Source organism: Moschus berezovskii, chromosome 17 (assembly GCF_049115385.1).
Source record: "Moschus berezovskii isolate FMDL1 chromosome 17, NW_MosBer_1.0, whole genome shotgun sequence".
NCBI lineage: Eukaryota > Metazoa > Chordata > Mammalia > Artiodactyla > Moschidae > Moschus > Moschus berezovskii.
This window is the reverse complement of record NC_142476.1, coordinates 4232256-4376434: the sequence shown is the minus strand read 5'-3', so window position 1 is coordinate 4376434 and position 144179 is coordinate 4232256. Positions and strand designations below refer to the sequence as shown.

At 40.4% G+C, this 144179-nt stretch overlaps 3 protein-coding genes and 1 pseudogene across 15 annotated transcripts; 1 reads left to right on the top strand and 3 right to left on the bottom strand.

Annotated features, from left to right (window-relative positions):
* The first annotated feature begins 9088 nt into the window (after positions 1 to 9088).
* Positions 9089 to 12373, top strand: LOC129551012 (large ribosomal subunit protein mL37 pseudogene; annotated as a pseudogene).
* A 45311-nt stretch (positions 12374 to 57684) lies between these two features.
* SNRPE (small nuclear ribonucleoprotein polypeptide E) lies at positions 57685 to 73184 on the bottom strand. 4 transcript variants are annotated; one of them, XM_055420087.2, is made up of 5 exons: positions 72807 to 72937; positions 72064 to 72090; positions 70555 to 70617; positions 69543 to 69621; positions 57685 to 67176 (listed from the first exon to the last, which is right to left on the bottom strand). In XM_055420087.2, exons 1-5 carry the CDS (start codon positions 72858 to 72860, stop codon positions 67121 to 67123), a joined length of 279 nt encoding a protein of 92 aa, XP_055276062.1. In that variant the 5' UTR covers positions 72861 to 72937; the 3' UTR covers positions 57685 to 67120. The 4 variants fall into 4 exon arrangements, with proteins under 4 accessions (XP_055276062.1, XP_055276063.1, XP_088701230.1 ...); XM_055420088.2 differs by having other exon boundaries at positions 72825 to 72915; XM_088845104.1 differs by lacking the exons at positions 72064 to 72090; positions 72807 to 72937 and adding an exon at positions 72985 to 73184.
* Positions 73185 to 83470: 10286 nt separating this feature from the next.
* On the bottom strand, positions 83471 to 129810 carry ZC3H11A (zinc finger CCCH-type containing 11A). 10 transcript variants are annotated; one of them, XM_055420095.2, is made up of 20 exons: positions 129673 to 129810; positions 129107 to 129168; positions 123708 to 123761; positions 122323 to 122382; positions 116946 to 117145; positions 115063 to 115182; positions 106958 to 107081; positions 105664 to 105867; positions 105424 to 105540; positions 105069 to 105149; positions 102742 to 102852; positions 101885 to 101947; positions 100536 to 100634; positions 98989 to 99057; positions 90649 to 91152; positions 89761 to 89840; positions 87063 to 87393; positions 86367 to 86533; positions 85875 to 85942; positions 83471 to 85461 (listed from the first exon to the last, which is right to left on the bottom strand). In XM_055420095.2, exons 5-20 carry the CDS (start codon positions 116997 to 116999, stop codon positions 85203 to 85205), a joined length of 2451 nt encoding a protein of 816 aa, XP_055276070.2. In that variant the 5' UTR covers positions 117000 to 117145; positions 122323 to 122382; positions 123708 to 123761; positions 129107 to 129168; positions 129673 to 129810; the 3' UTR covers positions 83471 to 85202. The 10 variants fall into 10 exon arrangements, 5 of the variants coding, with proteins under 5 accessions (XP_055276070.2, XP_055276068.2, XP_055276071.2 ...); XM_055420093.2 differs by having other exon boundaries at positions 129654 to 129792; XM_055420096.2 differs by lacking the exon at positions 129107 to 129168 and having other exon boundaries at positions 129654 to 129786.
* On the bottom strand, positions 123012 to 123259 carry LOC148775039 (uncharacterized). Its single transcript, XM_088845103.1, has one exon. The coding sequence runs from the start codon at positions 123257 to 123259 to the stop codon at positions 123161 to 123163; it is 99 nt and encodes a 32-aa protein (XP_088701229.1). The 3' UTR covers positions 123012 to 123160.
* Positions 129811 to 144179: the final 14369 nt, after the last annotated feature.

Here is a 144179-nt window from a genome sequence, read left to right as displayed (position 1 = left end):
AAATCCCTCTCCTTTAGGACAGGAAATGGCTACCCTCTCCAGTACTCTTGCCTGGAGAACTCCATGGACAGAGGAGCCTGGTGGACTGCAGTTCATGGGGTAGCAAAGAATGGGACACGACTGAGCAACCCAGTTCTTCCTAAGGGAAATCAGTTCTGAATATTCATTGGAAGGACTGATACTAAAGCTGAAACTCCAATACTTTGGCCACCTGATGAGAAAAGCTGACTCATTTGAAAAGACCCAGATGCTGGGAAAGATTGAGGTCAGGAGGAGAAAGGGGACGACAGAGAATGGCATCACCAACTCAATGGACATGGGTTTGGGTGAACTCCGGGAGTTGGTGATGGACAGGGGGGTCTGGTGTGCTGCAGCTCATGGGGTCGCAAAGAGTCTGACACGACTGAGCGACTGAACTGAACTGAACTGAGCGACTAACACCAGGACACCTCTTAGCTGACACTTGCCCTGGACACTGAACCCTGAACAATTTTTGTCAAGTTTTTCTTCATTCTCAACTCTAAAATATTTTTCATGAAAACATCTTACTCCTCAGTTCAGTTCAGTTCAGTTCAGTCACTCAGTCGTGTTTGACTCCTTGTGATTCCATGGACTGCAGCATGCCAGGCCTCCCTGTCCACCACCAACTCCCGGAGTTTACTCAAACTCATGTCCATCTAGTCGGTGATGCCATCCAACCATCTCATCCTCTGTCATCCCCTTCTCCTCCTGCCCTTAATCTTTCCCAGCATCAGGGTCTTTTCCAATGAGTCAGTTCTTTGCATCAGGTGGCCAAAGTATTGGAGTTTCAGCTTCAATATCAGTCCTTCCAATGAATATTTAGGACTGATTTCTTTTAGGATGGACTAGTTGTATCTCCTTGCAGTCCAAGGGACTCTCATGAGTCTTCTCCAACACCACAGTTCAAAAGCATCAATTCTTCAGTGCTCAGCTTTCTTTATAGTCCAACTCTCACATCCATACATGACTACTGGAAAAACCATAGCTTTGACTAGACAGACCTTTGTTGGCAAAGTGATGTCTCTGCTTTTTAATATGTTGTCTGGGTTGGTCATAGCTTTTCTTCCAAGGAGCAAGCACCTTTTAATTTCATGGCTGCTGTCACCATCTGCAGTGATTTTGGAGCCTCCAAAAATAAAGTCTGTCACTGTTTCCACTGTTTCCCCATCTATTTGCCATAAAGTGATCTTCACTATTATTTTGGTTTGGGTTCTCTGTTATTTCAGGTTGGAACTTCATAACAGATGTACTTAATGCCTTAGAAGACAGGCACTGTCTCTGACCTTATATAGCAGAACCTAGCTATACATGATTTTTAAAGTAATAAGCATGTAACATAGAAGGGAAAACAAAGTCTAGTGAAAAATATTCACAACTTTCCTTCTAGCAAATCCCTTCCCGTATATAAGACAAGAGAAGAGGATTCCATGAGTCACCATAAAGCTTAGAGACTGAAAGCCACCTGTTCTCTTCCAAAAGATTTTCCAGGTATTCACTTTTAAAATGCAGTAAGTCAAAAGGCTTGCTTTCATCTCTTTTCCCTGTTTCACATGTTCAGAACTATAAGAGTCCCAAACAAATAATTCATAAATAAGTCATTTCACGTATATTATATATTTTAATTGTAAAATATTTTTCACATTCAATGCCAAAATATAGACACTGTAACTGCAGATGCTGATTGCAGCCATGAAATTAAAAGATGTTTGCTCCTTGGAAGGAAAGTTATGACCAACCTAGATAGCATATTAAAAAGCAGAGACATTACTTTGCCTACCAGGGTCCGTCTAGTCAAAGCTATGGTTTTTCCCGTGGTCATGTATGGATGTGAGAGTTGGACTATGAAGAAAGCTGATCGCTGAAGAATTGATGCTTTTGAACTGTGGTGCTGGAGAAGACTCATGAGAGTCCCTTGGACTGCAAGGAGATCCAACCAGTCCATTCTAAAGGAGATCGATCCTGGGTGTTCATTGGAAGGACTGATGCTAAAACTGAAACTCCAATACTTTGGCCACCTCATGCAACGAGTTGACTCACTGGAAAAGACTCTGATGCTGGGAGGGATTGGGGATGGGAGGAGAAGGGGACGACAGAGAATGAGATGGCTGGATGGCATCACCGACTCGATGGACATGAGTTTGAGTGAACTCCGGGAGTTGGTGATGGACAGGGAGGCCTGGCGTGCTGTGATTCAGGGGTCGCGCAGAGTCGGACACGACTGAGCGACTGAACTGAACTGAACTGAACTGAACCTTATTTGCTGCCTCATACACACAGACAACACTCTCCTCTCTTTTTCTCATTTTGAGCAGGCAATGTCCAAGGCCTGCCTCCATTAACCCTTACTTTGCTCCAGGTCTTCCAACAGGGCTCAGATGCCCTGTAAGTTTCATCCTTCTTGCTGTGGTCAGACCTGAGAGAGCATTTCCCAAAGGCAGGATGTACCATGGAAACCTGGGGAAATGTCCGTGCCTAACTCACAGAAGAGAAGTTTGGAAGAGCCCACAGAGCAATTTGTGGGCCTTAAGTTTGTGAGTCCTAAACAAAGGCGACCACCCAAAGGAGGTCTCCCCAAGTGACTCAGTCACAAACTGCAGAATGGCTCCTATGCTGCCAGAGAAGACTGGTGGGAATTTTCTAGCTAATCAGCTGTTACCCAGTGCACTGGGGAAATGTCTCTGAGAGGGAGGCTTTAGGACCCAATGGGGCAATTTAAAAGCAGCACCTGGATCTGCCAGACGCAGGAAGAACAAGCAAGCCTCTCTGAGTAGAGCTAGGCGGGGCTCCTCATGACAATGGTGTGCATAAGATAACACCTCCACTTGGGAGCTCTCAGTTCACACCAACCTAACATGTCAAGGCATTAAGGCAGGCCAGAGCACAGACAACCTATGACCTGTTTAAAATGATGGGGACAGGAAAGTTGCAATTTGGGTTCTGTCATCAATGCTGTTGTAACATTCTTGAGGCAAGGTACCATGATCCTTTCAGTTCAGCTCAGTTCAGTTGCTCAGTCGTGTCCGACTCTTTGTGACCCCATGAATCACAGCATGCCAGGCTTCCCTGTCTATCACCAACTCCCGGAGTTCACTCAAACTCATGTCCATCGAGTCGGTGATGCCATCCAGCCATCTCATTCTCTGCCGTCCCCGTCTCCTCCCGCCCCCAATCCTTCCCAGTATCAGAGTCTTTTCCAGTGAGTCAACTCGTTACCTCCATATCTTCCAGGACAACAGAAGTGTCCCAGGCAACACAGGTACATGACCTAAGTGCTTTAGGTTTAAAATTTTTGGTTCCCTGTGCCTGTGGAAAGTAAGTTATTCTAACTTCATAGGAAACTTTATTCATCCTTCAGATAGGTTTTACATGTATTCTCTTATTTAATCCTTATGATAGCACTGTGAAATGGTGATTTTTTTTAATTTTCAATTTTATAGAAGAAGAAGCTAGGGTTTATAGAGATTAAAGTTTATGGGGATGTAATAAATTAACCCCAACAGCACAGTGACAACTCTGGTCTTTTGATATTCCATCTGGTGTTCTTTGAATTATCCAGTGGTTTTCAAACTTTGCTTTTCAAGGCCTTCAACAATTCCATGGAAGAGTTTGTGAGGTTTTGTGGAGGTTCTCAAAGCAAGTAGCTTTGACATATATACACTACCGCGTGTAAAGCAGAGAGCCAGTGGGCAGCTGCTGCATAATGCAGGGAGCTCAGCCTGGTGCTCCATGGCAACCTAGACAGTGGGATGTGGTGGGGATGGGTAGAAGTTCAGGAGGAAGGGGACACATGTGATTTATGGCTCATTCACGTTGCTGTATGGCAGAAACCAACCGAATATTGTAAATCAATTATCCTCCAATTAAAAATAAAAAAAAAAAGGCTTCTTAAAAACTACTGCTCAGTAATGCCTGACTTTGGTACAGCCCTTTGCTTTCAAGTACATTTGATTCCCTTAGCAGTTATCACAGTGTTGTTAGGCTTCATTTTCCCCTGATGCTGCAATGATTAAGAAGGATAAATAATACATAGATAAGGTCCTGGGTGCCTTGAAAGCAAACCTCACTTCTGTAAGAATCCCAGGCTCACAGGGCTGTGGTGAAGCAAGGGGGCAAAGCAGAAGGAAGTCTGTTACTGATACTTCGTGCCATCAAGTGATAATGCAACCGTTCCTCTTCCTGTTGAAGAGTTTGAAGTGCTCTAAGTTATGAATGAAATTCTCTCAAATTGGTTTTTATAAATTCCTTTAAAACACCTAGCTCTTAAATGAGTTATAGCAGCTTCCTTCCTCAGAGACTGTTCAGACATAACTGCTCAGATGTTCCTGGTGTTTGTGGCTGCCTACCATCTGAGCCTGGGGTTTTGACTCAGGAAACAATAATGCAGAGAAAGAAGCAGGGAAACAGAATTTATTCTAGCAACAGCTAGAATATCTAGTTTCCATGCCAGGATGGCATGCAATGTCCAGTGCTTGCAGCAAGAAAGGCTTCATCAGACTAGCTCCATGGTATGATTTTGACAGCGGTTGTGACTCCCTCCCTCCTCTTTAATTATATGCCCATTTTCAGAGCTTGAGTCTCCAGGAAATTCTATGAACTATCCAACTCTTCTTCTCAGGGTTTGGGTTTCTCAGGCTCAAACTTTGGAGATGTGTTTGAGTCTTCTCTGTATCCCTATATCTAATTCATCAGGAAATTCTGAAAGTGGCCCATCTCCTCTACTGGTACCCCCAGGCCTGAGCCACCATTACCCCTCAGTGGATTACAGCCTCCTAACTGACCTTCCTGCTTTCATCTTTGTTCCTGTACAGTCCTGTCTCCACATAATAGTGATCTTTTAAAATCTTAAGTCAGGGGACTTCCCTGGTTGTCCAGTGGTAAGACTCCCAGTTCCCAATGCAGGGGGCTGGGGTTCCATCCCTGGGGAGGGAACTAGATCCCACATGTCTCAACAAAGATTGAAGATCTTGTGTGCTGCCAACTAAGACCTGGCACAGCCAAATAAATAAATAGATATATTTTAAAAATAAAATCTTAAGTCAGATCCTGTTACTCCTCTGATTAAAACTAGCCCATATTTCTGATTTTACTCAAAATAAATTTCAAAATACATATCGAGTCCTAGATGATTGGCCTGTTGCTTGCTACCTTTCTAATCTTATTTCCCGTCTCTTCCTCGTTTGCTCTGCTTTGACAAGCAGAGCCTCCCTGCTGTACATAAAAATGCTGAGCACACTTCCTTATACTAAGCCTTTAGCCTTGCTGTTCCTTCTGCATGAAGCGCTTTTCTCCAAGATGCCACTGTGACTTGCTTCCACACTCAATTAGGTCTCTACTTAAATGTTATTTTATAAGACAGGCCACCTTGACCACCCTATTTAAGATAGCAATCTTTTTCTCTTCCAGATCCTTTCCTCTGCTGGAGCCCTCTATTTTTCTTTTCTAAATCATTTCCTTTTCTGAATCTGAATCATTCCTCTTTATTTCTTTAGTACCTGAAATACAATATATTTATGCACTTGTTTATTGTTTATCTTCCTTACTACAATGTAAATTCCTTGAGAATAGGACCTTTGTTTTTTACTATATCCCCTGGGCCTAAAAAAGTTCTTAGCACATAGTGAGCACTCAAGAAATATATATTAAGTAAATGTGTTGACCAAATAAATTCCATTTCTGCTTAGACCAGCTAAAGCTGGCTTCTATTTCTTACAACATAAACTCCTAAGAGCTTTATCTGATAGACATAGTGTAGGGCTTAGTACCCCGCGGAATCAAATTGATCTTTTGTTTAGTGCTCTTGGGCAAAGTCACTTAACATACTGGGACTCAGTTTCTTTATATGTTGCCCCTTTATAAGATAATTTTACAAATTTTTTAAAAAGCTGAATTTCAAAGCAACAATAGAATAGTGATTTTTCCAAATTAAGATTTTCTCATTCTCAACTAACTCTTATATATTGCCACTGCCTCTTGTCACTGTTGCCACTCGTATCATCATCACAATGATCATTAACTAAAAGCAACAATCTAAGAGATAGTATAAGATTTGGGATGCGTGTTAAGTCGTTTCAGTCGTGTGCAACTCTGCAATCCCATGGACTGTGGCCTGCCAGGCTCCTCTGTCTGTGGGATTCTCCAGGCAAGAATACTGGAGTGGGTTACCATTTCCTTCTCCAGGGATCTTCCCGACCCAGCGATCAATCCTGTGTCTCTTATGTCTTCTGCATTTGCAGGCAGGTACTTTACCACTATTGCCACCTGGGAAGCCAAGGTTTAGAAATGCTAAGGAGGGGTTTCCCTGTTGGTTCAATAGTAAAGAATCTGCCTGACAATGCAGGAGATGCAGGTTTGATCCCTGGATCAGAAAGATCCCCTGGAGAAGAAAATGGTAACCCACTCCAATAATCTTGCCTGGGAAACCCCACAGACAGAAGAGCATGGTGGGCTACAGTCCATGGGGTCACAAAAGAGTCTGACATGACTTAGCGATTAAATAACAAAATAAAATGCTAAGAAGTTCAGAGCAAGAGAAAGCTCATTGTGAACAGAGTTGAAAGACGGGTGGGATTGAAGGTAGGCTCGAATGAAAGACAGAATTAAGGTGATCAAGGACTTCCCTGGTGGTTCAGTGGCCAGGACTCTGTGCTCCCAGTGCAGGGGACCCAGGTCTGATTCCTGTCAGGAAACTAGTTCTCACATCACAACTGAAGATCCCACGTGCCGCAACAAAGACAGAAGACCCCGTGTGCCACAACTAGCACCGGACACAGTCAAATAAATAATAATATTTTTTAGAAAAGAGGTGATCAGAGGGGAAAGGGGGTCTACAGACACTTCATACACGTGAAAACAGCACTGCAGGTGCATGATGAGGAGGTGGAAGAATCTGAAGCAAGGTCTAGTTTAGCAGGGGTTCCCACAAGCTATGCGTTAGTTTCTCTTGATTTCTAGGAAAAGATTTAGAAACCTCATAGCTTAAAGCTGTGTCTCAGGTCTCTAAATTGTACAGTATCTACATTCTCAAACAAATTTTTCTTCTTCCATCTTATTTATTTATTTTTGATTGTACTGGGTCTTTCCTGCTGTTTCAGGGCTTTCTCTATTTGCGGCGAGTGGGGGCTACTCTCGTTGCAGTGGGCAGACTTCCTGTGCAGGTGGCTTCTCTCATTGTGGAGCACAGGCTCTAGGGGCCGGAGGCTTCAGTAGCTGCAGCAAGTGGGCTCAGTAGTTGTGGCTCAGGGACACTAGAGCATGGGCACAGTAATTGTGATGCACAGGCTTAGTTGCTTCGAGACATGTGGAATCTTTCTGGACCAGGGATCAAGCCTGTGTCCCCTGCATTGGGAGGAGGATTCCTGTCTACTGCACTACCAGGGAAGTCTCCTCCATCTTCTTACAATAAAAGATTGTATAAACATTTTTTTTTAAGCTCCTATGCATCATTCATTGGGTTTATAAAATGTTAGGCCCTTTTCTTTTGAACTGCTACCAAACTAAGTTTTTCCCTTCCTATGCTTATTATATATATTTAATGTATACACCAGACTTTCCAATTACTCCTGTAAATTTATATCTTGCAGCCCAACATTACAGCCTGTTACTTAGCATTTGGAATCCTGTGTTGGTCAATACAGTACAGTTTATGTCACCTGATGATTTCATACAAATATTTCTCATAGGTCTTTATCCAAGTTGCTGAAGAAACTGTTGTATGAAGTAAGGCCTGGACCCTTAAAGATCTCTCATCAACTTGAAATTGATCTTATCAGTACTTGAGTTTAACTTTTCAATCAACAATAAAAAAATTCACCCAACTATTTTTGCAGGGAAGAGACTGAGGTTTGTTTAGTAAGTAAATAATAGACTGAGATTTCTATGAACGTGATTCTGATACAAACTTTGCCACTGACTTTGTCAAGTTAAATAACTCCTTTTGACTCATTTGGAAAAAATTCAATATGTAATGCTCAAAATCCTTCAAGCTAGGCTTCAATAGTATGTGAACCAAAGGTTAGGTTAAATTTATTTCCTATTCCAAAATTCAGAGATTTTTATCATCCAGTCTGTATTTTCAGATGAAAAGAGACCATATTGTACTATCTCTTTAAGTATTCATTTTCTCTCTTGAACACAGGACAATAATATTTCTCATTGGCCTAGTTAATGGTATTTTGGCAAAACTGAGTCTCACAATATTGCCAAGAATAGACAGTCTAATTTCAGTTCATTTCACAATACTGTGTTGAGAGCATGCATACTGTTCCAGGCATTATACTAAGGGGCTTCTAAAATAAATTACCAACAGTAAAAAACTAAGTTAACTACCAAATAAACCCTGCATTCCCAAATTGACTTCTACTCATTGATTTTGGACCTGTGCTGAGCTATGGAAGTATGTCTCAAACACTTTTCCATTGACACTAGCCATTGTAGTTTCCACAACATCAGTCTTTACTCATCTCATTAAAAGAACTGTATCTGGTTCCTGAATTCTTTAAAATGTTCTCTCAATCCCTCAGAGATCTTATGCAATTAATCATTTTCTTCATTCTAAATCCAGTATTCCTTCTGGGACATTCATTTAGGGAAATGGAGATTATATCAGTTAGGATTTGATTAGAGGTGAATACTATTAGGAGTGAGATAGAATAAAGGATTTATAATGGGGATAGGGTCTTTACAATCCTGGGAACCAGTTAAGCCGTCTGTGTAAGTCTGTTGCGTTTGCATCGAGTGCTAGGCCTGAAGTCAGCAAGGCCAGCTGTTGGAAAGAGGAGAGAGACATGATGTGGGAGACATAAAAGACCAAGAACAACTTGTGAGGACAAAATGGAACTGTATGTGTCCTCCATATTCCTACTCTAAAAACTGGTTTTTCTTAGTATATATGAAAATTTCCTGTACATGCACATGGCCCAGGGTTTAGAGAGAATGAAGAAGGATCTCCAGTGGGAGATGGTTGGTACCAGCCTCAAACCAACAAAATGAGTCAGTAACTGATACATGATATGTGAGCTACATAACTGCTTGGCCCTACAGTGACCTTCATTTCTACCTTCAAAAGGTCATGCAAACTTCTTTTGTGGGCAATACTAACCAAGAAGCTTGCAGGGAAGGAAATTATGAGAAATGTAGCTCAAGCTCAGCTAATGTTGACACAGTACAAAGCCATTATAAAAATCAACAACTGGACAGGTATTACAAACCTTTTCTCCTTATTCTTCAGAAACTTTTGAATTATTCATTCCCAAGATCCATGCTACTGTACTTATTTCTGTACTTATTACCTCAGTAGGGGTGGGGAAGGGTACCTACAAGAAAAAATCTTCAAAAAATCTTATAGAAGAAATTCTAAAACATAAAATCAAATAAAAAACATACTATGTTCATAGAAAACTTCAATGTTAAAGTTAATAAGAAAGTAAGATGGTACTGAATTAATCTAAAAATTTTTAAAGATTCCAGACAAAATCCCAAAAGACTTGTTTTGTAGAACTTATACTACAAACAAAGCTAGTGGATGTGATAGAATTCCAGTTCAGCTATTTCAGTTCCTAAAAGATGATGCTAAGTGCTACACTCAATATGCTAGCAAACTTGGAAAACTCAGCAGTGGCCACAGGACTGGAAAAGGTCAGTTGTCATTCCAATTCCAAAGAAGGGCAATGCCAAAGAATGCTCAAACTACTGTACAATTGAACTCATTTCACAAGCTAGCAAAGTAAAGTGCAAAATACTTCAAGCTAGTCTTCAACGGTGCAGTAAGAGTCGGACACGACTGAAGCGACACAGCAGCAGCAGCAGCATTCTTCAACGGTACATGAACCAAGAACTTCCAGATGTACAAGCTGAATTTAGAAAAGACAGAGAAACCAGAGATCAAATTGCCAACATCCATTGGATCATAAAAAAAGGAAGAGAGTTCCAGAAAAACACCTACTTGGAGTTGGACTGTGAAGAAAGCTGATCGCCGAAGAATCGATGCTTTTGAACTGTGGTGTTGGAGAAGACTCTTGAGAGTCCCTTATACTGCAAGGAGATCCAACCAGTCCATTCTAAAGGAGATCAATCCTGGATGTTCATTGGAGGGACTGATGCTAAAGCTGAAACTCCAATACTTTGGCCACCTCATGAGACGAGTTGACTCACTGGAAAAGACTCTGATGCTGGGGAAGGTTGAGGGCGGGAGGAGAAGGGGACGACGGAGAATGAGATGGCTGGATGGCATCACCGACTCTGTGGACATGAGTTTGAGTGTACTCCGGGAGTTGGTGATGGACAGGGAGGCCTGGCGTGCTGTGATTCATGGGGTCGCGGAGAGTCGGACACGACTGAGCGACTGAACTGAACTGAACTGATACTTCATTGACTATGCTAAAGCCTTTGACTGTGTGGATCACAATGAAGTCTGGAAAATTCTTAAAGAGATGGGAATACCAGATCACCTTACTTACCTCCTAAGAAACCTGTATGCAGGTCAAGAAGCAAAAGTTAGAAACTGACATGAAACAATAAACTGGTTCAAAATTGGGAAAGAAGTACGACGAAGCTGTTTTGTCACCTGCTTATTTAACTTTCATACAGAGTACATCCAGCAAAATGCCTGGCTGGATTAATCACAAGCTGGAATCAAGATTCCAGGAGAAATATCAATAATCTCAGATATGCAGATGATACCACCGTTATGGCAGAAAGTGAAGTGAAACTAAAGAGCCTGTTGATGAGGATGAAAGAGGAGAGTGAAAAAGCTGGCTTAAAACTCAACATTCAAAAAACGAAGATCGAGGCCTTGCGCGCGGGAAGATGGCGGCGTCCAGGTGGAGGTCTTGAGAGCAGATTGGCATGGCTTGGCGTCGGGGCCCGCGAGGCGGGCGCTGGCTCGCCCTTGGCGGCTCGGCCTTGAGGGCTGCGGGGTCCCGAGACACAGGGCGTACGAGTGGGGCGTGCGATCCACGAGAAAGCCGAAGCCTCCTCCCCTGGACAGGGTGTATGAGATTCCTGGACTGGAGCCCATCACCTTCGCGGGGAAGATGCACTTTATGCCCGGGCTGGCACGACCAGTCTTCCCGCCCTGGGACCCCGGCTGGACGCACCCTAAGTTCCACCGCTTGCCCCCGCTGCAGGAGCACCCGCTATACAAGGATGAGGTCTGCTACATCTTCCACCAGGGTTGCCGCCTCCTCGAGGGTGTAAAACAGGCCCTCTGGCTTACCAAGACCAAGTTGATAGAAGGCCTTCCTGAGAAAGTGCTTAGCCTTGCTGATGATCCGAGGAACCACGTCGAGAACCAGGATGAACGCCTGCTGAACGCGATCTCTCACGCTCGTCTCTGGCACTCTACCGAAGAAATCCCCAAAAGAGAGACCTACTGCCCAGTTATCGTGGACAGCCTGATCCAGCTGTGTAAATCGCAGATTCTCAAGCATCCTTCTCTGGCCAGGCAGATCTGTGCCAACAACAACATGTTATCCACCACCTGGAAACGAGAGTCTACTCTGATTCAGGTCCATGGTTCCAGTGGAGCCCAGCTGAATGCCAAGGATCCTCTGCCTTCCATTGCCCCCCAAGAGGAAGTGGAAGCTACTAAGAATCATGTTCTTGAGACTTTCTATCCCATCTCTCCCACTATCAGCCTTCAGGAATGCCATATTTATGATGTGAATGACGACACGGGATTCCGAGAGGGCTGTCCTTACCCCTATCCCCACACCTTGTATTTGCTGGAGTCAGCCAACTTAAGAGCACACCGCTTTCAGCCAGATCAGTTGCGGGCCAAGATGATCCTGTTTGCCTTTGGCAATGCGCTGGCTCAGGCCCGGCTCCTATATGGGAACGATCCTAAGGTTTTGGAGCAGCCAGTAGTCGTGCAGAGCGTGGGCACCGATGGGCGTGTCTTCCAGTTCCTGGTGCTGCAACTGAATACCACAGATCTGGCCTCCGAGGAGGGCATCAAGAATCTAGTCTGGGTGGAGTCCGATCAGCTCCTCTATCAGCACTTCTGGTGTCTCCCAGTGATCAAAAAGAAGGTGGTTGTGGAACCTGTTGGGCCGACTGGTTTCCAGCCAGAGACATTCAGGAAGTTTTTAGCTCTGTATTTGCACGGTGCTGTGTGAGCCAAGGACTCTTCTGAGGCTGCAGCCACCTGTGCCCCTCTCTTCCTGAGGATCCTGGGGCCTGGGCAGTGCCTGAAGCCGCAGCGCTCCTTTGGCTGGTGATCTCGCCAACAATAAAAGAGCCCTTCTGGCACACCGGAGCCTGTGTTTGTTGTCAGGGTGCTTTCAGGTGGGGCACCCACAGCTGTGCACAGGCCCTGCCCCTGAGTCTGCCTCTTGCACGGGCCAGCCCTGGAGCTGCACCCGCCCCAGCTTTGTCTGTGACCCAACCTGTGACTTTACATAAGAATCTTCCTCTCTCTGAGTTTCAATTTCATCATCTGACAACTTGGTGGCTAATGTGACTTACGTGGTTTTACAGACTATATAACGAAGATCATGGCACCCAGTCCCATCATTTCATGGCAAATAGATGGGGAAACAATGGAAACAGTGACAGATTTTATTTCTTTGGGTTCCAAAATCTCTGCAGACTGTGACTGCAGCCATGAAATTCAAAGACACTTGCTCCTTGGAAGAAAAGCTATGACAAATCTAGACAGCATATTAAAAAGTAGAGAATCACTTTGCCAACAAAGGTCCAGATAGTCCAAGCTATGGTTTTTCCAGTAGTCATGCATGGGTGTGAGAGTTGGACCATAAAGAAGGCTGAGAGAGAAAGAATTGATGCTTTCAAATTGTGCTGGAGAAGACTCTTGAGAGTCCCTTGGATTGCAAGGAGATCCAACCAGTCAATCCTAAAGGAAATCAATCCTGAATATTCACTGGAAGGACTAATGCTGAAGCTGAAGCTTCAATACTTTGGCCACCTGATGCAAGGAGCCAACTGACTGGAAAAGACCCTGATGCTGGGAAAGATTGAGAGCAGGAAGAGAAGGAGGCAACAGAGAATGAAATGGTTGGATGACATCATTAACTCAATGCTCATGAGTTTGAGCAAACTCCAGGAAACAGTAAAGGACAGGAAAACCTGGCATCCTTTAGTCCATGGGATCTCAAAGAGCTGGACATGATTTTGTGACTGAACAACAGCAATACTTCACATAAAATATTAAAGCGAAAAATAGCCAGGAGAATTATAAAGAGGAACAAAGTAGAAGGACTTATTCACCAAATATCAAAATCTTTTGGTGGTTGCCAGAGGTGGGGGAAAGGGGGTGGGTAAAATGGGTGAGTGGGGTCAAAATGTGTAAACTTCCACTTAAGTCACAGTGATGTTTTAAAATAAAAAAGACCTATAATAAGAACATAATACTGAACACCATGATAATAGTATAGGAATTGTCAAGGCTGCCAGTGAATCAGAAGAGAGAGAGGTGTAGATACGTAAAATATGATAAAAGGGACACCACAAATTGTGTAGCAAAAAAATTAATTATTGGAAAATTAGTGCTAGAAAAATCAATAATCCACAACTGAAAAAATTATAATAGATCTCTATTCTATATCATGTACAGAAAGAAAAATCCAGGCAGATCAAGATCTAAATGCAAACAGAAAAATTTTCATATTTTTAGAAGAGAAAATTCTAGAATTTCTTTTATTGCATGGAAGCCTTAAGGAAAAAAACAGCAATTTAAAAAGTACTATAATGCAAACATTCTATAAAACAAGACACCATAAATAAAGTGAAAAATAACCCGAGGCTAAGGGAATATAATTGCAATAAATATAATTGACATGGGGTTGGTATTTAGAATATGTAAAGAACCCCACAACACAGTAAGAAAATGAAAAACAGCTTAACAGAAATATGAGCAAAAGATAAGAACAAGCAATTTGCAAAAGGGAAAACACAGAAAAGAAATTCAATCTCTCTACTATGAGAAATACCCATTAAAACAACAGATCATTCATATTCATCAGATCAAAAAAATAATTTTTTTTTTAAGTCTTCAAAAACAAGTAGTGGTGAGGCTGTGAAGAATTAGGATTTTGCACACTGTTAACATTCCTATTCCTAGGTATAAATAAATCTACTCTAGAAAACTCTTTGTGTATGTACAATGAGAAATGTATAAGAATATTCATTGCAGCATTGATGTAATATGGAAAATTGCTAACAGTATAAATGTCCATCAATAGGTCCTTAAATAAATAAAAACTGAGGCATAAATTCCATAAGAAATTCAAAAGTTAGAATGAATGTACTAGTTACATATGCCAGCATGAATGAATATTAATATATCAAAAATAATGTTGAATAGAAAGGCAATTTGCCTTTTGTGTGACACCATTTAAATAAAGTTTCAGTTCAGTTCAGTTCAGTTCAGTCGCTCAGTCGTGTCCGACTCTGCACGACCCCATGAATCACAGCACACCAGGCCTCCCTGTCCATCACCAACTCCCGGAGTTCACTCAAACTTATGTCCACAGAGTCGGTGATGCCATCCAGCCATCTCATTCTCTGTCGTCCCCTTCTCCTCCCGCCCCCAACCTTTCCCAGCATCAGTGTCTTTTCCAGTGAGTCAACTTGTCGCATGAGGTGGCCAAAGTATTGCAGTTTCAGCTTTAGCATCAGTCCTTCCAATGAACACCCAGGATTGATCTCCTTTAGAATGGACTGGTTGGATCTCCTTGCGGTACAAAGGACTCTCAAGAGTCTTCTCCAACACCACAGTTCAAAAGCATCAATTCTTCGGCGATCAGCTTTCTTCACAGTCCAACTCTCACATCCATACATGACCATGGGAAAAACCATAGCCTTGACTAGACGGACCTTGGTTGGCAAAGTAATGTCTCTGCTTTTTAATATACTATCAAGACTGGTCATAACTTTCCTTCCAAGGAGTAAGCGTCTTTTAATTTCATGGCTACAATCAGCATCTGCAGTGATTTTGGAGCCCAAAAAAATAAAGTCTGACACTGTTTTCCACTGTTTTTCCATATATTTCCCATGAAGTGATGGGACCAGAAGAAACAGGCAAAACACTAGCATATATTACAGCATATAGTAAATGTATAAAGACATGGAGGAAAATGATATATACTAACATAATGGACACCACTGAGGAGACAGAGGGATTTTACCACAGTGAGTGTGAAGAGGGGTCAACTACATATATATATAGTTATATTCTCAGGCAGTGAAAAATTTGCCTGCAATGTGGGAGACCTGGATTTGATCCCTGAGTTGGGAAGATCCCTTGGAGAAGAGAATGGTCACCCACTCCAGTATTCTTGCCTTTAGAATTCCATGGACAGAGGAGCCTGGTAGGCCCCAGTTCATGGGGGTCTCAAAACATCGGACACAACTGAGCAACTAACACTTTCAAATCTATATAAATATATATATCAATGTTTAATTTCTTAAAAAAAAATCTGAAGAAAACATGGCCAAATGTTAAGATTTGACAAGCTGGGTGCTGGATACCTTGCTTTTAAATTAGTCACTGTATTTTCTGTTTGCCTGAAATAGTTTGTAATTTAAGTGGAAGGAAAAAAGACAAGGATGAATGGAATAATTTCAATATGGGCACCCCATCTCCTACTCAATGCCATAGTTTTGCTGCTGTGCCTTCTTCACAGTAGATCAACACTTTAGAGTGAAAAGGAAAAAATTCTATTTTTCAAAAATTTGAGTTCTGGTCCTAACGTGGTCCCTTCTGAGTTGTGTGAATTTATTCAAGTCCCACAATCCCACAATTCAAAAGGTACAGAGTTGGGATTATTTGAATTACTATAGAGTTGGTTTCCTTACTGTAAAATGAAAAAAAGTAAACCCAGTTTTCAAAGTGGTTGTGAGAATTACCTGAAACAGCTTAAATAAAATAACTCCTGTCTTATAGACATATGATAAAGTACCTGTCTTATAGACATATGATAAGCAAATGCAGAGTGAATGAGTGATTTCCTTTACATATTTCAAAATTCCTGCCCTCTTTTCCCACTCTCAATGCCCTGTCCTCAGCCTGATTTTGTTAAAAGGAATGAATTTCTTGACTTTCTCATAAACCTTCACATTTTTCCTGACACTCTTAAAAGGCAATGGACAATTTCTTTTTCACATTTTGTAGATGATGAAATTAAAGTCAATAAAAATGAAGGAACTAGACCAAGTAATATATGGTATTTAGGAGAGTAGCTGGCAATGAAGTAAAATTCTCCTGACTCTTGGCCTACTATTCCAAACACTCTGCCATGATATTAACAAAAGTAAACAAAGTAAAATAAAAAAACTTAGGACTTCCTGAAAAATGACAAAGAATAACTGTGCCCAGACCCCAAACTTCCAATAAACTAAGTTTCAGAAACAAATCATTGAAACAGTGAAATTTCAATATCAACAATAAGACTCAAGAAATTAAAGTCAAGGCAGAAGTACACACAAAACTAATACAGGCCCTATAAAAATAATAATACCATGTTAACTCATAGTTAACCCAACCATTGAAATAGCTGAGCCATAAAAAACACAAAATTATGTTAGAGAGGAGCTGAAAATTAAATCCTGAAGAAGATGCAAGGGAATATCCAGTCTAGAGAATTCTTGCATGGGTTTGCAAAAGAGTTGGACACAACTGAGCAACTAACACTTTCTCCAAATCACAGGTTGTCTTTGGGGCTTCACTGGTGGCTCAGATAGTAAACAGTCTGTCTGCAATGCAGGAGACCCAGGTCAGTCCCTGGGTTGAGAAGATACCCTGGAGAAGGGAATGGCTACCCACTCCAGTCTTCTTGCCTGGAGAATTCCATGGACAGAGGAGCCTGGCAGGCTATATGCGGTGGGGCCACAAAGAGTCCGACAGGACTGAGCAACTAACACACTCTCTGCATCTACAAAGGGAAAGGCATCTGGAATCACTAATCACCTTTGCTTAGCCTTGTCTGCACAAGACCTTGACTTATCAAGCCAGAGACTCGATTTGGACTTCCCTGGTGGCTCATATAGTAAAGAATCTGCCTGCAGTGTGGGAGGCCTGGTTTGATACCTGGATCAGGAAGATCTCCTGGAGAAGGAAATGCCTACCAACTCCAGTATTCTTGCCTGGAGAATTTCATGGACAACCAGACTACAGTCCATGGGGTCACAAAGGGTCTGACAGGACTGAGTGACTAACACACACACACACATTTACCAATTCAACCCCTGATTGGATTATCACATTACCAAGCCAGATAATTGTGCAAAACAGTGAGGAGCAAAATGGACCCAACAGGAAAAAGTAGAATCAGTGAAGTGAAAAATAATTTAGAGAAATGCATTAGGAAATAAAAATATAAGTAGATTTTAAAAGAAAATGAAAGAGGAAGGCAGAACCAAACTTTGAATTACAGAAGTCTCAAAGAATACAGAAAAACACTCACAGATGTGATCAATCAAGGTATAAAAGAATATTTTTTCACCCCAAAATAGAATTGATATCAGATGCAAAAAAGTTCAGAAGAAATCAAAGTTAACTAGCAGAGAATAAGACCATGGCTTTGGAAAAATAAATTAAGTTACTGATAAAAATGAAATATTCTAAACCTTCCAACCTGAAAAGAAAAGCAAGCTATCTGCAAATTAGAGCAGCTTTCTATTTTGCCATTAAAACAAAACTTAAGGAAAGTGAGAGAAAAAAAAACATTTATTTCAAATATAAGTTTCATTTGTAAACAAATGAACCAGGAAAGCAATATTAGTTTGGCAAAGTGTTGATAAAATCTATGAGGCCTTGTGTATTTGATGTCTTTGAAAGCACCAAAAGCTTTGAAAGCTACTATTTGAAGAAAAGTGATTTTGAGGAAAAATGCTATATTATGTGTCAACTTGGCTAGGCTTAACCCCATTATTCAATCAAACACTAAATTAGGTATTGTTCTGAAGGTATTTTGTAGATATTGTCTACAGGTAAAGGAGGTAAAGGAGATTATTCTAAATCATCTGAGTAGGTCTAATTCATCAGTGAAAAGCTCATAAAAAGAATTGAGAAGAAATTCCACTCCAGGACTGAACATTCAGCTCACCAAGGGATTTCAGCCTGGCATTCCTGATGACCTACCCTATGGATTTTAGACTTTTCATGCCTGTTCCTACAATTACAAAGTTCATCTCTTGCGATGAATTTACTAATACCTCTTTCCTACTGGTTCTCTTTCTCTAGTGGAAACTTGACTAACAGTGCTATTAACTACAGTTGACAAGTCATCTTCATTGACATTAGGAAGAGATATCAAAGAGAGATTGATTTTAGAAACTGTAAAGCCTCGTGTGTGTGTGTTAGTCACTCAGTCATGTCCGACTCTTTGCGACCCCATGGACTGTAGCCCACCAGGCTTCTTTGTCCATGGGAGTCTCCAGGCAAGAATACTGGAGTGGGTTGCCATTCCCTCCTCCAAAAGATCTTCCCAACCCAGGGATGGAGCCCTGGTCTCTTGCATGGCAGGGAGATTCCTTACCTTTTGAGCTACAGGGAAGTCCTGAAAAAGTGCTTCAGGACAGATAAAGCCTCATAGTAAATTAATAAACAATGAGAAAGCATGAGAGAGTTATAAGGTAATAAAGCCAAATGTCCTAAACTGTTCATCCTATAATTTGGGAGGCAAATTCTTTTCTTATTAAAGTTAAAAGTAGGTAAATATAGCATTAAGTATGTTTCTGGACTTAAGATATTCACCAGTAGAATTAAGAATAGGGTGCTTGAGGCAGCCAGCCTCCAAGATAGCTCCCAATACCTCTGCCTCCTGTACTTACCCTCTTGTGCTGTTCTTTCCCACAGTACCGTAGGATTGGTCTGTATGATTAATAGGAAATACAGCAAGTCATTTGGGAAATGAGGTTATAAAAGACACTGTGGTTTCCATCTTGACTCCTCAGTCTCTCCTGGACCATTTGCTCTGGGGAGAGCCAGCTGCCATGTCAGGAACAGTCCTGCTAAGAGGCGCATGAGGTAAGGAGCAAGGCCTGCACCAGCCAAGCCGCCAAGGCCTTTGACCACAGCCACCGAATAAGCGTGGACGCAAACATGCGGCGCCTCCCCTCTGCGGCAGGCTGTCGAGAGGTGAAAGCTACCAGGTGACTGCGGGCTGCAGCCTCCTGACACGGCCTGTCAGGAGGCCCAGCTGGACCGCACCCAGATTCCGGACACAAAACTGGGTGATACGACAGCTGTTTGCTAAAGTTATCTTGCAAACTGATTTAAAAGACAAACATGAACAAATCAAACTTAAAAGGCAAAACTGAAGAAACAAAAATAAAACTTAGGAAGCATAAAATAGAAAAAAAAAAAAGATAAACCAAGCATAACAATTAAAATTATTGCAAACAGTTGAAATCCTGCATTAGAAGGCAAAACAGCATAAATTATTTAAAAATTAAATAATATATTATTAATTGCTGCTGCTTAGTCACTAAGTCATATCCAACTCTTCTTGTGACCCCACGGACTGTAGCCTGCCGGGCTCCTCTGTCCATGGGATTCTCCAGGCAAGAATACTGGAGTGGGTTGTCATTTCCTTCTTCAAAGGTTCTTCCCAACCCAGGGACTGAACCTGTATCTCTTGAATCTCTTGCACTGGCAGGTGGATTCCTTACCACTGAGCAACCAGGGTATTTAAAAGTCAAAAGGTCTCAGAAGGCTAAACATCAGCTAATGGCCAAAGAAAAACTAAACTGATAAAATAGGAAAGCAATGATAGCAATATCCATGTCAGATAGAGTAGAACCTAAAGCAAAAAAAGCACTAAGACAGGTGGAGTTATTGCATATCAGAAAAGGTTGTCAATAATGAAAATATAATAATAAATAATTGATATGGATCAACTTGACATCTAAATATATTATGTAGATTGATAGGCTTGTAATGAGAAAATAATAAAAACACAATTACAGTGAGAGATTTTAATACTTAAATATCATTAACAAGTTAAACATAATATATGCCTTTGCACAGAGGATCTAAAATATTCATAATATAAAACATTATTTCAGATTTCATTTTCTACAGTAATAGCTACACATGTTCATGTGTAGAAACTGAGCATCCTCAGTCATGGAGAAAGTTTTCATTAAAGGCAATAAAGTCAAATATTTTATGGGCTGTATTGTGCGTCCACAACTGAACAGTAGCAGCATATGTGTTTTCTTATAAATAGCCCTGAAGAAAGCTGATCGCTGAAGAATTGATGCTTTTGAACTGTGGTGCTGGAGAAGACTCTTGAGAGTCCCTTGGACTGCAAGGAGATCCAACCAGTCCATTCTAAAGGAGATCAATCCTGGGTGTTCACTGGAGGAACTGATGCTAAAGCTGAAACTCCAATACTTTGGCCACCTCATGCGAAGAGTTGACTCACTGGAAAAGACTGTGATGCTGGGAGGGACTGGGGGCGGGAGGAGAAGGGGACGACAGAGAATGAGATGGCTGGATGGCATCACCGACTCTGTGGACATGAGTTTGAGTGAACTCCGGGAGTTGGTGATGGACAGGAAGGCCTGGTGTGCTGTGATTCATGGGGTCGCGGAGAGTCGGACATGACTGAACGACTGAACTTAACTGAACTGAACTTATTTTTGAAGATTCCCAGTTGGTTCAGTGGTAAAGAATCCATCTGCCAAAGCAGGAGACACAGGGGACTCAGGTGATGCAGGTTCAATCCCTGGGTTGGGAAGATCCCCTGGAGGAGGAAATGGCAACCCACTCCAGTATTCTTGCTGGGAGAATCCCATGGACAGAGAGCCTGGTGGACTATGGTCCACAGGGTCACAACAAGTCAAACATGACTGAAACCGTAGGCAACTTAACTTTTGACTTATGTTTCAGGAATGTTGCTGAATATGCCTGGTTTACTAAGAGGACAGCTTTTCTCTGTAGACATTGATCCGTAAGGCTTAAAATATGTTTCACTATCAGCCTCAAGATTTTCTTCTAAGCCGCTGATGTTTATCCTGCTTTGATGCTTCATTTTTTATATTCATACACACATAAAAAAATGTATCTATGTTATGACTGACCCTGGAAGACCATGACTGTAGGATATCACCAATTTAAGATGCACACTAATTTCAGAGATTTTAAAATGTGAAAGAGTGTATATTTTGAACAATATGATAAAGTGAGAATGAAGAGAAATAAGATGTCTAGAAAAACTGGAAGAGCTTAAGGTTCAATATTTATAGTGTTGCATGGCATGCAAGTTAGAACTCAAAGCCCAGGAGCATCTAAAATAGGCAATCTCGATTTAGGAGATTCTTCTTCAGCCACCCTCTCCACCCAGTACAAATGAGTCCTCAAAACATTGCATTCTCAGTGTGAGACAAGTTAGGAATTGTTCATTTCCCTCCCACAACTATCATCACCAGGAGACTGCAACAAAGATCACTCATCTCAATAGGCTGTGCAAGTTGAGAAGAAGAGGAGATTTTATCCCCTGAGAGTCTATGACCACAGAGAACTTGAATGCAAGTTTGCAGCCCGAACACCTACATCCTGGATATTTAAAAAATCTAAAGCCAGGTATTAAATTTAAAGTCGTCCTAGTACAATGATGCCCTCAGGTGCCCAAAAGAAACAAAAGCAAATCCCTTTGAAGGAACTCATCTTTATCTCAGGCATTAAAACTTCCTAAACAAGGTGTTTTTTTAAAAAATCAGTTCACAGTAAAACAGCAATAACAAAACAAAACAAAAATTGAATCACAAAACTATCAGGAAACAAAGTACCATGAGCAAGAGTCAGCAGAAATGACAGAAAAGACATCAGATGTTGGAATTACCAGACACCAAATAGGAAAAATTTTAAAGTATACTTAATAAATTTCTAGAAATAAAAGGGAAAATTGAAAATATAGTTTAAAGCCAACATATATGAAAAGAAACAAGAACTTTAAAAAGTAATAAATAAGTTTAAAAATCTCTGAATGGGTTTAAATTTTCTGGATGTGTCTTTGAAAGTGAAAGTCACCCAGTCATGTCTGACTTCTTGTGAGCTCTTGGATCATACAGTCTGTAGAATTCTCCAGGCCAGAATACTGGAGTGTGTAGCCTTTCCCTTCTCCAGGGGATCTTCCCAACCCTGGGATTGAACCCAGGTCTCCCACATTTCAGGTGGATTGTTTACCAGCTGAGCCACCAGGGAAGGCCAAGAATACTGGAGTGGGTAGCCTATCCCTTCTCCAGAGGATTTTCCTGACCCAGGAATCAAACTGGGGTCTTCTGCATTGCAGGCGGATTCTTGATCAACTGAGTTACCTTAGACACAGTCAAAAATAGTAGAGTAGAAGACAGATCTGAAAAAATTATATAGAACAAAGGAAAAAGATGATAAATACAAAAAAGATAACGGAGGCTATATTGTAAGAATCTAACAATATATCTCAGGATATACTGGAATGACTATTCAAACCTCCAGAAGGAGGAAAGAGAGAAAAATGGGGCAGAGGCAATAACTGAAGAAATAGCGGTTAACAAGGTTTAGAACTGAAGAAAGAAAAGAATTCATAGATCCAAAAAGTCCAGTGAAAACCAATAAAACAAATAAAAAGAAAGTTATACCCAGACCTACAACAGGGAAACTACAGAATGAAGGGGGGAAAAAAAAGATATTTGGGGCAGTTATTAAAAAAGAGAGATTACTCTCACATGTGTCAATAATTAGAATAATATACATATGACTTCTCAACAGCAACAATGGAAGTGACTGAACTTAGAAGATAGTGAAGCAATGTTTTTCAAGTATTCAGCGTGCTGAAAGGAATAGCTGTCAACCTGAAATTCTATGACCAGTGAAAACATCTTTTAAGAAAGAAGGTAAATAAAGATATTTTTCAAACAAAAGCAGAAACTTAGTCACTATACTCTTCATTAAAGGAAATTCTAGAATGTTTATTTTAGATGGAAAGAAAGTGAGAAGAGATGGGTGGTGTAAGATGAAAGAACATAAAGAATAAAACGGTGAATATATATAACAGTTTAAACCTCAGTCACACAAAGTAAAAATGACAATGCTTCCAGAAATCTTTTAAAAAATGAGATTAAAATTAAAATACATGGCAGTATCAGCACATAAGTTCAGAAGGAAATGGTTGGAGTTGAAATGTTCTACGGTTTTTTGTAACTATTGAAGAGGAGTTTAAAGATTCTGATTCACCTTAAATTTTCCATTTATCTCTTCATATTAACTTCTTTTAAATTCTTGAGTATACTTAAAATAAATTTAAAATTCTGTGCTACTAATCCCGTCAATCCTGTCATTTCCGGTTCTGTTTCTATTGACCACCTTCTAGTGTGGGTCACCTTTTCCTTCTCTGCAAACTAATATTTTTTAATTGACTGCTGGACACAGTGAATGTTTCAATGTGGAGCAATGGATTTTATTTCTTTTTTTAAAAAACATTCATTTCTTTTTAGCTGACAGTCAAATTTCTGGATCCTTTCAAGGTTTGTTTTGAAGCATCATTAGAAGGGGTCTATAGTATTCATTCCTCTGGAGTCTCTGCTAAATGCCTCTGGTATTTAAAAAGTTCTGTTCTTTCTGGCTGGTTGAAATTCAAATGCCTCCCAACTCCGAGAGTTCTCTGGAACTGATCATGTTATTGCCTCTCATTAGTTCTTTGCCCAGTCTCAAGGAGTTTTGTTTTCTGCATTCACAGATTGGTATTCAATTTTTAAAAATCCACACCATCATGGTTATCTGGGTCGTGGAGATCTTTTTTGTACAGTTCTTCTGTGTATTCTTGCCACCTCTTCTTAGTATCTTCTGCTTCTGTTAGGTCCATACCATTTCTGTCCTTTATTGAGTCCATCTTTGCATGAAATGTTCCCTTGGTATCTAATTTTCTTGAAGAGATCGCTAGTCTTTCCCATTCTATTGTTTTCCTCTCTTTCTTTGCATTGATCTATTCTATTGTTTTCCTCTATTTCTTTGTTATTTGATTTGGACTTGAGCAAACAAGAAATAAGTGAAATGATGCAGTTTTTGTGTAGCGGAACTTATTTTGTGCTCTTTGAACTTCAAGCTGCCACTGAAAGAAGACCAAGTGAGACTGATGGGTGACAAGAGACAAGTGACCCTGTCCATAGTCACTTCTATTGATCTGGCTAGCAGTCTGCAGACTACTAGATGTATGAGTGAGGTCATCCTAGATCATCCAGCAGCTAACCAATCTGCCAAATGGCCACAGATTCAGAGATCCACCTAGACCAGGGCACTCCTCTTAAGTAACATGCCCAAAAGACATGACTAATAGAGTTTGAATTTTTTTCTTCCAATTTTATTGAGATAAAATTGACATATAACACTGCATAATTTTAAGATGTACAACATAATGATCTGACATAAATCATGAATAATTGTCGCAATAAGTTTAGTTAGTACTGTTAGTCACTCAGTTGTGTCTGACTGTTTGCAAGCTTATGGACTGTAGCCCACCAGGCTCCTCTGACCATGGAATTCTCCAGGCAAGAATACTAGAATCAGTAGCCATTCCCTTCTTCAGAAGATTTTCTTGGATTATCCAGGTCTCCTGCATTACAGGTGGATTCTTTACCATCTGAGCACCAGGGAAGCCCTGGTGAGCAGCCATCATCTCAAATAAATTTAACATTAAAGAATAGAAAAAAATATTTTTCCTTGCCATGAGAATTCAGGATTTATTCTCTTCACAACTCTCTCATGTAACATATGAACTCCTTTTTGAAAAATTCAGACAAATTGAAGAAAGTAGAGAAAACCACTAGGCCATTTAGGTATTACCAAAATCAAATCCGTTATGATTCTACTGTGGATGTGCAAACAGATTCAAGGGATTAGATTTGATAGAGTGCCTGAAGAACTATGGACGGAGGTTAGTGACATTGTATGAGCTTCCCTAGTGGCTCAGATGGTAAAGTGTCTGCCTGCAATGCGGGAGACCTGGGTTCGATCCCTGGGTTGGGAAGATCTCCTGGAGAAGGAAACGGCAACCGACTCCAGTACTCTTGCCTGGAGAATCCCACAGACAGAGGAGCCTGGTAGGATACAGTCCATGGGGTCGCAAAGAGTCGGACACGACTGAGCAACTTCACTTTCATTGACACTGTATAGGAGGTGGTGATCAAAACCATCCCCAAGAAATACAACAAGGCCATTGGTTGTCTGAGGAGGCCTTACGAATAGCTGAGAAAAGAAGAAAGCTAAAGGCAAAGGAGAAAAGGAAATCTATACCCATTTGAATGCAGAGTTCCAGAGAATAACAAGAGAGATAAAAAAATCTTCTTAAGTGAACAGTGCAAAGAAAGAGAGGAAAACAATAGAATGGGAAAGACTAGAGATCTCTTCAAGAAAATTAGAGATACCAAGGGAACATTTCATGCAAAGATGGACTCAATAAAGGACAGAAATGATATGGACCTAACATAAGCAAAAGGTATAAGAAGAGGTGGCAAGAATACACAGAAGAACTATACAGAAAAAGTCTTAATGACCCAGATAGCCACGATGGTGTGATCAGTCACCTAGAGCCAGACATCCTGGAGTGGGAAATCAAGTGGGCCTTAGGAAGCATCACTATGAACAAAGCTAGTGGAGGTGATGGAATTCCTCCAGTTGAGCTATTTCAAATCCTAAGGGATGATGCTTTTAAAGTGCTGCACTCAATATGTCAGCAAATTTGGAAAACTCAGCGGTAGCCACAGGACTGGAAAAGGTCAGTTTTCACTCTAATTCCAAAGAAAGGTAATGCCAAAGTTTTCAAACCACCATACAGTTGTATTCATTTTGCATGCTATCAAGGTAAGGCTCAAGCTAGGCTTTAGGAGTACATAAATCTAGAACTTCCAGATATACAAGCCAGATTTAGAAAAGGCAGAGGAAACAGAGATCAAGTTGTCAACATCCATTGGATCATAGAAAAAGCAAGAGAATTCCAGAAAAACATCTGTTTCTGCTTCATTGCTAAAGTCTTTGACTGTGTCGATTACAACAAACTATGGAAAATTCTTGAAGATCTGGGAATCCCAGACCACTTTACCTGCCTCCTGAGAAATCTGTATGCAGCTCAAGAAGCAACAGTTAGTTAGAACTGGACATGGAATGACAAACTGGTTCCAAATTGGGAAAGGAGTATGTCAAGGCTGTATATTGTCACCGTGCTTATTTAACTTATGTGCAGAGTACATCATGTGAAATGCCAAACTGGATGAAGCTCAAGCTGGAAACAAGATTGCCAGGAGAAATATCAATAACTTCAGATATGTGATGACACCACCCTAATGGCAGAAAGCAAAGAGAAACTAAAGAGTCTTTTGATGAAGGTGAAAAAGAAGAATGGAAAAGCTGGCTTAAAACTCAACATTCAAAGCACTAAGATCCTGGCATCCAGTTCCATCACTTTATGGCAAATAGATGGGGAAACAATGGAAACAGTGATAGACTTTACTTTCTTGGGCTTCAAAACTGCTGCAGATGGTAACTTTTGCCATGAAATTAAAAGACACTTGCTCCTTGGAAGAAAAGCTATGACAAACCTAGACAGCATATTAAAAAGCAGAGACATTACTTTGTCAACAAAGGTCTGTCTAGTCAAAGCTATGTTTTTTCCAGTAGGCATGTATGGATGTGAGAGTTGGACTATAAAGAAAGCTGAGCACCGAAGAATTGATGTTTTTGAACTGTGGTGTTGGAGAAGACTGTTGAGAGTGCCTTGGACTCCAATGAGGTCAAACCAGTCAAACCTAAAGAAAATCAATCCTGAATATTCATCGGAAGGACTGATTCTGAAGCTGAAGCTCCAATACTCTGGTCACCTGATGTAAGGAGCCATCTCATCGGAAAAGACCCTGATGCTGGGAAAGATTGAGGGCAAAAAGAGAAGAGGGCAACAGAGGATAAGATGGTTGAATTGCATCATTGTGTCCATGGACATGAGTTCCAGCAAACTCTGGGAGACAGTGAAGAACAAGGAAGCCTGGTGTGCTGCAGTCCATGGGGTCACAAAGAGTTGGACACGACTAAGCGACTGGAAAACAACAGTATTAGTCACACTTATCGTGTTCATTACATCACAAGTGCTTACCTGTCTATATCTGGAGGTTTGTACCTTTCGACTTGCTGCTGTTGTTGTTGTTTAGTCACTAATTGGTGTCTGACTCTGCAGTCCCATGGACTATGGCCTGCCAGACTCCTCTGTCCATGGGATTTCCCAGGCAAGAGCATTTAAGTTGCCAGTGGATCTTCCTTACCCAGAGACTGAACCAACGTCTCCTGCATTGGCAGGTAGGTTCTTTACCACTGAGCCGCCAGAGAAGTCTAACCTTCTGACTGCCGTTTTTCAATTCCCACTTCCCCTCATCTGCCGATTCTGGTATCCACAAATCTGACCTCTTTTTCTATGAGTTGCTTGTTTGTTTTTGAAGTATGATTGACATATAACACTATGTTAGTTGCTGTGACACAGCATAGTGATTCAATATGTCTATGCATTTCAAAACAATGCCCACAATAAGTCTGCTTATCATATGTCACTATACAAAGATATTAGACAGAGTTATTGACTATACTCCCATGAATCAATTGCTTCGCACCTGGAGGCTTTGTACCTCTTTATCTCTGTCACCTACTTCTCTTCTTTCATCCCTTTACCCTGTGACAACCATCCACTTGTTCTCTGTATCTATAACTCTGCTTCTGCTTTGTTTTTTAATTTGTTTCTTAGATTCCTTGTTTATGTGAAGTCATATAGTATCTGCCTTTCTCTTTTTGACTTGTTTCACATAGCATAATACCTCTGGGTCCAACCATTGTTGTTTCTAATAGCAAGATTTCATTCATTCGAAGAATGAATATCAAGGAGTAATATTCCATTTGATATATTAGCCACATATTCTTTAGCTAGTCACCTATTGAAGGGCGTTAGGTTGCTTTCATATCTTTGTTTTTGTAAGTAATGCTGCAATGAACATAGGTATGAATGTATCTCTTCCAATTATAACAGTATCTTCATTTTCTTCCGATAACTGCTGGATTATATGGAGTTCTATTTTTAATTTTAAAAGGAGTCTTCATAGTGTTTTCTATAATGACCACACCAATTTATATTCCCACCAACAACAGAAGGGATTCCTTTTCTCCACATCCTCCCCAGCACTTGTTCTTTGTTGATGATAGCCATTCTAACAGGGGTAAAGTGATATCTCATGGTGAGTTTGACTTGCTGATGTAAAGTGTCTTTTTACGTGCCCGTTGACCTTTTGTACATCTTCATAAAATGTCTATTCAGATTCTATACACTTAAAAAAAATTTGGTGGTTTGCTTTATTGATGTTGAGTTGTATGAGTTCTTTGTATATTTTGAATATTAACCCCTTATTGGATATATTGTTTGCAAATACCCTCTCAATAGGTGGTCTTTTTCTTTTACTGTGCAAAAGCTTTTTATTTTGATGTAGTCCCATTTGTTTACTTTTGCTTTTGTTTCTCTCGCCTGAGGAGTCATAGCCAAAAAAAATATTACTAAGACCAATGTCAAATAACTTACTGCCTGTGTTTTCTTCTAGAAGTGTTGTTTTGGATCCTACATTTAAATCTTCATCCATTTTGAACTTATTTTTGTTCATGGTATGAGAGTGCAGTTCAATCTGATTCTTTTGCATGTAGTTTTCCTGTTTTCCAAACAGCACTTACTGAATAGGTTGTCTTTTCCCTATTATATATTCTTGCCTCATTTGTCATAGATTAGTTGCACATATAAGTGTAGTTTTAATTCTGGGCTCTTTATTCTGTTCCATTGATCTATATATCTGGTTTTGTGTCAGTACCACATGAGTATAGGTTTGTAGTATGTTTTTACATCAAGGAGCATGATGATACCTCCAGCTTTGTTCTTCTTTTCCCAAGATTGTATTGGCTATTTAGGATCTTTTGTGTTTCCATATTTGTTCTAGTGCTGTGAAAATGACACTGGTATTTTGACAGGGATTGTATTTGTGGATTGCCTGTGTATTATGGTCATTTTAAGAATGTTAGTTTTACCAATGATCTGCTTGCTTCATCTTTAATTTTTTTCCTCAGTGTTTTATAGTTCTGTGAGTACAGGTCTTTTATTCTTTTTGATGCAGCTTTAAGTGGGATTGCTTTCTTAATTTCTCTTTCTGATAGTTCACTGTTGATATATAGAAATGCAATAGATTTCTATATATTAATTTTGTATCCTGCAATGTTGATGAACTCTAATACTTTTTGGTGGCATGTTTAGGATTTTCTCTGTATAATACGTCATCTGTAAACAGTGACAGCTTCATTTCTTCCTTTCCACTTTTTTTCTTTTTCATGTCTGATTGCTGTGGTTAGGACTTTCAGTATTGATAGAATAAAAGTGGTGAGAATGGGCTTGCATGTCTTGTTCTTGATCTTGTTGCTGTTCAATCGCTCAGTCGTGTCTGATTCTGCGACCCCATGAACTCCAGCACGCCAGGCTTCCTGTCCTTCACCATCACCCAGAGCTTGCTCAAACTCATGTCCATCAAGTTGATGATGCCACCCAACCATTTCACCCTCTGTTGTCCCCTTCTCCTCCTGCCTTCAATCTTTCCGAGCATCAGGGTCTTTTCCAATGAGTTGGATCTTCCCATTAGGTGGCCAAAGTATTGGAGTTTCAGCATCGGTCCTTCCAGTGAATATTCAGGACTGATTTCCTTTAGGATTGACTGATTTGATCTCCCTGCAGTCCAAGGGACTCTCAAGAGTCTTCTCCAGCACCACAGTTCAAAAGCATCAATTCTTTGGCATTCAGTCTTCTTTATGGTCTAACTCTCACATCTGTACATGACTACTGGAAAAATCATAGCTTTGACTATGTGGACCTTTGTCAGAAAACTAATGTCTCTGCTTTTCAATACGCTGTCTAGATTTGTCATAGCTGTTATTTCAAGGAGCAAACATCTTTTTTAATTTCATGGCTGCAGTCACCATCTGCAGTGATTTTGGAGCCCAAGAAAATAAAGTCTGTCACTGTTTCCACTGTTTCACCATCTATTTGCCATGAAGTGATGAGACCAGATGCCAGGATCTCAGTTTTTTGAATGTTGACCTTAGAGGAACAAGATCCTTAGTTTTTCGCTGTTGAGTATGATATTGGTCATATACGGCCTTTGTTTTGTTGGGGTATGTTCCCTCTATACCCACTTTCTGGGGAGTTTTTATCATAAACAGATGCCAAATTTTGTCAAAAGCTCCTTCTGCATCTATTTAGAGGATCAGATGTTTTTATACTCCATTTTGCTAACATGATGTGTTACACTGATTTGTGGATATTGAACTATCTTTGCATCCCTGGGATGCATCCCACTTGATCATGTGTTTGATCCTTTTAATGTATTGTTGAACTCAGTTTGCAAATATTTTGTTAAGGATTTTTGCAAATGTGTTCATCAGCGATATTGGCCTTTAATTTTATTTTGTATGATATCTTTGTCTGGTTTTGGTGTCAGGGTGATGCTGGCCTCGTAGAATAAATTTTCAGTTTCTCTGCAGTTTTTTGGAAAAGCTTGAGAAAGATGGGTCTTAACTCCAACCAAATGTTTGGTAGAATTTACCAGTGAAGTCACCTGGTCCTAACTTTTTTTGTTGGGACTTTTAAATTTTATTGCTGATTCAATTTCATTACATGAAATTGACCTGTTCATATTTTTTATTTTTTCTGATTCAGTCTTGGGAGACTGTACACTTCTAGGAATTTGTCCATCTCTTCTAGGTTGTCCATTTTATTAACATATAATTGTTTTTAGTCTCTTATGATCCTTTTTATTTATTTGGTGTTGATTATAACTTCTTTTACATCTCTGACTTTATTGATTTAGGCTCCTCTCTCTTTTTCTTGATGAGTCTCACAAAAATGTTTATCAATTTTGTATATTTTTTTCCCCAAAGAATCAGCTCTTCAGTGTCACTGATTGTTTCCATGATTTCTTAGTCTCTGTTTCATTTATTTCTGCTCTGAAGTAAATAAATAAATCATAAAAATTTCTTTCCTTTTACCAAGTTTGGATTTTTGTTTGTTCTCCTCTTTTTAGTTCCTTTAAGTGTAGTTTGTTTGAGATTTCTCTTATTTCCTGAGGTAAGAGAGTATCACTATAAACTTTTCAATTAGAACCGCTTCTGCTTCATTCCATAGATTTTAGATCATTGTGTTTCCCTTTTCATTCATCTCCAGGTATTTTTAAAATTTCTTCTTTGATTTTTTACACTGATTTTTTGTTTAGCAGTATATTGTTTAGACTCCATGTGTGTGTAATTTCTGCAGTTTTCCTCTTGTAGTTGATTTCTACTCTTGTAAGATTGTGGTTGATAAGATGCTTGAGATGATTTTAGGTTTTTAAAATTTACTAAAACTTGCTTTGTGGCCTACCATGTGTTCCATTCTGGAGACTGGTCTATGCGCACTTGAAAATAATGTATATTCTGCTGCTTTTGGAAAGAATGTTTTATATATATAATGTATTATATACATTTAATGCTTTACATGTATAATGTTTATATATATGTATATAGTTCATTTCATTTCAGTTCAGTTCAGTCGCTCAGTCGTGTCTGACTCTTTGCGACCGCATGAATCACAGCACGCCAGGCCTCCCTGTCCATCACCAACTCTCGGAGTTCACTCAAACTCATGTCCATCGAGTCAGTGATGCCATCCAGCCATCTCATTCTCTGTCATCCCCATCTCCTCCTGCCCCCAATCCCTCCCAGCATCAGTCTTTTCCAGTGAGTCAACTCGTCGCATGATTATGTACCATTTAAGGGCAATGTTTCTGTCTAGATAATCTGTCCATTGATGTATGTGAGATGTTAATATCCTCCAGTTACTGTGTTACTCTCAATTTCTCTCTTAATTTTTGTTAGTGGAGGTGATGGAATTCCAGTTGAGCTATTTCAGATCCTTAAAGATGATGCTGTGAAAGTGCTGCACTCAATATGCCAGCAAATTTGGAAAACTCAGCAGTGGCCACAGGACTGGAAAAGGTCAGTCTTCATTCCAATCCCAAAGAAAGGCAATGCCAAAGAATGCTCAAACTACCGCACAATTGCACTCATCTCACACACTAGTAAAGTTATGCTCAAAATTCTTCAAGCCAGGATTCAGCAATATGTGAACCGTGAACTTCCAGATGTTCAAGCAGGTTTTAGAAAAGGCAGAGGAACCAGGGATCAAATTGCCAACATCTGCTGGATCATGGAGAAAGCAAGAGAGTTCCAGAAAAACATCTATTTCTGCTTCATTGACTATGCCAAAGCCTTTGACTGTGTGGATCACAATAAACTGTGGAAAATTCTGAAAGAGATGGGAATCCCAGACCACCTGACCTGCCTCTTGAGAAGCCTGTATGCAGGTCAGGAAGCAACAGTTAGAACTGGACATGAAACAACAGACTCGTTCCAAATAGGAAAAGGAGTATGTCAAGGTTGTATATTGTCACCCTGCTTATTTAACTTATATACAGAATACATCATGAGGAACTCTGGGCTGGAAGAAGCACAAGCTGGAATCAAGATTGCCGGGAGAAATATCAATAACCTCAGATATGCAGATGACACCACCCTTATGGCAGAAAGTGAAGAGGAACTAAAAAGCCTCTTGATGAAAGTGAAAGAGGAGAGTGAAAAGCTTGGCTTGAAGCTCAACATTCAGAAAACTAAGATCATGGCATCTGGTCCCATCACTTCATGGGAAATAGATGGGGAAACAGTGTCAGACTTGATTTTTTTGGGCTCCAAAATCACTGCAGATGCTGATTGCAGCCATGAAATTAAAAGACGCTTACTCCTTGGAAGAAAAGTTATGACCAACCTAGATAGTATATTAAAAAGCAGAGACATTACTTTGCCAACAAAGGTCCGTCTAGTTAAGGCAATGATTTTTCCAGTGGTCATGTATGGATGTGAGAGTTGGACTGTGAAGAAAGCTGATCGCCGAAGAATTGATGCTTTTGAACTGTGGTGCTGGAGAAGACTCTTGAGAGTCCCTTGAACTGCAAGGAGCTCCAACCAGTCCATTCTAAAGGAGATCAATCCTGGGTGTTCATTGGAAGGACTGATGCTAAAGCTGAAACTCCAATACTTTGGCCACCTCATGCGATGAGTTGACTCACTGGAAAGACTGATGGTGGGAGGGATTGGGGGTAGGAGGAGAAGGGGATGACAGAGAATGAGATGGCTGGATGGCATCACCGACTCGATGGAGGTGAGTTTGAGTGAACTCCGGGAGTTGGTAATGGACAGGGAGGCCTGGCGTGCTGTGATTCATGGGGTCGCGCAGAGTCGGACACGACTGAGCGACTGAACTGAACTGAATATTTGTTAACACATTATTGACCAGGGGATTTTTTCAGAAACTAATGCTTGTGGCCATAATACATCTCTAGTTAATAATGTGTTAGCATTTGCTTTATGTATTTAGATACTCCTGTGTTGGGAAAGGCCTCTTGATGAAAGTGAAAGAGGAGAGTGAAAAGGTTGGCTTGAAGCTCAACATTCAGAAAACAAAGATCATGGCATCTGGTCCCATCACTTCTTGGGAAATAGATGGGGAAACAGTGGAAACAGTGTCAGACTATTTTTTTGGGCTCCAAAATCACTGCAGATGCTGATTGCAGCCATGAAATTAAAAGACGCTTACTCCTTGGAAGGAAAGTTATGACCAACCTAGATAGCATACTAAAAAGCAGAGACATTACTTTGCCAACCAAGGTCCGTCTAGTCAAGGCAATGATTTTTTCCGTGGTCATGTATGGATGTGAGAGTTGGACTGTGAAGAAAGCTGATCGCTGAAGAATTGATGCTTTTGAACTGTGGTGCTGGAGAAGACTCTTGAGAGTCCCTTGGACTGCAAGGAGATCCAACCAGTCCATTCTAGAGGAGATCAATCCTGGGTGTTCTTTGGAAGGACTGATGCTAAAGCTGAAACTCCAATAGTTTGGCCACCTCATGCGACGAGTTGACTCACTGGAAAAGACTCTGATGCTGGGAGCGATTGGGGGCAGGAGGAGACGGGGACGACAGAGAATGAGGTGGCTGGATGGCATCACCGACTCGATGGACATGAGTTTGAGTGAGCTCCGGGAGTTGGTGATGGACAGGGAGGCCTGGCGTGCTGTGGTTCATGGGGTCGCAAAGAGTCAGACACGACTGAGCGACTGAACTGAACTGAACTGAACTGTGTTGGGAGCATCCTCCTGTCGATGGTTTTCAACGGCTACTTGTGATTTTGATCCTCTTGGTATAGATGATCTTATTTACAAAGCAGAAACAGAGACACGGCTGTAGAGAACAGATGTATGGATACCAAGGGGGCAAAGAGGGGAGGGATAACTGGAGAGACCGAGACCGGCATATATACACTCCTGATACCGCGTAGAAAATAGACAACCAATGAGGACCTGCCGTATTACAAAAGGAACTTTACTCTGTGGTGACCTAAATGGGAAGGGATTCAGAAAAGAGGGGATGTATGTATACACAGAGCTGATTCACTTTGTTGTACAGTAGAGACTAATGCAACATTGTAAAGCACCTATATTCCAATAAAAAATTTAAAAATTTAAATGATAAATTATTGACAGTTATTTACTTATTGCCATTATATTGTTGGGGTTTTTGTAGTTATTTTTTAACTCCTTTCTTTTTTTTTTTAACTCTCTTCTCTTGTGGTTTGATGACTAGCCACAGTGTGATGTTTGGATTCCTTTCTCTTTTTTGTATGTGTATATATCTATTACAGATTTTTGGTTTGTGTTAGCATGAAGTTTATATATAGAAATCTATATATACATACATGATTATTTTCAGCTGTTCATCTCTTATGTTCAAACACATTTTCCAATCCTACACTTTTACTCCCCCTCCCCATGTTTGCTATTTTTGACATCATATTTTACATCTTTTGTGTGTGTGTGTATTCCTTAGCTATTTGTCATGGATATAGGTGATTTTATTACTTGTCTGTTAACATTCCTCTACCTTTATGCATAGTTGACTTACTACATTTACTATCTATTTGACTTTACCAATGAGATTTTTTTATTCATACTTTTGTATTTCTATTTGTGATCTTTTTTTCTTGGTTAGAAGTTTCTTTAACACTTCTTGTAAAGTTGGTTTATTGGTGCTGCTCTCTTCTAGCTTTTGCTTGTCTGTAAAACTTCTGATCTTCCCATCAAATCTGAATGAAAGTCTTGCCAGGTAGAGTATTCTTGAATTGCAGGTTTTCCCCATTTATCACTTTAAATATATCATGCCACTCCCTTCTGGCCTGTAGAATTTCTGCAAGTCAGCTGACAGACTTAATGGAGTTCTCTTGTATGTAAGTTGTTGATTTTCCCTTGCTGCTTTTAATATTCTCTTTATCTTTAATTTTTGCCATTTTAATTAGTTTGTATTTTGATGTGGCTATCTTTGGCTTGATTCTGTTTGTAACTGTCTGTGCTTCCTGGATCTGGATGTCTGTTTCTTTTTCCAGATAAGGGAAATTTTATATTTATATTAAATCCTCAAATATGTTCTCTTCTCCTTTTTCTCTCTTCTTTTGTGACCACTTTAATGTGAGTGTTACTACAAAAGTCTCAAATTGTCATTTCTTTAAAAAAATTATTTTTTAATTGGAAGATAATTGTTTTATAATGTTGTGTTGGTTTCTGCCATACAGCATTGTAAATCAGTCATAACTGTGTGTGTGTGTGTGTGTGTGTGTGTATGTATGTATATGCATGCTAAGTCTCTTCAGTCATGTGTGACTCTTTGTGACCCTGTGGACCGTAGCCTGCCTGGCTCCTCTGTTCATGGGATTCTCCAGGCAAGAATACTGAGGTGGGTTGCCATACCCTCCTCCAGGGGATCTTCCCAACCCAAGGATCAAAGCCACATTTCTTAACATCTCCTGCATTGGCAGGCAGATTCTTTACCACTAGTGTGCCACCAGGGAGGTTATATATATATATATCCCCTAGTACCCTCACTTTTCTTTTTTTGTTTCCACTTCAGTGATTTCCACTACTCTGCTTTCCAGCTAGCTGAACTGTTCCTCTGTAGCATCCAATCTACGGTTGATTCCTTCTAGTGCATTTTTATTTTAGTTATTATATTCTTCATTTCTGTTTGGTTCTTCTTTATATTATCTAACTCTGTTTAAAACTTCTAACTTCTCACTCAGTTCCTCCAATCTTTCCCAAATTATTTGAATATCATTACAATCATTACCTTGAACTCTATTGGGTAGATTGCCTACCTCCACTTTACTTAGTTCTTCCTGGGTTTTACCTTGTTCCTTGGTTTGGAACATACTCTTCTCTTGCCTAATTTTCCTAATTTGCTATTTTTATTTCTGTGTATTTGGTAGGTTTGTTATGCTTCCTGACCTTGAAGAAGCGGCCTTTTTAGGAGACATCCTATAGGTTCCAGTAGTGTTCTCCCTTCTGGTCATCAAGTTTTATGGGTGCCCCCTATGTGGGCTGCATGAGTCCTTCTGTTGTAACAGACTTACTACTGTGGGAAGTATGGCATGTGTGATTGGCCCCTGGTCCAATAACTGCCAGTCCCTACCTTATGTGGAACCTTCCAGCCACTGGTGGGCAGGACCAGGTCATGAGGAGGCTGGCTGAAGAGCCTTGGATGGGAGGCGTGGTTTCCATGGCTAGTGTTGACCCACTGGTGTGCAGAGCCAGGTTCTGTGGTAAGTAGTTGTGGGACTGGGGGTTCTGAATCTAACGTTGACCTGACTGTGGGCAATGCTGGTTCCTGACATGGTTGGTTACAGGGTCCAGTTTGTTCCCAAAGCTGGTGTCAGCTGTTGGCTATTGGGGATGGATTCTGAGGTGGCTGGTTGAAGGGTCCAGTTTGTCCCAAAGCTGGTGTCAGCTGTTGGCTATTGGGGATGGATTCTGAGGTGGCTGATTGAAGGGTCTAACATGTTCCAAAGTTGGTGCTGGACTGTTGGTGGGTTGGCTGGGTCCTGACATGGCAGGCTGCTGGACTGTGTTGGTCCTAGGGCTGATGTCTACTGACTAGCCAACAGGGCTGGAGCCCAAAGGGTCCTAGAGCTGATGCCTGCTCACTGTTGGGTGAGGCCTGATGTGGAGCTCAGACTCCTCACTCTGGGGAGAATCTCTGTAATTGTAATGATCCTCCCATTGTGAGTCATTGGCATAGGGGTATGGGTATTCACTATACAGCATTGCCACCCCTCCTGGCTGTCTCATTGTGGTTTCTTCTTTCTATCTTCAGTTGTAGAATATTTTCTGCTAGTATTCTGGTCTTTCTCATCAATAGGTGTTGTGTAAATAGTTAAAATTTTGGTATAAATAGTTGCCCATGGGAGGAGGTGAGCTCGAGGTCTTTCTACTCCACTATCTTGGTCATTCCCTGATTTATCTAGTCGAGCTAGGATTTGACTGTAGAGTTTGTGTTTTTTTTAAAATTTATTTATTTTAATTGGAGGCTAATTACTTTACAATATTGTATTGGTTTTGCCATACATTGACATGAATCTGTCCCGGGTGTACATGTGTTCCCCATCTTGAACCCCCCTCCCACCTCCCTCCTCCCCTTATCCTCCCTCTGGGTCATCCCAGTGCACCAGCCCCGAGCATCCTGTATCATGCATTGAACCTGGACTGGCAATTCGTTTCACATATGATAATATACATGTTTCAATGCCATTCTCCCAAATCATCCCACCCTTGCCCTCTCTCAGACTCCAAAAGACTGTTCTGTACACCTGTGTCTCTTTTGCTGTCTCATATACAGGGTTATCATTACCATCTTTCTAAATTCCATATATATGTGTTAGTATACTGTATTGGTGTTTTTCTTTCTGGCTTACTTCACGTCTGTGTTCTTAATCACACAGCCATACATAAAAAATAACACTTCCTCTGAATAACTTTCTATTATTTTCCCAAAGAAGAAATAATTTAGTTGTTTCCCTAAATCATTAAAAAAATAAAAATAAAAAAAAAACAACTCTGATGTAAACAACAAAAAGAATGCTGGAATTCAAGTGTACCTGACTATTTTCACTTTACCACCCAGAGCAGGAGCATGGGAAGTAGGAGAAACTGTAAAATCCTATGAAAATTAGTGAAACCCTGAATTAAGACCCTCCTTGTATGCCTCTTGAGAAGGCAACAATGTGCCACAGTTTTACAATGTGTAAGGTTCCGATTGGGTTATTTGGGTGGTCAGAATTGAGAAGGTTAACACACTCCATTAATCTCTAAGTAGTGGGGATTTATAGCAAGTGAGCCATGGTTACTTGTGCTCAGAAATAGCAGGAACTTAGTAAAGTCAGGTGATCTTACAGAAACCAAAGGCAAGAAGGAATTTGGGGCAGTTAAGGAATTTGAGAATGGACCCTCTGGCACTTCACCCTCACCCTTTGAGCATACTTCAGCCACTCATCAACTGTCTAATCCATTTCACTCTTGCTTAGAGATCCCTGATTCTTTCCTTCCACAGAAGGAAAGATAGATATAGAAGTCTATATCTTCTCTCTGTCCTAGAATTACTCCTATTCATGTGAATGTTTTCCCATGCTTTCGTGTTCCCATGACTCCTTATGGCCCCCACTCCACATTTATATAATCAGAAACCAGGTTTGGGAAAGAAGGAACCAGAAGACCAGCTTTGAGAAGGAAGGCCGTGAATCTCGTTTCAGACGTGTTGAGTCAAGATCTCACAAGCCACCCAAGAGATGGCCAAATAGTTAAATTTGGCCGATGGGGCCGATCTCCACCTATGCTCTAGAGCACAGAGGACATGTGGGCTAGAGAGGTGTACTTGGAAGTCACTGACTCCTGGGTGGCACTTGTTCTAACTTAAACTCAGGGTAGTCCCTTGGTTCCTTCATTTCGTGCTTGTTCGGGGTTTTCACACAGCTCATGATGTAGCATGTTGAGGGAGGGGTTAGAGTGTACATAGTCTTTGCAATCAGATAAAGCAGTCCCTACTGAGCAACTCAATAGCAACATGAACCAGGAAAAGTGATTGAATGCTTTTGAGCCTCTAAAAGGAAACAATGAGGCAATTTATTTGAGTATTAAATGAAGGAATTATTTGTGAATTAAAAAAATAATTATACTAGAAAAAAATAAGAAGACAGGACAACTAAATGTAATGTGATATCCTGGATTAGATCCCACAACAACAAAAAACAGGGCATTGGTGGGAAAACTGGTGAAATTCATATAAAATTAGAAGTTTAATTAATAATAATATACCAATGTTAATTCCTTAGTTTTGACAAATATACCTAATATGTAAGCACTAGGGAAAATTGGGCAAAAGCCATGTAGGAATTCTCAGTACTATCTTTGCAACTCTTCTTTAAATCTAAGCTTATTCCAAAATTATAAGTTTATTAAAAATAATCAAATAAACAACTATATATATGTGTGTGTGCATGCTAAGTCACTTTAGTCGTGTCCAAATCTTTGCAACCCCATGGACTGTAGCCCACCAGGCTCCTCTGCCCATGGGATTCTCCAGGCAAGAATACAGGAGTGGGTTGCTATGCCCTTCTCCAGGGGATCTTCCTGACCCAGGGATTAAATCTGTGTCTCCTGCAGCTCCTGCATTGCAGGCAGATTCTTTATTGCTGAGCCACCGTGGAAGCCCATTTATATTTATATATAACTTTATATAAATTTACATTTGTATAAATATATTTATATTTTAACTTAAATTTATATTTATATAAAGTTATATAAGGGCTTCCCTGGTGGCTCAGAGGTTAAAGCGTCTGCTTCCAATGCGGGAGACCCGGGTTCGATCCCTGGGTTGGGAAGATCCCCTGGAGAAGGAAATGGTAACCCACTCCAGTATTCTTGCCTGGAGAATCCCATGGACAGAGAAGCCTGGTAGGCTACAGTCCACGGGGTAGCATAGAGTCGGACACGACTGAGCGACGGAACGGAACGGAAAGTTATATAAAGCAATTTTGTCGGGCTATGTTTGTTGAAATAGTCAAGAAGCAGAGACATTCCAGTAGTAACGAACACACCTGAGCCCAGATCTTGGTTTCTGAATACCATTCTCCAGTGAAAAGAACCAGTGTTCCTTGAAGAAATGGGATTTCAGGGCTGGGGTCAGGAAAACACAAGATAGGGCTAAAGCATCTTTTAGTGCCAAAAGCAAGAAAGTGCTTGAAAGATAAAATGAGGGGTAAATATTTCAGCTTTCACAAAGCCTTGGACCCACCTCTGATGATAGATTAATATTTTAAAAGCTATTTCAGATAAGGTAAACTTACTGATCATTTCAACAGAAGTTTGAAAAGAAGGCAAAATAAAATTCAACAACATTCTCATTAACAGTATAGATGCATCAACCCAGAGTTAACAAAACTGTAAAGTTTCAGGGACAAGAGCTCACAAGACCACCCTCACTAACTCACTAATTAATTTTGGCGGGGGAGGGGGTCCAAAAGCCATCGTCCAGTTTGATAATTTTCTAGAAGGACCCAGAACCCACAAAAAACTTTTTACTCATGGCTACAGTTTATTACAAAGAAAGAATACAAACCAAAATCAGATATGGGAAGAGATGGGCAGAGCCCAAGGAGGGTCCAAATGCAGTTTCCAGCCATCCTTTCCCCAGGGAGTCATGTATGATATCCCCTTCTTCTGGTCACAATGTGTGACATGTATAGAGTATTGCCAACTAGAAAGGCTCACCTGAGACCTTGGTGTCTAGAATTTATATTAGGGCTCAATCACTTACTGCCCACGTGGCTTTATTGTCCGTCCCTCCCAAGATTTTCTAACATTTGTTCCCCTAGAAGTTGGAACTAATTTTGTGGCCCAAAGCCTACACCATAAATCACATTGTTAAACTATTTGGTGGTCAAAGCCCCCAACAAACAAAAACACTTCTATAAGGCAGGATATTCTTATCAGTCAGGAGCTAGAGATCACCTTCCCAGTATTGAAGTGCAAAGGCCAGACATTTGTTCGATAAGGATAATCCTTTTTTACACAGTTCTTAATTTTAAAAAGTGTATTTCAATCATGAGCCAATATTCTACTCAACGGATAAAAGCTAGAGATACTCTCTTTAAAAATTGGCCTTCCTCAGTGGTCGCATGGCTAAGACTCTATGCTCTCAATGCAGGGGACCGTGGTTCAATCTCTAGTCAGGAAACTAGATCCCACATGCCAAAACTAAAAGATTCTATATGCAGCAATGAAAACTGAAGATCCCACATTCTGCTAAGACTTCCACAGTCTAAACAAATATATATAAATATTTTAAAAAAATAGAAAAACAAGAATGATCTCTTTAAAAATTATAAATTTAAATGTCTAAAAATTTCTACCCAAAGATTGAGAGTTTGAAAAATATATGTATATATATTTGTTTCTAGTAATGATAGTCTAGGTTATTTGGATTGACTGTACCTCCCACCAGGGAGGCCGGACTTAACAAATGACAGAACAAGACACAAATTAAATTTGAATTTTAGACATATTCATACAAAAAATTGTTTTTATGAATTCCAAATTAAACTGGTATCCTGTATTTTATTTGGCAATTTCATCCTCTTCCACTGCAAACAATTTAAAATACTGGAGACATATACACAAACACATTCAAATACACATCAACATACATAACCTTTTTAAAAACATTAAAGAGGTGACAAGATAAAAAGGAATAACTAGGTGTGGTGGCTTTGTGTCGTGTCAAGGAAGAATGTAATTTATTAATATGCTCAGAGATAAGAATATGTTACAAATTCATATGAGAGGCAAAGAATTTTCTCGTATAGACAGAGACCCATAGAAAGCTTACAGCTTTAGTTCTATAAACACAGCTATTGTTAGTCACTCAGTCATGTCTGACTCTTTGTGACCCCATGGACTGTGGCCCATCAAGCTCCTCTGTCCATAGAATTTTCTAGGCAAGAATACTGGAGTGGATAGCCATTCCCTTCTCCAGAGGAATCTTCCCAACACAGGGATCGAACCTAGGTCTCCAGCAAAGCAGGCATATTCTTTACTGTCTGAACCACCAGGGAAGACCAATGGCCGCTATGGGTCAAAGTAAACACAATACACAAAATCTCAACAGTCCTGATCTCAAATGAATATTTACCTTTCCAGTGCACACAAAATGTCTTCCTAATCAATTTGAAGTCACTAATGCTGCTGCTGCCAAGTTGCGACAGTCGTGTTCGACTCTGTGCGACTCCATAGACGGCAGCCTACCAGGCTCCTCCGTCCATGGGATTTTCCAGGCAAGAGTACTGGAGTGGGTTGCCACTGCCTTCTAATAGGAAAGCACTCAAAACAGAAAAGTGTAACAAACCATATTCTGTGATCATTAGCTAACAGAGTATAATCTCCCATCATGCTAATATAACCAAATATTCAGGCTAGAAAATCAGACCCGCAATTGTTGCTGTTGAGAATAGCTTATCAAATATGTGCAAATCAGAACTAGAACCAAGTTTAGCCAAGAACCAGAAACAAAAATAAAAACACATGGTCCGGAATAAAGACAGACAGATGAAGAGTAAATAAAGTTAAAGCTTTAAGAACGTATTGTCCAACACAAGGAATATAGCCAACATTTTATAAAAAACTATAGATGGAGTATTACCTTTAAAAACTGTGAATGACTATGCCGTATACCTGAAAACTCACATAATGTTGTACGTCAGCTAGGCGGTTGTTGTTGTTGTTGAGTCACCCAGTTGTGTCCGAGTCTTTGCGACCCCATGGACTGCAGCATGCCAGGCCTCTCTGTCCCTTATTATCTCCAGAAGTTTGCCCAAGTTCATGTCCGTTGCATCGGTGATGCCATCCAGCCATCTCATCCTCTGATGCCCTCTTTTCCTTCTGCTCTCAATCTTTCCCAGAATCAGGGACTTTTCCAATGAGTCAGCTGTTCGCATCAGATGACAAAAATACTGGATTTTCAGCTTCAGGATCAGTCTTTCCAATGAATATTCAGGGTTGATGTCCCTTAAGATTTATTGGTTTGATCTCTTTGCTGTCCAAGGGACTCTCAAGTGTCTTCTCCATCAACTGTACCTCAATATTTTTAAGACTTTACTCTTGTAGTTTTAGGTTCACAACAAATCTGAGGGGAATATACAGAAATTTGGGGCCTCTTTGGTGCCTCAGAGGTAAAGAATTTACCTGCCAATGCAAGGGACAGGGTTGGGAAGATCCCCTGGAAAAGGAAATGGCAACCCACTCAAGTGTTCTTGCCTGGCAAATCCCATGGACAGAGGAGCCTGGTGGGCTACAGTCCATGGGGTCACAGAGTTGGACACAACTTAATGACTAAAACAATAACAACAACACAGAAACTTCCCTATCCCTGCCACATACATGCATAGCATCCTCTATTATCAACGTTCCCTGCAGAGTGTATACCTCAATTTTTTTAAAAAGAGTAAACAGAATTATATTTCCTCTTAGTGTTACCTACTCAGGTTCTAGGACTCTATTCAGTCAAAATTGATAACAGGCCAAAAGAGAAAGTCAGGCAAGGCTTTACTTGGACTCATGAGAGAAACTAAGTAATAGCTTCCCTTGCTTATTCCATAATGGGGTGGGCAAGCTGGTCTTTCTTTTTTTTGTCCCAGCCACGTGGCACGTGGGATGTTAGCTCCCCAACCAGGAAATGAACCTGTGCCCTTGCAGGGGAAGCGTGGAGTCCCAACCACTGGACCTCCAGCTGGTCCCTTGAGTGAGGTGAGGGTAGGTGCGAGTCTGGGATCAGATTGTATGGGTGGCTGTGTGGCCCATTCATGGTGCTCTGCTCAGGGATCATGTGCAGTAAGCTCCTTTTGCTCCTGGCGCCTCAGCAGTGCTGCTGCATTTTGGCCTCTCTGTGTCCCGTTGCTCATAACCTGCCCCAACTGCCCGTGTGTGCGGCCACTTTTCGTCCCTTATGCTTTCTCATTCTGTTGCCAAGGAGACGCTTGTCCAGGTGCAAGCACTGAAGCAGAAGGGCCCAGGTCAGGTCCCGGCCTGTCTCATCCTCCTCTGAGGGTTTTACACCCCTTGTTCTTAAGGGTTAAGGGGTGGAAGGTCTCTTATTTTGAAACTTCCTCCTGATGGACAGGGGCCACAGACCCACGGAACTTAGCTTACTCTAAAGGTGTAGAAGTCCCTTGCTGATTGTTCCGGGGACCTGTAGGGACCTGGGTTACCCTCTGATAGAATGGGTTGAAGTCCGTGAGCCACCTTGAGTCTTATTTGAAACTGTTGAAGCCTAGAAGACACAAACCTGACCAAAAGGTTAAACAGACAAAGACCAATACAAACATTAGGATCACAAAGGTCACAATTGAGAGTAAGGGACCCAACCAGTTGCTCAAAATTTTATTGATGATAGGGTTCCATGTCCACGGTTTCACAGACCTCGATATGTGAAAATCTTTAAAAATAACTCCCTTTTTGTTTTTAAATCCTTTAAAAGCTCTAAACATTTGTTTCTCAGTGGTAGGCCTACGTTTATTTATGCATTTGCCCAGTTATCCATATTGGGAGAACACTAATCAGATATCGCGAGCAAGCTCAGTGGTATATTGCTTGGGGGAACGTCTTAAAGGCATTTTATCAACGATACTGAACTGTCACACACACACTGTACACTGTGCTCTAGCTGCAAGCAGTATTGCATGTCATGAGCAGCCATATTTTATGACAAGTTTACTACAGAATTTATTCTTAAGTATTGGGGCATTGTACAGTTAACACAATAACTCAATTTTTGATAGAACCTGGTCACAGGTCATGAGGCATCTAATCTTCATTTAAAGATAGATTGCAGCAATAACTTTAGAAACAGGCTTACAGTAGTTTCTTAATAATTCAATTAACCTTTACGAATATGTAGCAATGACAACAAGGAACTACCTGGGAGATGAAGCTTAGACAGGAATTACAGACCTCAGTTAACAGAATTGGAAGTTGATATCCATTGAAACATAATATTTTTCTGTCTAAAATCATCTGCAGTTTAACCAAATATAGTCAAATTATAATTTATTTGATTGTAAATTAAATCTGATTTCAATAAACTTGGTCTGCTTAATTATGTAAGTGTAATTGATTATGTAAGTATAATTGATTTTTATCCCCTTCATGAATCACAGCCTTGTCATGGCAAAGAGACTTGGATAACTCACTAAAGCTATGAACCATGCCATGCAGGGCCAGCCAAGATGGAGGGGTCCTAGTGAAGAGTTCTGGAGGAGGGAATGGCAAACAACTTCAGTATTCTTCCCCCAAGAACCCCATGAACAGTATGGAAAGGCAAAAAGATATGACACCAGAAGATGTGTCCCCCAGGTCAGGGTATGTCCTATATGCTACTGGGGAAGAGTAGAGGCAGTTACTCATAGCTACAGTAAGAATGAAGTGGCTGGGCTAAAGCAAAAAAGACAGTCAGTTGTGGATGTGTCTGGTGGTGAAAGTCAAGTCTGATGCTATAAAGAACAATACTGCATAGGAACCTGAAATGTTAAGTACATGAATCAAGGTAAATTGGACATGGTCAAATAGGAGATGGCAAGAATGAACATCAACATCTTCACACATCAGTGAACAAATATAGACAGGAATCGGCAAATTTAACTCAGATGACCATTATATCTACTACGTGGGCAAGAATCCCTTAGAAGAAATGGAGTAGCCCTCATAGTCAACAGAAGAATCTAAAATGCAAGTACTTGGATGCAATATCAAAAACAACAGAATGATCTTGGTTCATTTCCAAGATAAACTATTTAACATCACAGTAATCCAAGTCTCTGCCCCAACCACTATGCCAAAGAAGCTGAAGTTGATCACTTCTATAGAGACCTCCAAAACTTCTAGAACTCATACCAAAAAGAGATGTCCTTTTCATCATAGGGGCCAGGAATGCAAAAGTAAGAAGTCAAGTGTTGCCTAGAGTAACAGGCAAGTTTGGCCTTGGAGTACAAAATAAAGCAAGGCAAAGGCCAACAGAGTTTTGCCAAAAGAATGCACTGGTCATAGCAAAACCCTCTTCCAACAACACAAGAGATGACTTTACACTTGGACAGCACCAGATGGTCAATACAAAATCAGATTGATTATATTCTTTGCAGCCAAAGATGGACAGACTCTATAGTCAGCAAAAACAAGACCTGGAGCTGACTGTTGCTCAGATCATGAGGTCTTTATTGCAAAAGTGAATCTTAAGCTGGTCCCATCACTTCATGGGAAATAGATGGGGAAACAGTGGAAACAGTGTCCAACTTTATTTTTGGGGGTTCCAAAATCACTGCGGATGCTGATTGCAGCCATGAAACTAAAAGACGCTTACTTCTCAGAAGAAAAGTTATGACCAACCTGGATAGCATATTAAAAAGCAGAGACATTACTTTGCCAACAAAGGTCTGTCTAGTCAAGGCTATGGTTTTTCTAGTGGTCATGTATGGATGTGAGAGTTGGACTGTGAAGAAAGCTGATAGCCAAAGAATTGATGCTTTTGAACTGTGGTGCTGGAGAATACTCTTGAGAGTCCCTTGGACTGCAAGGAGATCCAACCAGTCCATTCTAAAGGAGATCGATCCTGGGTGTTCATTGGAAGGACTGATGCTGAAGCTGAAACTCCAATACTTTGGCCACCTCATGCGAAGAGTTGACTCACTGGAAAAGTCTCTGATGCTGGGAGGTATTGGGGGCAGGAGGAGAAGGGGACGACAGAGAATGAGATGGCTGGATGGCATCACTGACTTGATGGACATGAGTTTGAGTGAACTCCAGGAGTTGGTGATAGACAGGGAGGCCTGGCGTGCTGTGATTCATGGGGTCGCAAAGAGTCAGACACGACTGAGTGACTGAACTGACTGACTGACTAATCTTAAGCTGAAGAAAGTAGGGAAAACCACTCGGCAATTCAGGTATGAGCTAAATCAAATCCTTCATGATTATATGGTAGTGTCTGAAGAACTATGGACAGAGGTGCATAACATTATGCAGGAGGCAGTGATCAAAACCATCTCCAAGAAAAAGAAATGGAGGAAGGCAAAGTGGTTGTCTGAGGAGGCTTTACAAATAACTGACAAAGAAGAGAAATGAAAGGCAAAGGAGAAAAGGAAAGACATACCCATCTGAATTCAGAGTTTCTGAGACTATCAAGGAGAGATAAGAAAGCCTTCTTAAGTGAACAATGCAAAGAAATAGAGCAAAACAACAGACTGGGAAAGACGAGATCTCTTCAAGAAAATTGAGGGAAAATTTCATGCAAAGATGGGTACAATAAAGGACAGAGACGGTATGGGCTTAACAGAAGCAGAAGACATTAAGAAGAGGTGGCAAAAATACATAGAAGAATTACACAAAAAAGTCTTGATGGATAACTATGATGGTGTGGTCACTCATCTAAAGCCAGACATCCTGGAGTATGAAGTCAAGTGGGCCTTAGGAAGCATTACTACGAACAAAGCTAGTGGAGGTGATGGAATTCCAGGTGAGCTATTTCAAATCCTGAAAGATTATGTTGTTAAAGTGCTGCACTCAGTATGCCAGAAAATTTGGGAAACTCACCAGTGGACACAGCACTGAAATAGGTCAGTTTTCATTCCAATCCCAAAGAAAGATAATGCCAAAGAATGTTCAAACTGCCATACAATTACGCCATTTTGCTTGGTAGTAAGGTAATGCTTAAAATACTTCAACCTAGCTGAGCGCTAAAGAATTGATGCTTTTGAACCGTGCTGTTGGAGAAGACTCTTGAGAGTCCCTTGGACTGCAAGGAGATCAAATCAGTTAATCCTAAAGGAAATCAACTCTGAATATTCATTGGAAGCTGAAGCTGATGCTGAAGCTCCAATACTTTGGCCATCTGATGCAAAGAGCCAGCTCATTAGAAAAGACCCTCATGCTGGGAAAGATTGAACACAAAAGGAGAAGTGGGCAGGAGAGAATGAGATGGTTAGACAGTATCACCAACTCAATGGACATGAATTTGCGCAAACTCTGGGAGTTAGTGAGGACAGAGGGGCCTGGCATGCTGCGGTCCATGGGGTTGCAAAGTTGGACACGATGTAACAACTGAATAATTGTCAGAAATGGATGCTGTATTTTATCAGTGTTTTTCTGTGCAGGAGATAACATTTTTTAAAGTCTGTTAGTGTGAAAAATTATACTAATTGGTTTCCTGGAGTAAGGGAGCATTCTATTCCCTTCAATTTTCTGGGAGACTTTGTAAGGAATTGGTTTTTTTTTCCCTTCCTAAACGTATAGAGTAATTCACTAGTAAAGCCATCCTTTAAAAGGATTAGAGATTGGATTAGAGAGTTCTGTTTTGGGGGGAATTCCTTGCTGGTACAGTGGTTAGGAATCCGTGCTTTTACTGCCAAGCTACAGGTTCAATCCTTAGTCAGGGAACTAAGATCCCAAAAACCAGGTAATCAAAACAAAAACAAAAAACACAAATGCTACTGGTATATTGGTAAAATTTGTAATCTTTTTTCCTGATCAGTCTAGCTAGAGGTTTAGCAATTTCATTGATTTCTATTCTTATCTTTATTATTTCCTTTCTTCTCCTTACTTTGAGTATTTTTACTTACTCTTATTTTCTAGCTCAGGTGGCTCAGTGGTAAAGAATCTGCCTGCCATTGTAGGAAATGCAGGAGACACAGGTTTGATCCCTGGTTTGGGAAGATGCCCTGGAGAAGGAAATGGCAACCCACTCCAGCATTCTGGCCTGGGAAATCCCACAGAGGAGTCTGGCCAGCTACTGGCATGGGGTCGCAAAGAGTCAGATATGACTGAACATGCACACACACTAATTTTCTAGTTTAAGGTGGAAATTTAGATTATTGATTTGAGATCTTTATTTTTCAAGTACAGGCATTTATACTATAAATTTTTGTTTGAGTTCTGCCTTGGACATGTCTTTCAAATTCTCATATGATGTATTTTCACTTTTCATTCTGTTCAAAATCCTAATTTCCCTTTTTTTTCTTTGTTGTTTCTTGGGAGATATAGTGTGTTTCAGTTCAGTTCAGTTCAGTTCAGTCGCTCAGTCGTGTCCGCCTCTCCGCGAGTCCCCAAATATTTGGAGATTTCTCAGAGACTGTTCTGCTGTCAAATTTTAATTTAATTTTATTGCCAAAAATACTTTGCATGATTTTAATCCTTTTAAATATACTGATACTTATTGCCCAGAATATGACCAAGCTTTATAAAAGTCCTTTGTGCACTTGGAAAAACTGTTTTCTGCTGCTACTGAGTACTATGTAAATTCAATTACATTAAATTGGTTGACAGTGTGGTTCAAATTTTATATACCCTTATTTTCTGTTTTTATTGAGATATAATTGACATATAAAATTATATTAGTTTCATGTGTTTTCTGTATGTTTTGATATGGAGAAGTGTTGAAATCTGACTATAATTATGAAAATTGCTTCTCATCACCGTTTTGTCAGCTTTTGCATGTATTTTGAAGCTGTACCATAAATATGTAGGAACATAAACATGTAGAATTGTCAACTCCACACCACAGAGTTGACCCTCTGATCTTTAAAACAAGATTAACTTTTCACTGGTAGTAAGCTTTGTTCTGAACTCTACTTTGCTTGCTCTTTACACAGGCTTTCCAACTATATTGTATTAGAGGTAGGAGGGCATTTTTACCACTATTTTATTAATACATTTAACTTATTTGAACCATTTATTAAAGTGAAACCACTGAGAAGCAGCATGTAATTGTGTCTTACTTTTTTAATCCACCTTGATGTTAACTGGGGTGTTTAGACAACTTTTGGCACCCCACTCCAGTGTTCTTGCCTGGAGAACCCCAGGGACGGGGGAGCCTAGTGGGCTTCCGTCTGTGGCGTCGCACAGAGTTGGACACGACTGAGGTGACTCAGCAGCAGCGGCAGCAGACAGCTTTTATGAAGCACAATTACTGGCTGGTAATAAATGTTCCCATCTTGCTATTTGTTCTCAGTTTGCCTCAGTTCTCCTTGCTCCCTTCGCCCCTTCTTTAGATTGGAATTTTGTTTGGTTGTGTCGGGTCTTAAATGCAGCATGCAGGGTCTCTCGTTGTGGCCATGGGCTCTTCCTTGTGGTGCTGAGTTTAGTTGCCTCCCAACATGTGGGATATTAGTTCCCCAACCAGGGGTCTAATCTGCATCCCCTGCATTAGAAAGTGGAGTCTTAACCACTGAACCACCAGGGAAGTCCCCAGATTGGGCATTTTTAATGATTCTATTATATGTCTTCTATTAGCTTATCAGTCTTACAATTGTTGTGAATGCTTCAGGATTTATCTTATACACCAATCTTTAAATTACTATGTATGACATTCCACTAATATATCACTTTATATAGAGGGTAAGAATCTTACACCCTCAAAATTCCCTTTCCTTTTTCCTGGTCTTTGTCCTAATGTTATATACTTTTTTTTTTTCTTAATTTATATATTTTATTGAAGTAGAATTGACTTACAATGTTTCAGGTACACAGGAAAGTGATTCAGTTATACATATACACATATATATTAGTTTTCAGATTATTTTCCATTATATGTTATTACAAGTTATTGACTACAGTGTGGTGTTGGAGAAGACTCTTGAGAGTCCCTTGGACTGCAAGGAGATCCAACCAGTCCATCCTAAAGGAAATCAGTCCTGAATATTCATTGGAAGGACTGATGCTGAAGCTGAAGCTCCAATACTTTGGCCACCTGAAGCAAAGAACTGATTCATTGGAAAAGACCCTGATGCTGGGAAAGTTTGAAGGCAGGAGAAGGGGACAACAGAGGATGAGATGGTTGGATGACATCACCAACTCAATGGACATGACTTTGAGTAAACTCTGGGAGTTGGTGATGGACAGGGAAGCCTGGAGTGATGCAATCCATGGAGTCACAAAGAGTCAGACACTACTGCATGACGGAACTGAACTGAAACTGATAGTTCACTGTGCTATACCGTAAAACTTTGTTGCTTGTTGCATATGTATATTTTTAAATTAGAAATCTAGCATTCTATTCATACTAAGTCAAACAAGCAGAATGAAAATGTCCTAACTTTTTTAGTTAAGCAAAAATTCGTAAGTTTTCTAAAATATATATATTATACATACTATTTATATACTATTTATATACATGTATACAAAAGCTTGTATATACTATGCTTGATAAAAGCTTGAGAAAGAACATTAAGAAAAAAGAAGAGATGGAGAAATTGGAAAACACAAACCACTTGAAATGGGAGAACTGAATATGAAATAGAAAAAGTGAAACAAACTGGATAAAAGTAAAAGATCATCATGTAGTCCAGTTGTTTCTAAACATGGCTGCTCATTAGAAACATATCTGGAGCTATGGAGAAAAAAAAGCAATATCTGGGCATTTGTATTTTTCAAAAAAATTCCAAGATAATTCTGATATGTATCTGGATTTTAAAAAATGATTACAGGTTTTCTATTAAATGATAGTTTTGGTGATATAGAATTCTATTATTTTTCTATTGACCAATCATGATCCACTGGTATTAAGTGAATAATAGTTACATAATCACAATAGGCCACCTCATGCGATGAGTTGACTCACTGGAAAAGACTGATGCTGGGAAGGATTGGGGGCAGGAGGAGATGGGGACGACAGAGGAGGAGATGGGGACGACAGACATTGAGATGGCTGGATGGCATCACCGACTCTGTGGACATGAGTTTGAGTGAACTCCGGGAGCTGGTGGTGGACAGGGAGGCCTGACGTGCTGTTATTCATGGGGTCGCAAAGAGTCGGACACGACTGAGCGACTGAACTGAACTGAACTGAACCACAATAGGGAAGATGTTTATCAGTTTTCACAATCAATAGCCAGACAAAAAATAAAAGATAATTACAATAGAAAAACCATAACGGGAACATGATTAACCTAACAATATAAAATCATTACATAAAATTTGTGGGGGGTCAAGCTAACTGAGGTGGTAAGTGGGAATGCGTACATGCACATGGTAACTGCCCAGCAAGTCTGTGTCTTTTGGTTTGCGCATTTAATCCATTCACTTTTAAGGTAATTATTGATATGTAAGATCCTATTACTATTTTCATAACTGTTTTGGGTTTATCTTTTGTCTTTTCCTTCTCTTGTGTTTCCTGTCTAGAGAAGTTCCATTAGCATTTGTTATAAACTAGTTTGGTGGTTCTGAATTCTCTTAACTTTTGCTTGTCTGGAAAGCTTTTGATTTATCCATCACATCTGGATGAGAGTCTTGCTGGGTAGAGTATTCTTGGTTGTAGGTTCTTCCCTTTCATCACTTTAAATGTATCATGCCATTCCCTTCTGTCTTATAGAGTTTCTGTTGAGAAATCAGCTGATAGCCTGATGGGAGTACCGTTGTATGTTGTCGTCTTCCCTTGTTACTTTTAATATTTTATCTTGAATTTTTGTCAGTTTGATTACTATGTCCCTGTATATTCCCCCTCAGGTTTATCCTGCCTGGGACTCTCTGTGCTTCCTAGACTTGGTTGACTATTTCCTTTCCCATGTTAGGGAAATTTTCCGCTACTATCTCTTCCAATATTTTCTCAGGTCCTTTCTTTCTTCTCCTTCTGGGACCCCTCTAATGTGAATGTTGGTACATTTAATGTTGTCCCAGAGCTCTCTCAGGCTGTCTTCCTTTTTTTTTTTTTCCTTTTCCTTTTTCCCCCTATATTCTGGTCTGTGGCAGTGATTTCCACCATTCTGTCTTTAGGCCATTTATCCATTCTTCTGTCCCAGTTATTCTGCTATTGATTCCTTCTACTGTATTATTCGTCTTTGTTTATTCTTTAGTTCTTGTAGGTCTTTGGTAAACATTTCTTGCATTTTCTCCGTGGTTTTGCTGAGAGCCTGGATCATCTTCACTACCATTATTATGAACTCTTTTTCTGGAAAGTTGCCTGTCTCCACTTCATTTAGTTGTTTTTCTGGGGTCTTATCATGTTCCTTCATTTGGGACATAACTTTCTGCTTTTTCATCTCATTTAACTGTATGTAATTGGGGGCAGGAGAAGAAGGGGATAACAGAGAATGAGACGGCTGGATGACATCACCGACTCTGTGGACATGAGTTTGAGTGAACTCCGGGAGTTGGTGATGGACAGGGAGGCCTGGCGTGCTGTGATTCATGGGGTCGCAAAGAGTCAGACACGACTGAGCGACTGAACTGAACTGAATGTGGTTTTTGTTCTAGGTGCTGTGGGACTATGGTTCTTCTTACTTCTGTCTGCCCTCTGATGGAGGAGGCTAAGAGGCTTGCGGAAGTTTCCTAATGGGAGGGACTGGTGGTGGGAAAAACTGGGTCTTTCTCTGGTGGGCAGGGCCTTAGTCAATAAAGCTTTAATGCAATTATCTGCTGATGGGTGGGGTTGCGTTCCCTCCCTGGTAGTTGTTTGATCTGAGGCACCCCAGCCCTGGGGTCTATGTGCTCTATGGTAGGGTTAATGGTGAATTCCAAGAGGGCTTATGCTGAGGGGGACCTTCCAGGACGCTGCTGCCAGTGCCCCCGTCACTGTGGGGAGCCCCTGCTGACCCATGCCTCCACAAGAGACCCTTCAATGACAGCAGGTAGTTTTGGTTCAGTCTCCTACAGGGTCACTGCTTCTTTCTGCTCTTCAAGACTAGAGTCTCTGTTTCCCCTAGTCCTGTGGAAATCCTATAATCTAATCCCGCTGGACTTCAAGGTCAGATTCCCTGGGGTTCCCCAGGTTGGGAAGCCTGACATGGGGTTCAGAATCTTCACAACAACGGAAGAACTTCTTTGGTACTATTGTTTTCTAGTTCGTGGTGGGTATGCGATTTGATTTTATCGTGATTGCACCCCTCCTACCATATCCTGCAGCTTCTTCTTTGTCTTTGGACATGGGATATCTTTTTGATGGGTTTTAGCGGCCTCCTGTTGATGGTTATTCAACAGCTAGCTGCCATTTTGGTGCTCTTGCAAGAGCAGATGAGCACACATTTTTTTACCCTGCCATCTTGAACCAGAAGTCTGTCATACACTTTTACATCTCTTATATTTTACTTTTACTTTCTCCTTATTGGTGTCATAGTTTTTACTTCTACATATATTATAGGGCCATGGTTAATTTTATTACTTTTCATTTAAGCAATGCAGTTGAATCTTGAACAAGGTGGAGGTTGGGGTATTGTGCCTCCTGCAGAGTAAAAGATCTACAGATGATTTTACAGCTGGCTCTCCACATCTGTGGTTCTACACCCAGGGAGTCAGTCAATTGTTGATTATGTAGTAGAGTAGCATGTATACACTGAAAACAAATCCAGGTATAGGTGGGCCTCTGTATTAGTTTAAACTTGTGTTGTTAAAGAGTCAACTGTATCTATCTTTTAAAGAAAACTTTTATTCTTCATTCCTTTACGTAGATCCAAATTTCCATCTGGTATCTTGTGTCTTATTTTTGAAGAACTTCCTTTAACACTTTTTTTAGTATGAGTCTGCTGGTGATGAATTATTTGAACTTTTATAAGTCTGAATTGGTCAATTTTACCATAGTTTTTGAAAGATATTTTTGCTGGACATAGACCTCAAGATTTTTTTTTTTTTCCTTTCAGTACTTTGAGATATTACTCCACTGTTTTCACATTTGCATTGTATCTGATGAAAACTATGCTGTCATCTTTGTTTCTCTATATGCTTTCCTTTTTTTTGCCCTACCTTTAGTATTTTCTTAATCTCTGGTTTGAAGAAATTGAGTATTAAGTGCTTTCGTGCAGTTTTTGGCATGTTTCTTGTACTTGGTGTCCAGTGAGATTCTTGGATCCACGGGCTTACAGTCGTCATCAAATTTGAAATTTTCTTTGGCCAGTAAGTATTTCTTCAAATGTTTTTTTGGTCCTATACTCTGCTGTCCTTTGGGAACTCCAATTACACAAATATTAGATCATTTGACATTGCCCTACAGTTCCACATTCACTGTAGAGTTCTTCAATCTTTCAGTGAAGTCCCTCACATACAAATGAGTTCCATTCCAAGAGCATGTTCCTAAGTCCAATTTGTAAGTTCAACAAAGTTAGCCTAAGTACCCAACTAACACAGTCAACTATATAGCACTGTACTGTAACAGGTTCATAACACTTTTCACATAAATAATACACAACAAACACAAAAAACAAGGAAAAACTTTTACAATACTGTCCCTTGACAAGGATAGCAGGATTCTGCAACAGCTGGCATACACGGGGCTGGCATCAGGTGAACAGGCAAGCGTTACTGACTACGAGAGAGCAAGATGAGCAATGACAGAGCTGAAGGATCAACAGTAATAGGAAACGGAGGGCAAGCTGCAATGTCACTCACACATGATGTCGATGGCACAGGCCCCGGTTCACACTGACACTCCTGAAAAACAATCCAGTGATGTCTGGGTAGTAGGTCTTTCTTTCTTGTCAGAGATGACAGTCACACTGGATTTCATTCTGAAGGGCAACCTTCGTGTACCACTCTACACTTAGGTCCCATGCCTCAAAAACATCTAACCTACTGCTGTACCAACTACTTCACTGTTGTTTTTGTTTGCTTCTGGGCATCCTGTGCTTGAAATAGATACTGTTACTACTTTATTTTCTATTTAGTAAAGTACACAAAAGCATAACCACTCACAGAGGATGCAAGCAGGTGACAGTGAACGCCAGACACGTGAACTAACTCATGTGATTGGACATGGAACGCATGTTCATATCCTTGAAAGTTCACAACTTGAAGATTTGTATGTAGGGAACTTACTGTACTGTTTCATTTTGGATAGTTTCTGTGTTTTATCTTCAAGTTTAATCTTTCATTCTGCAATGTCTAATCTGCTGTTAATCCTACCTAGTATGTTTTTCATCTCAGACACTGGAGTTTGCAGAGGTTTAATTTGAATCTTTTTGTTTCTTTAATCTTTTAATGTTCAAGCATTTCTCTACTTCCTTGAACATATAGAACATAATGTCTTTGTAAACCAAATCCTATCATGTGTTATTTCCAATTGTGTTGCTACTGATTTTCTCACTACAGGGGTTGTATTTTCTTTTTCCTTTGCATGATGGATAATTTCCAACTGGTTACCAGACACTGTGAATTTTACTTTGTTGTATTCCAGATATTTTTCCATTTTTATAATATTCTTGAGACTTGTCCTGGGATCCACATAAGTTACTTACAAATAGTTTGTTTCTTTAAAAGTTTAACTTTTATTACTTCTATATATTAATAACTTTTATTTATGTTTTAATTTTTATTAGCTGAGACCAGAGTAATCTTAATCTAGGGCTAATTTTGTCCCACTAATACAATGTTGTCTTAAGTACTCTGATGCCCTGTGAAGTATGAGGCCTTCCTCTGTGGCTGGTGGGATTATAACATATTCCCAGCTTTGTGTGAGATATGTTGAACGTGTACTCTGTTCCACTTTGGTATTTATTCTGTGGTCTTGGGTTATCTTACAGGCCTTCAGGAAAGTGCATATCTCCAGTTCTCTTTTCTTCAGCACTGTGTCCTAAAAACCCTTATTTACATTGGCCTATCCAGATTCCTGTCTCCATCTTCTCAACTTAAGAGACCCCTGTTCTCCACCTGGATACCTGCCCATTATACCTGAAATCTCTCCAGAGATTATGGCCAATTATATGGCTCATCTCATTTGGCTTTCCCTTCCTCACAGATCACTATCCTGAAACGCCTGATGTCCAGTGTCTGAAATCTACTGCTTCATATAAATTTTGTCGATTTTTCGTTGTTTCTGGTGAGAAGACAAATGTGGTCCTTCTTATTCCAACCTGATTAAGAAGCCTAGTGATTTGTTTTTTTGTAGTGATGATTATGAAAGTATTGTGAGTACATAAATTCCTCTGTAACTCCAATATATTAACTGGATTCCTCTAAAAAAATGAATGTCCCACCCTACTTATAATTGTAGCAAGGTTCACTAGCTTCTGTAGCTAATATTGGGGAAGGGAGGATTCATGGATATAATGTTTAAAATCTTGATTTAGAATAGCATATGTTTTCCTTTTGAATTTTAAGTTATCTTTCTGTTAATTCTGTCCTCTTCATTTTAATATTTAATCATTTTGTCTCATTAATTTTATCCTTATTTTTAAACTTTCATGTTTATTATTTAAAAATAAATTACTTTCTTGGATTATAAACTAAAAGCAGAAAACATAGCAATGTAGGGATAAACATGTACTCAGTTCATACTTTAAATGGGTTAATAATTGCTTTCAAGCAATTAACCTTCCCAATGCTCACGTTCTTCCAATCAGCTGGGTCTGCATTAGTTTTCCAGGCTTCCTTTCCTATTTTCCCAACACCAAACCCTCTAATGTCAATTACTCTATAGAGCTACCACTTTTCCTGTATTTACAACACTGGAGAGCCATGGGAACGGTGTTTTAAACTCATGTTACATACAATCTAGGTTAGTGCTGTCTAAAAGAAATACAATACAAGCCATATATGTAAAGTTTCCTAAGTAGTGAAAAAATTAAAAAGTTAATTTAATAACGTACTTTATTTAATCCATTATATCTAAAACATTAACATGTAATAAATATAAAAACTTACTAATTAAATATTTTACTTCATTTTGGGGGTAATTATCAAAATCTGATGGGTATAATACGCTCATAATACATTCGATATGTATGTAGAAAACAATTTATTCTTATCAGTAATACTTGATATGTTTTGAGTTTCATCAACTGTTTAGCTGAAAAAGTGGATTTCCATAGCAAGGTTGTTCCGCTTACACATAAGTTTTCTAAATTAAAAATCTGGTTTTTGTAAAGTTACTCAGCCATGTGCAACTCTTTGTGTCTCCATGGACTGTAGCCCCCCAGGCTCTCAGGTCGATGGAATTCTCCAGGGAAGAACACTGGAGCGAGTAGCCACTCCCTTCTCTAGGTGACCTTCCTCACCCAGGGATCGAACCTTGGTCTCCAGCATTGCAGGCAGATTCTCTAGTCTGAGCCACCAGGGACTTAGTAGCCATATTTCAAGTGCTCAACAGCTACCGTACTGGCCAGCACAGGTCTCAGAACTTTATGAAGAGCTACATATCATATAATTCCCCACTGTATTTATGCATGTACCCTCTCTATCTCCACACACACTCAAAATAAAAACAATGGTGAAGTTCTCGTAAAAAGATTTCACAACAGGAAGGGATATGTCAAGAATTTCAGCTTAGGAACAAACGCACAAAATACTGCCTTTTTACTGCCTTTGAAAAACAATCATACTGCCTTTAAAAAGTAAGAGAGGATTCTGGGAGGATGGCAGAGCAGGAAACACTAGGAATCTCTCCCCACTTAAGACTACAACTGGCAGAATTCCTCTGACATATCTATCTTAAAATTCTGAAATTGACTGAAGGTTTACAGCTTCCAGAGGAAGGCTTGGAAGGTAAACTATGGTTATTTTTGGTCAGTCTCAGCTCTTAGCACAGCATAATCCCCCATCTCCAAGGCAGGCAGCTGTGCATATGTTCCTGATGCAGTTTGCACACATCCAGGATGGTAAAAAGGACTCTGTCCTCCAAATATTGGGAAGTCATATTCTAACTGGTGATAGCTGCTTGGAGGTCCACTGTTGTTGCACTTCCACCCATTATTGTAAGCCTCCTCTCCTATGGCTGAAGGGACCTTATAAGGGATTTAAAGTGCCAGTGCCCTGTTCTCCCTCCCTTTCTTTTTTCTCTTTTTCCCATTTTTGGCAGCCAGACATCAAAAGACTAGGACATTCAAAACCAAATACATATATGGGAAAAATTAGAAAGTGTACAGGCTCAAAAAAGAACTGAGAAGACCTTAAATTTAAACCTGCAGCTGATCCTTGGAATAGAGACAACCCATAACAATAAAATGGTAATAACAAAAAACTTCAGGTAAGAGGGAGAATCTGATTTCCATGGATAACATTATTAGATTCAAATATCCAATTTTCAACAACAACAACAAACCCAAAGCACGCAAGGAAACAGGAGAGTGTAGCCCATTGAAAGGAATAAACTAAGTCAATAAAAACTATCCCTGAGAAAGACCTAATTGCAGACCTACAAGACAAAATCTAACGTATACATTAACAATGCTCAAAAAATACGGAAGATGTGTAGAATGTCAGAAAAATGATATAAGAAATCTAAAAAGAGACTTCCTTGGTGGCACAGTGGATAAGAATCCGCTTGTCAATGCAGGGATGCAGGTCTGCTCCCTTATCCAGGATCTGTGGAGCAACTTAAGCTCATGCTCCTGAGCCTGCACTCCAGAGCCCACAAGCAGCAACTCCTGAATCTGTACGCCCTAGAGCCCACATGCTGCAAGTACTGAGCCCAAGTGACCACAGCCTGTGGGAAAGACGAGAGATCTCTTCAAGAAAATTAAAGATATCAAGGGACTTGCGTGCAAAGATGGGCTCGATAAAGGACAGAAATGGTATGGACCTGACAGAAGCAGAAGATATTAAGAAGAATACACATAAGTGGCAAAGATACACATAAGTGTACAAAAAAAATCTTCATGACCCAGATAACCACGATGGTGTGATCACTCACCTAGAGCCAGACATCCTGGAGTGCAAAGTCAAGTGGGCCTTAGGAAGCATCATTACAAACAAAGCTAGTGGAAGAGAAGGAATTCCAGTTGAGCTATTTCAAATCCTAAAAGATAATGCTGTGAAAAAATGCTGCACTCAATATGCCAGCAAACTTGGAAAACTCAGCAGTGGCCATAGCGCTGGAAAAGTCAGTTTTCATTCCAATCCCAAAGAAAGGCAATGACAAAGAATGTTCAAACTACTGCACAACTGTACTTATCTCACCTGCTAGCAAAGGAATGCTCAAAATTCTCCAAGCTATGCTTCAATAGTAGTCAACTGAGAACTTCCACATGTTCAAGCTGGTTTTAGAAAAGGCAGAGGAACCAGAGGTCAAACTGCTAACATCCACTGGATCATTGAAAAAGCAAGAGGGTTCCGGAAAAACATCTACTTTTATTTCACTGACTACACTAAACCCTTTGACTCTGTGGATCGCAACAAACTGTGGGAATACCTGACGACCTCACCTCCTGAGGAATCTGTATGCAGGTCAAGAAGCAACAGTTAGAACCAGACATGGAACAATGGACTGGTTCCAAATTGAGAAAGGAGTATGTCAAGGCTGTATACTGTCACCCTGCTTATTTAACTTATATGCAGAGTACATCATGCGAAATGCCAGGCTGGATGAAGCGCAAGCGGGAATCAAGACTGCAGGGAGAAATATCAATAACGTCACATATGCAGATGACACTACCCTTTTGGCAGAATGTGAAGAGGAACTAAAGAGCTTCTTGAAGAACGAGAGTGGAAAAGCTGGCTTAAAACTCAACATGCAAAAAACTATGATTATGGCATCCAGTCCTATCACTTCATGGCGAACAGATGGAGAAACAATGGAAACAGTGACAGACTTAATTTTCTTGGGCTCCTAAATTACTGCAGATGGTGACTGCAGCCATGAAATTAAGACACTTGCTCCTTGGAAGAAAAGCTACGATAAACCTAAACAGTGTATTAAAAATCAGAGACATTACTTTGCCAACAAAGGTTCATCTAGTTTTTCAATAGCTATGTATGGGATGTGAGAATTGGACCATGAAGAAAGCTGAGCACTGAAGAACTGATGCTTTTGAACCGTGGTGGAGAAGACTCCTAAGAGTCCGCTGGACTGCAAGGAGGTCCAACCGGTCCATCCTAAAGGAAATCAGTCCTGAATATTCATTGAAGGACAGATACTGAAGGTGAAACTCCAGTACTTTGGCCACCTGATGCAAAGAGATGACTCACTGGGAAAGACCCTGATGCTGGGAAAGATTGGGGGCGGGAGGACAAGGGGACGGCAGAGGATGAGATGGCTGGATGGCCTCACCTACTCGATGGACATGAGTTTGAGTGAACTCCGGGAGTTGGTGGACAGGAAAAAGCCTGGTGAGATGCAGTCCATGGGGTCGCAAACAGTCGGACACAACTGAGCGACTGAACTGATTGACCATGTTTATCAACAGAAAATGGTCAATTCTTCTCCAATTATTTACAGCATGAAATAATCACAACCAAAATCCCAGTAGAGTTTTTAAATAGAAATTGACAAGCTGATTCTGAAATCTGTATGGAAAAGTTGTGATATGTCTTGCTCTACGTAGAACAAGTTTACCTTTTCCTCACACATTCCTAAATAAATCTTTTAAACTACAAAAACTATCCTCATTTGTAACTAGACAAGTATCATTTCTAACTAAACAAAGAATACTTCTTGAACATTCCTAAGGCTTGATAGGTATTCCACCAACTTTGTGAAACTAAGGTTGAGATGTTTGGGTAATTCTAAAGTTGGCATTTAAGGCCAGGTATGTGGACTACCAAGGTCATCTTTCCCTCTTTACCACACTGCTTTTCCAGCTCTCCAAAGACTAGGACTAAATTTAAAATTTCCCACTATGTCTAACATATAACATCTTAATAAAAGCTGACATTGGTAAAATAGAAGACATATCTTCCCAAACTCACCTTACCAAGTATATGATCTAAAGAATAAAGCTTTTCTTGGGAAAATCCTCCCTTTCCCACTCTACTCCTACCATCTCTGGTTTAGTAACACAGTTCATCAAAAGGAGGCACTTATTTATTATTAATAATTGTCCCTCACTCCTCTCTGCAATTTCTCAGCCAAGCAAAACATCTCAAACTCAGATGGCCCTGGGAATGAGGGTACTCTGCTAATACTCCAGAGACAGTAATTTCTCCAGACATGATGATCCAAGATCATTTTTCTCAGAAATTATTTTAACTAAGAAGTTTACTGTTTTACTGAATATAATCAGTCACATCACTTTGTTTGTATTCCCTCATATAGGTCCAAGTTTGCCAATCTTCTCAACTATGGCATTTGACAAATCTTCAGTAAAACAACTAATCCCCTCCAAGTTTAAGAGGTACTGAAGACAAGTAACCCTGTTCTGACACTGTTCTCAGTTACAATGCTTTAGCTGTGACAGAAAACCCAATCAGGAATTTTATCCTCTCACATAAGAAGTCAGGTTGCAGGGAAGTTTCAGAGTTGATTAATTCAGTGGTGCAAATTCATCAAATTCTTCCATCTTTCTCCTCTGGCACCCTTAGGATGTTGGCAATCATTATCTCATAGTATCCTCACAATAAGCCTGTGCATTTCATTAATGCTGCTGCCTGATGGTTGCCTGGTATGAGGAAAACAATTTTCTCACAAGTACTTTGGAAGGCAATTTAAAAGTACCTACAGTTTTTATTTAAATGTGATCTAGGAATTCCACTTCTAAGAATTCATCTCAGGAAATGTTAAGTGGACAAAAACAGGAATAAAAATGTCAATTACAATTTTTTTTTTAACAGCAAAAAATAAGAAACAGCCTAAAATACCTATCAATAGGGTGTTACTACTTAAACTTAGAGACTCATATATTAGAATACGTCACAGCTGTTTAACATGGAACTAGGTACAAATTTTGTTGATAGCAGTGAAGCTGCAAAGAGCATGTGTACATAGATAAAGATAGTGAAGAGGAATTAAAAAGCCTCTTGATGAAAGAGGAGAGTGAAAAAGTTGGCTTAAAGCTCAACATTCAGAAAACTAAGATCACGGCATCCGGTCCCATCACTTCATGGGAAATAGATGGGGAAACAGTGTCAGACTTTATTTTTTGGGGCTCCAAAGTCACTGCAGATGCTGATTGCAGTCATGAAATTAAAAGATGCTCACTCCTTGGGAGGAAAGTTATGACCAACCTAAATAGCATAATAAAAAGCAGAGACATTACTTTGCCAACAAAGGTCTGTCTAGTCAGGGCTATGGTTTTTCCAGTGGTCATGTATGGATGTGAGAGTTGGACTGTGAAGAAAGCTGATCCCCGAAGAATTGATGCTTTTGAACTGTGGTGTTGGGCAAGACCCTTGAGAGTCCCTTGGTCTGCAAGGAGATCCAACCAGTCCATTATAAAGGAGATCAGTCCGGGGTGTTCACTGGAAGGACTGATGCTAAAGCTGAAACTCCAATACTTTGGCCACCTCATGCTAAGGGTTGACTCACTGGAAAAGACTGATGCTGGGAGGGATTGGGGGCGGGAGAAGGGGACGACAGAGAATAAGATGGCTGGATGGCATCACTGACTCGATGGACATGAGTCTGAGTGAACTCCGGGAGTTGGTGATAGACAGGGAGGCCTGGCATTCTGTGATTCATGGGGTTGCAGAGTCGGACACGACTGATCAACTGAACTGAACTGAACTGATGACACTAAAAAGGCAACAGGGAATTCTGGTGGTTAGGACTTTGTACTTTCACTGCCAAGGGCCTGTGTTCAATACCTGGCCAGAGAACTAAGAGCCCACAAGCTGTGTGGCAAGCCCCTAACCTCCTCCCCAAAAGGCTACAAAAGCAAAAACAGATAAATTGGACTACATCAAAATTTGGAACTATGTATTAAAAGACAATCAACAGAATGAAAAGGCAGCAAATACTTGCGAATCACTTAAGAATATGTAAAGAACTAGTACAAATTAACAACAAAAAAATAACCTATTTAAAAATGGGAAGAGCACTTTATTTAAGACGTTTCTCCAAAGAAGACATACAAATGACCAATAAACACATGAAAAGATACTCAACATCACCAACTATTATGGAAATGAAAATCAAAGCCACAACCGCACAACCATTAGGATGACTGCTCTCAAAAACAAGTTTTTGCCTCTCCAAGAAGAATCCACAAGGTTGCAGAAGTAGAGTCGAAGCATCAGACCTTTTGCAATTTGCCCTACAAGGAGCTGGTACAGCTGTGCAGGGCCCAGCACCTGCTGAGCCAGGCCTGGCGAGGAAGCAGCACTCCCTACTACAGCACCTATGTAAGGCCAAGGAGGAGGCACCATCCAAGGAGAAGCCTGAGGTGGCAAAGACACACCTGCAGGACACGATCATCCCACCTAAGATGGGCAGCATGTTGGGCAAGACCTTCACACAATCACCTACACAGCCAGGTCAGCATCAGGACCACTCCTCTGGCTTTATCCCCTTCAAGTAGCCTGCCTGGCCAATAAAGTCATAGACTTCTCTATTAAAAAAGTTGTTTTACAAAGGAAATGAAGAAATTGAATCCTTTGTGCACTAATTATGAGAAAGTAAAATGGTGAAGATGCTGTGGAAAATAGTATGATGGCTCCTCAAAAAAAATTGTAAGCATATGCTCAAAAGAACTGAAAGTGGAGTCTCAAAGATGCACAGCAGCATAATTTACAAAAGTAAAAAAGTGGAAGCAACCCAAATGTCTACTGACAGTTAAACGTATAAGCAAAATATGGTATACATACACGCAATACTATTCATCCTTAGAAAGGAAATAAATCCTGACACATTCTTCACATATAAGGTAACTAATCAAACTCAGAAACAGAAAGAATGATGATCACCAGGGGCTCAGGGGAGGGAGGGGTGATAAGTTATTGTTTAATGGGTCTAGTTTGATTTTTGTCAGATAAAAAAGTTCCAAAGATTGGCTGTGTAACAATGTGAATATACTTAACATTACTGAGTCATACACTTTAAAATGGTTAAGATAGCAAATATTATATATCTTATCAAAATTAAAATTTTAATTAAAGAAATTTTAAAGTAAAAATACCAAAATGAGAAACCAAGCTATACATATTAAAAAAGAGCTCAGAAGGCATCCAACTCCTAACCGTGGTTTTTTATGGAGAACACTGATGGGGAGAGGGGGGATTTGTTCTCTGCTCTACATCTTTCTGCGTAGTTTGAAGTTTTAAAAATTTCACTGGATGTGTTTGTTCCTATGTGGTTATGATTAGTTCTAATAGGAATAATAAATTATGCAATAATTAATAAGGAAAAAGATCCTGGGTCAACCAATTAACAGGAGATGGTGCTTATTAGGCTTTCCCCCAGGAATTGCCTGTTTTATTTCCTGGGCAGTAATGCCTTACTCCAAATTAGAGACCCACTTTCTAATCCTGAAACTGACAAATGTGACTCAAGAACAGCTGGTGCCTGCATATACATAATTCCAGTGTTTTCCAACTATTCTGACCCTTCTTTCCTCCTGCTTACTACTAACAGAACACCAGGCCCGAATCAGCACTTACTGTCTCAGAGGCTATTCTCCTCCCATCCTTCACTTCAACAATATTATGAGAGCTACTGAGTGGTTAGCAAGACCCCTTCAGAAACCAACCATTCCAGAAAAATAACTGCTCAAATACCAAGAGGTGCCAAGAGCAGATTCCCAGCAGCACATACTAATAACCTTAATGAAGCAGAGAGCAATGCCTCCTATAATATAAATTTGGGTTGGAAGAAAAGATCTGCAGATTGTGGAAAAGTACAACTTAAAAAGCAAACACCACAGGTTCCAGTGCAGCAGGAAACCAAGCAGGGATTTCTAAATACAGAGCTCAATTTTAAGAGTTCACTGTACCTTTATTTCTCACTATCATCATTTGCTCTGTCAAAAATAGACACTTCCATGTCTTGAGCCATTCAGAATAAGCCACAGCAGGAACAGCTTTGCTTACATAGGGTGGGCAGGTCAGAAAGGCAGCATGGGGAAAAGAAAAAGCAGCCAGCAGGTTTTCTTAGGGATTATATTGCTCCAGCTTTTATCCTTCTTCTCAGCTATTTTGGTGCCAAGAAAGCTGCAGGGAGGTCTTTGCTCTGCTCTCAAAAACCTTTTCACCAGAAAGGTTGAAGCAGTCTCAGGGCTGCAACTCCCTCTGCTGCTTGAGGTTTTCTTTGCATGCTAATTTCCAACTTAATGTTAAAAGAGCTAAACCAGCCCTTTATTTAGAAAACATGACCAAAAAGGCACAACTTTAAATAGAGTGGGACAGCTAAAATGCCAAGTTCTAAGTTGGACTGATTTCTACACTCACCTACGAATCTCTACCTAACAAAGTGATTCTTTCACTCAGTTTAAAGAAAAGTTCTATATCACCCTCACAGGCACTTGGAAAAACAAGAACTGGGCTTTTTGGTTCTTCCTCAGCTACCCTGAGTAACACTGCCCATTATCAGAATTTAAGGCAGGTCTTATTCAATCTTTCAAGATTCAACTTATATAATACTTAGTACCTGGTATTGAGGCTATGTTTGTCAGTCTGTTTCACTGTAAGTATTCAACTAATAGCAGATGCTCAATAACCATTTAATAGAAGAATTCTAATCAGAACCACCCTGATATATTCGGGGAAGTGAGAACTAATGACATAATTTAATTGGGAAATAAGCAATTACTGGGGGAGGAAACAAAATCCTTGGCGATAAGAGTATGAGAGGTGTTTCTTCATCTAACATTCTATTATTCTGCCTAACAGTAGTTAATCAGTGTTTCCTGTGGGTCTTTTTCAGATTACCAATCTCACAAAGCCTCCCTCTGGTTAACTCTTAACAGAGCTCCTTTTTAATTAAAACATTCATTCTTTGTCTATATCCAAACATCCCTCACATTCTGACCTTAGTGATAAAAGAATACACAAAGACCTCACACAGTACCTCTATCACAGTGCTAAGCAGACACTGAGCCCTTATCATGTCCTCAGCATAATGTGGCCAGGAGCCCTGGTATCCCAGCTTCCAGTTAGAACTGATGACGAAAACACACATTAGCACCGTAATCTTTACTTTTGTGAACACTCCCCTGCTGCACCACCCAGTATCACAAGTCACATCAGGTAGAATTCCTATTCTTTGCCTTAAGGATCTACAAATCCCAGTTCTGTGAAAAACAAATGCTCAGGGCAAGTGCCATCAGCTAACGGTGACACTGTGTAAAAACTGTGTAACTGGACAGAAAAAATAAGGTAAATATTTTGATAAAAACAGTCCCACATCATTTATTGTCATCTGGTAATAACATAAGGGTGAGCAGAACAATATGAATACATGTTTTAGAACTACATATCTAACAAAGGACACCTAAAAAAACCAACAGTATTGCCAAACAATTTCTCACTTCATTTATCACTTCTAGTTGGAGACACTTTGGAGCAGAGTAATGTTATCTCCTTTTAGCATGATCCGACCTGCAACACAAAATTAAAAAAAAAAAAAAAAAAAGATGAAGCCACTAATAGTCACTCAGAAAACTGTGTACCTTTTAGCTTCAGAATTTTAGATCGTTGTTGAGTGATTTTAAAAACGATTTCTTGTCTGTGAAATTGTGTGACATTTTCTAATGTTGAAAGATTGTGCATATCAGATCATATGCACTTTTCCAACAATAACCTAATGGAGGCAGAGAAATGTCATTTTATGAGAAGGACAGTTTCCGTAGACTAAGTCAACTACCCCAACATTTCCTAAAGCTGATTTTGCAGAAGCTGAGAAATGAGTTTTTTAGGAAATGCAGCATACTATAACCTCATTCTTAAGAGTTCTTAGTAAGATTTCATCCTGTGATACACAAACTTGTTTAAGTTTTATCTAACACTGTCTAAATCTGCTTGAGCAAAGGACACTCTTCCTGAGAAATATCTATAAATATCTGCAGGAACACTGGTGTTCAAAAGAAGTTTGAGAAATGTTAATCAACACCATCAGCAATTCCACAACAAGTAATATTAACCTGTTTTACAGAGTTGTTATTACCGTGAGCAATCAATACTTTGCAAATAATTTATAAATAATGTCAGTAAGGTGAGCTTGCATTTCCTGATAAGACATGTTTATATTTGAAAAATCTAAGCTTTCAAAGTCTAGGCAGGAAGAAGCTAAGCAAAACATTATACCACTCTCAGAATCTACTTTGCACACAGCTAGGATAAAGCTCAAGAGAATCCTCAGGGACTGGAAAAAAGAGGCAATTGAAAACTACCACTTTTAATAGTGAGCTGTCAACTGGGGCATTAAACAGTTAAAGACAAAATGCCTAAATAAACCTCAACTTAATGGAATTTTAACAGAAACTATTTAAGCCTTGAGGAAGCCATCCTAAAGAACATGGGTTAAGAAACTGTTTTCACTATTCAAATATTTTAAAATTTTTACTATGTGGCATGCACTAAATATATTAGGGAGCAAAACAGAGAGGACTCATGCACTAGTGGAGCATGTAGTCTAGTGGCAGACATTAACAATCCCAATAATGAATGGTTTACTACAAATTCAGCACAGCATACCGTCCCTCCATCCCCACCCCAAGCAAAACAAAACTTAACCCTAGCAGGAAGTGGTATTTGACCTGATTGACCTGAGTCCCAAAGACACGGGACAGCATACACAAAAATTTATGATGAGACAAATGTGCAGATTCCAAAAAGTGTGGATGATCTTCAGTAATTGAAGTACAGAGTGATACAAAATGAGCAGAGGGAGGTAAAGCCAGATCATGAAGGACTTTGAAGGATATATTAAAGATTTTCTTATCCTTCATTGGAGGGACTGATGCTAAAGCTGAAACTGCAATACTTTGGCCACCTCATGCGACAAGTTGACTCACTGGAAAAGACTCTGATGCTGGGAAAGGTTGGGGGCGGGAGGAGAAGGGGACGACGGAGAATGAGATGGCTGGATGGCATCACTGACTCTGTGGACATGAGTCTGAGTGTACTCCGGGAGTTGGTGATGGACAGGGAGGCCTGGCGTGCTGTGATTCATGGGGTCGCGGAGAGTCGGACACGACTGAGGGACTGAACTGAACTGAACTGAACTGATGAGCAATAGGAAGCCACCAAAGGATTTCAAGCAAAGAGATAACAAATTTAGGCCACTGTTTTAAAAAGATGACTGGAATCTGCTGAGCAAATTGGAGTTGCAGAGAAATTTATTAGTAAAGTGAATAGAACTGGTCCATTTACTATAGCAGGAAACACTAAAATAGCTCTAAACAGTGTGTCAGGCATTAGAATTGAGTTTGATTCTGATATGCTAATTTTGAGGAGCCTTTGAGACATCCAAGTAGAAATACTGAAGACGTTGAGAGGTCTAGGGATTTGCAAGTCAACATATAACTGTAAGTGCAGTCTTGAGTACCTAGGAAAATAATATTGAGTGATAGGAGGACTGAGAAGCAAGACTTAAGCAACTCAAACATTGAATGGCTGGGTACTAAAGAATGAATATATAGAAGTCTCAGAAAGGGACAACTAGCAATGAAAAGTGAAGCGCTGACTATAGTGTCACAGAGCTCAGTAAAATGAGGACCATTAGATTCAACACCATTAGTCTTTGGGAACCTTGGTGAGAGCTCTTGACTGGAGAGACAGAGCAGAAATGGAGGGCGATAAACAGTAAGTGGCAAATGATGATTCTAAGAATATACTACTCTCCCAAATAATTTCTCAAATACAAACTAAATTAAAACATGAAATGAGTTGCAATTCATTCAATTCTGCAAGTGAATGAAAAGTTCTATAATTCTTTAAGGCCATCTATATATATATATTCTTACCCAGTTGTTTTCTTGACTTTGTTTTAGAATGAATCTCTTCTGCGTCATCTAATACGAGGTTCATATACTCATCAAAACCCTAGAAAAATAAGTCAATTGACTGTCATCTTCAAGTAAAATCATATCCAAACCATTCTAAATGAATACGGCAATATATAAATACCAAGTTCAGAAATTCATCTCTCCACTGATGTTCCAGCTGAAATACCACATCTCAAGTATCCTCTTCTTTTTTTTTTGGGAGGGGGAGTGCCCCACACAGCTTGCAGGATCTTAGTTCCCCAACCAGGAATTGAACCCAGGCCACAGTATTGAAAGCCTGGAATCCTAACTACTTTGCCACTAGGAAACTCCCTAAGTCTTTTTAAATAACAACGAAAGACGGAATGTACTTCAAATTACTTCTGGAACTTTGGGGACTTTAGACTTTATTAAAAAGTCATCCTCCCCATCTTTTATAACCTATTCAGTACAGTGTGTGTACATATATTAATTAACTTTTCCCATGTTCCCAGAAAGACATTATCACTACCAACCACCAAGCTTGTTTTTTCAACTAACAAACGGGAAGGGGAGATTACTGACGGAATCTACTACACTGTCTAAAAGAAATACCAGACTCTTAGTATAACATTTCCATCCATATTTTCTTTCTTTAAAACATTTAAGTTGTTCTGCTACCTTGAACATCTTATTTAACTATCCCACGCAGTTCTATTCAGGTATCACTAACCAAGAATTCTCATCTTTCTCCCTCCTCATGTTATTTCTTATGACCCATCCTTTAAAGAATAATACTGTTGTTTAAATATTTTATAAAATTAATCTTCCCTCTCTTTTGTGAATTACCTAAACCCTATTAAGTAGAAAAATGAGACAAGGATAGTGAGTCCTGAAGGACTTTCTGTGGGTTGGGTCTTTGATTTTTTTGTATATTGCTCTGTTGGCCATCTTTTAGGAAATTTTTTTCTTTGAACAAAATGCTCTGAGGTAAAATATCCCAGGTACTTACAATGATACAGCCTTCTATCCGCATATTCACTTGCTCATAAAGCCACACCTGAATCCGCGATCTCTGAAATAATCAGGAAAACAGAAATATTAAGAACTAAGTAAACAAAATCCAACCACTTTGGTCAAACAACAGACAAAATATGGCTCCTAAAGAACTCTGACAAATAAAAGCCAAGACAAGTTACTTACCAAGAAACATTCCCACTTAATAAATGCTACACTGGTACTAATAATATTCCTATGTTTCTGAGACTCAATCATATTTCTTTTGCTTGTAGTCTCTATACATTTACAGTGAAAATTTGTGACAAGATAGAAAAAAGGGCTTCTTTCTTATCTACCAGAGCAAACTCCAGCTGCAAGACAGTCTTCTCTAGCTTTTCAGTTTTCCAGGTCTCACACCTAATAACCAGGAGTGCATAAGTTGTGTCCAACTCTTTGCAATCCCATGGGCTGTAGCCTGCTTCCTCTATCCAAGGGATTCTCCAGGCAAGAATACTGGAGTGCATTGCCATGCCCTCCTCCAGGCGATCATCCTGACCCAAGGATCGAACCGGAGTCTCTTCTCATCTCCTGCACTGGCAGGCAGGTTCTTTACTACTAGTGCCACCTGGGAAGCCCTAATAACCAGGAGTGAGACCCTCAATTCCTGTGATTAAAAATTACAACGGCTTGAAATTAATGCTTTTCTATTAAGTTGTCACATACTAAAATTTGTCAGAACCACAGGAAACACTCTTTCAGAGATAAATACTCTGCTCTGCCAAGTCAGATTCTGAATTGATAAAATTCCCTCCAAAAGAAAGACGGTTGCCACTAAATCCTCTGAACCTATCCCTCCTATCTTCCTTTTCCAGTGTCTTTTCTATTGATAAGTGTGTCCCCACCCCCTAAAGTGCTTATTAACACTCCACCTTATGACCTAGTAAAAGCTGACTGAAATTTTCTTCCAGTGTCTCATCCTGAAGTGCCATGGAAAGGTTCCAATGTTCTTACCATAATCCCAAGGAAAGTACCAGTACCCAAATGCCACTATCATGTCAGCCAGTAATCGCTTTTCGAAATTAGTAATTTTGGTCTTGCACAGTAATACCAACACTTTGCATGCTTGGAGTTGGCATGGCTGTGTTAGGGGCTCAGCATGACCAACTCTTTGAGACCCCATGGACTGTAGCTCTCCAGGTTCTTCAATCCATGGAATTCTCCAGGTAAGGATGCTGGAGTGGGTTGCCATTCCCTTCTCCAGGGGATCTTCCCCACCCAGGAATCCAAGCTGGGTCTCCTGCATTGCAGAAAGATTCTTTCCCATCTGAGCCATCAGGGAAGCCCATGGCATGGTTACATACCATTATGTCACATTAGAACTTTCCTGGCACTTATTCTCCTCAAATGCCCTCCCAATCTCCACTTTCATTTTCTGACTCTAGCACAATGATCAGACAGGATATACAAACAGCCAAATAAATTCACCTTTAACTTAAAAATAACAGAACAGACAACAACTTACATTTTGCAAGTATCTGAAGATGAGATTCTGCAGCAGGAATTAAGGAGAAAAAAAAAAAACACGCAAAGCATAGACTCTGCTCCCTGAAACTCGTTAAATCTACCCGCCTCTCATTTTTCTGAACGCGAACTCTGTGCCTAGGCAAAGAAAAGTGCCCAACTAGGTACCCACTGTTGCTGTTCAGTCGCTAGGTCCTGTCCCACGCTTGTGACCCCATGGACTGTAGCCCCCCACGTTCCTCTGTCCATGGGACTCTCCAGGCAAGAAGTCTGGGGTGGGCTGCCATTTCCTTCTCCATGGGATCTTCCCCACTCTGGGATCAAAACCCCGTCTCCCGCATCGGCAGGCGGATTCTGAGCCACCTGGGAAGTCCAAACACCCATTGGGACATCACTAAATACTACAAAGGAACAGCTCCCCACTCTCACGTTCCTGGAGTTTCTTCCGCGCCGAGGTCTCCCTCCCGGTGGAAAGCGGTGACACCGCTTTCAGTCAGTACATAATTAAAGTCGTCTTCCCCGCTCACCCCACCACTACCGCCTTCTCCAGCGCAGGGCCTGCCCGAGCCCACGTCCCGCGCGTAACTGGTTCTTCAACTCCCCGCGCTTTCTCCTAGCCTCGGCCGCCCCAGGGGCTCACGGGATGAGCGGCCGCACTGCGCTCCCTCGGGCCTACCCCGCCTCCTCCTTCGCCCCTCATTTCTCGGCCCAAACCTCCTACTGCTCACGCGTCGAGCAGGATACGATGGGCTGAACCATCACCTTCTGCACCTTCTGGCCCTGGCCCCGGTACGCCATGCTGGAAGCTCACAAGCACCACACCGCGCCACACTCTCTCTCAGAAAACAGCTTCCGGACCTGCGAGCCGGAAGCGGAAGTGCGCGGTGCCCAGGCGGCGACGTGGGCGGGTCCTGGGAAGTACCTCTCTAGCCACGGGAGGCGGTCGTTTCGGTGCTCCAGAGCCTCCCGGGGAGGCCGCACGCCGGCGGCCCGCTTTCGGAAGGAGGGTCGGTCTTGCAGCGCCGCCTGGAGGGAGGCCGGAGGGGGAGCGCGGCTTCGGCTGTGCGGCGGCCGCGGCTCCCATCGCGACTTCGCTTCTGAGTCGGTTTTATGACCGGATCGTTCCCCTGCGTACCTCCTCTGGAGTGGTGTGGTTCAGTGGTTTCCCTGGGATTTAGGCTTGACAGCCGCGTCGTGGTGGACAGGGTAAGGCCGCAGGAAGCCCAGACTCACGGATACCGCAGCTGACACTTTGGGCCACAGACGATACGATTTCGAAAGCCGGGTGCTGTGCTTACTCCAGTAACTGATTCAACTCTCACCAGCTTTTTGGAGAGCTATTTCTTAGGTGGCAGCGGAGGATCAATGCTGAATGAAAACCCTAAAACCTGATTTCTAGGCTCAAATCCTGCACGCTTATAGTGTGTGACCAAGAATGTTACTCACCCTTGCCCTGTCTTGGCTTAGTTGTTAACAAAATGGAGATAAAAATGTTCCTTCCTCACGGGGTTAAAGATCCAATGAAGAAGTAGTGTACGTGTGTACACGTTAAGGTCTCAACTGACTTCCAACAGATCGTTTCCCGGGTGACACAGCTGGAGCGGAGGGGTCGGACTTGGTTAGGCTCTATCCCGGGCTGTGGGCTGGCAGAAATCTCCCTGAATTGGAATACCCATTTTATAGATGAGGAAACTGAAACTCAGAGTCGATGGGACTCGTCCAAGGGGACACCGCTTAGATTAGACACCACTTAGACACACTTCTGCAAGTAGCAGAATCGTAACTTGTTTAACTGAGATTGTTACCGAACCAAACTTGGGTCTGCTCCGAGGAAGAGCAGTAAAGCCAAGCTGTTAACACTGGTTTGAGGTGAAGGACAGCCAGGGAAACAGGCAGCTCACCGTCAAAAGACCCAAACTCCCCGGTGACTTTTAGGAGAGGATTCAGTTCAGTTCAGTTCATTTCAGTGGCTCAGTCGTGTCCGACTCTTTGCGACCCCATGAATCACAGCACGCCAGGCCTCCCTGTCCATCACCAACTCCCAGAGTTCACTCAAACTCGTCCATCGAGATGGTGATGCCATCCAGCCATCTCATTCTCTGTCGTCCCCTTCTCCTCCCGCCCCCAATCTTTCCCAGCATCAGAGTCTTTTCCAGTGAGTCAACTTGTTGCATGAGCTGGCCAAAGTATTGGAGTTTCAGCTGTAGCCTCAGTCCTTCCAATGAACACCCAGGACTGATCTCCTTTAGAATGAACTGGTTGGATCTCCTTGCAGTCCAAGGGACTCTCAAGATTTTTAAAGACAAAGTAAGGGAGAAGGTTGAGGCTACATGATCAGCTCATGCACAATTCTCTCACTGGGTGGTTGGGTAACCAGCTGAGGTCACAGGGGTCAGTCTTAAGGATCCTCAGGCCCCAGCCAGTCTGAAGGCTATGTGTTCATGGCCACGATGTAGTTCGCTTTTTCTCCCTGGTAGCAGTTTTAGTACATGCAAAACAACTCAAAGACATGGCTAAACTATCATTATTTTGGCTAAACAAAGACATTGGCTAAACTATCATTATTTTGTCTTGTTTGATTGTTTACCTTTGTTTCTGCATTTTCTCACGTCTTTAATTAAATTTACTCTTAGAAACTCAGGGAAGGCCTAGGAGGTTAAAGCTTTTCTATAAATAAGAGGAAAGGGATACATAGGGGTGTGTCACCTGGAAGGCCCCACAGAGTCCTGGCTCAGTTTCAAGGTCTTCTGTTTAAAGAGGATAATAGTAATAACAACCTCATAAAAACGTGAGATCAAAGGACATGAAAGTAATTTTTTAAAAGGACCTAGAAAACACATGGAAAAGTTGAGATTTGCTGAATTTGAGGACAGTGTGAATAGAACATACCAGTATACCTGTCTGATCTCAGATGCAGAAATGCTTAGCTACTTGTTTTTACATTTTCCTATTTCTGAAGGCACAATTCCTAACTTTCAAGGATTGATCTTTACAACCAGTCAGTTGACTCATATAACTCATGAGAAGAGATTTACTTTTTCTTAATGATTTTGCCATTTTCCATTTGAATCTTTGATCCATCTAGAATTTATACCAGTATATCCTAGAACTGTGGAGAAGGCAACGGCACCCCACTCCAGTACTCTTGCCTGGAAAATCCCATGGGCGGAGGAGCCTGGTAGGCTGCAGTCCATGGGGTTGCTAAGAGTCGGACACAACTGAGCGACTTCACTTTCCCTTTTCCCTTTCATGAATTGGAGAAGGAAATGGCAACCCACTCCAGTGTTCTTGCCTGGAGAAACCCAGGGACGGGGGAGCCTGGTGGGCTGCCGTCTGTGGGGTCGCACAGAGTCAGACACAACTGAAGCGACTTAGCATGCATGCATGCATCCTAGAATTGATACAACTTTAAAGTTTCTAGGTGGCTACCCACTTGTCCATCACTATTACAAAAAAAATAAAATAACCCTTTGTTCCTCATTCAATTTTAAATGCCACATTTATAGTATATCAAGTGTATGTGTGTAGGTGTGTTTTTATGTATAGAGTTTATATTTTGTTCAATTGATCTTAGTGTCTATTTAGACTAGTATCACTGTTATTTTTATTTGGCAGGACAAAAAGTTCATAGAGTTTTCCTAGTTATTTTTGTTTTTCCTTAAAAATTTAGAATAAACTTACCTAATTTTAAAAAGTCCTGTTGGTATTTTTACTGTGATTACATTAAGCCTAGAACAACTTAGAATTATTTTTTTTAAATCTAAGTACATGGTGGCTATTTGTTCAAATTTTGAGTCTTTGAGAAATTTTTAGTTTTCTTTGTTTCCCTGGAATCTGCCTGCAATGCAGGAGATTCAGATTCAATCCCTGGGTGGGGAAGATTCCCTGGAGGACGAAATGGCAACCCACTCCAGTATTCTTGCCTGGAAAATCCCATGGACAGAGGTGATAGAGGGCTAGTCCATGGGGTCGCAGAGAGTTGGATATGACAGGCATTAGTTTTCTTTAGTTTTAATTTCTTTGTAGTTCATCTAGTTTAATCATAGATAGTTCATCTCTCTTGTTCTGAAAATTTGTATTTTACTCATTTGTATGCTCTAGTTGGTTTTGAAAAGTAATACATTCAATGATATAAAAATTATATCGTTTTCCATGAATAAAAAGCCATCAAAATAAGCAAAATGAGAAGATCTGGGAAAGTATGTTTATACTACATCAAACAAATGGGTAATTTTACTAATACATAAAAAAAAATTACTGTGTAAGAAACATTACAAAGGTTAATGGCTTAAAACAGCCCTTTTAAAAAAAAATTGTGACCTCAGTGGGTCAAGAGTTTGGACAGGGCTCAGCTGAGTGATTTTTCTGCTTAAGAAGGTGTATCTAAGGATTTGGCATGTGTATTTGGAAGGCTGGCCCCACCTGAATCAGCCTTCATGTCTATGTAGCCTCAGGGCCTCACCACATGATCTCTCTGGCAGTGAGGTATGTTTTATTATATGGGGGCTCAAGGCTCTAAGAAGCCAAGACTGAAGCTAATGGTACCCTGAAAGGCCAGGTCAGGAACTAGTATAATGTTCACCCCCCCAGGCCAGATTCAAGGGCTGGAAAAACAGAGCCCATCTCTCTCTCATTTGTTTTTTTTTTTTGGGCTGTGCCAGTCTTAGCTGTGGGATCTAGTTCCCTGACCAGGGATTGAACCCAGGTAGGCCCCCTACATTGGCAGCTGGGAGTCTTGGCCACTGGACCCCCAGGGAAGTCCCTAAAGCCCACTTTAAAGCAGTACATTAAAGAATTTGCAGCCATTTCTAATCTGACACAAAGACCCAAAATAAAAATTGGCAATTTTAGCAAAGGAAATACAAATTTCTTCAAACATATGAAAAGAGGTTCAACTTCACTCATTATAAAAGAAATGCAAACTAAACTACCAAGAAGTCGTTTTCCTGGACTAGGCTGGCAAAGATCAAAAAGTGGTGGTAATATAAATTATTAAGCTCCACTTCTAGATATTTAATCATACAAATAAACTTATATATGTGATATAATCATTGCAGCATTGTTTGAAATACCAAGATGGGAAACAACCTAAATGTCTATCAACAGGAATTAGCTCAATTATTGCATGTTCATATAGTGGAATACTATGTACAAAAGCCTCTTGATGAAAGTGAAAGAGGAGAGTGAAAAGGATGGCTTGAAGCTCAACATTCAGAAAACAAAGATCATGGCATCTGGTCCCATCACTTCATGGGAAATAGATGGGGAAACAGTGGAAACAGTGTCAGACTTTATTTTTTTGGGCTCCAAAATCACTGCAGATGCTGATTGCAGCCATGAAATTAAAAGACGCTTGCTCCTTGGAAGGAAAGTTATGACCAACCTTGATAGTATATTAAAAAGCAGAGACATTACTTTGCCAACCAAGGTCCGTCTAGTCAAGGCTATGGTTTTTCCCGTGGTCATGTATGGATGTGAGAGTTGGACTGTGAAGAAGGCTGACCGCCGAAGAATCGATGCTTTTGAACTGTGGTGTTGGAGAAGACTCTTGAGAGTCCCTTATACTGCAAGGAGATCCAACCAGTCCATTCTAGAGGAGATCAATCCTGGATGTTCATTGGAAGGACTGATGCTAAAGCTGAAACTCCAATACTTTGGCCACCTCATGCGACGAGTTGACTCACTGGAAAAGACTCTGATGCTGGGAAAGGTTGGGGGCGGGAGGAGAAGGGGACGACCGAGAATGAGATGGCTGGATGGCATCACCGACTCTGTGGACATGAGTTTGAGTGAACTCCGGGAGTTGGTGATGGACAGGGAGGCCTGGCATGCTGTGATTCATGGGGTCGCGGAGAGTCGGACACGACTGAGCGACTGAACTGAACTGAACTGATGTATGCAATTATAGTAAAACCTGAAGATCTTTGTGTCCTCATATGAAAAGACATCTAATATATAGTAAGGGAAAAAGTAATCTATGATATATCTGAGGTTTACTTCAAAATAATTTAGCAGAGCCAGCAAAGTTGGATCTCAGATGGGGCAAGCCTAAGGAGCGAAATTTAAGTCATCACACTTGCACGTGTAAGTGCAACCCTTAGAGTGAGTGCTCCTTAAAGTACGCCCACTTCACTCACCTAACTCCAGCCCTAGTCCTGGGGGCCAGAACGGGGGTGGATAGGATGGCTGGTATGGGTATAGGTGAAACAGGATTTGTCATCAATTTGCAATTCATAATTAACACTGTTCATGATATAATAAAAAGCAAGGTGATATGTTTAATATAGAATATTAGAGAGTAATACATTTCCTTATATGAACCTAAAATCTCTCTAAAATACCTGAGAAACAGAACTGGTCTTGGAGAAGCAGGGAGGGGCAGGAGCAGGGAGGACTTTTGCTGTTTATTCTTATATGCATTTTGAATTTTGAAACTTGTGAATGAATTTATCACTGGTTCAGTGAACTTATCAGTGAAAAGTACTATGGCACATTTGTTTCCTTTTGTGTGTTCCAACTAGTCATGATGTTCTTGTAAAATCTGGTTTTCAGGTATCTGCAAATCAACTGGCCCACAGAGACATATTGAAGACTATCCTTTCTCTCAGTTTAAAGTTCTTGCATCTCAACCAGAAGACGCGCAGCTTGCTGAATGAAGCATAACAAAGAACGGGGTTGGGAAGAGATAGGGGCAGTCTCAGTTCAGTTCAGTTCAGTCGCTCAGTCGTGTCCGACTCTCCGCGACCCCATGAACCACAGCACGCCAGGCCTCCCTGTCCATCACCAACTCCCGGAGTTCACTCAAACTCATGTCCATCGAGTCAGTGATGCCATCCTGCCATCTCATTCTCTGTCGTCCCCGTCTCCTCCTGCCCCCAATCCCTCCCAGCATCTTTTCCAGTGAGTCAATTTGTTGCACGAGGTGGCCAAAATATTGGAGTTTCAGCTTTAGCATCAGTCCTTCCAATGAACACCCAGAATTGATCTCCTTTAGAATGGACTGGTTGGATCTCCTTGCATTCCAAGGGACTCTCAAGAGTCTCCTCCAGCACCACAGTTCAAAAGCATCAATTCTTCGGCTTTCTTCACAGTCCAGCTCTCACATCCATACATGACCATGGGAAAAACCATAGCCTTGACTAGATGGACCTTTGTTGGCAAAGTAATGTCTCGGCTTTTTAATATGCTGTCTAGGTTGGTCATAACTTTCCTTCCAAGGAGTATGGGTCTTTTAATTTCATGGCTGCAATCAGCATCTGCAGTGATTAGCAAAGATCGATAGCCCCTGAAATGGATCAAGAACTTTTTCATTCATTCAGCAGTATTTATTGAATGCTTTCTGTTATGATCTGAAGTGTGACCCTCAAAATTCATGTATTGAGGCTATACCCAGTACCTCTAGAATGTGACTACTTAAAAATAGGCCCTTAAAGTGGAAATTCAGGTATATGAGGTCGCATGAGTGGGCTTCCCTGGTGGCTCAGCCTTTAAAGAACTCATCTACCAATACAGGAGATTCAAGAGTTGTGGGCTTGAGCCCTGAATTGGGAAGATCCCCCAGAGAAGGAAATGGTAAACTGCTCCAATATTCTTCCCTGGAAAATTCCATGGACAGATGAGCCACGGGGTCGCAAAGAGTCAGACATGACTGAGTGTGTATGCACACACCCATGGGTGGGCCCTAATCCAAGGTCACTACTGTCCTCCTACAGAGAGTAAAACAGACACTTGGAACTTCCCTGGTGGTCCATTGGTTAAGAACCCACCTGCCAATGCAGGGGACTGGGATCCAATCTCTGGGTTGTGAAGACTGCACATGTCGTGGGGCAGCTAAGACCATGTGCCCCAACTACTGAAGCCCATGGGCTCTAGAGCCAAAGCTCTGCAGCAAGAGAAGCCACAGTAAGAAGCCCTCGTACGACTGGAGAGTGGCCCCTGCTTGCTGAACCTAGAGAACGCCCACACTCAGCAACGAAGATCCAGCACAGCCATCAATAAATATAAATAAAAGCCACAGACATGGGCATGGAGGGAAGACTATGCCTCACATGAGGACACAGAAGGGGGCCATCTGCAAGCCAGAGAGAAAGGCCTTAGAAGAAACCAAACTAGCCAACACCATGATGGTGGGATTCTAGCCTCCAGAACTGTGAGAAAATACCTTTCTGTGGTTCAAGCCACCCAGGCTGTGGCATTCCTTCTCTGTGCCAGATTGGTACTAGGTGCTGAGAATATACAGGTTAGGAAGAGCCTCTATCTGAAGCAGTGTATATTCTGCTGAGGAAGATGGACAGGTACTTTCAAAACAATGAAGGTTAAACAAAGTATGTGCCTAGAAGACAGGCATCAGACCCCAGTCTGGGAGAGGGAGAACGGGGTATTTATTGGCAGAGGTAATCTGCAAGTCGTATAGTATGTAGGAGCTACCAGAAAAGACGAGAAAAGAGAAGACAGCATTAACAAAGGCAAACAGTGAGATTCGTGTACAAGGGAAGTCAACTGCCAGTAGTTTTGCTCGTGTAGAGCATGAAGGGTGAATGATGGAAGAAGCTAGTACAACAGGGCCTTCCTTGCATTCTGTGCCAAGGGACTTGAGTTAAAATTTGGAGGGAAGAGGACGGCACATGAGGATTTTATGAGCAGAGTGACTCCAATTCATATTTCAAATAGATCCTTCTCTTAAAAAAAAAAAAATTAGTTTATTCTTTGGCCAAGAACAGCTGTCAGCAATCTGAGCAAGAATAAGACAAGACAGACTCTGAGACTACCAATGGGATGATCAAAGGTCATTAAAAACAAACATTAGCCGCTCGGATTTTTGGCTTTGTTTGCAGCTCAAATCATCTCCTTTACTAAACTACACAAAACTCCAGATCTAACATTGCAAGGAAGCCTCCTCTGACCAGTCTGGAACTCATTGATTTCTCATCACCCTCGCTATAGATGTTTGTTTATGTGTGCTCGGCCGTTCAGTGGTGTCTGACTCTGCGTCCCTATCGATTGCAGCCTGCCAGGCTCTTCTGTTCATCGCGTTTTCCAGGCAAGAATACTGCCATTTCCCACTCCAGGGGATCTTCCTGAACCAGAGTGTGGACCCACATCTTTTCCACCTCCAGCATTGGCTGGTGGATTCTTTACCACTGCACCACCTGGGAACCATCCACTTAATACTTATACCCGTTTCATTCCTGTTACATTTTCCTTAGAAGAGTTTCAAAGCTGGGCTTTGCTTCATAAATTCTCTGTCCCTAGTGGCCAGCAGTGTTTAACGATGGTAAGAATGTGTGTTTTAATTTGAGCCTCTTCAAGGCAGGGTAGGTAGTCCAAAATACTTCTGTGGCACTTATGCCAACATATTTCTTTCACATTCCCTCAGTTTTTCTAAACCTATCTTCCTTGACCTCTCAAGCCAAATAAGTGAACTCTTTAACAAATACACCTACCAGGGAAGGGATCCTTCTATTTAACTTCTCTTTTCCCTTGAAACTTCTCTTCCTCCGCACCCAGTGCCTTATCTGTCATTTGTCTGTTCAGCAAACAGTCGATTTTTCTTTGGCCATGGCGTGGCATGCAGAATCTCAGTTCCCCAACCAGGGATCAAACCTGTGCCTGCTGTGGTGGAAGCATGTAGTCTCAACCACTGGACCACCAGGTAAGTCCTACAATAATCTTTTACTGGAGCATTTTTCCACCTCTGCATTCTCAATATTGGGTGAGTTTACCCTTCATCTTAACAGGCTGTTGTCTTCCTATCTGAAGACAAATCAGTCACAGAATCTAGAACAAAAAGCCCACTGCCTTTTGCTCATTCCCACTGACTCCAATGCAGCAACACCTTCCCAGTCATATCCAACCAAACTTTACTAATAGGCCCACTTAGTGATTCTTATTTTTAAAAATACATGTTTTTTTAACCTGAAAAGAATGGAGCCACCTTGGGTTTTTATTTGCCGATTGGGGTAAAAACATAAATTCTTAATTGCTGTTATTTGAGGCCATTCTTATACTCTGACCCTTTTATTGTAAAATGTTAAGAATAATGGTTAAATATTATTGCATTGATGCCTGTAGCTTTATTTCGAAAATTCAATGAGTTTAGAGAATTATTAATACAGTCAGATGTATAACCTGTGGATACTTCCATATATTTATTCAGCAGCTTTCAAAGATCTGATTTAAGCAAGTTCTTGAAAGGTTCAACAAATCAAACCCAACTGCACATAAAAATATACTTTCTTATTGTTATATCTGAAAACACTGACTTTGACACTACAGTGGGCATAAAAAGCAGTAACCTTCCAATGCAGTGTAGGATTAGTGTCAGACAGACATGTGAACTAACAGACCCGTGATAAGTACTCAGTGCATGTTAGCTAGTTTACAGTGGTGTTACACAGCAACTGAAGACCACACAGTTCCTCTTGGTTCCTGACAAAGCAAATATTTTAAAGAACTGCAGAAATAGTCTGGCAAAATGAAGCCATAATTTTAGAGAAGTATCATAAAACTTTGACCAGTATAGAGAACAAGCTTTATTTCTGAAACTGTGTTTGAACACTGACCAAAGACTGGCCATGAGGGACATAAACTACGCTCTGGCCGTCTGAGAGAGGACCACTGGAACCTGAGGTTAAGGCCAGAACCTTGAGGGATCACTTGCTGAGGCAAACACACAAGCTGCAAATTATTTTGAAATCTCTGGCGATGGCCAAATTGTACATTTGGACCTTTTTCCTGTTAAAATTGAAAACCATCATCACTCAAAACTGAATATGCAATCTTTTGCTTTCTGTGAAAAGTTGATTCAACTTGTTGGGGACGACTTTTAGACTATGTAGAAAAATTTATATTGTGTGTGTTCTCAGTCATGTCTCTGCAACCCCGTGGACGCTGGCCCAGCAGGCTCCCCTGTCCATTCAATTTTCCAGGCAAAAACACTGAAGCAGGTTTCCTACTCCAGGGTATCTTCCCAACCCAGGAACTGATTGGCAGGCAGATTCTTTACCACTGCACCATCTGGGAAGGCCTATATTCTTTGGTGGTTAACAAACTTATGCTTATTTCCATAACAAAAAATTGGACTTCCTTGAACTAAAAATTTCATATATACTTGAAAATTCTAAATTGTTGAAGCCATTTAAGATTGCTTCTAAACCCTCTCTTCTTTAAAAGAATTAATGACATTACTTGAGTTAGAATAACAATGGGTAAGCATCACTGCCAGAAAAAAATTCTCACATGTGGGGAAGTTAGGCAGCATGTCCTTGTAAAAGGTTTCTAAAGACAAATAGAATCTGTGAAATTGGATCACATACACAAAGGTTCAACAACATTCTAGTTGAGCCTCTACTGAGGCAGATCTCAGCCTGAAGTTGATGTATGACTACTTAACTCACAACATCAAGACGTTCCTACACCAGTTTTATTTAAAACACAAATAAGTATTTATCTTGCTGTAATGGCAAACTGTTCAAATAATGGTGAACATGAATCACTGACTAACACAAGGCTTTAAATATGAAACAAAATGGTTTTTTTAAAAAGCAAAAGAATAAAGGTTATATACAAAAGGGACCTGGAATCTACAAGCCGATTCCCAGAATGAAATGAGTAGAAAATCTGTGGTGAAACCAGAACATTTCACCCCTGCTTTGGAGAAGGGCTATTAGACAACATTCAGTCAGCTGAAGATGGACTGGTAGATAAGTATCTATACATATACTTCAAGTCATTTTTGCTTGTGTAGAATCATCCAGATCTTCCCAAGACTGAATTGGGCAGTCCTGTGGCTTTCTTCCTTTTCATATTCCCAACAAGGCTACATGAGGTTCAACTCTTGATGAGCCGCTTACAACAGCAGTTCCTTAGGAGCCAACATGACAGGTGGGTCAGATTTCCTTTTGAGAAACAAAACTGGCCACCTAGAGCAAAGTATCAAAATGGGCAGGTCCTTTCCTCTTCCTTTTGATTACGTACAATATGTCTCCTTTAAGACTATCATCCCCATCGTACTTGTTCCTTCACAAGTCTAAACCTTGAGGTGATATGAAGGAGATCAACATCAAGAAAAGAAAATTCAATTCAGAAATGAAGAAAACCGGAAGGCATACAATACACCCCCAGAGCATCTCGGTAACTCCTGCTACAGTACAATTCCGGGTACTGCTGTAGTCCATGGATAAATAATGGCAGCTTGAGTGAGCTCGTTCTTCCCCTTCAGGTGGGTAAAGGGCACCAAATAAATACTGGGCAAGAGGAGTTTGCAAGGAGAATGAGAAATGAAAGACATGAACCAATTTTTACCCCTGTGATAATACAACACTAGTAGGGAAGCAAGTACTGAAGAAGAGAAGGGACAATTTTTTTGCTAAAACATAAATTCCTGTAATCGTTATGTCACCATCTCTTTTTAAGAATCCAGGGAATCCCAGAAATAGCAAATTAGTTTCAGAGGACCCCTGAGGCACTTTAAAGCCTTAAAAAATTACAGTAATAATAAATTAGCTATTGCCCTTCAGAGGCTTACAGAGCAACAGCATGAAAATCAGGTCCAAAAAGTTATGTCCAGATTACAGGTTTCCTGAGCTGCTCAGCTGTTTCTAAAAGCTTAGTTGAATTCTCCAAATACCTTTAAAAAGACATACAATTTAACACAGACTGAGTGGATTTTTTTTTAGTGGTGGCATGAAATTTGGTCCTTAATGGTAGCAGCTGTCTTCACCCTTTTCAAACTCAGGTTAACAATAGGTACATTAAGACAATACATCAAAGAAAGTATACAATAAAGGGAAAAAAGGTAAAAACTGACAAACACCTCAAGGAGTCACTAAGTTCTCTTGCACCCTTTCACTTAGGTCTCCTGCTCAGTCTTTTTGCAGAGAGAGGGGTAAGACAGAACTTTTTTCTCAAAGATGCTGAACAATGGCATCAAATGGACAAAATGATTACCAAGGGATTTAAAAACCTGACCCCAAGGAATCCAGGACACATGTGGATAATTCAGAGGTACACTTCTGATTTGGGGCAAATTCTAGACTAAAGAAACCATCATTTTGGATAAATGTTATAATAGATGAAACTAAGTCCAGTTTTTTGGTGAGTTTGTTTGTTTCTTTTGCTTTAAAGGTTCTACTACCACCTTCAGCTATCAATCATTTCTGATAGCTCAAGCAGAAGGTCATCTTCATCCTTCCCAGGATCCAGGTCAATCTCAGCTTCTAATTTGCCTCCTGAAATCTCCCATATTAGTTTCTCAAAATCATCCTCCATAGAAAGTGGGGGCTTTCCTGTTGAGGCAGAGCTGAGTCGGCGAGTTTTTGTGGCCATCTGGGATGAGGAAGGGCCAGATACTTCCGGGGGGGGAGGCTCTGAAGAGGACTGGGCTGGAGGCAGTACAAAACTGTAAGAAAAAAACCCAAAAGGTTGTTAGATAACTGCCCTTTGTCAATGGTTGGCAGGTTGGATCACCTGGTCCCAGGTACACAAAGATTTTAGGGAAGAGTTGTTTTTTGAGAAAACACATGAAGAACTGTTTTATTGATTTGGGATAATCCAGTTTCATCCTTTAAAGGAGAATTCAGATAGGTGCTTAAAAACTTTTTTTTAATACAGGCAAAATACAAACAATAGCATCAAAAGAGAACAGCAACCCTGAGTATCAGGTTCTCTTGCAGTTAATTTGAAGCTTAACAGACTTCCTTAAATGTAGCTGAACTGTAAATATTTCACATTAGCTAGCAGAGTTATTCTTTAGAAAACTAAAAATGGTAATAGTGGTCTAAAATTTGGTTAAAAAGAATTACGAGGTATTACCTGTCTCTAGGTTTTTCCATCTCAGGCGCAGTGACTGACTTGTCCTCAGAGAGAAGTGGGACAATAGCCTACAAAAGTGAGAGTATGGTAACTCAGTGGGAAAGTCAGACTCTTAAATTTGAGCAGACTCATTTTTTTTGCTGCCTTCTTAGAATCATGGGGTTGCAAAGTGTCGGACACGACAGAGTGACTTTCACTTTTCTTCACTAGAATCACGGCTACCATTCTTTAAGACTAGGAATCCAAGAATCAACCCAAGAATCAATCATCCAAAGACAGAATGCACAAATAAACACAATATTGTAATTAGGGTTTAGGCTTTTAAAAAACCCCAAAAACCCTGCTTAAGCTGTAAATATATAGTAACTACCTGAACAACTATAATACTTAGGAAGTGACAGAAGATATTACACATAATATAGAGAGCTAAATAAGAATCTTCCTTGCTTTCCTATCACACAGACTAAAGCGCCCCTGAGTTGATCTTCTTACCACAGCTGCTTTTTTGGCTGGGCTTTCCTGCAGGACACTGCTGGAGTTGAGTGGCTTCACAGCTGCAATGACAGAAGGGTGGACCTCCACCGCCTTACGTTTTGGGGCCAATTTGGGTGATGAGACAACTTTAACCACAGATGGCTTCACATTCACTTTAGGTTTAGCTACAAGACAGAAAATATCTGATTAAAAGCTAAAATAATCCTTTTTTACATGGAGAATAAAATTTGGAATATAAAAATTCCTTCTCAGCAACAGTAATATCACAAATAATTTAAAAACAAACCAAACACGAAAACCAGATTAAAGATGACCCATCAGCAATATGTACTACACACAGCCATAAACATACACACACACATACATATTTATTTCATGAAACAATTCATTTCAGTGGCTTTTGAATTTTCTATTGCTCTTCATTTCCCCAGTGTTTCTCTCCTTCAAAACCAGAGGAAAAAAATGCACCATGGAAAGCTTTAGATAAAGCTTTATAAAGATCAATTTTAAATTGTGAGAAAGGAACTCATCAAGTCTTTTTGTCTTTTAAAAACAGAATTATCAGAAATATCACCATCCACCTGTGTGACCAGTTAACAAAGGCAAATGAAATTCAACCCAATTATTGCCAGGTAGTCACTGAAACTCGATAATTTTAACTCTAAAGAAAGATGCACTAGTAAAAATACTCACCTTTACTTCGTTTTTCCAAGGGCTGTGTTGCACATTTCACATTCAATATTGAGTCCCCAATCCCTGAGGTTTCTACCTTTGCCTTCTGGGATGACTTTGAAGGAAGCCGCTTAGTCAGGTGCCGTGTGATGCCTAGCATGGTGGTGAGCACTGGTTTCTCGGCTAACTCGGTACTGTAAGAGAGTAAATCTCCCCGAAGGGGTGTCAAAATTGATTTTTCCTTCTGTGAGGTTCCCTTCTCTGGCAGTTTCGGCACATACTTTTCTCTCATTGTCTTACATCTCTTGTCTTGAATTTTAGTGATGCCAACTGTTGTGGTCTCATCTGAAGCCTATGGATAAATTTAAATGACAGATTAAAATCCAACACCTCTAACAACCTGTATGATAATTATTATTTATAAGTTAACAGGCTAACATCTAAGTCAAGCAGTTTCTAGATATGATCCAGAATACAAGAGCTTTTGCTCTTTATTTTATATTAAACAGAGGTGAAAGTGAAAGTGCTAGTTGCTCAGTCACGTCCTACTCTTTGCGACCCCATGGACTGTACTGTCCATGGGACTCTCCAGGCAAGAAGACTGGAGTGGGTAGTCATTTCTGTCTCCAGGGGGTCTTCCTGACCCAGGGACTGCACTCAGGTCTCCCACACTGTAGGTGGATTCTTTACTGTCTGAGCCACCAGGGAAGCCCTCTATTAAATAGAAAACTCAAATTAAAAGATTGAAGATGTGTGGAACAATAAAAACCCAAATTCTATAGGTAGACAATCCTGACCGTAAGTCTAATACAAAATTTTTCCTAATCAGACACTTGCACAAAGATTCTGTACAAAGATGTTCACTATCTTAATTGTGTAAAACAAAATCTAGTTCAGAAACAGACTATATTTGTGTAACAGGACACTAAATGACCAGTAAAAGTTATCATCTTAAAGAATTATTAATATGGTAAAGTAGGTTGCAAAATGATACATAGTAGAGATCTCAATATTGTTCTAAATGTGAGTTAAACATTAAACACATTCACATACATAAACATATAAAGAAAAGGCTTGACGGACTTCCCTGGAAGTCGAATGGTTAAGAAGAATCTGCCTTCCAATGCAGGGGATGTGGGTTCAATCTCCAGTTGGGGAAGGAGTCCATGTGCAGGGTGGGAGGGGCAGGCACTAAGTCTGAGCACCACAGCTGCTGAAAGTCCTGAGCCCCAGTACCCACACACCACAGCTGCTGAAATCCCTGAGCTCTGGTGGTAATGCACCACAGCTGCTGAAACCCAAGCCCCGGTGCCCACGCACCACAGCTGCTGAAACCCCAGCCCCGGTGCCCACGTACCACAGCTGCTGAAACCCGAGCCCCAGTGCCCACGCACCACAGCTGCTGAAACCTGAGCCCTGGTGCCCACGCACCACAGCTGCTGAAAGTCCTGAGCCCCACTGCCCATGCCCAACAGCTGTTGAAACCCCTGAGCTCCGGTGCCCACGCACCACAGCTGCTGAAACCCCTGAGCTCTGGTGCCCACGCACCACAGCTGCTGAAACCCGAGGCCCGGTGCCCACGCACCACAGCTGCTGAAACCCAAGCCCCGGTGCCCACACACCACAGCTGCTGAAAGTCCTGAGCCCCGGTGCCCACACACCACAGCTGCTGAAACCCTTGAGCCCCGGTGCCCACGCACCACAGCTGCTAAAAGTCCTGAGCCTCGGTGCCCACGCACCACAGCTGCTGAAAGTCCTGAGCCCCGGTGCCCACGCACCACAGCTGCTGCAAGTCCTGAGCCCCGGTGCCCACGCACCACAGCTGCTGAAACCCCTGAACCCCGGTGTCCACACACCACAGCTGCTGAAAGTCCTGAGCCCCGGTGCCCACACACCACAGCTGCTGAAACCCCTGAGCCCTGGTGCCCACGCACCACAGCTGCTAAAAGTCCTGAGCCTCGGTGCCCACGCACCACAGCTGCTGCAAGTCCTGAGCCCCGGTGCCCACGCACCACAGCTGCTGCAAGTCCTGAGCCCCGGTGCCCACGCACCACAGCTGCTGAAACCCCTGAACCCTGGTGTCCACACACCACAGCTGCTGAAAGTCCTGAGCCCCGGTGCCAACGCACCACAGTTGAAGAGAAGCCCACTCACAGCAATGAAAAGCCTGCATGCCGAAGTGAAGATCTTGCATGCCACAACTAACACCAGAGGCAGTCAAGCAGATAAACATTTTTTTAATAAAGGAAAAAGCTTGAAAGAAATGTATAAAAAAACTAACTGTGGTAACATCTGGACTGCAGAATTAACGGATTACTCCTTCTTATAAAAAAAATCCCAAGTTTTACAAATGAGTAGCATTACTCTGAAAGGCAGGGGAAAAACTTTAAAAAATATTAATGGCCAATTAAAAACAGTTTCCAGTATTCTTGCCTGAAAAATCCCATGGATGGAGAAGCCTAGCAGGCTACAGTCCATGGGGTTGCAGAGTGGGACATGAATGAGCAACTAACACTTTTCCAAAACAACTTAAAAGGGCATTAAATACTGACACACATAAAAGTATAGAAAACGCTGAAGGAAAATTACAAACACAGTGAACGACAGTTTACCTGATATATCAGTGAAGTATTAAACAGAAACTTAAAAGATCACTTACCATTCATCTAACCTTTGCCTGCCATGGACAAACCTATAAAATCAATCTAAAGAAACCCACCTTTTTAGCTTCTGTTCTAGAAACACTGCTCTGAGAAGCAACATCACTTTCTTCTTGAAGTTTCTTCTCTTCTTTTATACCTAGATTCACATTAAACACACCATTACTAATTTCATTCAAGCTGCAACTTAATAACAGATGAAGTTAAATAAAACTTTTCTTCAAAAAAGTAACGAGGGTCTCTGGTGTCCTCTTAATGAGGCGGTTAAGAATTCGCCTGCCAGTGCAGGAGACAGGGGTTCAATCTCTGATCTGGGGAAGATCCCACATGCCTCGGAACAACTAAGCTCTTATGATAACTATGGAGCCTGAATGCCACAACTACTGAAGTCTGAGCGCCCTAGAGCCTGTGCTCTGCAACAAGAGAAGCCACCGCAGGCAGCGGCATGCACACCACAACTAGCGTAGCCCCTGCTCACCACAGCTAAGAGAGCCCACATGCAGCAATGAAGACCCAGTACAGCTAAAAATCAATCAATAAAAAAATTTTTAAAGAATAAAGATATAAAGATAGGCCAAATAAAACTGTAGTCAAAATCTGTTTAGTTCTCATACAGATTCAAAATGCACATTAAAATGTCAAAGCTCTATATAACACTGCTATAAAGAGACAGTTTCACTTTGTGTGTGTGTCGGGGGAGGGGAGCGGGGTGCTATGTGGCTTGCAGGATCTTACTTCCCCAAGCAGGGATGGAATCCGTGTCTCCTTACAATGGAAGTACAGAGCCCTAACCACTAGACAAGTATAATTTCTTTTAATCCAGTGGTTTTCAAAGTTATTTGAGTAAAGAAAAAGTTCTCACAGAAATCCTATGAATACTGTGTGGAATACTGCCATTTGAAATATTATCTGGGGAAACGGTACTACAGATCAAGTTCTTTCGTTACCTGTTTTCTTAGTGATCCGGAGAAGCCGTTTTGCCGCTGGCATGGCCTCAGGCTGAGGCTGGGCGCTGGTGCTGCTCTCAGAGCTCTGCTGTATCCGCAGAGCCTTCTCCAGTTTAATCTCTTCCAGCGTCTTGATGTGTACCTCCTGCATAGACTTTGCTCTGCCTGCAGGCTCCTCTGCCTGTCCCCTGCTGGCTACAGTGGGTGGCAAAATCACTGCTTTTTTAGCGTCGCGGTCAGTCTCTGGCTTGGCACAGCCCGCGTCCTTTTTGCCCTTTTGTCTCTCTGCCTCCTGCTGACGGTGCTTCTTTTCAGCCAAGACCTCGGAGAACGTTTTGATTCGGACGGTGGAGGAGGTTCTTGCTCCTGATGCAGAATCATCAACTTTTGAAGGTCCTTCAGTCTTGAGTTTAGTTTGCAATTCTCCACGTTTCTGATTGGCTCTTTCAAGAAGAATTTCTTCTAATGTCTTCACATGGATCTCACCAACTTTAGGAACTTTCTCTGTTTTCATGGGGAAAAACAAATCACTGGTATTTGGAGTTCATCTCTTAACAACTTACGATCTCTCTATTCTTGGACTCTTGGACTCTTCAGAGTCCAGTAAGAGTCATATAATTTAGGCAAGAAATTAAAATGAACAAAAGCACATTAGTTTCAACCTCAATTATAGATAGTGGTCCTCAAGGAAAACATGTAGGAGGCAAAAATGATTGATCTGGATTTCTATTTAGAAGTTTATTCTTGAGGATCCTGAAAGCCTTTTACTAGTTGGGAAAGGCTGTCATTATAAATCTTATTAAAAAGAATAAATTAGTTCTTCCATTCATGGACAGACACAAACATCTGCCAGATACTACACTAGAAATATAATGGTAAGCAAAACACAAACTGCCCACACATGTAGTCTGCAGTCTAACAAACCAATAATTAAGCAACAACAAAGTGTGCTAATAATAACAGCTCTGATAAAAGAAGTACAGTTGACCCTTGAACAAAGCAGGGATTGGGGTGGGATTATCTGGGCACCGAATCCTGTGCAGTTGAAAACCCCCATATAAAACTTTACAATTGGGCTCTGCATCCATGGTTCTGCATCTGTGGATTCAACTGACCATCATAGATCGGGTAGTACTGTAGTAAGTATTTACTGGAAAAAAAAATCTGCATATAAGAGGACCCACGCAGTTCAAACCTGTGTGGCTGAAGGCAGCTATGTAATGCTATGCAGAGCACACAGCAAGAACATCCAGAGATTGGCTAAGGGAAGCTTTTCAGGGTAAGTGATATTAAGTGATATTTAAAGATGGGCTCAATAAAGGACAGAAATGGTATGGAACTAACAGAAGCAGAAGATATTAAGAAGAGGTGGCAAGAATACACAGAAGAACTGTACAAAAAAGATTTTCACGACCAAGATAGTCACGATGGCGTGATCACTGACCTAGAGCCAGACATCTTGGAATGTGAACTCAAGCGGGCCTCAGAAAGCATCACTACGAACAAAGCTAGTGGAGGTGATGGAATTCCAGTTGAGCTATTTCAAATCTTGAAAGATGATGCTGTGAAAGTGCTGCACTCAATATGCCAGCAAATTTGGAAAACTCAGCAGTGGCCACAGGACTGGAAAAGGTCATTCTTCATTCCAATCCCAAAGAAAGGCAATGCCAAAGAATGCTCAAACTACCACACAATTGCACTCATCTCACACGCTTGTAAAGTCATGCTCAAAATTCTCCAAGCCAAGATTCAGCAATACATGAACCGTGAACTTCCAGATGTTCAAGCTCGTTTTAGAAAAGGCAGAGGAATCAGACATCAAATTGCCAACATCCGCTGGATCATGGAGAAAGCAAGAGAGTTCCAGAAAAACATCTATTTCTGCTTCATTGACTATGCCAAAGCCTTTGACTGTGTGGATCACAACAAACTGTGGAACATTCTGAAAGAGATGGGAATATCAGACCACCTGACCTGACTCTTGAGAAGCCTGTATGCAGGTCAGGAAGCAACAGTTAGAACTGGACATGGAACAACAGACTGGTTCCAAATAGGAAAAGGAGTACGTCAAGGCTGTATATTGTCACCCTGCTTATTTAACTTATATGCAGAGTACATCATGAAGAACGCTGGGCTGGAAGAAGCACAGGCTGGAATCAAGATTGTTGGGAGAAATATCAATAACCTCAGATATGCAGATGACACCACCCTTATGGCAGAAAGTGAAGAGGAACTCAAAAGCCTCTTGATGAACGTGAAAGAGGAGAGTGAAAGAGAGGAGTGTTGGCTTGAAGCTCAACATTCAGAAAACTAAGACCATGGCATCTGGTACCATCACTTCATGGGAAATAGACGGGGAAACAGTGTCAGACTTTATTTTTTGGGCTCCAAAATCACTGCAGATGTTGATTGCAGCCATGAAATTAAAAGACACTTACTCCTTGGAAGGAAACTTATGACCAACCTAGATAGCATATTAAAAAGCAGAGACATTACTTTGCTAACAAAGGTCCTTCTAGTCAAGGCTATGGGTTTTCCATTGGTCATGTATGGATGTGAGAGTTGGACTGTGAAGAAAACTGATCACCGAAGAATTGATGCTTTTGAACTGTGGTGCTGGAGAAGACTCGTGAGAGTCCCTTGGACTGCAAGGAGATCCAACCAGTCCATTCTAAAGGAGATCCAACCAGTCCATTCTAAAGGAGATCAATCCTGGGTGTTCATTGGAAGGACTGATGCTAAAGCTGAAGCTCCAATACTTTGGCCACCTCATGCGACGAGTTGAATCACTGGAAAAGACTCTGATGCTGGGAGGGACTGGGGTCAGGAGGAGAAGGGGAACGACAGAGAATGAGATGGCTGGATGGCATCACCAACTCGATGGACATGAGTTTGAGTGAACTCTGGGAGTTGGTGATGGACAGGGAGGCCTGGCGTGCTGTGATTCATGGAGTCGCAAAGAGTCGGACACGACTGAGCGACTGAACTAAAACTAAAGAAAGAAAGAATGAAGTAATGTGAGAAAATAAGAATCTGGATTTTATAAACACACGTATTTAGTCACTAAATAACACCTTTTAATGAAACACCAAAAACAAAAAATATCTTTTACAACCTTAAACATACCACATTCTGTCTCATATTTTGAATCTTTGAAAATGCTGTCCCTTCTAGATGGAACAGTCCCTGCTGGTCACACTTCTGCTCCCTAGTTAAAGTGAGCTTAGCTTAGAAGCTGTTATCCTCCAGTCTAGTTTGTTTCTCTGATCACAGTACTGATCACAGAGTACATTAACTGCTTATATTTCCACTTCATGAAAACAGTGACTCTATTTGTTTTAGTATAGAACCTATTACAGGGGAAGCACTCACTCACTGATATTTCTAAAGGTTTTTAAAATAAAAATTCTTTCATTTCAAAATGGTAGTCTGATCTCAAAATTATCAATTTAAGAAAGTACATGAATGGTGACACAGAGACCCCATTTCCCTACACTACAAAATTTCATCAAAACAACAGAGAAGACATTAAAAGAATAAACCCACAAGAGCAATGGAAAACAAGGATGCGAGTGGCAGAACATATATCTTGAGAAATCTGAGACAGAAAGATGTCTGAAATTATAGAAACAGAAGAAAAACAGATAAAAATATAGGAGTGAGATCTGTTCTTTCTTAAAGAGACAAAACAATCTGCCAAACTAGTATGAAAACAGTGACAGAAGTAAAGGATGATTTATAGAACAGTGGGTCAGTGAAGACCTTCTCCTAAGAACTGCTCCCTAAAAAGAGAAGACTGTAGGGAAAGGAAGCACATTATAATGATGTTGGGCAGAAGAGAAGTAAAACATGGAAATTTCAGGCTTTCTGAAATGCCAAGCAAAAAAAGGAGAGATGAGGGAGAAAAGGAAAAAGCAAAGCTAGAAAAAAGTTAGTTGCACTGTGAAAGTAAATAAAGGCTTTTTTTACTGTAGCAATTATATGAGCCCTCAGCATTCTAGCCTATAACAAACATAAGACACCCCTTGGTGTTCCCTCTCTCACTTAGACTGATAGGTCTCCCAGCCAGGAAAAAGGACTACTTGGGAAAAAGACCTTTAGAATCACAGAAGAAACCTAGACCTAAACTATGAAAAAGCAACATTAAAAATGAACCAAAATGAAGATAAGCAATGAAGAAGAGAAAATAACACGTACACCCATTAAAAGAAAAGAGTCAAATTAGAAACCCCAATCAATAAAACAGGATATCTCAGAGATAAATCCACATACCTACAGTCAACTAATCTTTGACAAAGGAGGCAAGAATATACAACAGAGAAAACACAGTCTCTTCAGCAAGTGGTGCTGGGAATGTTGGACAGCTGCTCGCAAATCAATGAAGTCAGAACACACGCACATACCACATACAAAGAAAAACTAAAAAAAAGAGAAGAAAAACTCAAAATGGCTTAAAGACTTATTAATTTAAGACTCTTATATTAAAACTCTTAGAAAAGAACACTGGCAAAACATTCTCTGACATAAAATTGTACCAGTTTTCCTAGGTTGGTCTCTGAAAACAAAAGAAATAAAAGCAAACAAAAACAAAACAACCAAATGGGACCTGATCAAACTTACAAGCATTTGTATAGCAAAGTAAACCACAAACAAAAAGACAACCTACAGCCTGAGAGAAAAATATGTGCAAATGATGCAATCAGCAAGGGCTTAATTTCCAAAATATACAAACAGCTCGTACAACCCCATAGAAAAATGGGCAGAAGACCTAAATAGACATTTCTGCAAAGAAGATATACAGATGGCCGACCAACATGAAAAGATGTTCAACATCAATAATTATTAGAGAAATGCAAATTGAAACTATAGTAAGGCACTACACCTCACACTTGTCAGAATGGCCATCATCAAAAAGTTGACAAAAAAAAAAAAGTTGACAAATAACAAATGCTGGAGAGGGTGTGGAGAAAAGGGAACCCTCCTACACTGTTGATGGGAATGTAAACTGCTTTAGCCACTATGGAAAACAGTATGGAGCTTCCTCAAAACACTAAAAACAGAGTTGTCACATGATCCTGCAATCTCACTCCTGGGCATATATATGAAGAAAGCTGAATTCAGAAATGCTAAGGCACCTCAATACTCATTGCAGCACTACTGACAACAGCCAAGATACAGAAGCAACTTAAATGTGCACTGAGAGATGAGGGGATGAAGATGTGGTACACAGCTACAGTGACTACTGCTCAGTCGTGAAAAGAATGGCGTAACGCCACTTACAGCAACACGGACGCACCTAGGGACGGGACCTGCCAAACCAAATGGCGTACACCACAAAGACAGTCTAAAACATGACACAAATGAACTTACCCACGTAACAGAAGCAGACTCACAGACACAGAAAGCAGACCTGTGGCTCTGCGGGGGCGGGGGCGGGGGGGTGCAGGCATGGGAAGAAGAGGAATGGACTGGGAGTCTGGGATTAGGGGATGCAAACTATTACACATAGAATGGATAAATAACGAAGTGCTTCCTACCATGTAGCACAGGAAACTATATTCAATATGCTGTGATAAACCACAATGGAAAAGAACATGAAAAAGGATATGTATATATGTGTAACTAAACCACTTTGCTGTACAGCAGAAATTAATGTAACATCGTAAATCGAGTATACTTCAACAAATTGAAAAAAAAAAAAAAAAAAACCCTCAGAACGGCGAGGTATCAAGCTATGGAAAAGGACAAATCAGAGAACTAAGTAAGGAAAGTTCTTGAAAAATAAAAATCCAAGTGACAAAATAAATCTAACAACAAAAAGAAAAACCCAAAAACCAAAACACTGCAAGGCCAGTAGAAAATCAGCCATCTAGAATAGGGTCAGCAAACAAATCTGGTCATGATCTATATCTCATAAATAAAGCTTTACTGGAACACAGCCATACTCATTTATTTATATACTGCAAACGGCTGCTTCACAGTAGTGGAAGAGTATTTGCAGCAAAAGACTGTGGACCTCAAGCCTGAAATATTTACCATCCAACCCTTCACAGAAAAAGTAGGTCAGTTCTTAATCCAGAAAACAGCCAAGAAAAAAGTAACAGAATGAGAGGCAAAAAGCAAAGGAACGGAAAGCATGAAGGCAGGGTTAAGCACGTGGCGTATACGCCTGAAAGTTCCCACAACTAGTGAGAATTTCATAAAGAGGAAACATGAAAGGGTGGAGGACATACTCAAGAGAAGTTAGAGGGATATTTTCTACAATTAAAAAGTTAAGTCCTTAAAGATTTAAAACTCCCACTGAACACTAAGCATAATGAGCAAAAAGATCCATGTTTGAATCTATCATACCAAAGCCCCAGCATAACAGGAAGAACTAGAGAACTCTTACGGAGGAAGAATCACAAGCTAGAATCAAGACTGCTGGGAGAAATATCAACAGCCTCAGATATGCAGATGATACCACTCCAATAGCAGACAGTGACAAGGAACTAAAGATGAGGGTGAAAGAGGAGAGTGAGAAAGTTGGCTTAAAACTCAACATTCAAAAAACTAAGGTCACGGCATCTGGTCCCATGACTTCACTGCAAATATAAGAGGAAAAACTGGAAATAGTGACAGATTTTATTTTCTTGGGCTCCAAAATCACTGTGGACGGTGACTGCAGCCATGAAATTAAAGAAGACACTTGCTCATTGGAAGGAAACCTATTACAAACCTAGACAATGTATTGCAAAGCAGAGACATCACTTGGCTGACAAAGATCCGTATAGTCCAAGCTATGGTTTTTCCAATACTCATGTATGGATGTGAAAAATGACCATAAAGAAGGCTGAGAGTCAAGGAATTGGTGTTTTAGAACTGTGGTGCTGGAGAACACTCTTTTGACAGTCCCTTGGACTGCAAGGAGATTAAATCAATTAAACCTAAAGGAAAGCAACTCTGAATATTCACTGGAAGGACTGATGCTGAAGCTCCAATACTTGGGCCAACTGATGCGAAGAGTCGACTCAACAGAAAAGATCCTGATGCTGAGAAAAACTGAAGGCAAAAGGAGACTGCAGCAGAGGTTCAGACAGTTAGATAGCATCACTGACTCAATGGACAGGAATTTGAGCAAACTCCAGGAGATAGTGAAGGACTGGGAATCCTGGTGTGCTGCAGTTCGTGGGATCACAAAGAGTTGGACATGACTTAGCAACTGAACAACAACAAAAATCAGAGCACAGGAGGAAATTAAATGAAGAAAATTAAAATTACTTAAACTAAAAATTAAAATTACTAATTTTTTATCAACACCCAGATAAAAACCAATGTTAACACTTTGGTGTATTTTTCTTTCTAGGCATTTAGTTTTTTGTAAAACTGGAAATCATCTCATACATAAGGACATTTTCTGAGGAACACGTTTCTATAATAAGAAAATAAACTTTATTACCCACCTCTCACCAAAAAAGTTTATGTTGCTCTAAGTCAAAGCATTATGTGTTCTTTCATAACCTTTCTTCATTCAAAACAAGGGGCTAAGTTTCCCACATCGTTATTGTCCAGAATTGTTGGGGTCCTTTAATGGACCGGAACCTGGTGGTCCGGAGTCAATGATACGAAAGTGAAAGAGAGAGCCAGAGGGAGGGAGGGAGAGAGAGAGAGAAAGACAGACACGGGGACCCAAGCCCTGATGGAGCAAAGGTGCTATAATGATCTTTCTGTGAGCACATACAGGCTGTTGTACAAGAAATTTCTTTCGACAATGATGAAGATCAGAAAACCAAACGTACAGCAACCGTTACCAAGGGAACAAGGGGTTAATAATGGTCACAAGGTCAGGAGACAATCCACATCTCAAGAAAGAGGATTGAGACTAAGCAGTTTTGTAGTAAGGAGAATGTTTACTGAAGGAGACTCAAGCCTGTCTCATATCATGACCTCAGTCCTGGGAGCGGCTTGCCACTCCACTGGTTTCTAACAACAGAAACTAATAAGGAACAGAGGATTTATGAGAAACAGCACGTAGGAACCCTCCTGTTAAACATTCCCTGACACAGAATGTGACTTTTCATGACAGCAACTATTTTAACACACAACTATCTTAATTCCTTTTTGTTGAATAGATTATTTCTACTTTCCAGTTATTACTGCTATCATAAAAAAATCATATTGCCATCTTTAACCACAAAATGAGAATTCATACCAGTGAGAAAAATATTACTTAAAAAACAAACAAATCCATACACACACACAAAAACCCATAACCTTCAACCTAACTCAAAAGGTAAACTGGAGAAAAAGATTCTTAAAGTAAGGAAAACTTATCAGGAGCTGGCATGAGGGTTCACCTACCTGCTGCTTCCTCACTGTTTGGACTGGCTGACATGCCTAATCGCTCCTTCAGAGACTTGGGAACTTGGACTGTTTAAAAAAAGAAAAAGATTAAAAAAAGAAGTTAGACTTCTCACAGATCAAAAATCTTTTTCAAAGGTTACAAATCAGCCTTAATTACACTTGTTTTCTAAGGAAAATGCTTTTGAAAAATCTCTTTAGGTCTTAAAAACTTGTCTTGTTCACAGTACAGATAAGATTTATAGGAAATCACGGATTCTCTAGAGCACGTTGGAAAGCTCAGGAAAAAAAAGTCATCTCCTTACAACTGAAAAGCAAAAACTACTTAATTTCGGGGAGTAGTTTTGCTATTGTACGACATTCTGAAATCTTATTGGCATCAAAAAGTACCCTGCCTTTTGAAATATGCTCTTTAGCTATGAGTCTTCAACGTAATTAATAGGCAACGGGAAAGGAAATATGATTGCAAAGAAAAAAAGCAACTTCTGTTTACAGGTCTGAGACTGTAAGAAAGAATATAGACCAAACGAGATGGTCTATTTATCAAAGCTTCTTGTGCTAGGGTAGACGTGGAAAGAAGTTTCTTATCTTCAGGAGAAGTTAAAACTAAATACAAGAAGGAAAAAACACCTTATTTATTTATTTAGTACTTAATACCACTGTTTCAACTGAATGTTATATAATGCGAAAAAATAAAAATCCAACCACTTCTTTCTATACATAAAACTTCAACTATAAAATCATTCTAACTCCCAAATCTCTCTCAAATTAGTCCGCACTTCTTCATACCAACTTCTAGAACACTAAATCTACACCACTACCTCCTTTTGCCTGTATTACTTTGAAAGCCTGCTAACTCCTTCCTAGGGAGCACTCTTAACCCTCTTCTCCATATTTTAGACAGGGTGATGGTTCCAAAATGCCAATCTGGGCACCCTGATCCTTGTTAATAACTTTCCCATTGTTTGCTACTATCTTAGGATAAGCACAAACCCTCTAATACTTTAAGCCATATTAGGCTTAAAAGACTGTATGACCAGTCAGTCCCTTTATCCTCTCCCATTACCATGCTCTTCTTTCCAGTTCTGATTCTGCCACAAGTGAGTCCCTTGAACTCTGTGCCTTGTATGTATTACACTCTCAGCCTCTAATCCTTCTTCACCTGGATAAATCACGTTCAGGTCTGAGCGTCAACATCACTTCCTCTGGGAACCTTCCCTGACAGATGGTGAGATCAGTTGTCCTTCCTATGTGCTCCCATAACACTGTGAGCTTCCGCTGTCACAGAATTTATCATAGTATACCTAGGTATTCCTATCTACCGTGATACTACAAGCTCCTGAAGACTGTGATGGTGTTTTTTTACCCAACAGTGACCTAGGATCCAGCAGGGTAAACCTTCAAATGTTTGCTGAACGAAAAAACAGACATGAGAAGATAATCTAACCTACTTGAGCAAAAAGAACGACAAACTATACCTGTTAACATTACAACAGACAAGCATCAGGATTACACACACAAAGTGTATTAGAACATAGGTACCTTACCTTTCTTTGGTGTTTTGTCAATGTTAGCCTCTGGAGCTTCAATTTTCTTCCCTAGCCTTTGTGCAAGGCTACGCTTTAATGGAGGATCACTGTCACCACCTACAAACAGAGGGAACTCAGCTTAAGACTTCAAGTCAACTTTCAGCAAGGTCAAGAAATACAACATAGAATAATTCTGCAAGTTTTCTGCATGTATATGATGTGTTCACCTTCTAGCTTCCTTATAACTCAATGTTAGAAAAGGAATAAAAATGTACCAGAAAAAAGAGAAGGAAGACAAAAAATTAGAAAGCACAAATTAACATTTACCAAATAACTAAAACTAAAAATGGAGGATTACAAACCCTGATTCAAGCTGAAATTCAAGATTTAGAAATACAGGAAAAGAAATCTTCATGCACAAAAAACTCTTTAACTGGCCAACTGCTGAAATCTAGGTAGATTCTGTGATTAAATCCAACTGGGATGATTAGGAATATAGCAAAAGAACCATAAAATTTAAACACTTCCTGTGACATCAAGACTCCAAAGGCCCAAACCCCACTTTCTTCAATTTCAGATAAGAAAGCTAAGATTATGAAAGATGCTGTATCTTACCCCCAAGTTACCAGTCAGTGACAGAGCCAGGACCGAAACCAAGATTCCTAACTCCTGGTTTATTACATTACACTGGTCAATACAGGCTATTTAAATGTCAGAAGTTTTAAAAAACTATTCTTTGGATCACTTAACTGAAGATAAACCTTAGCAAGGTTCTGTAAAAACTTTAAAGACCCTATACAGAGTATACTTTTCTGTCTCCTTTTATACTTTAAATATACAACCAAAAAATCACAAAGTTAACACATATGCTGATATTAAGAGATTATTTCCATAATATTTTACCTAAAATTTCTCAGGCAGCAAGAATGGTATAAACAAAACACAAAACAGGTAAGATTTCATATGCATAAGCACATTTTAAAAGAGTATGAAGAAGCTGATGTCAGTTAAGATTTTCAAAATAACTCTCTTGAAACTGACACACTAGGGTCACTACACAATAATTTAGTTACATGGTAAACTATTTCCCCTAAGTATAAAAGAGATTCATGGGGTCGTGGAGAGTCGGACACATGACTGAGCGACTGAACTGAACTGAAGTGAAGAAATTCAAGAACTGAATTCTAAAGTTGTATGACTTTGCACATGTTAAAAACATGAGAAGATTTTATGTATGCTTCCAGCCAGAAATACAAGGAGTCAATATCTCCACTGACTGGGCATCTGCATAAAGAGAATCTTAGAGGAGATAGCAAGCAATGCACAAGCAAGCAGAAAACAAAGAATATGCATAAAACTTATCTCACCTACTGAAAATTTTCGTTTCCCCAGTCTCTCGGTTAGACTCAATCTTACCAGAGGTTCATCCCCTAAAATGGCAAAAACAGAATTTCTCTATTATCATCCAATTTTTCCTGTATTCAGTAACTACTAACGGATACAAAGTATGCTCTGTTATTAAGAAGTCTCTTGGAAATCAGACCTCAGTCTTGAGAAATAAAGACTACTGACATTTAAAGGGGGAAAAAAAAAATCAACCTATTGAGTAATAATTCAAATAACCAAATGAACAGTCCAAAGGAAGCAATGACACAGTCCCAATTATTAACTGTAACCAAGAACACAGCAAGCTGTATCTGACCAACTGGTTACAAAACCCAAGCTATATTTTTGCTTGTGCACTTCCACGTGTTAAATAAAATCATACTTTACTTCACTGCTAACTCTCCTATATAACCTTCCTTGCTCCATTAAGAAGTGAGCTCTTTTCTTAATTTTTTGTTGTCTGAATGACACAAACATTTAAATGTATCTGCATACTATAATTACTTCTGTCATATTCCTTATTAGACTTAAGACTACTAAAGGAAAAGACTTTTACATTTCTCTCTAAATAAAAGGGTTTATCATAGTTCTTTACCTACAATGGGCAGTCAATAAATTCGTTGGATAAAATAAACAATGTAAAACTTAAATATATAAATAGCTGCATGATTAACAATTTCAACCTTTAAAACAGTAGAGTCAAATTAATTCTCATCCTTCTATCCAATCAACATACTCAAAATCTCCCTGCAAATCCACCAATACACCAAACCCAAGGATTCTGCTCTCCCACTTAAAAGTAGTAACTTACAACTGTTCAGATCTACCTATACCTCACCTTGCTTGTTGGACAGAGTTACTGTCCTCACCACAGTCCGGACATTCTCTTTTTCAGGACCTGGCATGGGCTGTGACTGGAGTAAAAGACTAGAAACTCCTGAAGAACCTTCTAAATAAAGAAAGTCAAAGAACAGTAAATAATTTATGAAAAATGAAGCTATCGTAACTCAAGAAAGTTTGTTTTTTTGAGACCAGGTAAGTCCAATACAGACCACTGGACTACAAGCCAAGCAATCTTTCTGTTCTTGCTTGCCGACAGTGAAATGGGAGTAGGGAAAGGGAGACAATCTTATTTCTTATCTGCCTTTGGCACAATGTGAAAACAAAATATAAAACTGTTCTGAGTTACTCAGGCACCCAATCTACTTTTATTTACTTACTAGTAAGGCTAACATTATACTAAAGTTAACCTCAGAAGCACATCAGCTATTAGGTGTGTCAATTCAATTTTTTCCATCTATACTCAATCATCTGCAAAATGTAACTCAAAGTTGCTACAGAACAAGCTTTAACAAGGCACTTAGAACCAATCCTCTGACTCTTTCTAGACACATTTCACACGATATCTATTAGGTTGGTACAAACGTAATTGCAGTTTCAGACCATGAATTTTAAATCAGTATAACTAGGCTCAAACACATCTTTATTAATCAAAATAGGAACCATTACAATTAATACATTTTTTGCAATGAGAAATAAGTTTATTCCTGTGGTGTAAAAACCCATGCATTCGATGAACCCTTGAAAAGCGTTTTTCTGCATCCTGCTGGCTGTGAAACCATTTTCCTTGCAAAAAGTTGTTGAGGTGCTTAGAAGTGGTTATTGGTTGGTGAGAGGTCGAGTGAGTATGGAAGTTGAGGCAAAACTTCACAGCCCAATTTTGTTCAACTTTTGAAGCGTTGCTGTGGAGAAGAACTGGGTCCTTTCTGTTGACCAAAGTCAGTTGCAGGCATTGGGGTTTTCGGTGCACTGCACTGATTTGCTGAGCATACTTCTCAGATGCATTGGTTTCACTGGGATTCAGAAAGCTGGAGGGGATCAAACTGGCAACAGACCACAAAAGAGAGACTGTGACCATTTTTTGGTGCAAGTTTGGCTTTGGAAGTCCTTTGGGGCTGCTTCTCAGTCCAACCACTGAACTGGTTGCTGCCAGTTGTCATGTACAATCCAATTTTTGTTACATGCGATCTAGGAATGTATACATATGTGTTACACATGATCGAGGAATGGTTCACTGTCACTGTGTAGAATAAGGAGATCACACTTCAAAACAATGATTTTTTTGGTTTTTGGTCGGCTCATGAGGTTCCCACTTACCAACTTTCTTCACCTTTCTAATTTGCTTCAAATGCCGAATGACCACAGAACGATCAACATTGAGTTCTTTGGCAACTTGTCACGTACATCTAAGAGGATCAGCTTCAATACCTGCTCTCAGTTGGTCACTGTCAACTTCTGATAGCTGTCCACTATGATCTTCATTTTCAAGTCTCCTTTTTCTTGAACCACCACTGCACTATATGCTTGTTAGCAGTTCCAGGGCCAAACGTGTTGCTGATGTTGAGAGTTGACTCTGTGGCTTTATGACTCATTTTGAACTTGAATTAAGAAAATCACTTGAATCTGCTTTTTGTCTAACACCATTTCCCTAGTCTAAAATAAATATAAAATACATAGCAAGTAATAAGTCACTAGCAAAAAACAAAGTGAGAAATGAACATTAAAATGATGTATAACACACATCATTTAAGAATGTATCCCAATATTAAATAGCAAAGTTCAACAATGTAAAATCGCAATTACTTTTGTACTAACCTAATTTTTATGGTTGGAAATACAGATGAACCAAACTAAGACAAGCGCTAGAAGAAAATTCTAGCAGTTCCTGAGGAAGAACTCACTTACTACAAAATAAAATTTTCCTCTTTTAATAATAGTTTAGGGAAATCCCTGGCAGTTCAGTGGTTAGGACTCTGAGCTATCACTGCAGAGCACATGGGTTCAATCCCTGGTCAGGAAACCAAGATCCTGCAAGCCATGCAATGTGTCCCAAAAAAGTTTATATGTTATTCTTTAGAGTTACAGTTCTCAAAATAAACAAATTCTTTCAGGTTTTTTATTGTACGTGCCTAGCTCTGAATAGTCAAGAGACTGAAACACAGCTTCAATGGTTTAAAAAAGCAACTATGATTTAAATAAGACTGTTTTAATTTAAACAAGCCACAAAAATCAAAATCTATTTTCTCATTTTGGTTGGTGCCAAGGGTCTTTTTTGTCTTCTCTAGCAACATTCAATCCTCCATGTTAAAACTCCTGAAAACTCACCACCTTGCTTCTTTGATTTTTCCTTCATTTTCTTTGATTTAATTTCTTCAAGAGTTTTTATTCCAAAATTCAAACTTTCACCTAGGAACATAAGTAGCAACCACGTGAGGGACTAGCACCATTTTACCCTTGCATTTTATCTGTACATACATAGCTGGCATTCAAATGTTTTCTCAATGAATAAGAGAAAGTGTATGTAAGTGTGTGTGTGTGAATGAGTGTAAAGGACACAAGGAAGAGGGAGGTGCTCGTAACCATGAACTAAATTTCAAAGGTATTTAAAATAGCCTGGACATATTTAATAGTGCTGTAAGACTTATGAGCAGAAACTAGCCTCAAAATAGCCCCTTCTTACCCTGTTTTAAATTGACCCCAGGTTTCCGGGCAGAAGTCATTCGTAATCCATTATGAACTTCGAGAGTTGGTTGCAGGGTCGGTGTTTTGGTTTCATCACCTTCCTCAGAAAACTGATCTATATTGTCAACATTTAAGGCAAATTTCCAATTAAAAAACAGATGTAGAGTTTCAAGTCTGATGCTAACTCGCTAAGTTACCCTGATCGTTTACTTGTCTTAAAGAAAGAGCTAAAGCTCACCATCATCGTCTTCGTCATCGTCTGCAGCATTGATCACCACTGGTGGGTGTGTAGGGCTGGGAACGTTTTCTGAACTTTCTACTTTCATAACACTTCGCAGCTGAGGAGAGGGATTAGACTGGACAGATAATTTGCTCTGCTGAACTGTGAGCTGGCTAGCTTTCACTTCTTCTTCTGGTGACTCAGGCACAGTGGGCAACACAGCTAAACATAAAAAATTAGTTGTAAATTAAAAAAAAAAAAAAAAAGTCCCAATTCATCAAAAAATCTCCAACTATCTATAATAAGCTTGGTGATTTGAGCAGTCTTTTTAAATTTATGTCTTTTAATTAAAAATTTAATTTAACTTTTAATTTCCCCATTTTCCCAATTAGGTTCTAAACTTCCAGGAGGGAAAATGTGGCTTCTAGCTAAAAACTATTCACTCCATGTAAACACAAAGTGGGCACTCAAGAGAATAAAAGCTAGATGCATAGTAATTATTTACACATTCTAGACATTAAATTTTAATACTGAAATTCTAGGCTGTAGGATCAAGAAGCAGCTTTTTAAAGAGACAGTGGGTAATACTTTTGAATCAAATCTGAAAGGAGTGAGCCTTTTTTCCCCTTAAAGAAGATAAAAATATACAGCCATCAGATTTTAATCACACAGCAGATGTGGCTTTTAAATGGCCGATCACTCCATTAGGAAATTACTTTAAAAGGGAATAAATACTAGCTTTTGACAGAGTGTAAGTTTCATTTTAGATTATACCCTAGAGCAGGATAAGCAAATTTTTTAATATAAAGAAGTATATATTTTAAGCCTTGTAGATCTGTGTTTCAACTACTCAACTCTGCAGCAGTGGTACAAAATTTGGCCATAGAAAATACGTAAACAAATGGGCAGGGCTTCATTTCAATAGAATTTCACTTTGTAATACAGGTGAAAGACCAGGATTGCCAACCCCTGGCCTGGAGAATCAAGTTTCTTTTGAAAATCTCTGTAAGCATGATAAGAAAATGGGAAATGAGGTAAGCTAAAGTAACCTAAACTGTGATGCCAAGAAATATTTGTGAAGCAGCACAGCTTTCGTCAACAAAGTTCTAATCATGACTGCTGCTTTACTGGCTGATGACTGTGCACAAGTCATTTAACCTTAATAAAGTTCAGTTTCCTCATCTGAAGTGAAAATAAAACTGCTCTCTCACAAGACTACAGAGACGGCAATGTTTATAGTACTCTATAAAGTATGCATGTAGGTGTTCATTATATATCAACTAGCCTTTTAAAATTAAAAAATGAAACTCACTTTTGCTTGGAGGTAGGAAAAGGCCATCAACATAACGTCCTCTGTTGTGATGGAAAGCACAGTTTAGTTTCTGACATCCCATTGGCTGATTTTCCCAATAACAAGGAATCTCACTGCGTTTTTTCTGTAAGAGGAAAAAGACATCAGTATGACCTATATTAATTTGGTCATGTTTTCTGGACAAAGTTCACACAAGGTTAAATATCTGAGGCATATGAAATGATTTGAGTATGAGGAAAAGGGGTTGCTGAAAGTGACATATCCTAGCATCATGGAGAAATCAAAGAGCAGGGAAGAACTCTGCTGTTCTTTCCTCCTTGCCCTCATCCTAAATGTCCATAATTTAGAAAACCAGGGTAATACAGTAGGTAAGATTATGGAATCCAAGATAATAGTGTTTGATTCTCTATCGTATTACTTACTGACCATGTAATGTCAGACAAATAATACCTCTTAGTCTCACTTTCCTCAGCTATAATATGGGAGTACAGTAGCTGTCTAATCAGTCTCTTAAGAGAAATAAATGAAATAATGCACATGAAGCACTTAGCGATAGAAGAATCAACAAACTGCAGTTGTTATCTGAGGCTGAGAGTTCAAGACTTTGATAAAAAACTCTTCCCATTCATGAGGCTCATATAACACACTAGAAAGGTTTCCTTCCCAAGCTACCTTGCTTTTATAAAAGGGAACAAGAAAAACAAGAACAGAATGATTTGCTGGATCACAGGATATATGTCCAAGAGAAATACATATTAGTTCTAACACAGACATTACATTAGATGTATATAAAGAATTTCAAAGCAACACTATTAAAAAGAGGTCCAAAATGCAAACAAACCAAATGCACAGCAACACTAGAAAGGATACATTCCAGTATATACATTCTGGAATCCTTTGCAGTATATTCATAAAATACAATGCTATCCAGTAATGAGAGAGAATAAACAATACCATGGGTGCAAAATGAAAGAAGCCAAACAAGAGCACGTACTATATGATTTTATTTATGGAGAAACCAAACAGGCAAAACTTTACTATGGCAGAATGGTCAAGACGGTGACAGGTTTGGGGATTGTGGTGAATGACACTGAGGAGATAAAGGGGGAAGACAGGGTTGGAAATGTTCTGTTTCATGATCTGGGCGCTGGTCTATTAGGTATACTCACTTAATGAAAATTCGGCATGTAAGATAATGATTTGTGCACATTTCTATATAACTCAAAAAAAAGTCCTGATAAGCACTTCTGAAAAGTAATTAACGTCTGATTAATAACCTGCATTATGTTAGATCTCTCATAATAAGCAGCGTAAGCTTTAAATTTCAAGGTAAGAACAGCAGTACTATTCAAAACCTTCCATTTTCCAATATGGAAGAAACAAATAGAGAAAAAACGCCCAAAACAAAAAGAACCTTAAAGGTATCAAAGAGGGCAACGATCCTGCTATCTGCTATACTGGGAGACTGATAATTTGATAATACACTGTGTTGGTAGGAATGTGAAAGAATCATGAGTCCCACATACTCATAACAGAAACGTAAAGTCACTCAACATCTCTGAAAGGTGACATGGTAAAAATTATATCACCCTGCTTATTTAACGTCTATGCAAAGCACATCATGCGAAATGCCAGGTTGGATGAAGCACAAGCTGGAATCAAGATTGCTGGGAGAAAAATGAACAACCTCAGATATGCAGATGATAGCACTCTAATCAGAAAGTGAAGAGGAAATAAAGAGTCTCTTGATCAAAGTGAAAGAGGACAGTGAAAAAGCTGGCTTAAAATTCAACATTCAAACAAAAAAACTAATAGGATCATGGCATCCAGTCCCATCACTTCATGGCAAATAGATGGGGAAACAATGGAAACAGTGATAGAGTTTACTTTCTTGAGCTCCAAAATCACTGCAGACAGTGACTGCAGCCATGAAATTAAAAGATGTTTGCTCCTTGGAAGAAAAGCTATGATAAACCTAGACAGCATATTAAAAAACTTTACTTTGCCAACAAAGGTTCGTATAGTCAAAGCTATTGTTTTTCCAGTTGTCATGTATGGATGTGATAGTTGGACCATAGAGAAGGCTGAACACTGAAGAATGGATTCTTTAGAACTGTGGTGCTTGAGAAGACTCTTTAGAGTCCCCTGGACAGCAAAGAGGTCAGCCAGTCAAATCCTAAAGGAAATCAACTCTGAATATCCACTGGAGGGACTGATGCTGAAGCTCCAATACATTCGTCGCCTGATGCAAAGAGCCAACTCATTGGAAAAGACCCAGATGCTGGGAAAGATTGAGGGCAGGAAGAGAAGGGGATGACAGAGGGTGAGACGGTTGGATGACACCACTGACTCAATGGACACGAGTTTGAGCAAACTCTGGGAGACAGTGAAGAACAGAGAAGCCAGACATGCTGCAGTCCACGAGGTTGCAGAGTCACACATGACGAGAGACTGAGCAACAACAACGTAGAAGTGATGTGCTGCACTTACTGTCACATGTTTTAAAAAAGTACAGAAAATAACTGTCTTTGAAAAGACTTTACAGTATCCATTAGTATCCTGTCACCCCTAAAAGTTAGGTATAATAGCTACAACTGCACTTCCTGGTGGCACAGTGGGTTAAGAATCCGCCCAATTCAGGGGACAGGAGTCTGATCCCTGAACTGGGAAGATTCCACCTGCTGTGGAACAAACTAAGTCCATGTGCCATGACTACTGAGTCCATGCGCTGCAAGTACTGAAGCCTGTGCTCTGCAACAAGAGAAGCTACCGCGCGAGAGGCCCGTGTACTGCGATGAAGAGTAGCCCCGCTCACGGCAGTCAGAGGAAGCCCATGAGGAGCAACAAAGACCCCAAGCAACCAAATGAAAAGTGAAGTGAGAGTCACTCAGTCGTGTCCAACTCTTTGGGACCCCATGGACTACACACAGTCCATGGGATTCTCCAGGCCACAATATTGGAGTGACTAGCCATTCCCTTCTCCAGGGGATCTTCCCAACCCAGGGATCGAACCCAGGTCTCCTGCACTGCAAGCAGATTCAAGACTGCATCTGTAACCAGCTGAGTTACCAGGGAAATCCATGAAACTACCAGGTGCTACCACTGTTATCACCAGGGAAGTTCAACCAAATAAATAAGTACATAAATACATAAACACATAAATAAATATTTTTTAAAAAAGCTACCATTGCTCTTTAAAATAACAAGTGTCCAATTACTTCCTGAGGTAGCACCTAATGCCAGTCTTCCCTGCTCCTGGGTCTGTCTTTGCTTTTATCCTAAAAGCAACCTTCAAATTACTGGATGATTACTATGATAGCATTATCTTTAAACTGAAGTCACAGGACATTTATTTAATGTGTTTAGTACCATTACTGAATTTTATTTCAAAATAAAAAGTAATACACAAACAAGATGACTTGGAAAATAAAATTAATAACTATGATGCCATTACACAGTCACTCTTTTTGTTATAGAATTCTTAAAAAAAAACAAAACTGTAAAATGTATTGATTCACACTTATAAGAAAGGTTTTCCATATAATTCTGTACATTTCACTTAGCAACACATCCTCAGAGTAACATTCTCCTACATGATTCTTGCTTTAGCTTTTAAAAAAGCCATATATATAACACATGGTTTAAAGATATACAGCTGGTCCAAAGATACACAGTGAATGCTCTTCATCTGCAGTAGTTTATGTACTACAAAACTACCGTAAGTATTTAACAAATACGGAACCATTCTGTTCCTTAAGGACCTAGGGACTGAACCTAAGTCTCCTGCATTGCAGGCAGATTCTTTACCCACTAAGCCACCGGGGAAGCCCCACATAATGGGCTCCCAGAGCAAAACCATGCACAAGTATTGCTGCATTTTCACTGTTGGGGGAAGTGTGTGTTCTTTGTGACCCTTCATGCAGAGATCATAACAGAAATGCATATATGAGTAACTCCAGACTATGGCTGTCTTTTACTTTTATAATCAGTGTATTCTTACTCTATCACTGTAATAAATCAGAATTCACATGAAATGCAGGAAATGTGGGAGATATATATTCAATCCCTGGGTCAGGAAGATCCCCTGGAGGAGGAAATGGCAACCCACTCCAGTATTCTTGCTTGGAAAATCCCATGGACAGAGGACCCTGGAAGATTACAGTTCATGGGGTCACAAGAGGTCAGACATGACTGAGCACACACGCATGCATGCATGAATCCATGCATAAGTCATATGCTAAGTCCCTTGAGTTTTCTAGAGAATTCCAAATGAATTCAGTTCAGTTGCTCAGTCGTGTCCGACTCTGCGCGACCCCATGAATCACAGCACGCCAGGCCTCCCTGTCCATCACCAACTCCTGGTGTTCACTCAAACTCATGTCCACAGAGTCGGTGATGCCATCCAGCCATCTCATTCTCCGTCGTCCCCTTCTCCTCCCGCCCCCAACCTTTCCCAGCATCAGAGTCTTTTCCAGTAAGTCAACTCGTCGCATGAGGTGGCCAAAGTATTGCAGTTTCAGCTTTAGCACCAGTCCTTCCAATGAACACCCAGGATTGATCTCCTTTAGAATGGACTGGGTGGATCTCCTTGCAGTACAAGGGACTCTCAAGAGTCTTCTCCAACACCACAGTTCAAAAGCATCAATTCTTCAGCGATCAGCTTTCTTCACAGTCCAACTCTCACATCCATACATGACCACGGGAAAAACCATAGCCTGGACTAGACGGACCTTGGTTGGCAAAGTAATGTCTCTGCTTTTTAATATACTATCAAGGTTGGTCATAACTTTCCTTCCAAGGAGTAAGCGTCTTTTAATTTCATGGCTGCAATCAGCATCTGCAGTGATTTTGGAGCCCAAAAAATAAAGTCTGACACTGTTTCCACTGTTTTTCCATCTATTTCCCATGAAGTGATGGTACCAGATGCCATGATCTTTGTTTTCTGATGTATTTGGCTGATGTAAAACTGCAGTTTTTCCATTGTTGAAAGTTGCTGTTTCATACGGGAATATGTTCTTAAATAAATGTGATTATGTTATACATCATTTTAATGTGCATTTCTCACTTTATGTCTTTCTGTTAATGAGTTACTACATGCTGTTTACCTTACATTTAGACTAGGAAAATGATGTTAGACAAAAAGAAAATTCAAGGGATTTTCTTATTCAAGTTCAAAATGGGTCATAAAGCAGTGGAGACAACTCACATCAACAATGCATTTGGCCCAGGAACTGCCAACAAACATACAGTGCAGTGGTGGTTCCAGAAATTTTGCAAAGGAGACAAAAGCCTTGAAGATGAGGATCAGAGTGGCTGGCTCAGAAGCTGACAATGACCAACTGAAAGTAATCATTGAAGCTGATCCTCCAAAGAACTCAAAGGTGATCATTCTGTGGTGGTTTGGCATTTGAAGCATATTGGAAAGGTGAAAAAGCTTGAACAAGTGGGAGCCTCATGATCCGACTGAAAATAAAAAATATCACTGTTCTGAAGTGTTGTTTTCTCTCATACTATGCAACAACGAACCATTTCTCGATCATACTGGGAGGAGCAAAAGGTGGATTTTATACAACTGATGATGACCAGCTCAGCGGTTGGACAGAGGAGAAGCTCTAAAGCACTTCTCAAAGACAAACTTTCAGCAAAAAAAACGTCATGGACACTGGTGGTCTGCTGCCAGTCTGACCCACTACAGCTTTCTGAATCCCAGTAAGACCATTACATCTGAGAAGTATGCTCAGCAAATCAACGAGATGCACAAAAAACTCCAACATCTGCAGCCAGCATCAATCAACAGAAAGGGCTCAATTCTTCTCCATAATGCCCAACCGTTGCACAAGCAACACTGCAAAAGTTGAACAAATTTGGCTATGAAGTCTTGCCTCATTCACCATATTCATCTGATCTCTCGCCAACCATCACTTCTTCAAGCATCTTGACAACTTTTTGCATGGAAAACACTTCCACAACCAGCAGGATACAGAAAATGGTTTCCAAGAATTCATCAAATCCTGAAGCAATTTATTTCTCATTGGCAAAATGTGTTGATTGTAATTAATTCTATTTTGATTAATAAAGATGTGTTTCAAGCTAGTTATAATGATTTAAAATTCACGGTCTGAAACAGCTATTACATTTGCACCAATCTATGTTCTTAGAGACTGGCACAGCTTTCCTAAGAGTTTTGCCCGTTTACTCTGCTTGCAATGTTACAGCATGATTCTTCAAAAGTTTCAAGAGCATTTCTTTTTCTGAACATACTTAGTGAATATGCTATTTGAAAGACAGCATAGAATGCTGTTATTTGCTAAGTCATGACAAACTCTTTGCAACCCCACGGACTGCAGTCCACCAGACTCCTTTGTCCGTGGGATTTCCCAGGCAAGAATACTAGAGAGGGTTGACATTTCCTTCTCCAAGGGATCTTCCTGATCCAGGGATCGAACCCACATCTTTTGCACAGGCAGGTGGATTCTTTACCGCTGAGCCACCAGGTACTCAGCTGAAACCAGAATGGAGTGGTTATATAACCCCAGACCTACAAACTGCACATTGAGGCTCTTTCTTCTTTCCCCACTCCTTCTCAAACAATTCAAAAAGTCATTATGTGAGGCTGAGAGAGGTAGGCTCACATGCTGGAAGAGGAAGGGCAGGTGGCCCAGAGCAGAGTGGTGGAGGCTGACTGAGATGAGGAAGATATCCATGGGACCAAGTGGAATCGGCACAAGCTGTCAGGGTTAGCAATGCATTTGTGTAGGGTAGCCAGCACAATGCTGGCGCCTGAAAAGGGTGGGAAGGCTTCTGTGCAGAAGCAATCTCATTATAGGGTGAGGAGGGTGTACTCATGGAGGTCAGCCTAGAAGGGGCATCAAAGACTAAGCAGGGTGAGGAAGGCAGCCATCTTCCTGAGTGGGGAGTCTAGTTTAGTCAGAGAACGAGCAGGGTGGGGAAACAAGTAGAGCATGTGAACCTGGATAATCTTGTTAGGCCAGAAAGCAAAGAAGTGTTCAAAGAAAGATGGAAACACCAGAAAGACACAAAAATCAGCTTTAAGGGCTCTTATTTAACGAACATCAACCTGAGGAGAAAAACATGATAGTAATGGAATATAACACATTGAATAAAACAGGAAATCACTGAGGTCACACATAAAAAGCTGGGAAAAAAAAACTTCATTCAAAATTTGATAAGAAATGATTACAAGGTCCCAAAGTACCTTTCCAAAATATACTTACTTAATTACAAAAAAAAATGTAGAGTGAAGCAATATGGTGGCTACCACCTTAATGAAGTGATGCAAGTTAACACCAGTAATGGGATAATTAAAATTGTACACCACTCAATGGTAAGCAATGAGAAGAATATCACCTCTGTGATATTCCTGCCAAAAATATAAGACCTGAATTTAGCAATGAGGAAGTGTTAGATAAACCCAAAGTGAGGAACATTCTACAAAATAACTGTCCTATAGCGACCAAAAACGTAAAGGTCAGTGAAAGGCAAGCAAAGACTGATCGGCTGTTCTGACAGAAGGCCACAGCACTATGACAACTAGAGGCAGCAAGTGATTCTGGACTCACACCTACTGCGATAAAGAGCATCACCGGTTCAAGCAAAACCTGAATGGGGCCTGAGGATTCAATGAAAGGAATATGTAAGTGCTAATATTCTAATTCTGATGGTTTATCACAGTTATGTGAGAGGGTATCTTTGTGTTTCTAGGAAATAGTCATGAAAGTATTTTGAATTGATAGGAAATGTCAGTAATTTAACCTTAAATGGTTTAGTGGAAAGTTTCATACTATACTTGCAACTTTTCTCTAAGTTCAGACTGTTTTAAAATAAACACAGAAATATAAATACTCCCTAAATATACATATATAACTTTTACACTTTAGACAGACTATCAAACGGCCTTTATGAAATATGATACTGCCATAAAGCATCTCGATATTAAGTGAGCATTTTACTAACGACAGAAATTTCACTAGGTCATTAAAAAAGAATTTAACCCACATGTTACATAAAATGTTTTTTACTGCCATATTTTTTATTGTCCCATCAGGACACAAGACTACTTACTAAAACACAAACCGAAGACTTACATCAATCTCCATGTGCCGAAACCTGCACACCTGTCGAAAACAGCGCCCTTCTTGCCATAATGTGCAAACAGTTTCATTTCCCAGTGCAGCTTCACAGTGACGGAACGGACAGCTGTCACCCTGTGAACAAAAAGAGTAACACAGAAAAGAACTGTGGTATCAAACCAGTCCCCAGGCAAAATGCTCACTGTAAGTTTCTGGGTATCTACACAATCACAGAACAGTAAGGAGAGACAGGTAGAAAACAACTGAAATGGGATAAGAACAATCTGAGGTCAAAAAATTTTTAATTTCCTAAAACCTATTTCTTGACAGTATCCTTTATCTGATCTGACAACATGAATGACGCAAGCTGAGAGATGGGGTTCAAAAATACAAGTGGGAGTATTAGGTACCCTTAAAAAATACGTTTCATAGTTAATCTTCAAAACCATTTCATATATCCTGACTTATATGCTGCTGCTGCTGCTAAGTCACTTCAGTCGTGTCCGACTCTGTGTGACCCCATAGACGGAAGCCCACCAGGCTCCCCCGTCCCTGGGATTCTCCAGGCAAGAACACTGGAGTGGGTTGCCATTTCCTTCTCCAATGTGTGAAAGTGAAAAGTGAAAGTGAAGTCGCTCAGTCGTGTCCGACCCTTAGCGACCCCATGGACTACAGCCTACCAGGCTCCTCCATCCATGGGATTTTCTAGGCAATAGTACTGGAGTGGCTTGCCATTGCCTTCTCTGCCTGACTTGTATAACTAGCTTTAAATGGAAAATTAGAAAGTAATTGATTAGAATTTAAGTGTAATTCCATGTTTCACTATAAATTTCATACAATGTTACAATTTGAAACAAAATGCTGCTGCTGCTAAGTCACTTCAGTCATGTCCGATTCTGTGTGACCCCATATACGGCAGCCCACCAGGCTCCGCCGTCCCTGGGATTCTCCAGGCAAGAACGCTGGAGTGGGTTGCCATTTCCTTCTCCAGTGCATGAAAGTGAAAAGGGAAAGTGAAGTCGCTTAGTTGTGTCTGACTCTTTGCGACCCCATGGACTGCAGCTCACCAGGCTCCTCCGTCCATGGGATTTTCCAGGCAACAGTACTGCAGTGGGTTGCCATTGCCTTCTCCATAAATTTCATACACTGCTAGTATCTGAAACAAAATGCTAACGTTGTGCAACTTGTTCAATTCAGTTCAGTTCAGTCCCTCAGTCCTGTCTGACTCTTTGCAAACTCAAAGCTTTGCTCAAAACTAACAATTTAAAATATAGCACCAACATAATTTAAGAAAAACACTTTGGGGAAAAAAAAACACATGTATGGAAGTAGTCACAAAGGAATAACAGAAAATAATGGATAGACCTCAGTGGAGCTCCGGAAGAAACAAGCTGAAAAACAGGGAGCCCCAACAAAGAAAAAAGCTCTAATAAACCCGCAAAAGCATGCTTAGAAAAGTGGCTTCAGAGCTCAGCAGGAAATCTAATGAGAGGAGTCAAACTCGATCCACGACAATTCTATAAATTCAGTACAATGCACCCACTCATTTACTAGAAAGTAAATTGACTACACAAAGATCAAAGTCAGCAAGCCATAGTCAAGTGTTTCCAATTCCTTAAAAGCACCCTGAACAGATTAATTATAGCTATAAGAACACTGAATGATGACTAAATGCTATGGATCTTTTTACTTCTGGACAGTATGGAGAACATTAAATGAACAGGAAAAAAACGATGAGTAATAAATTCACTTAGGAATGCTATCCTTTACTAAAAATTGATAGCAGATAATAAACAGTTGAGCAAAACATAAAAGATAACTTGGTATACTGGGAAATTTTTATTCAATTTTATTAGGGAAATCATAGAAAGAACTGATTTAGAGATGCCAATTCTTACTTTAGTACAAGTAGAATAGAAAAAAAAATAGCAGTCTTCTCCTTGATTAGGCATGCTGAGTAGATCCTTAGATGAGAAGTGGCTTTTTGAAAACAAGCCACTGCTTCCTCTAGGCGAGGACCAGCTCCAAGTCCTCTTGATATGGGTTTAATCTTCCAAAAGACAAGTCAATCACAGAAACCGTCTTTTAAATGTTAATCCTAAAATGAGAAGACAATGAATGGGAATATTTCAGGTAAATTCTTTCAACATTCTTCTCCAAATCACCTTGACCAATGAGCAGAGCCTTATGAAAATTGACTCATATTTTAATCTGTGAATGTGGTACGTTCTCATCTACAATGCAACATTTTTGTTAAACAGCCATGCTTCTTTCTTTGCATTCTCTATGGTGCTTCGGCATGAATTATGTAAGCAGTATATACTCAACAAATGATCTGCAGTTTAGATTATTAACTTGGACTATTTTACACAAGGTAATTCGCTAAATCTGTATTTCTGACAAACTAGACTTTTTCCATCTAACAAATGTTCCAATATTTTCACAAGCGTTTTTGCTATTTCAAAAGTATATAATTCTAAGTATGTGAGGAAAACTATCTCGCTGGAATACCTGGTGAAACATTACCCCTGAAAAGTCTGTAGAGTGAGCTAATACAATGCAGATGACTGAAGCTGCACACCAACTGCACACAAGGAGCAAAAGAAGTCCTCAGGGCTCATCCCTGAAACAGTGTTCATGTAGAAGGACCGACACTCCCTCTCCCGCTTAGTCCTTGCCATGCCAAAGTCCTCACACTAAAGGGCTCAGGAAAGCAAGCTTCTACAGAAGGAAAAATACATGACAGGAGCACATGTCAGAATCCGGAAGGGGTTTCTACAGACTCCTACCATCAGAGGATAAGGTTTCAGAAACACGGATCTAGGAACTTCCCTTGTGGTCCAGTGGTTAAGACTCACAATTCCACCACCTGGAGTGTGGAGTTGGTCCCTGGTTGGGGAAGTTCCGCATACCAAGAGGTTTTGGCCAAAACAAAACAAAAAGATCCTAAAAAGAGAAACATTGATCTACAACTTGAAATTAGATGAATCAAATTCATTCACATTTTCCGCTAACAATTCCTAACCAAGAATAGCAGGCCATGGTAAAACCAGCCTTTAACTTAGCAACCTAGGTTAGAAGAGTTATGTTACTAAACACACATGAAACCTTCAAAATTTAAATATCCTATGACTTTCAATTCCATTTCCAGAATTTATCCTAAGATTAATATTCAACAGTGGAAACAGTGACAGACTTTATTTTGGGGGGCTCTAAAATCACCGCAGATGGTGACTGCAGCCATGAAATTAAAAGACACTTGCTCCTTGGAAGGAAAGTTATGATCAACATCCGTTCTGTCGCTCAGTCGTGTCCGACTCTTTGCTACCCCGTGGACTGTAGCCTACCAGGCTTCTCTGTCCATGGGATTCTCCAGGCAAGAATACTGGAGTGGGTTACCGTTTCCTTGTCCAGGGGATCTTCCCGACCCAGGGATTGAATCCGGGTCTCCCGCATTGGAGGCAGACGCTTTAACCTCTGAGCCACCACGGAAGCCCATCATAGACAGCATATTAAAAAGCAGAGACATTTACTTTGCCAACAAAGGTCCGTCTAGTCCAAGCTATAGTTTTTCCAGTAGTCATGTTTGGATGTGAGAGTTGGACTATAAAGAAAGCTGAGCACCAAAGAATCGATGCTTTTGAACTGTGGTGTTGGAGAAGACTTGCGAGTCCCTTGGACTGCAAGGAGATCCAACCAGTCCATCCTAAAGGAAATCAATCCTGAAAATTCATTGGAAGGACTAATGCTGAAGCTGAAACTCCAATACTTTGGCACCTGATGTGAAGAACAGAGTCATTTCAAAAGACTCTGATGCTGGGAAAGATTGAAGGCGGGAAGAGAAGGGGACAACAGAGGATGAAATGGTTGGATGGCATCACTGACTCAATGGACATAACTCTGAGTAAGCTCCGGGAGTTGGTGATGGACAGGGAGGCCTGGCGTGCTGCAGTCGCAAAGAGTCAGACACGACTGAGCGACTGAACTGAACTAATATTCAACAAATATGCAAAAGAATAGTGCATAAGAAAGTTCATCACCATCTTCTAACAATGAAAAAACACCTAGAAACCTAAATGTTCAAAAACTGATGCTTCTATAAGCCAAGGAATGACAAGGATTGCCAGCAAACACCAGAAGCTAGAAGCAGCAAGGAAGGATCATTTTCCTACAGGTTTCAAGGAGATCATGACCCTGTCAACACCTTTTCAGATTTCAAACCTCCAAAACTGCGAATAATAAACTTTTGTTGCTTTAAGACACCCAAGTATGTGGTACGTTGTTATAGAAGCCCTAGGAAACTAATATACATTAATAGAGTCAACTGATCTTTGCCAAAGAAGCAAGGCAATTTCAAAGGAGAAAGGACAGTCTTTTCAATATACAATGCTGGAAGAAGAGGATACCTGCATGCAAAACAATGTATCTAGACAGAGACCTTACACTTGTCACAGAAATTAAAATGGATCACAAATGCAAAATTATAAAACTCCTAGAGAATAAAACAAGGGAAAATCCAAGTGATTCTGGGTGTGGTGACAGCTTTTTAGACATAACACAAAATGTACAATCCATTAAAGAAACCATTGATAAGTTGGAGTTAATTAAAATTAAAAACTTCCACTTCTCAAAAGTACTATTAAGCGAATGAAAAGCCAAGTTACAAACTGGGAGAAAATTTCTGCAAAACACATAACTGATAAAGGACTGGTATCCAAAATATACAAAGAACCCTTAAAATGCAACAATAAGAAAAACAAACCAGGGACTTCCCCAGTGGTCCAGTGGTTAAGACTCCACACTTCCAATGCAGGGTACACGGGTTTGATCCCTGGTGGGAAACTAAGATCCCATATGCCATGGGGCACAGCCAAAAAAATAAACTTAAAGAAAAACTAATTTAAAAATGCGCAAAAGATCTAAACAGACACCTCACCAAAGAAAATATACAGATGACAAACAAGCATATGAAAAACACTCAGTATCACTGGGAGTTGCAAATTCCTTTTAGAATGGCTGACAAAAATCCAAAAACTGACCCCACCAAGTGCTGGTGAGGATGTGGTAGCAGGAAGAAATCTAGAAAAAAATAGATCAAATGTTAGGAGTAGTTACAGTCATGGTAGTAAGATTACAGGTGGCTATTTATTATTTTATGTTGAGAATAACACTACATTTTCTAATATGATGAAACACAGATATAACAGAAAATTCAAGTCTACCCTAACCTGACCATTGTTGATATACTACAGAATAGAACAAGGATTGGGTCTTTAATACTACTTCACCAGTGCACTACCAACATTCCTCTGACCACAAAGAGAATGCATTCCACCATCTAGGGTACACCAGAAGGTAACTTTAAAAATCAGAGGGAGAGAGGGATTTCCCTAGTGGTTCAGTGACTAGGATTTGGTACTTTCATGGCCTGAGTTCAATCCCTGGTTGGGGAACTGAGATTCCATAAGCAGAACGGCCAAAGAAAAGAAAGAAAATTTAGAGACAGGAAAAATTAGGAGTTTGAGATTAACATATACAGACTACTACATATAAAATCACTATCATCATATGTGACATGGTAACACATTACAAGTAAATCACTCAAGGGAAAAAAAAAGTCTGTCTGTACTACCATGCAATACTGTTTCAGAGTTCAGTGCGTGCAATAAGGGAAAAAAGTATATAGAAAGATGAAGCAAAAATTCAGTATCTGTAGATTATATTCTTGCAAACTATAAAATCTAACAATCAATTGAATAAATTTAAAATAATAACCTATTTTTTAAAATCAGTAAATTTCTTATGTTCCAACAACAATCATTCAGACGATATCAAGAGTCCTAGTCACAATAAAACTAAAATATATAGGAAGAAAACAAAGAAATATAAAAGACCCCATCAAATTAGAAACAAAACCAACACTATCAAACTACTAAGGCATAAGAAGACCTGGATAATGGAGAGATAATGGAGTAGAGGCTTAAAGAAGTTTACTTTTCCCCTAAATACTGTAAGTAGACTGAATGCAATTCCATTCAAAATCTTAATGATACTTTATTAATGGAACCTGATAGACTGCAAAATTACTTAGAGTAACTAAGAAAGTCTTAAGAAGAATGAGAGGGCCGTGAGCTTCCTGTAATTAAAACAGGTGTGAAATATAATATTTAAATGTAATATTGGCAAATGAATGAGTACAAGATAAACAATTCAGGCAATTTCTGGAAAAAGTGGCATTTGAAACTAACGGAAAAAAAAAATTAGCCATCCATTTGAAAAAAATAAATTCTATATCACACAAAAAGGTTCTGGGAGAACAAAAGCAAGGATGACAAAGATGCTTTAACTCGCGAAAAGCACTATATAAGAAAGATTCTAAATTCATAACTATGCTGAGCTAAAAAGCATTTTTGACAATGCTTAAGGGGAGGAAGACAGGCAATGTCATGTAACTATAATCCTTAGATTACATTTTAATATAAAATATATAAACACTTAAGTACTGGGAAGAAATGCATGGTATTTTTTTTTAATAAGCTCAGGATGAAAAAAACCTGCTCTAAACATGTTGCCAGTTACAAACCAAGACAAAACTCATAGACAGGACTACATAAAATGAAAACCATTCATATAGCAAAAGATCAGCAACATGGCCAAGGATTAATACCTTCACTAAAAGGGATGTTTTAAGAATTTTTAAAAATCAAAAAGACTTCATTAATACAGTAAATTGGTGTAACCTCCTTAGAGAATTATAACAATTCTACAAATTCACATTTAAAAACTGGTTCAAAGAAATAGTTCACGTGTGTGCGTGTATGTAGCTGTTTTAGATAAGGGGCTATTTTTGTTTTCAATGGCAAAAACCCACATGTCCACCAATGAAGGATATATTAAATCACTGCATACCCATTTGTATAAAGCAACAAACACAACCATTAAGAAGAGCTGAGGCAAAGCTGAGTATGGACGTGGAACTATGCCATGGTAAACTGTTAATGGTGGTTTTCTCTGAGGAGGCAGAATTACAGGAAGAATCCACTTTGTCTATATTGTGTTTACTTTTATTATAAGTACGTATTATCAAGAAAAAAAGAAGCGGTAGCGATATTTCTATCAAAAAAACCCAAAAACTTGTAAACAATTACAAGAAAAAAATAATGTGCTGACAATTATCTTTTCGATTTCTGATTCAGGAAAATTATGCCCTAAATTACAAAAATGTTTATCCCTTTAATGATTAAAACAAACAAACAAACCCATTTCCACACTTACATTAGCTGGTTGATCTCAACAGGAATGTCTGTGTCTTCACTGAGTTCCAATTTATTACGCCTGTAGGTCGAACCAACACTCAATCCATGAATTAATAATAATGAGGCAGAAAGAATTTTCCTCCTCACATTGCCAAGGAAACCTCTCAGCCACAATTCAAACACAGGATGTGTTTTTAAAATATCTCTCAACTACTGAGAGTTTAAGTCCGTTCAAATAACCTTTGTCAAACTGGAGACAGCTAGGGTTAGTTATCTCCTCAAAAACAAAAAAACAACAAAAAAAGAGTTCATATAAAGATGAACTTGAGAATCAAAGGATTATTAAAAAGAAAAAAAGATCAATCTTCCATAGCCGAACAATTAATTTAAAAAGAAAAAAGAAAAAATTAAAAAAAAAACAAAAACACACCAAAATTCAATAAGATCCAATTTCTGGTCTTCAAGATTTCTTCACCTATTAAGAAAAAAACAGAAACCTTCCCCCATCTTTATTATCTGTATAATAAAAACATACTTGTATGTAAAAATATAGTGTTTTATGTATAATATACATATACATATATACTAACTGGCTTATAAACACACACACGTACACAAATGTGTAGAAATAAAACATCTGGGTAAGTTTTCCCTTTTAAAATACACTACAAAAGCCTTTAAATTTGGGTCATTATAAAAATAGTGAATTTCCTCTTATACCAAAGTATCATGAAGTATTTTAATGTTACACTAAATTTTGCCCAGCCCACAAAATAAAAATGAAGGGAAACCCTTACACATATATTGATGTGTATAATATGGATGGATGTATATTGTCACATCATCTTTTATCATCTTCAGGGAGTGTTTAACCAAAAAAGATAGAAATGTACAGTTACAGAGTAACTACAGAGTGGTGCAGCAAGCTGTAGAAGGCAGAGCAGCATTATAGCCATCCTGAACTGGCACTGTCAGAATACAGAAAGTTTCTATCTAAGGGAAGACTTTTTTCTTCTTTTATAACACCAGTGTCACTGGCATGACATTCAATGGTGGCCCTGCAAAGGCTTATGCAATCTAGTTCCAAATTCTTTACTAGTGATGGCTACAGCTAAAGACTTTGTAATTATCCATTTACTCCATTTAGTAAAAGGGTAAACTTTTAGAGTTGAAATTTCATTTCACAATGGTCCATTTACCATTTAAGAATTTCAAAAAAACAAAAATGAAGAGCGATTTTGATACATAGAAATGAGTTCTAAATTTTGAAACCAGCCCAGTAACAAAGCAATTTTGATTCTCATTTAATAAATACTACATAATTTCTAGGCTAAATCTTGCCAAATACTATCCAAGACAAAACTAAAATCAAAACTTTAAAAAAAGTGGACACCTTTTACTCACACTTAATACTAGTCAATTTTCCAGGAAATTTTTGGGCAGGGAATATCCCCAAATCTAAAATGAAAAAAAGGAAAAATTGGGATCTTACATTAGTTATTCGGTCTGAAACTTTTACTAAAAGTCATCATTTCTGGCCTCCCACTCGATCACAAAAACATACTCTCAGAGTGGAAAGGGACAAGATCAACTGAGATCAATTTTCATTTTACCAGTGAGGCAACGATTCCTAACACATGAAATGATTCCTAACACATGACTGCTTCTTTTGAAGTAAGAACTAAGGCCAAAATAATCTCACAGTTAAGAATACAGTATTATGGATCATTCAGTGTAATTTTTAAGAAGACATTTACGATCACTTAAATTCAGAGAACATTCTTTGGGAAACGGATTCTGGTTTTGTCACAGTATGCTTAGGGGCTTTCGTTTCTATTCCCATTTAATCTTCTCCAATTCTGTAAATTTTTTGTCACTTACCCATAAATTATATAAAAGTAGCTATATAATCTTTTATTGTTTTTACAATAAAAGTTAAATAGGGCAATTCAAATCAAAGACTAAAAGTATTTTTTCCTAATTTTCTAATGTTTCTGTTTTATATAGATCCAATCTTAAATATAAAGGGCGACTCTATCACACTTATTAAGTTGAAATTATAAAATTGACCAGTATGAGGAGGCAATTAGAAATTCCCAAGTATAAAACAATTTTGTGAACTTTTGTTTTTGCCAAGCTTAAGTATGAATCAGGGTTTTTAAAGAAATAAAAAAATAGTGGTGGGGGGGAGGGGAGATATAGCAGTTTAGTATGAAAGTAAAGTCACCCAGCTCTATCTGACTTTGTGAACCCATGGACTATACAGTCCTGCCTTTTCTCTATTTTATTGGTTTCAGAGCAATCAACCTTCCCAAGTTGAGAGAAATTTTAACTTCAAACCAATTACTAGTTCAATATCACCAGCCAGAAATAGCCTAAGGCCTTTCAATGCTGCACTATACTTTTCTAATTAAAAAATCTCTTTTCTCGTCTCAATTGGTACAAACAAAATTTTAGGTGATAGCTATACTGAATTACTACTATGAAATCTTTAATCTTCACTTTGTCGATATTGTATTACCTCTGAGGAATTTTCAGCCCTTTCTGTGTTTTCAGGTTTCCCCAGATAGTGCATAAAGAATAATTAGTATAACTACATATAACAATTATAGCAATCAGGATACACTAACATAGCAATAAGTTGACCATTTTAAAATGGAGAAAAGAAAAAGAAATTAAGATAATATTTCTTTTTCATTGCTTTGAATAACTTCATTCTCAGGATCCCAGCTTAGAACCAATGCAGAATAATCATAGTTAACATTTTTCAAGTTCATTTTCAGAAACATCAGCTGTTCTATATTATCAAAGTCCAGGCTCATGATCTGCTTTGGATGAAAGTGGCTATTTGCAGTAAAGACACATTCAGATTGCCAACTACACATGGGGCAGCTCAGATACTGAACGGCAACTTGGGTCAAAGCTGGCCATACGTTCACCTTCTTCTGCCAATAAAACAAAGGGTCATCACCCCCTGAGATCTCTGAATACTTCTCTCTGAAGTATTCATCCACCACTGCCATAGCAGAAGGAAACATGAAGCTCTTGCCTCCAATGGCAACATTATCTGCTGCTGAACTATTCACAGATCCTGAAACGGAGGTGCCTTCTCTTATAGATGAGGTAAATGAATCAGTTCCTACTATAGCTGAGGGGCCAGAAGCTTCTGAAGTTGCAATATGGCAGACCTCTGGTGAAGATTCCATATAGTTACAAACTTCTTCTGCAAGGATCTGCTTATAAGTTTCCAAATCAGCACCTTGAGGAAAAAAGTCTCCCAAACTGTTTTTAAAGCAAGGATCTAACAAAGTAGCCAAGATACAGGGCTTGGATTTGAGCATGGCACTTAGTAGGGTGTCAGTTTCAAGTTTTAGAGATAAACTGTCTACCAGATTGAGGGCCTGAGTAATACCTTTAACTTGAAAATCTTCTCTGAGTTTCTGCAGGGAAAGGAGTAGATGATGGATGAGGGGTAGCACCTGATTCAACCCTATGGTCTTCACACTCACTTTCTGGGTGGCCTCCTCAAATGGTTTAAGAATATCACAAACATATGTCATCAGAGTCCACTGAAGGGAGGTGAGCACAACTCCACTGGCTCTACCAAGACTATGGTGAACTGAGTAGCAATTCTCCAAGAGCCATTTTAACATATAAAAAGTAGAAATCCAATGGCCAGCTTCATCTTGTTTCAAATTTTTCCATGGAAGTTGGTGATCATTTTGGAACTCTTGCAGTATCTGACGGGCCTTGACTGAATGATTAAAATGATGACAGGTTTTCCTGGCAGCCACTAACATGTTCTCAATGCTTTTGTGCTCACAGAAAAAGTCCTGAATGACGATATTTAAACAACGCAGGAAGCATGGCACGTGGGTAAAACCTCCATCTTTGACTGCATGTACTACATTAGAGGAACTGTCAGAAACAATGAAGCTAGGGATGAGGAAATTAGGAGAAAGCCACAGACCAATTTGGTCATTTAATTCTTGTAAAATGTTGGTTATTAAACAGTTTTTGGCTAAACCTGTTACACAAAGAACTGCCCACCTTCTAAAGTTGGGAATCCTGCCATTACTGAAAGAAGGTGTAGTTTCCAAAGAGACCCAGTGTACGGTCACAATGAAATAGTCAGTGGATGGGTCATGGGTCCATATGTCCACAGTCAGGTGGATCTTTTGGGTCTGAACGTTCTCCAAAGTTAAGAAAATTTTTTCTCTGACCGAATCATATAATCGAGGTACAGCCTTAGTGAAAAAGAAAGTTTCAGATGGTAACCTATAGTCAGGGGCCACAATCTGCAGGAACCTCTGAAAGGCTGGGGTTGAGAAATAGTTGTAAGGATGCATATCTTCCACAATCATCTGAATAATTGCCTGACTTATTTGACTTGAGGTTGAATTTTCACAGTATGCTGTTTCTTGCTCTTGTGCATGTATTGGAGTGTCTTGTTCTGCAACAGGAGTAGGACTCTCAGATCTTCTATTTTCAGCCTCTAATACAGGAGGTTCATCTGAATCAGAGTCACTAAGGTGCTCAGCTGCTATATCTTGGCCACCTGCAGACTTCTCTCCACGCAAAGTGTCACTCAAGAGATCATTTCTCTCAGTTTCAGCTTCATCTAATTCATTTCCAACTGCACCATTGTCTTTGTTGGCAACTGCCCAATGGATGGGATGAGTGGCCTGCAGGTGTCGTTGAAGTGTTGAAGTTCCTAGGTGAGAACCTGGCCTACCCCGGCTCACACTTCGTTTACATATATTACACACAGCTCTTGAGATGTGCTGAGGATCAGTATAGAAAAAATTCCAAACTGCAGATGTCTTGGCTCTTGTTCCAGGAATTAAGGCATGCTTGACAATGTTACTTTTAATGAGAAATCTCCCTCTTTGTGCCCTCAGGGCATCAGATACTGATTTATCACGTTTCTTACCCATTCCATTATCTAATGGATCAGCAGGGATATATTCAAAGCTTCCACTGCTTCCAGCAGAAGAGGGAGATAAAGGTGCATCCAAAGTAAAATCCTCCTCCCCACTTGTAACTCCAAATTTGTTGGCCCTTGTCCAGTGAGGTGAATGCCTTGCCTGCAGATGTCGTTGAAGAGTTGATGTCCCGAGATGGCTACCTGGTTTACCCCTACTAACACTTTTTTCACAGAGGTTACAAATAGCCCTCCAGGTATACTGCGGGTCCACATGAAAGAAGTGCCACACAATGGAGGTCTTGGCTCTGGTACTAGGTAAATAGATCTGTTTTTCTATATTGCTTTCAAAAAGACTTTCTTCATCCTGCTCAGGGGCACTAGAAGCTAACAAAGTAGGGGCATCTGCAACTGGCCTCCCAGATACCAAATCCTTACTAAACTTTTTCGCAAGGATCAGTTTCTTTCGTCGCCTTTTCCCCTTACTTCGCAAACCCTTCTTTCTTTTCTTTTTAGTGGGCAATTCTGCCTCTTTATCCATTCCTTCTGCTACCATCTTTCCCTCTACCACATCTTCTTCATCTGTATTAGAAGTAATAGGAACACACCCCAGAATCCCAGCACCACTAAAAGTGTTACACCGTCTACCAGGAGAAAGTGAGGAAACTGGTACACTTAAGGTACATACACTCATCCTTTTTAAGTCTCCAAAATTCGTACCAGAATCTGTTAGTGAGTTTACTCCTCAAACATATACACAGCTGTTCCTCTCTACTTGCATTACCTTTTCTCCAATTTCTATGGGGAGTCAAATTCCCTTTGGACCAATGACTTCCAAGCCAGGTTATTTTTGGAGGAAAAATGACAGCAATGGAGAACATTCCCAAACTTTTTCATAGAGGGCTTTAAGATCCCTTCCAACTTTCTGAGCTCTGAATTCAAATAGTCCAATTTATTCATGTTTATAGAAAAAGAACTGAAGCCCACTTTCCCAGTGTAATAAAGTTGAAGAGTAGCAGCTAGAAACCAGGTCTTTTAAATCTCAGGTCCATGTTCTCTTTCATCAAAAACTAAACCTGCTTGAAATGTCTTCAGCTTTTAAAATATGTATTTTTTAATGCTGCCTCATGATAGCAACATCAATTTCCTCTAATTCTAAATGAAGTTAATTATTTCCCGTAAATTTCATTTAAACAAAAACAGTGCATCATTCAACATTCACCACTTAGGACTGCAATTTGGCAATATAACTCAAAACGTCAATTCTGGAAAGTTAAATCAGTCTCCACATACTGGTCATTAACAGCAAAATGCTATTTGAGCCCTTTCAACTCTAAAACAGTAACAGTAACACAATTCTTTCAAAAATATGGGCAGGAAAAAAAAAAAGGCTTTGAGAGTAAAACTTTAAAATTTTACTCACAAGCGATTTTTCAATTTACTTTTCGTATCAAGAGTTAATCCATGCTTGGTTTTCAGACATGTTTAGACTGGAGAAGCTGTACAGCCTATAAATGAGTAACTCCTAGGCTGGACTCTATATAAGCAGCAAAAAATGAAATACTAGGTTTAAACCATTCTCATGCCTTCTTGGTTGATCCCTCCCCTTCCCCCAGTACCTACACACATTTACCCTAAAAAACATCGCTATCACTAGTTCAGCCTCCTTCTCAAGGTCCAGAACCAAGGGCTGGAAGATGTCAACAATATGAGCCTTCCCCATAGGAATCCGCACCGATTATGGGAGTTTAGGGGGTGTTCTTCATTACGGTTTCATCAATCCCACAAGGAGAACGGAAGTGTCCCTGTTGTTCTTGATTCCGATGCTGAGGGCTGGGGGTGGGAAGTGTAATTAAGGTACGGAAGGGGTGTAGGATACCGGAATAAGGTCGGTGGCTTTCTGTGTGTGGAGTTTGAGAAAATCTCCCGAGTAGTGGGGCCCTAGAGAGGAATGAGAGTAGGTAAAATCAGCTCCTAGCACTCAATCGGATTTACGCGGCAGGGGTCCGCTAAACTAGGGAAACTCTCGCCCCCGAAGAAACCAATTTAGAGTCAGCGCTCCTCGGGAGGCAGGGTAGCAAGCCGGAGTCCGGGGGCTGCTCCGGGATCCCAGTTTCGCCAGCACCGGATGTGGGGGAGGGGAAGCAGGCTGGGCAGGGAGCAGGCGCCGTGGGGGCGGGGAGCGAGGCGGCGGGGTGGGGGCAGGGCGGGCGGGGGCTGGAAGCGCGGAGCTGGGGCGCCCAGCCCGCCCCGGCCGCTGGGAGGTGGAGGAGGGGGTCGTTACCGCAAGACCCAAGGACCCGCTCTGACTTTCCGGGCTAGGCCGCGACCCAGGGGCGAGGGGAGGCCGCGGCCACTCCCCTCGCCCTCTCCCCCACCTCCCCGGCCCCAAGCCACCCGGGAAGCAAAAAAACGGGTTTAGTTACCAGAGAACAGAAACTTTACCGAACCGTCGACACTATCCCCGACTCCCGCTTGCTGCCACGTCTCTCTTCTTTCTTAGCCGCTGCCGCCCGCCGTCTTCTCAGCAGCAACACCAGCAGATATCCAAGACTGCCAGAGTCAAAGATGGCGCCCGGCTACAGGCTCAGCTCTAAGACCCTGCCAGTGAAAGTGCCAGCACGACGCAAGCCGCAAGGATTCTGGGAGATGTAGTTTCCTCTATGAGGCGATGCTTAAGATGGCTTCCCCGTGTGGCAGGGTCACGTGAGACGGGAGGCGCTAAGCCGCAGCCTCCCTTCTCTTTTAGAAGTTTTAGAAAGTTACAGATTTCGTGACACTGTATTTTATTAAAAACAGATTTTTAAAATCAAATTGACATAATAAGCGAGAAAGCCGCGGGAGTTTTCTCTAACCCGACAGTTCAGTTCAGTCGCTCAGTCGGGTCCGACTCCGCGACCCCATGAACCACAGCACGCCAGGCCTCCCTGTTCATCACCAACTCCCGGAGTTCACTCAAATTCGTGTCCATCGAGTCGGTGATGCCATCCAGCCATCTCATTCTCCGTCGTCCCCTTCTCCTCCCGCCCACAACCTTTCCCAGCATCAGACTCTTTTTCCAGTGAGTCAACTCGTTGCATGAGGTGGCCAAAGTATTGGAGTTTCAGCTTTAGCATCAGTCCTTCCAATGAACACCCAGGATTATAACCCGACAGTAGGCAGTTTATTCTCACCAGTATGTTTGCTTAATGAATAAATCCAAATCCTGTGTAAATTTGATTTAGAAATAAACAATTTTTTCCTTGCGATGTTGAAGAATTTGTGCGTTTATTTTTATTTGCAGAAGTGAAACATGTTTGAAGGGAGTTTCTTTTATTTATTAAAACATTTTCGTATTGGAAAAAAACAATTCATGCTCATTAGAAAGTTGAGGGTTAAGATGTCAAAAGGAAATACATCAGTTGCTTACCCACTTAATTATTAATATTAGCCTGTATTTTCCCACTGGATTATCTTTACCTTTTTTCTTATATTATAAAGGTATAATTTAAGTGATTTTTTTTAAGGTAATAATAGGGAAATATTAAAGTACAAAGTTTAAATCTCCATTAATATCATTCCTGAGAATCTCTCATTAATTTATCCTGTATTCTAACTTTTTTATATGCAAATACACTTGAATATATTACACTAATATAGTAGGAACCCTAGATCCCCCTAGGGTTATAGGCTCAACAGAACTTGCTTGCTGCTGCTGTTAAGTCACTTCAGTCGTGTCCGACTCTGTGTGACCCCATAGACGGCAGCCCACTAGGCTGCCCCATCCCTGGGATTCTCCAGGCAAGAACACTGGAGTGGGTTGCCATTTCCTTCTCCAATGCATGAAAGTGAAAAGTGAAAGTGAAGTCGCTCAGTCGTGTCCTACTCTTAGGGACCCCATGGACTGTAGCCTACCAGGCTCCTCCATCCATGGGATTTTCCAGGCAAGAGTACTGGAGTGGGGTGCCATTGCCTTCTCCGAGAACTTGCTTAGGATAACATTTTACTGAACTTGGATAAACGATACAGCCCTGCTACTAAGAAAGGATACCCTTTGATGGTAAGCAGTTGGGACTCCAGGCACCTTTTATTTCCTCTTGGTCTTGTTCCTTCATCTACCAGCTTAATGAGAGAGTCCCAGCCAGTCCAGGACTGGGCATGAATCAGGACAGAAGAGTGTTGAGTCTCTTCACACTTGGACGTTTATCTGCTTTCAAAGTGAGAAGCCACAACATTAGAATCCCAGCCCCAATCACTCCCTTACATGACAATGCTCTGATTGCCATGTCAACCAGCCCTACGAGCAGGTTCTTGGTAACTGTTTGTGCCTCAACACCTAGGATTTTTCAGTTTAATAGAAGGCTTTCTAAACAGATGAAGGGTTCTCCAGACTAGGGCTTTCAAGATGCATCTTGGTCTGATTAGTGTGTTATATACAGTGTTAAAAAAGAAGCAGGAGCCCCCGAATGGGGTCACTTATGCTAAGCACCACTGAGACCTAATGCCTAAAGTAGTTTTGGCCTCTCCCAGGAGTGAGACATTTTAAACCAATCAGTCTGAAATGTCCTGGTTTGCACTAGTGAGGCAATCTGCCTACTAAGATTCCACCCACCTTTCAAAGAAAAGGTTCCGTTCAGTTCAGTTCAGTTCAGTCGCTCAGTCGTGTCCGACTCTTTGCGACCCCATGAATCACAGCACGCCAGGCCTCCCTGTCCATCACCAACTCCCGGAGTTCACTCAAACTCATGTCCATCGAGTTGGTGATGCCATCCATCCATCTCATGCTCTGTCGTCCCCGTCTCCTCCCACCCCCAATCCCTCCCAGCATCAGAGTCTTTTCCAGTGAGTCAAACTTCCCCAAATAATCCACTTTAAACTTTCTTGTCCTACCCTCTTTCTGCCTGTAAAAAAGCTTCTATTTCCTCTTAGCAAAACATCCATTTTGTACAACTCTGTCCTTCTATTTGTCTTCTGTCTGGTTTATGAATTGTTGAGTAAAGTAAATTTCAATTTACTTTATTGAAATTTTACTGAACTTGGATAAAGCTTTAACTTATTTAGTTCAAGTTTTGTTCTTTAACAATTGTTGTATTTCATCAAATCTGTTGCTGCTTCTGCTAAGTCTCTTCAGTCGTGTCCAACTCTGTGTGATCCCATAGACGGCAGCCCACCAGGCTCCCCCGTCCCTGGGATTCTCAAGGCAAGAACTCTGGAGTGGGGTGCCATTTCCTTTGCATGAAAGTGAAAAGTGAAAGTGAAGTCGCTCAGTCGTGTCCAACTCTTAGCGACCCCATGGACTGCAGCCTACCAGGCTCCTCCGTTCATGAGATTTTCCAGGCAAGAGTACTGGAGTGGGTTGCCATTGCCTTCTCCGTCATCAAATCTAAGGTATTATTGATTATGTATTTTATTTTATAGACCTCTAAGGTCATGTATGGATGTGAGAGTTGGACTGTGAAGAAAGCTGATCGCCGAAGAATTGATGCTTTTGAACTGTGGTGTTGGAGAAGACTCTTGAGAGTCCCTTGTACCTCAAGGAGATCCAACCAGTCCATTCTAAAGGAGATCAATCCTGGGTGTTCATTGGAGGGACTGATGCTAAAGCTGAAACTGCAATACTTTGGCCACCTCGTGCGACGAGTTGACTCACTGGAAAAGACTCTGATGCTGGGAAAGGTTGGGGGCGGGAGGAGAAGGGCACGACAGAGAATGAGATGGCTGGATGGCATCACCGACTCTGTGGACATGAGTTTGAGTGAACTCCGGGAGTTGGTGATGGACAGGGAGGCCTGGCGTGCTGTGATTCATGGGGTCGCAGAGAGTCGGACACGACTGAGCGACTGAACTGAACTGAACTGAACTGAAGAGAAAAAACTGCCAATTAAACTCTGATAGGCCGTTGATCAGAGATGTTAAAATTCCCTGGTGGCTCCGAGGTTAAAGCGTCTGCCTCCAATGCGGGAGACCGGGGTTCGATCCCTGGGTCGGGAAGATCCCCTGGAGAAGGAGATGGTAACCCACTCCAGTATTCTTGCCTGGAGAATCCCATGGATGGAGAAGCCTGGTAGGCTATAGTCCACGGGGTCGCAAAGAGTCAGACACGACTGAGCGACTGAACGGAACGGAACCGTGTGTATCTTAGAATAAATGAAATATAGTAATTTTAGGATAAGAACAGGCTACAACTATGCATGTTGTTTTGCAACTTGCTTCCCCCACCCTCACCCCCCCTTTACAATATATCTTGAATATCTTTTAATGGTCATCAATTCTTCGAGGCCTACCATATTCTTTTCTAGCAGCTCTGGTAACACAGTAAGTCTCTTTTGCAGTAAACTGCCCCAGTTCCCTGTTGATGGAAATAATCATGATTATTTAGTCTCTCCCAAAGTGGGAAGGAAAAATAATGGAGTATTAGGGACACTGCAGGGGTCAGAAGTTAAAAGCTAGGGCAATTAGAAAGAGGGAGAACCAGTCAGGAGATCCTCTGAAGTTCAGGTGAGAAACCCCCACCCAACTCCATATATACAAACAGAATTCTCAGGGGGTGAATGTGGGCTTGCCCTTGGTTTGTTAAAAAGAGTTAAATTATCTAGACCAAAGGCACAATGCCAGATTTTCTCTACTCACACCCCACCCACCTTGATTCTAAATGAATTTCAATCTTTAGACCTCTTTAGTAAATAATTGACGAAACATTTTACGGTGTCCAATGTCAGAGCAAAGGTTTTGTAGCCTAGCCCTCTGGGGGTTCGACCAGGGTTCGATTCTTGTGTTTGGAAGATCCCCTGGAGAAGGGATAGGATACCCACTCCAGTATTCTTGGGCTTCCCTTATGGTTCTGCTGGTAAAGAATCTGCCTGCAATGTGGGAGACCTGGGTTTGATCCCAGGGTTGGGAAGATCCCCTGGAAAAAGGAAAGGCTATGCACTCCAGTTGGACATGACTGTGTAACTTTCACTAGAAAAATAATGTAAAGTTATTGAGAGAAAATTAGATTCCAAAGTGATTATTTGGGGCTTCCCTGGTGGCTCAGTGATAAAGAATCTGCCCGCCAATGCAAGAGGCACAGGTTCGATCCCTGATCCAGGAAGATCCCACATACAGCAGAGTAACTAGCATGTACACCACAACTATTGACCATGCTCTGGAGCCCGGGAGCCACGGTTACTGAGCCCACGCACAGCAACTACGAAGCCCTCACACCCTACAGCCTGTGCTCCATGACAAGAGGAGACAGCGCAACAAGGAGCCGGCACACAAGCAGAGAGCAGCCCCCCAGGCGCCACAGCTAGAGAAACGCCCTCACGGCGCTGGGCACCCAGCACAGCCAGAAAAAGGAATCAAATAAAAGTGAACATTTATCTAGACAAGGAACAATATACTGCATATAAAAATGATCTTAAACCATATACACTGCAAACTAAAAGAGTCATTTTTTAACCAATAAACTCTATATCTTCTAAAATAGATTTTTCTATATGTTTAGCTACATAGTCTTTGATTGTCTTTTCATATGACAATTTTGTAATGTCTTCTATAAAGGGTATAAAAGTAGACCAGTCTTCCCTCTGGCATTTTATTTTCTTTTTTTGGCTGGGTGGGTCTTCCTTGCTGCACAGGGGCTTTCTCTGGTTGCCACGAGTGGGGGCTACTCTCCGTTGCAGCGCACGGGCTTCTCACTGTGGTGGCTCTTCTTGTTGCAGAGCACAGGTTCTAGGCGCCTGGGCTGCAGTGGGTGCAGCCCGCAGGCTCAGGAGTTGTGGCTCATGGGCTCTGGAGCACGGGATCAGTAATTGTGATGCTCGGGCTTAGTTGCTCCACAGCATGTAGAATCTTCCTGGACCAGAAATCGACCTGTTCCCTGCATCGGCAGGTGGACTCTCATCTACTGTGCCACCAGGGAGCCCTCACTCTGGCATTTTTATTAAAAGTAGTTTTATCCATGATAGTTTAGAAAACTCTATTTCACAACTTACTGATAAAATTGGTGACAATTTTAGATTGTTGTCAAATTTGGGGAAACTTCTATCAAGTTTCTTACATATATAAGCACTAAAACTTTGTAGGGCTAATATTGAATTATTTAATATATTCTTGGCCAAGAGAGAGCAATCATTTTTGGTAGATATATTAGTTATTTATTGCTATATATGTTATCCCTAAACTTACTGACTTAAAACAACAAACATTTATTCCCCCATGGCTTCTGTGGGTCAGGAATTCAGGAGCAGTGGGTGGTTCTGGCTCAGGTTTTCTCATAAAGTGGTGATCGATTTGTCAGCCATCTCTACAAGTTGTCTGAGGACTTGACTGAAGCTGGAGGACCCATTTCAAAATTCTCCCATGTAACTGTTAACAGGGGACCTCAGTTTCTTACCATGTGGACCTCTCCACCTGGCAACTCATCTTACAGGCTTCTGGCTCCTTCCTGAGGGAGAGAGAAAGAAGGTGAGAAAGAGAGAGACCGAGACAGAAGGTGTAAACTGCAATGGGTTTCCTGACCTAGCCTTGCAAGTGACATGCCACCACCTCTTCTGTATTCAATTGATCAACACTGACATAATGTGGGAGGGGAGTGGGGTATGAATAACAGGAGACAGAGCTTATTATCTTGAATGCTTACTATTGTATCACATGTTAATGATAACTGAATCCTCCATTAGAAAATTTTCACATGTGATGATTGGAAGATTTTCCCAAATATTAACTTTTGATTACATAACTTTCAAACCTGTCTCTCCTCCGCAATCTACATGCCACTTATATCAAGATGTGACCTCTGGTCCTACAGCTATGGGCCATAAAGCCAAATGAGTCTACATAGCAGGTAATAGAGATATTCTTAAAAGCCATTTCTACATTTACATGTATGGCAATGACTCTAAGTGAAAATGACTGTATACCACATAAATACAACTCAAAATATTTGTATCCCAACTCAACTTCCTCTTAGCAGATCCCAGAAATGTCTAACAGGGGGAAGGTATTAGAGAGTCTGAGTGAAAGGATACAGGGATCTTAATCATTGCTATGAGAATACTTTACTTATAGAATTTTATAATGACCAATAAGCTCATTGCTAAAGCCTTGCCCAGCGCCTTGAAAAGGGGTTGTGCAAGGAAGTGGTCCTGAAGGTTAAAGTTTGTTAACTTCATGGTAAATCCTTCTTTCTTGGCATAGTGTTAGGATGTGTTTACTGTGGCGTCATACGATCGGGATTCAAATCCTGGCCTGTCCCTCCCTTGAAGCTCTAATCAACTCCGTAGGCTCTACAAGTTGGCAGTAGCCCTCTGTTTGTACTTCCCACATTAGAGAATGAAGTGGGAGAGGAACTACCATATAATCTGTTCTGATCACCACTATCCGTCATCCTTGCTCTTTTTCTTCCTGCCTTTGAGTCTCAAACATCTGACCTGAGTGAGGAAATAAGAATCAACAGTCTCCTAGCCTGAAGCCTTGATAAGAGTCACAAATATCTGTCAACTGCAATGGATAAATTTCAAACCTCTTGCTCTAGCTGCAAGACCAGAGCTGGTATCACTGAACCCAACCTTTCTACGACTGCCTTCCTCTCTCCAGTCCCAGTGCTTTCTTGTTTCCAAGTACAGAATTTTTTCCTTGGAATTTATTTTTGGAATGGGATAACTGTAGTTTTGTTGGGTGATGGGTTAGTTAAGAAAAGGCAGATTAGGTTCTCATTCTCGTTTATCTTATACTAAATATTCTATGTTTAGGTTGCTGTGCTAGGCATTGTGGGGAATCCCAAACAGGCATAAAAGTTCCATGTGGAACTTTTCCAGGAGACATGATAAATGTAAGGATAAATAATTGCCATGTAGTGTACACCAAGTGTCCGGCTACAGTTTAGACTTGGGTTTACAAACTCAAACTCTTGCATGAGTCAGGCACAAGTGGGTATGAGAATGATGAACCAGGTATAAAAATAAAACTTGAGAATGCACACCCTAGCTGAAAGGCCCACTTTACATTCAACTCCAGTCCAGACTTGCCAGGAGAGAAGGCCTGATTTTTCAAAAGAAGCCAGAAATTCAGATTTTTATGTGAAAACTTCTGATTACACTACTTAAAATGAAACAAACAAAAAAAATCACTTCGTGGCCTGGCTTGTCACTATAGTTCTAGGAGAGTTAGAAAGGAAGAGGGGATCATTGATAAGTGTAGTGTTCCAGGAAATACTTACTGGAGGTATAAGTTGACCTTTAATTAGGACAGAGCAAGAGGTAAGTGAAGACATTGTTAGGTGGATCCCTGAAGGAGCTAGGAGAAAAATTCAGCTGGGGAAGTCTACAGATTATAGGGAAAGACAGCATTGTGAACTTAGCAAGATTATGGAGGGCCTTGAATGTTGGGAAGACATTTCAATAATATCGCTTGGACCACAGGAATTCCTTGATAGCTTTGAAACAGGGACAGCAAAGCAGAGGACGTGATATTTGCAGACTTGTGTTTCATAAAGCCTAAACTAGTGGTAATGTTCAGCAGGAGTAATGGCAGTAAGAGTCAATGGGAGTATCAAGGAGTGGTCCTGTATTGATCTTACCCATGATCACCTCTTGTCTCTTGTATTTAAAAAAAAATAATTGAACTAGAGTTGATTTACAATGTTGTTTTCATTTCTAGAGTACAGCAAAGAGTTCACTTATACACATACATACATACTCTTTTCCATGTTCTTTTCCATTACAGTTTATTATAGGATACTGAACATAGTTCCCTGTGCTGTGCAGTAGGACCTTGTTGTTTACCTATTTTATAAGTAGTAGTCTGTATCTGCTAATCTGAAATTGCTAATTTATCCCTCCTTAATCCTCATTTCTCTTTGGTAACTGTAAGTTTGTTTTTTACATCTGTAGTTTGTTTCTATTTCATAAATACTTTCATTTGTGTCGTGTTTTAGATTCCATATATGAATGATATCATATAGTATTTGTCTTTCTTGTAACTTGTTTCACTTCAGTGTGATAATCTCTAGTTTCATCCATGTTGCTGCAAATGGTATCATTTCATTCTTTTTTATGGTTGAGTAGTATTCCAACACACACACACACACAAAATCTTTTTGATCCACTCATCTGTCAATGGACATTTAAGATGTTTCCATGTCTTGTCTATTGTAAATAGTACTGCTATGAACACTGGGGTCCATGTACGTTTTCAAATTATAGTTTTCTGCAGATACATGCCCAGCAGTGGGATTGCTGGATCATATGGCAATTCTATTTTGAGTTTTTTAAGGAACCTGCATGCTGTTTTCCACAGTGGCTGCGACTTAAATTCCCACCAACAGTGTAGAAGATTTCCCTTTTCTCCACACCTTCACCAGCATTGGTTATTTGTAGACTTTTTAATGATAGCCATTCTGACCAGTGTGATACGGTCTGACTGCAATTCCTGACTCACTTTAATTTTGATTTGCATTTCTCCAATAATTAGAGATGTTAAGTATCTCCTATGCAGAGTACAACATGAGGAACGCTGGGCTGGAAGAAGCACAAGCTGGAATCAAGATTGCCGGGAGAAATATCACTAACCTCAGATGTGCAGATGACACCACTCTTATGGCAGAAAGTGAAGAGGAACTAAAAAGCCTCTTGATGAAAGTGAAAGAGGAGAGTGAAAAAGTTGGCTTGAAGCTCAACATTCAGAAAACAAAGATCATGGCATCTGGTCCCATCACTTCATGGGAAATAGATGGGGAAACAGTGGAAACAGTGTCAGACTTTATTTTTTGGGCTCCAAAATCACTGCAGATGCTGATTGCAGCCATGAAATTAAAAGATGCTTACTCCTTGGAAGGAAAGTTATGACCAACCTAGACAGCATATTAAAAAGCAGAGACATTACTTTGCCAACCAAGGTCCCTCTAGTCAAGGCTATGGTTTTTCCAGTGGTCATGTATGGATGTGAGAGTTGGACTGTGAAGAAAGCTGATCGCCGAAGAATTGATGCTTTTGAACTGTGGTGCTGGAGAAGACTCTTGAGAGTCCCTTGGACTGCAAGGAGATCCAACCAGTCCATTCTAAAGGAGATCAATCCTGGGTGTTCATTGGAAGGTCTGATGCTAAAGCTGGAACTTCAATACTTTGGCCACCTCATGCGAAGAGTTGACTCACTGGAAAAGACTCTGATGCTGGGAGGGATTGGGGGCAGGAGGAGAAGGGGACAACAGAGAATAAGATGGCTGGATGGCATCACCAACTCAATGGACGAGTTTGAGTGAACTCCGGGAGTTGGTGATGGACAGGGAGGCCTGGCGTGCTGTGATTCATGAGGTCGCAAAGAGTCGGACACGACTGAGCGACTGAACTGAACTGAACTGATCTGAATGTGCCTATTGCATCCCAGATGGCGCTAGTGGTAAAGAACCCACCTGCCAATGCCAGAGACAAGAGATGCGGATTCAATCCCTGGGTTGGGAAGGTCCCCTGGAGAAGGGTGGGGCAACTCACTGGTATTCTTGCCTGGAGAATCCCATGGACAGAGGAGCCTGGCAGGGTACAGTCCCTAGGGTTGCAAAGAGTCAGACATGACTAAAGCAACACAGCATGTAGTAATCGGCCTATTGGTCATTTGTATGTCTTCTTTGAGTAAATGTCTGTTTTGGTCTTCTGCACACTTTTCAGTTGGGTTGTTTGCTTTTGTTATTGAGTTGTGTGAGTTTTTTGTATGTTTTGGGAATTAAGCCGTTAGCACTTGCATCATTTGCAAATATTTTCTCCCAGTCACTATGTTGTCTTTTTGTTTTGTTTATGGTTTCCCTTGCTGTGCAAAAACTTGCAAGTTTGATTCATTTCCATTTGTTTACTTTTGCTTTTATTTCTTTCCTTGGGAGACTGACCTAAGAAAACATTGATATGATTTATGTCAGAATGTTTTGCCTATGCGCTCTTCTAGGAATTTTATGGTATCATCTTTCAGCCATTTTGGGTTTATTTTTGTGTATGGTGTGAGGGTGTGTTCCCACTTCATTGATTCCCATGCAACTGTCCAACTTTGCAAACATCGCTTGCTGAAGAGACTGTCTTCTCTCCACTGTATACCCTTGCCTCCTCTGGAAAAGATTACTTGACTGTAGGTGTGTGGCTTTGTTTCTGGGCTCTCACCCTCTTCCTTTAATCCACATGTCTGTTTCTGTGTCAATACCACACTGCTTTGATTACTGTCGTTCTGCAGTATTGTCTGAGGTCTGTGAGGTTTCTGCCTCCAGTTTTGTTCTTCTTCTTCAGGATTGCTTTGGCACATCTAGGTGTTTCCTGGTTTCATATAAATTTTAGGATTATTGGTTCTAGTTCTGTGAAAAATGTCAAGGGTAATTTGACAGGGATCTCACTTAATCTGTAGATTGCCTTTGGCAGAATGCCCATTTAACAATATTAATTTTTCCAACCCAAGTTATGTCTTATATTTTTAATTTGTCCTTCTCTAAGTTGTTTTCCTCCAGTACTCTTGCCTGGAAACTCCCATGGATAGAGGACCTTGGTGGGCTACAGGCAGTCATGGGCTTGTGAAAGAGTTGGCAACTAAAGAACAAGAGCAAGTTGTCCCCCAAAGCCTAATAATATTCACGTTCTATTTCCTGAAAAGGCTGGGGTGGGGGTCTAAGGGAACATTATGCTCAATTCCTTACATCCCTCTGACACAGCTGTTTTATCATTTTATCTTCAATACCGAATTCCTTGACTCCTTTTTCTCCTCTCATATACTCTTCAATATACTTAATTTGGATTTATATCTGCATGGCTTCTCTGAAATTACTGTGATAGGGTCATTAGTTTCTTTCAGTGTTTATTTTTCTTCTTATTAGAAATTAGCATTTAATGACTTTATTATATATCAGACACTGTACTAACAATTTTATATACATTATCCAATTTAATTACAAAATTTTGCCAAGAGAACACACTGGTTATAACACCCACTTCCAACAACACAAGAGACAGCTCTACACATGGACATCACAAGATGGTCAGTACCAAAATCGTATTGATTATATTCTTTGCAGCCAAAGATAGAGAAGTTCTATACAGTCAGCAAAAACAAGACTGGGAGCTGACTGTGGCTCAAATCATGAACACCTTATTGCCAAATTCACACTTAAACTGAAGAAAATAGGGAAAACCATTAGGCCATTCAGGTATGACTTAAATCAAATTCCTTACGATTATACAGTGGAAGTGACAAATGGATTCAAGGGATTAGATCTGATAAAGTGCCTGAAGAACTATGGATGAAGATTCGTGACATTGTATAGGAGGCAGTGATCAAGACCATCCCCAAGAAAAAGAAATGCAAAAAAAAAAAAAAGTTATCTGAGGAGGCCTTGCAAATAGCTGAGAAAAGAAGAGAAGTGAAAGGCAAAGGAAAAGAGGAAAGATATACCCATTTGAATGCAAAGTTCCAAAGAATAGCAAGGAAGACAAGAAAGCTTTCCTCAAAGATCAATGCAAAGAAATAGAGGAAAACAATACAATGGGAAAGACTAGAGATCTCTTCAAGAAAATTAGAGATACCAAGGGAACATTTCATGCAAAGATGGGCACAATAAAGGACAGAAATGGTATGGACCTAACAGAAGCAGAAGATATTAAGAAGAGGTGGCAATAATACACAGAAGAACTATACAAAAGATATTAATGACTTGGATAGCCACAATAGTGGTTGTACAGAACAAGACATACTGGAATGTAAAGCCAAGTGGTCCTTAGGATGAATCACTACAAAGCTAGCAGGGGTGATGGAATTCCAGCTAAGCTATTGGAAATCCTAAAAGTTGATGCTATAAAAGCACTGCACTCAATATGTCAGCAAATCTGGAAAACTCAACAGTGGCCACAGGACTGGAAAAAGTCAGTTTTCATTCAGGTCCCAAAGAAGGGCAATGTCAAAGAATATCAAACTATCGCACAATTGCACTCATTTCACACGCTAGCAAAGTCATACTCAGGCTTCAACAGTATGTGAACTAAGAACTTCCAGATGTACAAGCTGGATTTAGAAGAGGCAGTGTTATGCCCTGGGTCTGGTCCCCCCATCCTGGTAGAATAAGACACTCGCAGCAATGCAAAAGCAAGAATGGGGTTTATTTCTAGCTCGAGCTAGGGCTCATGCCTCCTCCAGCGCAGTGGAGTGCAGACAAGGGCCCCAAGCCCAGGTCACAGCGGTTTTCATAGTCTTAGATCACATAAGCACCTATTTTTGTTCAAAAGATCAAGCTGGCAGAAGCTCATTGGCCAGTTCATGTGTGCGCAGAAGCTCATTGGCCAGTTTATGCACGTGTGGGGTTTTTCTGGGGGATTTCCCTTTTTCCTCTGATTGGTCTGATTTTTGGCGCTGGAGGGACTTTTCTAGGGAGGAGTTTCTTATTTTTAGCGCCGGGCGGGATCTTCTTAGGGATGAGTTTCTGTGAACTTAGCCTCCACCCTGTCTCCAGGAAATTGAAACTTAGGCCTAAGCAAGGTCTCAGGCCTATCACGGCTACTCAGATGTTAGGGCTCCTAACAGCAGAGGATCCAGAGATCAAATTGCCAACATCTATTTATAGAAAAAGCAAGATTTATACTCTAGAAAAAGCAAGATTTGATTATAGAAAAAGCAAGAAAATTCCAGAAAAACATCTACTTCAATTTCATTGACCAAAGCCTTTGACTATGTGGATCATAACAAACTGTGGAAAATTCTTAAAGATATGGGATTACCAGACCACCTGACCTGCTTCCTGAGAAACCTGTATGCAGGTCAAGAAGCAACAGTTAGAACCAGACATGGAACAATGGACTGGTTCAAAATTGGGAAAGGAGTACGTCAAGGCTGTATATTGTCACCCTGCTTATTTAACTTATATGCAGAATACATCATGCAAAATGTTGGGCTGGATGAAGCACAAGCTGGAATCAATATTGCAGGGAGAAATATCAATAACCTCAGATATGCAGAGGACACCACCCTAATGGTGGAAAGTGAAAAGAAACTAGCCTCTTGATGAAGGTGAAAGAGGAGAGTGAAAAAGCTAGCTTAAAACTCAACATTCAGAAAACTAAGATCATGGCATCCAGTTCCATCACTTCATAGCAAATAGATGCGGAAACAATGGAAACATTGACAGACTTTATTTTCTTGGACTCCAAAATCACTGTGGACAGTGACTGCAGCCATGAAATTAAAAAATGCTTGCTCCTTGGAAGAAAAGCTATGACAAACCTAGTTCAGTTCAGTTCAGTTCAGTCGCTCAGTCGTGTCCGACTCTCCGCGACCCCATGAATCACAGCACGCCAGGCCTCCCTGTCCATCACCAACTCTCGGAGTACACTCAAACTCATGTCCACAGAGTCGGTGATGCCATCCCCTAGACAGTGTATTAAAAGGCAGAGACTTGACTTTGCCGACAAAGGTCCATCTTAGTCAACGCTATGGTTTTTCCAGTGGTCAAGTATAGATATGAGAGTTGGACCATAAAGAAGGCTGAGCACCGAAGAATTGATGTTTCAAACTGTATTGTTGGAGAAGACCCTTCAGAGCCCCTTGGACTGCAAGGCGATCAAACCAGTTCATCCTAAAGGAAATCAACCCCGAATATTCATTGGAAGGACTGATGCTGAAGCTGAAACTCCAATACACTGGCCACCTGATGGGAAGAACTGACTCACTGGAAAAGACCCTGATGCTGGGGAAGACTGACGGCAGGAGGAGAAGGGGACGACAGAGGATGAGACGGTTGGATGGAATCACCGACTCGATGAACATGAGTTTGAACAAACCCCGGGTGGTGGTGAAGGACAGGGAAACCTGGCGCACTGCAGTCCATGGGGTTGCAAAGAGTTGGACACGAATAAGCGCCTGAATAACAAAAACAAATGACTCTATTAGGTGAGTAATATTATTCATCTTCTTTTGCAAATGCTTATAAAGCTTGGTGTGTGTCCAAGGTGTTATTGTTGGTAATTGGCAAAGCT

What these genes read in the sequence shown, in the direction of transcription:
- SNRPE (XM_088845104.1), bottom strand. Translation starts at nt 73,146, where the DNA reads ATGGGAGCCGCGGCCGCCGCACAGCCGAAGCCGCGCTCCCCCTCCGGC. An exon ending in GGATAGAAGGCTGTATCATT is followed by an intron (nt 69,622 to 70,554) that starts GTAAGTACCTGG and finishes TTATTTTTCTAG; the next exon opens with GGTTTTGATGAGTATATGAA. An exon ending in AAAGTCAAGAAAACAACTGG is followed by an intron (nt 67,177 to 69,542) that starts GTAAGAATATAT and finishes TTTGTGTTGCAG; the next exon opens with GTCGGATCATGCTAAAAGGA.
- ZC3H11A (XM_055420095.2), bottom strand. Translation starts at nt 116,999, where the DNA reads ATGCCTAATCAAGGAGAAGACTGCTATTTTTTTTTCTATTCTACTTGT. An exon ending in TGACAAAACACCAAAGAAAG is followed by an intron (nt 99,058 to 100,535) that starts GTAAGGTACCTA and finishes TTTTTTAAACAG; the next exon opens with TCCAAGTTCCCAAGTCTCTG. An exon ending in ATGGAAAAACCTAGAGACAG is followed by an intron (nt 85,462 to 85,874) that starts GTAATACCTCGT and finishes TTTTTCTTACAG; the next exon opens with TTTTGTACTGCCTCCAGCCC.
- LOC148775039 (XM_088845103.1), bottom strand. Translation starts at nt 123,259, where the DNA reads ATGGCTATAATGCTGCTCTGCCTTCTACAGCTTGCTGCACCACTCTGT.